We start from the raw sequence: 144,179 nt of genomic DNA on the forward strand, positions 1-144,179 counted from the left end.
TGCCCTCTTGGAGTGATACCAACAAGAAGTTCATTACAACTTAAATCTGTAGAGCTCTAGTATCACAAAACAGATATATTTAGTACATATGTAGCAGTTTTCACATTAATAACACAAAGCAACCAGTAATGTCAGGGTGTAAATTACAGCTTGGCTCATTTTGACATTTTCTACTTTTCAGCATGCCAGTTGAATGGTTGCCAGAGCAGCCGGTTTGCTTTTATAACTTGTGTTCCTGTTTTTCTTTGTTTCTTTTCTCTCTCTTTTTTGTTAATGTTATTGTTGTTTTTAATTTCTCCATTTGATATGCATAAATAGACTGTATTATGCGTTTAAATTCTGCAAATTGATTTGCATTGGAAAAAAGTCAGTTATGTTCTTATGGCAGCTTCAGACTTTCACAGCAACAGACAAAAGGAGTATATTTAATTGTAATCCAAGGAATGTTTTAAAATTATGCTCAAATGCTTGTAAGCTTTTAAAAGATTTAAGGCAGTGTAGAAGCTAAAATTTCTTGAACATGCCAAGTCACGTTATTTGGTGCAGAATTATGCAATGCATTATTTATTCTGTTTTTAATCTGTATTTGTGAGTGATAATGTCAGCTGGCCTAGTTTTGATTTGTCTCTAGGATTAACACCGGCTTTACACTTGCAAGCTTTATGACCTGCTGGCAAATGGCTGAGAGTTACAAAGAAACTATTGTTCACTTGACACTTTATGAACAATTTTACTGATCCAAGCTTGGCTCTCTGAAAATGACAGAAAATAACTATATATATATTTTTTTTTACTTCTTCCTCTATCTAATGTAGTTTTTTTTTTTTTTTGTCTATCTACCCATTTCTGTTAATACAGAATATAGAACAAAGAATATTCATGCCATAGCACAGAACATTCTGGCTAACTAGTTCAGCTGGTCAGTACAGGGAGGCAGACCTGTTGTCAAGAATTCACCCATTGACGTAAAACAAAACCACAAAAATGTCTTTGTCTGTTTCAAAGAGAATAAATTAGTTTAGTTAAACATGTAAATCACATATTCAAAATTCTCTTTACATTTGTATGAGAAAATCTATAGAAGTTTTTGAATATTTTAATATTTCTGCTTAAATATGACCTAAACTGGATATAATTATGTACTTACTGAGAAATTATTTCCATGACTGTCAATAGATCCTGCACATTGACTTGGAGCAATTTTCAGTCCACCAAAGAGCTCAGAGCATTATAGTCTACAGGATGCTGGTGGGGTTCTTCACATGTAATGCAGGCCACAGGTCTTTTCACAACATTTAGATACAATTCAGGTTTTTGACCTAGTCATTCTAAAACATTAACTTGACACATCTTTCATCTTTGAAAGAACTACTTTTGTTGTGAGGGTTGTTGTTGTGCTGTGAGAGAGGCCTTTAGTTGATTATGAATTATCCTGGGTTTCATTTTTACTTCCCAGAATACACACCTTGTTCTTGAAGTTGTTTTTTTTTTGTTGACACATTAGTTTGTCATGTCCTACAGCATTTTTTGACATTGTTAGAGAACACTTAAGACTTCGCCACATCCATGTTGAGAATGTGATGTTTACTTATGAACCATAAGAGATAAGAAAAGTTTTAGAGTCGTTGCCAGTCAAATTAGACCATTAAAAAAGAATAAAATAGAAGTATAAATTAGATGTAAATCATGATCAATATTTGTGCCCTTTCTGATTCTGTATGTTTTTTCCATGTTTGTCACACTTAACTTTTTCAGCTCATCAAACAAACTTTAATTTTGAGCATGAACGGTCTGTTTAAGGTCATGCCAAAGGATCATAGTCTGATTTGCATCTAGACTTTGACTAGGCCACTCCAAAACCTGGATTTTTTTTTTTTTTTGAGATATTCAGAGGTGGACTTCTTGGTGTGTTTCAGCTCATTGTCCTACATTGTCATGTGAGTTTGTGCTTCAGGTCATGAACTGACGGTCAGACATTCTCCTTCAGGATTATCTGCTTTCATGTTTCCATCAATTACAGCAAGTCGTTCTGAAGCAGCAAAGCAGCCCCAGACCATCACACTACCACCACCATGTTTGACTGTTCTTTGATGGTTTTTTTAATGAAATGCTGTGTTAGTTTTATGACAGATGTAACAGGACTCAAACAGACAGATTCTATTTAAGTGATTTCTTGATTCAACAGATCTGGCAGTAATTAGCCCTGAGTGTGAAACTGAACTCAGCTTTACAAAATATGTGGTTAATCACAGTTAATTCATGATTCAAAGAGATTATATAACAATAACGTAATAGATATTAAGTAAAATAAATTATATAAGACCAAAGAATGCAAAAAAAAAAAAGAAAAACGTCTGCATGTATCACAGAGCCATGGCTCATTGGCTGAGAGTTCCTGTCTGTGCCCCACACATCTGAATGCAAGCTCAAAGCATTCATAATTCTTAACTTGTCTGATGTTTACATGCTCACCACAAATAGCTTTTGAGAAGATGTTGGGGAACTTGAGCATTGGTAGCGCCTAAAATTAAAGTGACAGTTCTTTGTGTTCATGGAGCAAACCATCCTAACAACACTCCGTATCTTCTCAAGGGTTATTTGGGTATTGTTTTTCTTTTTTTTTTCTTCAAGCATCCTTTAGTGTGTTTTCTTCCTTATAACCCACAGTGGTGATTAACCAAATTCCATTGCCATTCCCAAACTCTATTACACAACTTTGTAAAACCATATTTTTAGGCAAATAGAAGGATTGGAATTGGAGGGCATTCTAAACCCTCTGTTTGAAAGATGTTTCTAATAAATCCTTTGACTCCATGTTTTAGTGGATGTCTTTTATTAGACAGTTTAGTCTGTTCACTACATGTTGGAATGATTTTGTGAGTTCTTTTTTTTTTTCAAATGGCTTGATTTTGGCAAAAAATTCTAACTTTCATTACTTTTGTCAATATGGATATCAAGAATATTTAACATGATTACTGACTTCTAGAATATCATATAGAGAAAAATTTGAATATGAACAAAAACCACTGTTAGGAAAAAGCTACAAAACAGTTGCATCCATGCAAAACATGATGCAGCACAATAACTGTGTATCTTGTCTTCTTTTCAGGGGGAGAATAAAAATTTGGTCAGTTGCAAAAGCCCTTCTGTTTTATGAAACGAGTGAGTAGTGTTGTTTGGTTTTATTTTCTCCATTCACTGCATGGCTCTGTGGTCAGACTAAGATAAGTTGTCTTGAAAATGCAGTCTTCCTTCTTGTGTATGCCAAATTACACAAGAATTGTGTAATTTGGCATACCTCAGGCTTGTCTCCCTGTTTCCCATTGTTAGAATGGCTTCTTGACAGCCACCCTTACACTGAGACTATTTCTGATGAGGCTTCCATGAACACTGGAGATGCAGTTCTCAAATCCTGTGTCAGGTCTTTGATGGATTTTTTTTTCCCCTTATTTCTTAAGGAAATGACTTTCAGATACTGCTGTTGTAGACAGATTTCAAGGCCTGACATTTCTTCTTACAACTTGTCTAGTTTCCTCATTTCTTTAAGGATACCCTGCACACCATGCCAGTGCAAGATTTTCCTAATTCTGAGGACAAACTGCTGATTTTCTATAATTTTTAGGGTCATTGGGGGTTTTAGTGTTTTCATTTTTTGGTCTTTTTATTTAAGCAGTATGAACTATTTCTGAGCTGTAAATTTCAACCAGTCTGTCTCAGGTTTTGTTCTAGTTTCAAAGGGAGTTCAAGAAGATTGATTTCTTTATCCCCCTTTTTACTCGTGGACACAGTGAAATAAACCAGTCATATGGAATGAATGACTCAATTAAATTAAATGAATAGATATAAAAAGTATTTTAGGTATTTACTTAGATCTGGATACAGCTGTATATGTTCTAGGAATAATCCCCTCAGACAAGATCGACAAAGACGATAAATACTTGATCAGAGTCTTGCTTCTGATTGCGAAGAAATGTATAACATATGCGTGGTTAAGGCCACAAACTCCTAGTATTACACAGTGGAGAGACAGAATTAAAAGTCTATATTATGGAAAAAACAACATCAAGACTACAACTTAAGATGGAGACCTTTGAAACAAAGTGGAGACCTATAACTAAATTGATATTGTAACCTTGACACCCCCATATATTTATTTATTTACTTACTTATTTATTTACTTGTGTACCTTTTGAAATTATTTTGTATTATTAGCATTGTGTATTTTTATTACTTTAATCTGTATTTTCATTATGTCTACTGTAGCTCCTGTCACTGAAACTATTGTGATTCATATATCCATGGATGTTGCAAATGAATATAGGTTTCTCTTAGTGGGGCTAAATATATTGAAGGAAATGTATCAAGTGGACTTGTTTCCTCCACATTAATCCCTGGATAACTTCTGACAGAGCTGGAATTAAATAGCCTGTTTGCTTGGTGTAGGTGAAATGACTAAAATGGTCTGAGTAAATAAGATGTTAGGATATGAAATGTGAGAGGTGACAAGGGTGGACATATGTATGTGTTGATATAAAATTGGTGTTGAAAATAAAAAGTTCAAAAAAAAAAAAAATTAAATTAAATGAAATGAGGTCTCCTTGTCACCTCTCAGACTCAGGACACCCTGGAGAGATTTTATCTCTTGACTGGCCTGGGAGGTGTTTCCATTTGAGAAGTTTTTCCCCAGTCCTTTGACCAGCTATGTAGAGCTGATGTTTAACCCTTTAATTTAATCCAGCAACTTAACTGGGGGATTGGGAAGATTGCAGTTCTCCTGCAACACTGCCAGTGGTCTCCAGACATAGTGACCAAAAATCAAGTAATTTGGACCACTGCTAGACTGAACTACTTCCCTGGCAGCCAACAACAATCACGGTAACTCTTCCTTCCAGTCTCAGCCCAGTTCTTTGCAATGAGACCTCAGTGACTTCTTATGAAACCTTTCTAGAGTACCCTGACTTTGTACATGGTGAGCAGTGGAGGTAATGTGTTTAGTGCAAAGCTTTTTCAAAAATTCCTCAAAAAATTTGTGTCCTGATCAGCCTGAATCACCTTAGGTATACCAAAATCAAAACAAACTCACTTAAAGCATTCACCACAGACTTGGCTGTTCTACCTCGTATTTTTCAAGGGGTATGCTATTGGGTACTGAGTTGACTGACACATTGCCGTCAGCAGATAGGTCCTCCCAGACTTGGACTTTGGTAGAGGGCCAACACAGTTGATCAGCACTCAAAAGAGGAAGAGCCTGCTGGATTAGGACACAGGGGAGTAACTTTGATTTTTGATGGGGTTTTCCAACTAACTGACATGTGTGACAAGTTTTACTACATGTACATATGTCCTTTCCAATCAGGGCCAATAAAAATGTTGCGGCACACAGTTGTAGATTTTCTGCACTCTGGGTGACCAGCCACACCATTATGAGGAGTCTTTAAAACCTAATCCCTCAGTTTAACTGGCAACACCTCTCGAAAAATTGCCTCTTCAGGAAAATATTTTCCGTGCGGAAATCATTTCCTGTCCAACAGCCCCTCTCATAGAAAATAAACATGGGCAGCACTGTTTATCTCACTGTTGGGATGTACCTGACTCAAAAGGTCTCTCAAGGAAAGCTCTTCCTGATGCTGCTTCACAAATTCCCAATGGGAGATGAATAGAGGGAAATTGGTCCAAAAAAATGTCCCTTGCAGTGGTGGTAGTTACCTTAGCCTGCTCAGTTACATTGCCCTGATGCCTGGTTACTGCACAGGCAGGAAATATAACTGGTAAATGCTGCTCTCCGACCACCTTTAGTACTGGCAATAGAGCCACATTTTTATCCCAGCCAGCTCATCCCCCAAGATAATGGACACACCAGGAACAGGCAAAGAGGGACACACTCCCTTACAAACCTCTCCCCATACCAAATCCAGAGGTCAAAATCAAATGTGCAAAGGTGCAGACAATTAACCATCCTCATACCTCTGAACAGAACTGCCGGTATCAGTATTTGAGGAAAACGGAAGCACAGACTGAATGATGTATGATTCCAAAGCACCTATATCTCTAGGGATTTTAACAGGAGCTTTCTGTTTGAGCCCATTCAGCCACATTTCTATTGTGTCTCTTGTGAAAAAAGAGATCTGTTGGAGTTCAAGGTTAAATACATGCTGCAGAACCCTCATAGTCTAGCTGGGCTTCACCTTGTCTATTGGTTGGTAAGCCTGATGGAACAGACCAACACCCACTGGAAATGAGCCCAACTTATTGCTGGCAATGCAATAGGATTGTGTGGATCTGGTTGGTGAGAGCAAAATTTGTGAGTAATTTTGACCTATTTAAGGGTTATTGGCAAGTATCTTTAATGCAATGCGCTAGACAGATTCCCACCCTCTGGATATTTTCCTACCCAGTTATACCATTTGGGTTGAGAAATGCTCCTGCCACATTCCAGCCCCTAATAAATTGCATGGTTTCTGGTTTGGAAGTGTGTGCTGTGTATTTACAGTGGCTTGCAAAAGCATTCATACCCCTTGAATTTGTCCATATTTTGTCAAATTACAACCTGAAATATAAATAATTTCACTGGAATTTAATGTGAAAGACCAACAGAAAGTGGTATACAATTGTGAAGTGGAAAGAAAATTTTACATGATTCAAAACATTTTTTTACAAATAAAAAACTGAAAAGTGAAATATATTTATGTTTGTGGTTGTAATGTGACAAAAAAATGTAAAAGTTCAAGGGTATGAATACTTTTGCAAGCTACTGTATATGGTGTAGTGGTGGTGATATCTGACGAGATCAGATCATCTTAAACAGATCCAGGGTTTGTTTGATTGTCTAGTCTGGGCCAGTCTTATGGGGAACCTTGCCCTGTGTGTGTTTGCTAAGGTCACAGTGATTTACTTGGGTAAGGTGGTTGGAGAGGAGGAAGTACCTCAAGTAAGAGCCAGAATGAAGGCTACTGATTATTTCCCTCCTCCCACTGATAAGAAAGAACTAATGCGATTTCTTGGAATGGTGAGTCATTATTGTGGGTTTTGTGAAAATTTCTCTGCTTTGTTTGCTCCTCCAACTGACCTGGTCAGTCCCAAGGTTAAGTTCCAATGGTCAGATCCCTGTCAAAAAGCCTTTGAGGATGCCGAGGCTCCAGTGTTTGCAGCTCCCGTCTGGGAGAGCCTTTCCAATTGAAAGTAGATGCTAGTGGGGGTTGGGGCAGTATTGTTGCAACAGGATGCAGCAGGTATTGAGTGGCCTGTAAGCTACTTGTCCTGTGAGTTTAATTCCTGCCAGCTAAACTATTCTATTCTGGAGAAGGAGGCACTTGTTTTAATTTGGGCTTTGAAACATTCTGAAGTCTATTTGAACAGGAGGTGAGAGTCTCCTTGTGGTATATACTGACCACAGCCCCCTTACATTTTTGCACTCTTCACACCCAAATCATCACTTCATGACATGGGTCTGGTTTTTACAGCCTTACCATCTGGACATCCAACATTTGAAAGGTTCAGAGAATGCGTTGGCTATCTAGAGCTGGCTCATGGACTCAACTAAGCATACACCTTGACATTGATTCACTGATCTTTTTCTGTTTCCACCTTTTGTAAATAAATTACTTAATGCATATCTTACTCATGTGAATTCCTGCTTCTGCTGCAAGCTAGAGCCACTTGTAACAATGCAAACATGAAACTTGATGAGGCCAGCTCTCCCTTGCTATAGCCTCAAACAAGTTTTACCAGTAGCTACAGATAAGAGCTGCATGCTTAGGAGGAATAAGTAACAAAGTGTCCTTGTAGAACTGCTTCAGCTCACTTGTATTGTTAGGAAAGTGTGATGATAAAGACTACCTTGAAGTCACGCTATGACAACATGTACTGTGCTTATGCTTAACTGATGAAAGAAGATGGCACCTGTCTTTATTTAATGCTCAAGTAACCAAGCTTTTCTGGTGACTAAAAGTACAGAGTGGGCTGATTTGTGACTCCATTATATCTGTGTTTATTTATATATAAAATGCAATTTTATTATGGTTTTCAATTATTTTTAGGCAAAAAGGAGTTAACAAGAATGATCTCCTTCAATTTTCAACATCAGTTTGGACGAGAAGCTTAGTTTTAATCAGCATAATTTTAAAGGCACTTTTTCCTAAATGTAGTCACTGTTGATCAAGAAGCACCTGCTGATAAGTAGACATAAAACCACATTAAAAGAGTCCTAATCCCCCTCTTCCTTCTTATTGGTTTGGTAGCTTCTATAAAAAATTTGAACATATACCCATTTATAGTAACTTTCATACGTCAGACTTATGAAAGTTACTGTGCCCAGTGAAAAACAAACCTTTTCTCTCTCTCTTTTTCACAAATTAAACATAAGCTATGGAGAATTGCATCTTCAGCCAGCTAGTTACTGGTGACTGTATGGTGAACTGTTCTTGGGCCATCAGGGTGAGTGTGCCATCAGGCAAAAACATTAAAAGGCATTGAGCTCTGTGTGAGTGAATGTTTTAAGTATCTGCCACAAGGCATTTGCAGGACCTAATTTTACTACTCTAGGCGTGTTAACTATGGTTCACTGTGACAGCCTATAATGTTTAAAATACCTGTTTTTGTGGAGTCACAACCAATAAGCCCATTCTTATTATTCTTTTGATTAATGAAAAAATCACAAGGGCACATCTACATATATGGTCACTTGAAGTTACTTTGTTACCCGAAGTGGTGATAAAAATACAATTTCATTCAATTCAGTTTTACTTATATAACACCAAGGTGTTTTATATTGTGAGTTAAAGAACCTACATTAATACACAGAAAACCCTGACAAAACTCAAGTATGCGTATACTTCAGAGTGACAGCCGTTCAACACTTACATTCAACCATAATGGTCAGTGTGTTAATGATTCTGCATGTCTGTACATTTCTTTACCATTGTTTGGCAATCACTGTTGCCAACTGGCATGCAAGGAAATTAGCTATTGGATGTCCTAAAAGTTGCTATATGACATCATCACCTAATTTGCATAATTGGTTATTTGCTTGTAGTTGCAATTGAGGATGTAGGAGAGGAGAACATCTTTGGAGAAACAAAAAGTGAAGAAAAAAAACACCCTAAATATGTTTAGAACTACTAGGGCTGGGGAATATGGACCAAAATATCTCGATATTTTTTACCTGAATGTTGATATATGAAATATATCTTGATATTTTTTCTTCCCAAAGGTATAAACAAAAAGGCACACACATTTTTCAAAATATGATAAACGCTGATATCCTCCATGGGATGAGTATGAATTGAGTGAAATAAGCTGAGTTTTGATTAACTGGTTAAGTTTGCCAGCCTTATGAGTGCTCATGCTGAGTACATGCATTGTAATGAGAGCTGTCTGTAGCTTTATTACAAGACTGCAAATTTACATAGTGCTGCTGGCGACACCCCTTCAAATGCACTCTGTGTGACAGCATGATAGCATACTGTAAACTAAATAAGTTAAATGTGCATGCTCAGTTATGCACAATGTTATGTTTTCAAAGCAGCTGAAGCTCTTTTGCAATTCTTGAATGTTCTGTGATATCTATGTTTTACTGATGATTCTGATTTTTGCGGACAGGCTTGTTAACACATGCTGAAAACGAACTGTGTACAAAATCTTAATAGCTTGGAAAGGTAGACACACTATCTTGCATCCTCCTTCACCAGTTTTCTGGCTCTAAATGCAAGCATGTACTGGTCAGACTTCCTGAAACGAGAAGGCACGGGATGACTATGAATTGAGTGAAATAATTCATAGTCATCCCATGCCTTAAAATTTTTAATAAAATTTTAACTTTTGCATGGGAAGTGGCCCTAAATCTCTCACACACATTTCATCAGCTTAAATTAAATACAAACATCTTCTGTCTCATATTAAATATATATTATATATAGCAAATCACAGTAGAAGGCAGTTTTTGAGGTGACTGATTAGATAATACATTTTCTAAACAGTATAGAATTAACAAAGCTCAACTGTGTTTAGCAACATTCAGTTGTTCTAAAAGAATAAGGATCCTTTTTTCCCAACAGAAATAAGGTTTAGAAGTGGAAAGAGTCACAACTTAAAATAGAATGTCTAGTCTGGGGGGGGGGGGGGGGGGGGGGGGGGGGAATGGAGCCTATTCAGGTGTCTTTGGAATGTGGGAGGAAACCGGAGTACCCGGAGGTTTTCTTTTTCTGCAATGTTTTTTTAATCCAAGCTTACACTATGTTAGATTTGTAAATACTTCCCATTCAGAAGCACATTTTTGATGTGTTTCATCACATTTTCATTCTTACTTTAAGCTGCAAGCCTCATGCATGTTAAAGGGGGAAAGAAAAAGAAAAAACAAAAAAAGCATCTCTGAGCCTCAATGTGACATTAGCATAGCTTCAGTACATTTTGGTACAGACTACACCTGCCAAACCCAACTAGAACAATGGAACAATCCTGTATCATTTTTTTGCAAATAAACTACTGTGCAAAAGTCTTGAGCCACCCCTCATTTCTTTATTCCTTTCTTAATTTCCTAGCAAAATCTAAAGACATAAGGGGTGGCTCAAGACTTTTGAAGATTACTGTACAATGGAAGGTGTTACACTCACTGGCTATTGGTCATTGCATGTTCAATATTCCTCGTACTTTGCTACTTTGCTACAGTGTAGGGTATTGCTTATCTTGTATGTTGGCAAGCAAATAAGGGTCCTTGAATAGAGAATATGGATATTGCGATATGGCTGTTGGCTGGAAGTCTAATGACAGGTTTATGTTGGTTGTTAAAATATCATTTGGTAAACATGTACATGAGCATAAGGGCATGGGGGTGGTTTATTCGAGTACCATGAAATTTAATTTGGCCAGCTCCACTGGCTGCAAGGCAGTCGTGTGTTTGCATGCAATTTGTAACTTTTTTATATCATACCATCAAAACCATTCAGTGATCCCTCATGCATGGTAGCACGTCATCGTGGAAAAGACCATTACTATCAGGAGGGAAATGTTTCATCATAAGACAAAAGCTGATCATTCAAAACCCATTCGAAGGCAGAACTGCAACCAGCAAAAAGATGCCCAAGGCAAAACCAAGTTACATAATGCCTTCACTGTAGGGGTTCAAAGGTTCTTCTTTAATCACATATGTCTTTACTTTGTACATACCAGGAATTTACATTAACAACAGTTGGATACCCTAAACCCCTGAAAGAAGGAAAACTGAGATAGATTAGGAATTTATGAGTATATCGTTAGAACCACACAAGCATACTCAGTGTTCGACATTCTTCTTTCTCTGGCCTTTGAGTACATGGCAGTTTGAGAACAAGGGGATCTCACCCCATCCACTTCATAACTGGCAAAAGCAGTGTGAGAACAAGTCACAGTAATTCACCAATGTGGCAACATCTATTAAATGTAATACATTAATTTGAAATCTCAATCAAAGCAAACAATGAAAATATATTACTATAAGAAACTACTTACAACTATTTATTGGCCCTGGGCAGTAGCAATATTGATTGTAAAAACTACAAAGCCAGTGTAATTTCTGCATAAACTACATTTTTGGTATGAAGATAAGACAATGAGGCCTTGGTGTACCCTTTATTCTTCAAGCTCAACAAGTTTCTTCAGATCAGATTTCAACTGTTCTTCATCTTCCTCCTCTTCGATCTCCACCTCTATCCCATCTATAGTTCTCTGCAGCTGTTCCTTGATGTTGTTCAGCTCCAGCAGGCCATCCTGCAGGTCCTTGCAAACTTCTCTGATCTTCACAGCAAAGGCTGTTTTTGCCCCATTTTTCAGTTCCATGGAATCCTTGCCAGGAAAAACATGTCAAGAGCCAAGAAGAGACCCGACATAACTCCGGTAGTGACGCTCATCACCTGGGCAGCTTTAGCAGCTCCACCAGCAACACTGAGGACTTGAACAGTATTAATCAGATTCTCTGTGTTGATCACCAGAGCTTTGCCAGCTCGCCCACCTTCTTTCATTACATGTTTGACGTCCTGGTTTAAGTGATTCTTCGTGATGCTCTCAGTATACTTCTCAAAGTCCCACTGCTTGAGTGTCTCCATCCCTTCCTGTCAGGTATACACATTAGGATTAAACCTCATTGCTTTGTAAAAACCCGTGTTCTGCAGATAATAAGCATTTTATATTTCTAAAGTAGATGAGATGTATTTTTTCGTTCTTGAAGCCCAGCATAAGTGTTGGCACAGAACTGTAAAACTGAGACTAATTAGAGTTAAAGATTATTTGTTGTATTGGAGACACTAAATGATTGTTGCAGTCACTTGGTTTTAAATAAAAAAAAAAAATTCTATGCATATCTATTGCCGTGTTTCCATTAGACCTACTCAGCGTGGCTCGACTCGGCGGTTTGTAGGCATTTCCATTAGTACTTGTTACCAGGTAGCAGCCGGGGTTCCAAATGAACCGAAAATGTGACGCCACTGATTGGCCAGGGAGTGTTGTCACTAGTTGAGTCACTCCTTCACCAGTATCAACCCCGCCATTTTAAAACTCGACGGCAAGAAAATGGAGGCACACAAAGCACAGGGAGGTTCAATTGAATGTCTAGACTAACAGTTTGCAGTGGTAGTTTTGCAACAAGAGAGCCATCTGAAACATGCACATGGCATACAGATTTTAAACCTATACTGCCAGGCAATCGCTGCTGCCCCTACTAGCCATGAACAGCTTGTTAACACCAAGCGCTGAGGCGGCTGATCAAAGCGACTTTGAATTACCGTAGTTACACGACCGTTGCCAGAAGAACGTGAACGGTGGCACTTTTGAAGTACACTGAATCGATTACAGCATGTTCTGTGGTATAGGGTTAATACAAACAATGATAAACTTCATCCATTAAAACATTGTACAGGGGACTATGCATGATGATGATAGTAAACTGGCATTAGCTATGTTAGCTTGCCTCTATATCATCCATTGTTGTGTTGTGTTTTGAGATGCATACAAATTGTGTCAAGAGACTACTGCCCGCGGTGCTAAATCGACTCCACCCACATTGCTTAGTCAAACTGTCTCTGGTAGTCAGATAAAATGGCAAAATAAAAACTAATGTTGCATGAAAGCAGCTCAGGTATGTGACTGAACAATTGTTTCCAAATGCTACAAAGATCTTGTGCAACAGCCAAGCCTTCATACACTGCTAGATTATTTAATGTGATGAATGAATGCGGTGTTTTTCCACCCTGGCATTGTTATGAGAACAAAGTCACAATCTGAAAGACTGCATTGCCATGTCTGACAAATATTTTAAGCAAAGAAATTATTTAATGTCACCATTCATTTATTAATGTAGTCATATGTAGCTAGCTCTCTATTGACACCACCACATCTTACAGCTTTTACATAAACTTATTTAAAGGACCAACAAACCCGCTCAGCGAATTTATCAGCAGTTGCCAATTGTTTGATTGATGGTAGCTGGTTCAACATATCTCCCAACCCTATTCAGGACAATGGTTGGTAAACTATCTTGTGTTCTCTCCCTTGTGTGTTCTAACCTGTAAAAATTCCAAGCACTCTTTGATGTCCTTGATGTCCTCCTGGTAATCTTGGATAACCTTCTCCACCTTCTTGCGATCCATCTTTGAATGAACGGTGTCTGTGATATTGGCTGAAGCAGATGTCACGCCACCAGCTGTAGCTATACCAATGCCTACAGCTGTGACAATTAGTGATGTTCCTGCTGTGAAGGGTGCCAAAATAAGGCCAGTGATGGTTGTGATAGACCCTGCAACACTGGCCACCCCACCGCCGACGCTGGCTGTGACTGTTTTCTTATGAAAATTGTCTGCTGCATCAGCTAGGGTGAGGAGTTCGAGGATGTGCTGCTGAAGTAATGCCCCACGCTGGTTAAAAAAACTAACAAAAAGGCGAGCAGCCATGAAGACACGATCAGCTGCTTGTTCCACCACTCTGAGAAAGAAAGAAATAGGGGAAGGGTTTTACAGGGAAAAAAATAGGTGAACTTCAACCGGGAAACACATTTTTTTATGTTAAATTGTAGCTTGACATTGCTAAGTTTCCATCCATCCATCCATCCATCCATCCATCCATTTTCTTCCGCTTATCCGGGGCCGGGTCGCGGGGGCAGAAGCCTAAGCAGAGAAGCCCAAGCTTCCCTCTCCCCAGCCACCTCCTCCAGCTCATCCGGAGGGACCCCAAGGCGTTCCCAGGCCAGCCGAGATACATAATCTCTCCAGCGTGTCCTGGGTCTACCACGGGGCCTCTTCCCGGTGGGACATGCCCGGAACACCTCACCCAGGAGGCGGCCAGGAGGCATCCTAATCAGATGGCCCCGAGCCACCTCAACTGGCTCCTTTCGATGTGGAGGAGCAGCGGCTCTACTCTGAGCCCCTCCCGGATGGCCGCACTCCTCACCTTATCTCTAAGGGAGAGGCCAGCCACCCTTCGAAGGAAACTCATTTCTGCCGCTTGTATTCGCGATCTTATTCTTTCGGTCACTACCCAAAGCTCGTGACCATAGGTGAGGGTAGGAACGTAGATCGACCGGTAAATCGAGAGCTTCGCTTTTACGCTAAGCTCCCTCTTCACCACGACGGACCGGTGCAGCGTCCGCATCACTGCAGAAGCAGCCCCGATCCGCCTGTCGATCTCCCGTTCCCTTCGCCCATCACTCGTGAACAAGACCCCGAGATACTTAAACTCCTCCACTTGAGGCAAGAACTCGTTCCTGAGCCGGAGATGGCACTCCACCCTTTTCCGGCTGAGGACCATGGCCTCAGACTTAGAGGTGCTGATTCTCATGCCAGCCGCTTCACACTCGGCTGCGAACCGTTCCACTGCGAGCTGGAGGCCCCCCCCTGATGAAGCCAACAGAACCGCATCATCTGCAAAAAGCAGAGATGAGACTCTGAGGCCACCAAGGAAGAAGCCTTCCGCCACCTGGCTACGCCTAGAAATTCTGTCCATAAAAATTATGAACAGAATCGGTGACAAAGGGCAGCCCTGACGGAGTCCAACACCCACAGGAAACAAATCCGACTTATTACCGGCTATACGGACCAAGCTCTCACTGTGGTTGTACAAGGACTGAATGGCCCGCAACAATGGGCCAGACACCCCATACTCCCGCAGAACCTCCCAAAGAACACCCCGAGGAACACGGTCGAATGCCTTCTCCAAGTCCACAAAGCACATGTAGACTGGTTGGGCAAACTCCCACGCACACTCGAATATCCTTGAGAGGATAAAGAGCTGGTCCAGCGTTCCACGACCAGGACGAAAACCGCATTGTTCCTCCTGAATCCGAGGTTCGACTAACGGACGCACCCTCCTTTCCAGCACCCTGGCATAGACCTTACCGGGGAGGCTGAGGAGTGTGATCCCCCGAAAGTTGGAGCACACCCTCCGGTCTCCCTTCTTAAAGATGGGGACCACCACCCCGGTCTGCCAATCCAATGGCACTGCCCCAGATCTCCACGCGATGTTGCAGAGGCGTGTCAACCAAGACAGCCCTACAACATCCAGAGCCTTCAGGAACTCAGGGCGAATCTCGTCCACCCCAGGGGCTCTGCCACCAAGGAGTTGTTTAACTACCTCAGTGACCTCACCCCCAGTGATGGTCAAGTCATCCCCCTCATCCCCAGACTCTGCTTCCACTACAGAAGGCGTGTCAGTGGGATTCAGAAGGTCCTCGAAGTATTCCTTCCACCGTCCGACTATAGCCTCAGTTGAAGTCAGCAGCACCCCCCCCCGCACTATAAACAGTGTGAGTGAAGCACTGCTTTCCCCTCCTGAGTCGCCTGACGGTTTGCCAGAATCGCTTCGATGCCGTCCGAAAGTCTTTTTCCATAGCCTCACCAAACTCCTCCCACACCCGAGTTTTTGCTTTGGCCACTACCCGAGCTGCATTCCGCTTGGCCTGTCGATACCTGTCAGCTGCCTCCGGAGTCCCCACAGGCTAACCAAGCCCGATAGGACTCTTTCTTCAGCTTGATGGCTCCCTTCACCTCCGGTGACCACCATCTGGTTCGGGGGTTACCACCACGACAGGCACCAACCACCTTGCAGCCACAGCTCTGAGCAGCAGCCTCAACAATGGAGGTGCGGAACATGGTCCATTCGGACTCAATGTCCTCAGCCTCCCTCGGAATGCTGTCGAAGTTCTGCCGGAGGTGGGAGTTGAAGATCTCCCGGACTGGGGCTTCTGCCAGGCGTTCCCAGCGCACCCTCACAATACGTTTAGGTGCGCCAGGTCTGTCCAGCATCTTCCCACGCCACCTGATCCAACTCACCACCAGGTGGTGATCAGTTGACAGCTCAGCTCCTCTCTTCACCCGAGTGTCCAGAACATACGGCCGCAGATCTGATGATACGATTACAAAATCGATCATCGACCTGCGACCTAGGGTGTCCTGGTGCCATGTGCACTTATGGACATCCTTGTGTTCGAACACGGTGTTTGTTATGGACAAACTGTGGTTTGCACAGAAGTCCAATAACAAAACACCATTCGGGTTCAGATCGGGCAGGCCGTTCCTCCCAATCACGCCCCTCCAGGTCTCACTGTCATTGCCCACGTGAGCGTTGAAGTCTCCCAGCAAGACTATGGAGTCACCAGATGGAGCACTCTCCAGCACCCCCCCCAGCAACTCCAAAAAGGGTGGGTACCCTGAACTGTCATTCGGCGCATAAGCGGCAAACAACAGTCAGGACCCGTTCCCCAGCCCGAAGGCGCAGGGAAACTACCCTCTCGTCCACCGGTGAAAACTCCGACGTACAGGCAGCAAGCCGGGGGGATACAAGAATACCCACCCCAGCTCGCCGCCTCTCACCGAGGGCAACTCCAGACTGGAACAGAGTCCAGCCCTTCTCCAGGAGACTGGTTCCAGAGCCCAGGCCATGCGTTGAGGTGAGCCCAACTATGTCTAGCTGGTATCTCTCAACCTCACGCACTAGCTCAGGCTCCTTCCCCACCAGAGAGGTGACATTCCATGTCCCAACAGCCAGTTTCGATAGCCGGGGATCGGTCCGCCAGGGCCTCCGCCCTCGGCCACCGCCCGACACACATTGCACCCGACCCCTACGACACCTCCTGCGGGTGGTGGGCCTGCAGGTGGGCGGGCTCATGTAAGCTCTTCGGGCTGCGCCCGGCCAAGCACCACGGGCTAATGCCTGGCCACCAGACTCTCTCCCTCGAGCTCCCTCCCCAGGCCTGGCTCCAGGGTGGGGCCCCGGTAACCCTATCCGGGCAGGGTAAACTGTTCCCTTGTTTTTTCACTCATAAGGGTCTTCTGAACCGCTCTTTGTCTGGACCCTCACCCAGGACCAGTTTGCCATGGGAGACCCTGCCAGGGGACAAGCCCCCAGACAACATAGCTCCTGGGATCACTGGGACACACAAACCCCTCCACCACGATAAGGTGGCGATTCACGGAGGAGACATTGCTAAGTTTCATTTTGCAAAAGCTTTTCTGCGAGGAATATAGGTAACAAGTCAACCTTGCAGCAAGGAACATGAAATATAGAAAAAAATCAAAATAGTGTATTGTCGAATGAACTGTAGCAGAGTTTAAAAAGTCTTCTCTTAAAGCAAACATCTCAGATGTGTCCACACAGAAATAATATCTTTGAGATCTCTCAAGTTGTGACCTGTAACCTGGAGGTGGTGTGTTTCCAGACCTAACAGCCGATAGTAGCTCTGGTGCACCTTTACTATGACTGGCTACTCATTATGGATAGCTGAATATTCATGGGACAAAGACATGGAGACTGCCTTTGCGAGAAAGACAAGGGAAAGTACACTGAGGTGTTAGTTATGTGTTCCCAAGCAGGGTGGTGTCAGTCCTGTATCCAGTGCAAGATCCACCCATCAGTGCCTGAGGCCTCCGGAATACAGGCTTCAAACTAAGGGTGGCTCACAAAGACCTGATAGACAGGCAAAACATGGGAGCTTGTGGTTCCAGCTACAAAGAAAGGGCAAGGTGTGTGGACAGCAAAGGTGCTGAGGGTGATAGGGAGGATTACATACTGTTGTTCAAGGATTAAACCAAAACATCAGTAAACACTCACTCCTGGGTCAGGGGCTTTACAAGTGGGACATTGGTGCCATTAGTGGTGCCTTAGGCTCACATCAGATTTGTCAGAGAATCTCCCATTCCACCATACTCCAGAGGTGCTCTATTGGATTGAGATCTGGTGACTCTGAAGGCCATTTGAGTACCATGAACTCAAGAAACCAGTTTCAGATTATCTGAGCTTTGTGACATTGTGTGTTATGCTGTGGGAAGTAGCCAATAGATGAGTCCACTGTGGTTATAAAAGGATGGACATGGTCAGCAATAATACGCAGACAGGCTGTGCCATTGAATGACACTTAATTGGTATTAAGGGGTCAAAGTGTGCCAAGAAAGTATCCCTCATACCCTTACGCCAGCCTGAACTGTTGCTACAAGGCACGATGGATCTATACTTTTCTGTAGTCTACACCAAATCATGACTTTCATACCAGGCAATGGTTTTACAATCTTAGACTGTCCAATCTAAGACTGTCCAATCACTTAAATCACTTTCCTTCCCCATTCCATACAAACTTTAGCCCATCTGCTTTAAGGTTCCTGTTGCCTTCCTATCAGCTCGGAGCAGTCTGGGCCATTATCTTCTGACTACTGCACTTCTACCCAGAGAACTGCTGCTCACTGGATATTTTCATTTTTGGACCATCCTCTATAAACCCTAGACATGGCTCTGTGGTAAAATCCCAGCAGTTTCTGAAATACTTAGACTAGCCTGTCTGACACTAACAATAAGGCCATGTTTAGAGTCACTTAAATCACTTTTCTTCCCTATTCTGATCCTCAATTTGAACTTTAATAGGTTGCCTTGCAGACTGTCCACATGCCTAAATCCACTGAGTTGCTGCCATCCGATTAGGCCGATTCACTATTTGCATTAATGAGCAGTTGAATGGGGTGTACCTAATAAGTGTATATTGGATGTGTATAAATAAACTAACTTAAGTAAATTCTACTTACTCTTCGGTTTCATCGTTCTGGTTTGCCTCATTCCACTCATCCCATCCTGACAAAGAAATTACAAGTATACAAGTACAACTTTCAACTGCAATAAAAAAGATCAGCAGTAAATCAAGAATACCTTCGACTGTACTCCACCATGACAAAAGGCCTTCTTCATTCTGAAAATGAACAATATTTTAATTTATTGCTATGTGACTGCATGTACAGGGAATTGAAAATATATAGACATGCACTGCAGAAGATAAGATAAACATACATCTAGAGGGTCCAGGGCTGTTCCTTCACCAGGTACTGGCACTGCGGCCAGTTGCAGTGTTTGAACTTCAACTACCTGGAAGAAGAGGTGACTTGTTGTATACAATGACTGGACAGAACTTTTGGAATTTATAAAGAACCTAAAATCTTGTCTAAGAACGCTGAAAGTTTTCACTTTTCTCTGTTGCCATTTCAACAATGCTCATGAATCCACTAAGATTTAATGTGGTCTACAATTGCCTACAATTAAGCCTTTACAAACACAAGAATTTAACTGTCTGATTTAAGCTGTTACATTTTTCTTTTTTTCTATAGCCCCTTAACTGGCCAGGGCCCGGTGACGGGCCGTTTGTAGTCCCTTTTATATGGCAGGCTAGACCCTCCCATTTTTATTGACACCTCATTCGGCCATCATGTAACTGGCTGCACCAATCACCTGACAAAGCTACGGGTCGCCCTCTGAGGATCACTGGCTCTCGCAAACCCATTTCTTAACATGATTGGCCGAATAGGTGTCAATAAAAATGGGAGGGTCTAGCCTGCCATATAAAATGCACTTCATTCGGCCGGTGGACCAGACGCGGCAGTTAATAGGTTATGAAATGGGTTTTTTCAGAGCCAATAATAACCAGAAGGCGTTATTTAGTTTTTTCAGGTGATTTTTTTTGCTGCCAGTTAAGGGGTTAAACAACTGTGCATTGCCACTTGCTTTTTAGTATAGCTTAATTCATGTGTTTCGATTTACTGTCCAAAACTTGTAATAATGCCAGACTGGCCAGACCTGATAGACTTAATAAACATTATTTATGTAAATTTCCACATAATATATCACGAGCAACAAAAATCTCTAAACTCTATATAAACATTGTAATCGCTTTACATTCATTCCTGTTGGTGAAATGACAACAAAAAAATGTTTTCAACTGTATTTGTGTTGGTATAATTATAATAATGTTGCCAGCAATAGATTAATCCTTAACTTTTTGTTATATGAAAGGTGGAAACTGAATTACGAAATGAACACGATGTACTCAATAGGACTCGAATCAAGATCATTTTAACCAAAAGGTCTTTTTCCTATATACTAATAATAGATTTTTAGCTCATTTATGTTCATCTTTTAATTTTTTCCCCTATGACTATAGTATATTATCTAGTCTTAGTGAATAGAAGCCGTCCCAAATTGAAGGATACCTACAGTACTTACAAGGTGTTTAAAGTTGAATACCTCAACCAGTCCTTTGTCATTGTCTGAATGCCTTTATGTAGTGGTTTGACTACATGATTGTGCAAAACACTGTGTGCCATTAGTTAGTAGGTCAAATATTTAGAAGGCCTTATATTCCTAACCATGCACTGAGTGTCTGCCCCACATCACACACTTTCAGTAGAGTTACCAACTTGCATTCCATACAATGGTATGAGTCACCTTTATATTAGCCTGTTTAAGACAAAATTATTATGAGAAGAATTTTAACAGTTTGATCAAAATATAGCCCACCTAAGTGCCAACTAAGAGATTGCATTGGTAAATAAATACCACATTCACAATGAACATCAGTACGTAAGGCTTTATGACATAATGTACTATGCAAACTTAACTGACTTATTGGGAGGAGCGCTTGCAAACTTATTTGCATGCTCACCTCCAAATTTCAATTAAATTTTAATAATCAATATCATCATTTGTTCATTTTAATTGCTTAACATAAAGGTGGCTTCTAAGTTAGAAAGGTCCTATATACATTAACTAGATTACGAACCTGTGGGGCTTCAGCAACAGAAGATGCATTTGCAGAGTCCTGTAGAGTCAAAAAAACAAACAAAAAAAAAAAAGTAAAAAAGAAACTGCAGGTGGAAATTCAGTACTATGGTGGAAATGTGGAAAAATAGCTATGAAACATATTTCTCAGTAGAAAATTAGTTGGAAAAAAAAGTAGAAAATGGTTGCACTTTTAAAGAACAATGCCATAGGGCACTGGAAAAATACATTTCCAAATATAATAACTGTAATAATGTACCTTTGTTCCTGAACCAACAAACTAGTAGGAAGAATCCTCTTCAGTCTGAAAGTCTTCTGGGAAGAAAAAAACATTTGAACTATTATTCTTGAATCTTTGCAGCCAACCACATGAAAACAGTATCAACACAAAAAGGACCAGTTATCATTCACTATTACCCATTCAGTTTATTCTGAATTCAAACTGACCCAGAACTCTGCATTACATAACCTAGGGACCTCTGTTGGCTCTGGGTTATGAGGCTTTACTAGTTGTCTCCTAAAGGTGTAGGAAAATTCCAGCAAGGGGCCTCTCAGTTTGGGAGCTCATCTTCACTGTTTATCTTTACCAAAAAAGGTATTTATTGGGGGTCTCTGAGTCTCTCCAAAAACTGGTAGAAACCAGTCTAGGTGTGACAACGTGTGTACCAGATGTTAAAGCCTATATAAGGCTGTAAGTTCTTTGTTCAAGGTGCAGAAGATCATTGGCCTTCCTTCTCACCCAGATGTCTTGAGCGTCTCTATTTTGACATTGTCTTTTTATAATAAATCTTATGTTATTCGATAAGACTGTGTTGACCAAGAATTCCTTCAAACACAACATCATGGCATCAAGATCAAGAAACCACAATATCTATCTAATAGACTCCAATTTGTTCACGTCAACGGTGAGTCTTCTTCACACAGTAAGGTTATGCACATATTAAACAAATATGTAGGACTACTTTCTTCATTTGTGCAATATTTCTTGCATTTCTCATTATTTCTAAAATTTTAAACATCCTGTCTCAGAGATGCTTAACAGCTAATTTATACACTGTTTAATTCATTACTATCAGGTTGTGTCACAGCTGCTGCGGCAGGCACTGCAGAGAGGACCTCAATGCAGAACACGAAGGCAAGAGCGATACTTGTACTTCACTTTATTGAATACACTTAAAAGACAAGGCTGCTCCGGGGCCAGCTATATAAAAACTTAAACTCAAAAACTGGAGACTTGAAACTTGAAACTCAAAATTCAAAACACAAAGCACACAGCAGGCGCATCAGAGACGCTACACTGACAAGGAACACAAGACTGTCAAAATAAAACAGAAGTGACCACTGTAACACCACGCAGACTTAACGTCCGGAGAAGACGAGAGGGTGAGCTGGCTTGGGACGCTGAACTATAAGTTGGGCGTTCTTGTGCAGCTATCGGTGAGAAAAGAGGAGTTTCGCAGCCGTGCTGCAACGTGCAACAATCAGGCCTGCAACGTTTGTGATCTAACAGGACACATGATGAGGAGGTGAGGATTGTGATGGTGGGGAAGACTGGAACTGGAAAATGCTACTGGAAACACCATTTTGGGTCGTCAGTGCTTTGAATCCAAGTTCAGTGCAGAGTCTATGACTGTAGACTGTGAAAAAGGCAAAGCTACAGTGGATGGACAGCACGTTGCTGTCATTGACACCCCGGGCCTGTTTGATACCAGATGATGGATTGAACAGTGCTCCGTGAGAGGTGACAGAGTTTGGAAACGGCTGAAGGAGGAATTAAGGGGGGCGAGGAGAAGTAGTCGTCGAGCCCAGCAGCGGCTACCACCAGGCCCCGCAGGAGCTGCCACCGGGCCCCGCATCGGCTACCACTAGGCCCCGCAGCAGCTACCACCAGGCCCCGCAGCAACTACCACCTGGCCCCACAGGAGCTACCACCTGGCCCCGCAGCGATAACACCAGGCCCCGCAGTGGCTACCACCAGGCCCCACAGGAGCTACCACCTGGCCCCGCAGCAGCGACCACCAGGCCCCGCAGCAGCGACCACCAGGCCCCCAGCAGCTAACCATCAGGCCCCGCAGCAGCTACCACCTGGCCCCGCAGCAGCTACCACCTGGCCCCACAGCGGCTACCACCGGGCCCCTCACGAGATACCACCAAGCCCCGCATCGGCTACTACCAGGCCCTGCAGCAGCTGCCCTGTAGCAGGCTTTGTTACCGGGCTCCAGCCATTTTTCACCGCGCTCTGCAAAGGAAGGCTTTGACCGGTTGCCACCTGGAGGCAGCCATCGGCCCTCAGGCTCTGCTACCAGGCTCAAACGGTAAGCCTATTGGCATAGCCATTAAGATGAGCTAGCAGGTTTCATTGTCAGCAATCAAGCTAAACAGGCAGCCATCAGACCTGCAGTCAGGCTTGGATTAGGGATTATCATTATACACAATGCCACCAAAGAGAAATGCTGTTAATGAGGACGAACTGGAAGATATAAAGAAGTCCCTTAACTTCTTGTCGGAAGAAGTTACAAACATCTCAAAGCAACAAAAAATTATTTTGGATTTAATGGGAGAGATAAAAGACCTCAAAAGACAAAATGAAGAAAAGGATAAAAGGATTACTGTTTTGGAAAGTCGAGTTTGTGATTTGGAACAATATCTCAGACTAAATGATGTGATAATTAGTGGATTGGAAACTACTCATCGATCATTTGCAAATGTTACTGCCGCAGATAATCGGGAACCTTTGGAAGCACTGTTCTTTTTCAGCGTTTTTTCTTTGTGTGATTGTATGTGTGTTTATGTGGTGCGAGTGTGTGTGTGTCTGCATAATTCTTAAAATTAGTGCAGGGGTTAGATATAGTGGATTGCAATTGGGTAGTATTTTAATGTGCAACAATTGGTGACGGGGAAGAATTAACTTTGAACTTCACTTAAGTTAATTTGTTTAGATTAGTTATTTCTTCATATTATTGTTGTTGTTTCATTGTCCACCCAAAGCACTTTTTATTCGCTTTCGGTATTGCATATATAGTCATGACTACTGCACCTGTTCTGTACGTGAACGAAATGAATGTACCCTTCACAATATACAATTCTTCATTTTATGGGGTATGATGACTTGATATTTGAATCTAATGAAGTACTTGAACATTGCTTTGAAAAAATAAACTGCAGGAGGGTTACACTTGATAACTTATCAGCATTTAAACACTATCCATTCTCATTGTTACACCTCAATATAAGAAGCCTAGTTAAACACCATGATGAGTTACTCTCCCTATTAGCTAGTCTTGATCATAACTTTAATATTATAGGATGTACTGAAACCTGGGCTAATGAAAGAACATATCTGGACACACTTAACCTAGATGGCTATGCTATGTACAATAGAAATAGAACTGGTAGACAAGGTGGGGGTTTTGCATATATGCCAATATACATGACTCTGTAATAGTTCGAGATGATTTATCCATAGATGATGGATTTTCTGATTCTTTGTTTATCGAGCTGGACATAAAAGACGGGAAAAACATTGTTGGAGTAATTTATCGACCTCCAGATTCAGATCTAAATTTATTTTTAAACAACCTGGCAAAACTTCTTAATAGACTTAATAATTGTAATAAAAATTGTTTTATTCAAGGAGACTTTAACATCAATCTTGCCATAGAAAATAATACAAAAGCAGAGTTTTTGAATTGTCTGTATGCTTCATCCTTCTTCCCTACAATCAATCTATACACCAGGGAAACAGAAACTAGCAAATCCTCTATTGATAATATCATTACAAATATACAAGACACTCGGTTTGACTCCGGTGTTATACTGTCAGATATCACAGATCACTTTCCTATTGTACTTTTTGCTGATTTTGCAAGACAATTAAATGAACCACCTCAAAAGACAAAAACCAAAATATTAGACGAAAAAAAATTAAGCTTGCTTAAAAAACATCTTAAAGCAAAAACATGGGATCATGTTTATCACTGTACTATTCCAGATGACGCCTATAATGCTTTTCTACAAGAGATATCTGACAGTATAAGCCACACCATACCTGAAAAAGTAACCAAAACAGCCTCTGGTAAACAGGAAAAATGGCTTACCAAGGGCATCCTGAAATCTATTAAATTGAAAAACAGGCTCTACAAACTCTTTATTAAGAATCCAACAAATGAAAATAAAGACAAATATCTCAAATATAAAAACAAATTGACTAATTTGATAAGAGTTACTAAGAGAAACCAAATTACACTAGATTTAAAGGCTGCCCATGGTGACCAAAAGCAATGCTGGAAAGTACTAAATACTCAGCCGGGGTAAAAAAACAACTGTCCTTCCTGACACTAAATGCAAACAAGGAGATGAAGACCTTGCCAACAGTTTTAACAACCACTTCAATTCTATAGGACAATCATTATCAAAGATCATAAAGCCACCAGGGGGGGCTGCATATCAACAATACTTGAAAGGGAATTATATTAAATCAATTTTCCTGAAGCCAACTGATGGAGCGGAAGTGCTTAAAACCATATCGGGTATGAAAAGCCTGCCTGTACAGAAGGGGTGGATGGTATTTGCAGTAAAATAAGAAAATGTATTGCGCTTGAAAATTAAGGAACCACTTGCCTATTGTATAAATCTTTCTATAATACATGGTGTTGTGCCTAAAAAAATGAAGACTGCAAAAATCATTCCAATATTTAAAACTGGGGATAAAAATAACATGCAAAATTACCCTCCAATATCTATACTGTCTACTCTCTCCAAAGTATTTGAGAAAATTGTTTATAATAGGCTGTATGGGTACTTGGATAAGCGGACAGCTACTGACTTACTCCATCACAGTATGGCTTCAGGAAAAAGAGTACAACGTGCATGGCAATTCTTGATCTCATTGAGAAAATAAATGATGCTGTCGAAAATGGTGAATGTGGAGTGGGTATTTTCCTTGATTTATCAAAGCATTTGATACTAGAATTTTGAAATTTGTTGGGAAAACTTGAGCATTAATGTGATAGAGGCATTGCACTTAACTGGTTCAGAAGCTACCTATTGAAAGGGAGCACGACGTACAAATACACAGCAGCAAATCACAATTAAAACATTAAATGTGGTGTACCACAAGGATCATATTAGGTCCTCTTCTTTTTATTATTTACTTTAATGACTTATAAATTCATCAGATATACTACACACAAATTAATTTTGCAGATGACACCAACTTATTTTTTCTCATAAAAAATATGCATTATCTCCAAATATAATTAATAAAGAATTAACTAAAGTAGATATCTGCTTAAATGTAATAAATTCATTAAACATTAATAAAACCCACTGTATTATATTCTGTTCCATAAAAAATCGTAAAAATATTGAAAATGTACATATCAAGATTAACGGAAGGATCATTGAAAGAGTTCAACACACAAAATTTCTAGGAATATATATTGATGAATTCTTAAATTTCAAAAAGCATATTGATGAATTGACAACTCGATTATCTAAACAGGTTGGCTTGTTTTATGGACTCCGACATTATCTCCCTCTTGAAGCTCTCATAACGTTGTATCATACCTTATTCGAACCACATTTGAATTACTGCAATATCATATGGTGTAACATGTATCCAAGCTATCTTGATAAACTACTTGCTTTGCAGAAGAAAGTGATACGCGCCATAACATGGTCTGAGTTCAATGCTCCTTCCGATCCCCTTTTTTATAAGCTTAAGCTTCTGAAGCTCACTGAGAGCAACACTTTTCATAATGCATGCATGATATTTAATGTAGTGCACAAACTAAATGAAAGACTTTGCCAGCTTATTCCAATAATCTATCCAACCCACGAACACAATACTAGAAGGAGAAATCAGCTGAAAGGGAAAAAACGCAAACTGAAATGTAACAAGTTTTAGCATCACATGCAAAGGTTTGGAGATCTGGAATGAAATTAACAGTACAACACAAACATCATCTACTCTAAAGATATTTAAGAAACTTTGAAAGATGAACTATTACAACATTATACTTAACAAACAGTAAAACCAGATATAAAAATCAGTATATATTATAAATTTATGTAAATCCATTATCATCTAATTATTATGTCCAATTTAATTTCCTAATAATAACTGGATAGAAAGTATAAGGATGAATTTGTCACCTCGAATACACTGATGTTTCTTTTTTGTGTGCTTTGTGAGTACGGCTGTAAGAAGTATGAAATGTGATAAGGTTTGATAAGTGTATATTATATTCAAACAATAATAATGTGTGATACCAGGTAATGGAATGTGTGTGGAGGATGTGAAATAACAAAAATGTTTTGACTTGATTTTAGTGTGGGGGTATGGATTACTGTATTGTTTTTGTACTGTAATGTAATGTTTTTTGTTTGTTTTTTTGTTCCTGGGGTCCTTGTATAAGCTAAAGCAGCTTCTTGGGAGTTTCCCCTTTTACAAATCTTACAGGCGTGGTGTTGTGCACATGTATCCATCTTAAAGGTTTGTGAATAAAAAACATGAAGTACTGTCCTTAGAACAACAGGTTACAGCCTTTTTTGAAAATAAGGGTATTCATTTAGAAAGTAATGGGATTGAGGCTTGTCACTCTCTCCCAAGAAAAAACAAAAATGAAAAACCTGCAATTATCATTCGCTTTATTAACAGAAAACAAAAGAAACAACTACTCAAACAGGGCCGAAAGTTGAAAGGAACCAACGTTTATGTAAATGAACACCTAATAAAGAAAAATGCTGACATTGCAAGACAGGCAAGGCTATTGAGAAGGCAGAAAAAAATACAGTCGACATGGACGTCCGATTGCAAGGTGTATATAAAACTCAATGGAACTCCAGAGCAGGCCAAAGTCTTGGTCATCAGAGAGATAAATAAATTGGACAAGTACCAATAATTTCTCTCTCTTTTTTGTTTTGACTGTCTTGTTTTGTTTTTTTTTACAGTGAGGATTATTTCACTTTGTTTTGTGTTATTTCTTTTTATTCTTTCTTTTCTTTTTTGACAGTTTGGTATTAGATCTAATAAAATAAGGATGTTAGATAATGATAATGATTTAGATCCTGATCATAATTTTCTAAATAATATGGAAACAAACTGTTGCTACTATAATGAGTTAGATGACACAATTAAAAAGGTTCATGGAATTTCACTTATTCATTTTAATAGCAAGAGTCTATATACAAATTTCCAGAACATAAGATTATTTAGTGCAGTTTAGAAAACCATTTAATATTATTGCAATCTCTGAAACATGTCTTACAGCTGATAAGGTAATGAATACTGAGTTAGATGGATATGAATTAATGTGTATGAATAGAAAGTCCAAAAAAGGGGGTGGTGTGGCTCTGTATGTTCAAAAGAGCCTTAGATATAGGATTGTGGATAGTATGACATTAGCCATTGATGACTTATTGGAGTGCCTTACTATTGAAATAGAGATGGAAAAAATGAAAAACATAGTTGTTAGTTGTGTGTACAGAACACCAGGATCTAATATTGAATTGTTTATTAATATAATGGAGGATCTGTTCTCATTAAAACTGCAAGATTAATTTAATTTGTGGGGATTTTAATATAGATCTGCTAAATCCCAACAAACACAAACGGACGGATGATTTTATTGAGTGCATGTACAGCATGAGTCTTTTTCCAACAATCACAAAGCCAAGCAGAATAACACCTTACAGTGCCACTCTGATTGATAATATCTTTATAAATAATATAGACAGTAATGTAATCAGTGGATTGTTGATGAATGACATTAGTGATCACCTACCTGTTTTTTTAGTATTAGAATGTAGCTATAGGAGAGAAATTGTGAAACAGGAGGTGCTATATAGAAGGGTGAGAACTGAGGAGGCCATATCCGCTTTCAAAATGGATTTACTAAACTATAACTGGAAGAGTGTATATGAAGAAGGTGATGTAAACAAAGCATATGAATTGTTCATACATACTTTTAAAACCTTGTACAATAAACACTGTCCAATACAACAATATTGTCACAAAAACAAGTTCTCAAAATGTCCTTGGATGTATAAAGGCTTACAGAATGCTTGTAAAAAAAAGAATACTCTTTATAGGCAATTTATAAACTGTAGAACGAAACAAAATGAACTAAGGTATAAAACATACAAGAATAGGTTAATCAGTATCATTAGGAAAGCTAAAATTGAGTATTATAATAAGATATTTAATGAAAATAAGGACAATATTAAACAAACATGGAATATATTAAATATTATTAGAAATAAATCAAGCAAAGCTAATTATCCTGATTATTTTAAGAAAATAATATGACAATTACAAATAGGAATGTGGTGGTTAATAGATTTAATGATTTTTTTGTTAAGGTGGGTCCAAGACTGGCCAAGGAAATACAAAATATACCATCAGAGCAGAAAAGTGTAAGTGAGTTTTGTGGACTTAATAATTCACATTCATTATTTTTGAAACCGGTAGAAGATAGGGAGATTACTGAAATGGTAAATAAATGTAAAAATAAACTTTCTACAGACTGTGATGATATTGATATGATGGTAGTAAAAAAGGTAATTGATGGAATTGTGTCCCCTTTAACATATCTGTGTAATTTATCATTCAGAACAGGTACATTCCCTGAGAGAATGAAAATTGCTAAAGTTATTCCTTTACATAAAGCCGGTGATGTTCATGACTTTACTAACTATAGGCCAGTCTCTTTACTTTCACAGTTCTCTAAAATAATGGAGAAATTGTTTGTGGCAAGGCTTGACAATTTTAATGAAAAAAGCAATGTATTAATGGAAAGTCAGTATGGTTTTAGGGCAGCCAGGTCAACAACATTGGCAATGATAGAGTTAGTGGAACATATAACGGAATATATACAAAACAGAAAATATGCAGTGGGGATATTTATTGACTTAAAAAAGGCCTTTGATACTATTGATCATAAATATTAATATATAAAATGGAAAGATATGGAGTGAGAGGGGTAGCAAATAACTGGCTGAAAAGTTATCTTGACAACAGACAGCAATATGTACAAATTGGTCAGTCCAAATCTTTATGTTTGAATATTACATGTGGGGTTCCACAAGGCTCAGTATTGGGTCCCAAATTGTTTATTATGTATATTAATGATATATGTAGAGTGACTAATGTTTTGAATTTTGTTATATTTGCTGATGATACAACTATTTTTTATACTGGGGATGATCTAAAACAGGTTTTGGATGATGTTGGTAAAGAAATTGATAAACTTAAATATTGGTTTGACAGAAATAAATTATCTTTAAATTTAACTAAGACAAAATTTATGTTGTTTGGAAATAAAGAAATTAATACTATGGTAAAGTTAGAAATTAATAATGTAAGGATTGAGCAAGTTTTTCAACATAAGTTTCTAGGAGTAATATTGGACCACAAATTATGTTGGAAACCCCATATCAAACATGTGTGTAATAAGATGGCAAAAATTATAGGGATATTAGGGAAAAATAGGCATATCTTGAATATTAAAACTTTGCACACTCTATACTGTACAATGTTACTACCATATTTAGAGTATTGTGTTGAAGTGTGGGGTAACACATATAAGAGTTCTCTACAAAAAATATGTATTATGCAAAAAAGAGCACTGAGAATGATATATAATGTTGGGTATCGGGAACACACAAATCCACTATTCTTTAAATCAAAACTTATGAAATTTATGGATTTAGTAAAATTTAAAACTGCTCAGATGATGTTTAAAGCAAAAAACAGTATGCTTCCAAAGAATATTCAAAATTTCTTTAAAAACAGAGAAGGAAGGTTTGATTTAAGAGGGAAATGTAACTTTGTTCAACCATGTGTTCGCTCAAATCTTAAAAGTATGTGTGTATCAGTTTGTGGAGTGCGTTTGTGGAATGGTTTAGATGATGAAATTAAGTTAAGTACAACTATTGCACAATTCAAGAAAAAATATAAGGAGCATATAAATAATGTGTATAAATACGAATGAGATGTTTTGTTATTTTGTTATTATTGGATTGTAGCTTCATGTACATTAAAATGATCTATAGAAGATTGGGTAGATTGTATCACAGGGCACTTTGGCATGGGTAGGTGTGTGTAGCCATGCATGCTGGTGTTAGCGTATGCATGTTTGGTTAATATTATAATCCAGTTTAATTATGAATTTGTAAAAGGCAATGGGGACAGGACTAGATAAGCTATTGCTTCTTCCTGCTCCCTTTTCGAACACCTTGAGACTGTTATAAAAATACATTGCTGGTCATTTTATTTATTTATTTATTGATGTTTGATTTGCATTTGTTATATAGGTGAATATATGTATATATGCATATATAGATATATGTATGTTTTATTTTCCTACACGTTTATTTATTTTCGTTGTTGTTTTCTTTTTATTTTATTTTGATTGTTCGAAATAAATTGAATAAAAAAATAAATAAAAAAAAACACATGGAAACCTGATACAGAGGGAATCTAAACATATGACTAAACAGACACCTACTTGAACACAGGCTGACACACGGGGAAGGCAGACACAAGACAAGGGAGGGACACTAAGGGAAAACCACAGGGAGAACTAAACTCTAGGGCTAAGGGGGAGGGAACTAAACATCACACAAGGAAACAACAGAAAGGGAACTAAACACACAAGGGCCAAGACACAGGGATAAACAGACAAAGGAGCAAAAAGACACTGGAAGAACAGAACATCAAATCAAAAACAACAAAATATAAATAACTAAAACCAAGGAAGAAACAAAAACAACAACAACCCGAGAAACTAAAGTGCAAGGAAACTAAAATACAGCCAGAAATATACAACAAAACAGAACATCACTAAAAGAACTCAGAACACTGGGCCACAGGCCCAGGACCATGACAGGTTGTCCTAAAAGCTCCCTGAAAAGTCTTCAGCTGATCTAAAATGCTGCAGCTAGAGTACTGTAAGTACTGTAAGTAGTAAGCCTAATTTGGGAGACAGACACCCTCTCTATTTTTAATTTTTAAGATTAGGATTAAAACTTTCCTTTATGATAAAGCTTATAGTTAGAGCTGGATCAGGTGACCTTGAACCCTCCCTTAATTACACTGTAACAGGCCTAGGCTGCTGTGGAGTTCCCATGACGCACTATTTATTTTGCACTCACCTCTTTTCAGTATTTGTTCATACACCACTCTGCATTTAATCATTAGCTATTGTTAAACTGAAAACTGGAGTGTTTACTGAACCTTCTGACAAATTAAAAGAATAAATAATATTCAATTTTCATCTATGAGTTTTCATTTGAATCATTTTGCTACATGACTTTTGCTGCATTTTTTTCAGGAAAAAAACAAAACATTAATGATGTAGACATCTCAAAAACTCACAAAAAACTAAAAAACTCGGCACCTCCTGGGTTAGACACTGATTGACACATTGATGAAAAAGTATCCACTGCGTGTGGGAGAAACGCTTCAAAGGAAGAATTCTAATCACTTCTGCAAGACGCCCACTGCCTCAGGCAGGTCAGCTGCTCTGCATTTTTCTGGCTTGACAACATGCTAACAGTAATCAGTGATGTTTCGTGAAGAACAAGTTTTGGAAATGACCAAATACTTTATGAATGCAGTAGTTCAGACAAAACTATCATTACGAGAAATCTAATTTGATCAACAAAGCTACTTCTTTGTAAAAATGACGTAATACAAAAAGTAACAATGTAAAAACATTAAATATTGTAAATATTTAAAAATTATATTGGATGTAACTCAACTACTAAGCAAAATGCAATTAAGCTACAACTTAAATTTTATTTAATCACAACTTTCGAACATTGTATTTAAGTATTAAAAAAATCCTTTTGTACAGCAGTGAAATGAGAAATAATCAGTGGCTTGGAGGGTTGCGTTCATTTTAAAGACAAGTTGATGTGTTTACTGCCTTACATTTCTCTCTATTGTGCTGTCATCCAAGCTTTCAGAGCTGCTTGACTTTCCTGTTTCAAGTTAAATTACTCAACCGGTGGCAGAAAAGGTGGAATGACGTCTTCAAAACAAAAAGCTAACAACCCTGAAAAAGCCCTTAACATTATCTTTTAACCACCAAGTATTCAAGTACCATTTAAATTGCCATGTCTGCCTCAATGTATTTAGTATTTAAACACAGCAGTCTCTAAACTGTCCCGTTCTGAATGTCTTCATGTAGTGGTTAGACTACATGATTGTGCAATTAGGCTGGAGAGTACTGTATTGTGATACTGAGAAATGTTTATATAGAAAAGTCTGTATTCTGTTGATTTACTACCCCCTTGTGGCCGGATTTGAGTTTGGTTTCGTTTTTGTCAGAAAGTCAGTCGAGCATGGACTCTCACAGCACGGCAGAGAGACAGTGTTTTCAGCGTTTTTAAGCCTTAGAGTATCTTTGTCCGTAAGTTAACTAAATGTTATTGTATCTGAACATTGTTTTGATGAGAAATAACCGAGCTGTTATATTGCCATTCATAATGTTTCTGTGTTAGCCATAAATGAGCTAAATGTGTTTCTAGCTGTCTTAACAGCTATACATGCAAGCTAATGCTAATAAGAGATACTTTGGCTAACAGACAATCGGCTAACAGACTTCTGTAGCCGATTGTGTGATCAGAAATGGGTCGACAAGGTTCACACATTCTTTCTTTAATTCGTGTGTTTATTTAAAAGGGAAAATATGCATGTAAAGTGTGCAAAATGTTGATGCATATCTTTTTTATATTTATTTTTTCAGTTTTACATAAAAGATGAAAACGTCATCAACGCCTGAAGTCTTTTTTGTCAGCTATCTGTCTAGCATGGTCCAGAACGCTTGTGCGAGGACAGAATAAGTACTCTCACTGTTTCAAATACAGACCCATTCCAAAAAATTAGAATATCATAGAAAAGTTGATTCATTTCCATAATTCCATTCAAAAAGTTAAACTTTCATAGATTATAGATTCAGGGCCCACAATTTAAACAATTTCAAGTATTTATTTGTTTATTTTTACATAATTTGGGCTTTCAGCTCATAAAACCCTAAAAACAGGATGCTCATGGCATGTTCTGTGTTCAGGACTTTGCGGCGCAGCATTTCCTGCTGTGTGACAGTGATGCACTGTCAGCTCACCTGTGCAGGTTTCCCTCTGCATGTTTTCCCACATCTGTCCACCCAATCTGCTCTTTTCCCTGCACAATGTGGGCGGGAAAAAGCGACAGATAGTTTACCTCCAATGTCAGCGATCCTTTGCCTCCCACCTGTTTGGAAAATCCCTGTTTTACACTTTTCATTTGGGCTATTTTTGTTGGTCAGACTAGCTTAAATGTCACTGTAAAAAGTGCTGACCGCTGTTTTTATCCTCTGATCACTGATCACTGTGTCATTGCCAACACGGAAAAAGGGTTAGCGCACAGGTCATGGCCTTTGGGTAGCTGTTGCAGTGCATTGTGGGATTTGTAGTGTAAGTGGTGGAGTGCTATTTACCCATGATCTATTAATAACAACTATATAAAAACATATAAAATTATACAGCTTTTTCATTTATGTAATTTAATTTATATAGTTTAAATGTCAATATAACACATTTGAAAGGAAAACTGAATGCATTGTCCAGCGATAACTGTCGATTAAAACTTGTTGGAAAACCACTACAAATCTTGCACTTCAGCAAATTCTGAGAGATAAAGTCCCAGTTGCCAAAGTGAGAATGATTTTTTTGTCAACTAAAACTGACTAAAACTAAGAAGCTTTCCCGTCCAAAAGGCTAAGACTAATACTAAAATTCAAATGGTTGCCAAAAACAACAATGGCTGAAGCAGTATTTACTAAAATGATTAGCATTTTTACCATAAGTAGTGGATAATTTTTCGATCTTCCTGTAAGCATTCTTCTCGTTAGCTGTGGATACTTTTTCGATCTTCCTGTAAGCATTCTTCTCGTTAGCTGTGGATACTTTTTCGATCTTCCTGTAAGAATTCTTCTCGTTAGCTGTGGATACTTTTTCGATCTTCCTGTAAGCATTCTTCCTGTAAACAGTGGATCATTATATATCATGACGTCAACAGCGTCAGACCCTGTAATACCAAATGTGTCATATTTCAGTTTTTATGAGTTTATGTTTTTGCATCTATGGTGTGAATTTGAACATCATAAGTGAGCTCATTCTCAAGTTATTGCATTTGTAAGATTTTCAGAAAACATGATCTCTGACCTTTAGCTTGAGGTCAAGGTCACCAAGATTCAAACTCATCTGAGATGAAGGCTATGACAAGGCTATAACAATAGCTCGCCTTTTTCTTCCAAACAGCGGAGCTATAAATCCTTTTGTACAGCAGTGAAATGAGAAATAAACAGTGGTTTGGAGAGCTGGGATCATTTAAAGACAAGCTGATGTGTTTAATGCCTTACATGTCTCTCTATTGTGCTGTCATCCAAGCTTTCAGAGCTGGCAGGGTTGTCAGTATCGCCCTGGTTTTCCTGTTAATTGTTGGCAGAGAAACAGAAGTTAGAACAACCAACAAGGAGGCCACACAACCAAGTACATTTTCATTGCACTAGTAACTGTCAAAGGTGTGGAAAACCCTTGAACAAAAGAAATGCTCAAGTAAATATCTGGCCTTTACTACCATCTACCTGACACGCCTGTCTGACGATCATAATCTTGAATCTGTATCACAACAAAAGAGTGGCAAAAATATTCATATTCAGGGCATACTTCAGAATGAAATGTGTCCAGTGGAGACTACAGCTGGGTCAGAGGAAAAAAGTCTAAAATAGACATCAGCATGATGCCTGTCTCTATGACTTGAAGGGATTTGCTTTCTGAAACATCCCTTTGGACCTTACAGGGCTCTCAAAGAAAAGGAAAAAAAAAAGAAAGAAAAGGGTAACAGAGGATTTCAGTGATGCAAGCATGAATTATACAGTTGTAAACAATCAGTGTAGGAAACATTCGGGAAGTAGATCAAAAATAGAAAAAAGTTGGTCTGGAAAAAGGAGGAGACTGAATTCCTTTTGCTTTGGCAACATCTTGTGGTAGTGGAAAGAATAACACTAACAATGTCCTATATAGATAGTCTTTCAGAATAGTTTCTCTCCTCCACATTACATAGCTGATTACGTAAAATACTAAGTAAAGTTTATAAGTAAGTGTTTATATTCAACAATCGTATTATCTAATATCATTATTAAAAATGACACTTTTCGCTTTGAGGATCTGAATGGTTTGACTTTCTGAATCACTCCTGTGATCATTCCAGGATTCTAATGAAAAAAAGAAAAAAAAAGGTACCAAAAAAATAAAACAAAGCCCAGTAACAGTACATGCCATAAATGAGCACAGATTGATGCAGCAATTATATAAGTATATGCATTATACTTGTTTATCCTGAAGCTCCGTTCCAATCTCTTGTGGATGTGCACAATCATCTGGATGATCATTCTTTGGCATCTAAGTTCAAAGGATATTGGTGGAAGAGTCAAGTTCAAAATCTTCATAAGTATACAGACAACAATGTAGGCAGACATGAAGCACAAGCAGAAAAAAGGTGTGCAGCAAATGTTTCCAAGTGAGTAACTAAAATGCGGGCGTTGCTGGAGTAAGTGCCCTAACGGTTAAGATGGATTCTTAGTTTAGATTATTAGTTTAGTTAAGTTTTACATAGGGGCACGCATGCTACATGAAACAGACAGCACAAACTTCCATAAATTCTGGGCAGTCCCAATAGCCAATGGGAGATATCTTTACAAAGTACAATCAAAGCTCAAACTGATAACGGCAGCATATTTCCACTACTTTTCGCTGACCTTTAATTTTTTTTTCTATTCCTTTTTGTTTCCACATAAAAGTGAAATTGATTTGTAGCTTCAACTGACCACGAAGGGTGACATTAGGCTAGTCCTCATTTCCTGATTGTCTGTGGAGTCTGGAGAGACTCTGTATGTAAACTTTGTATGTAAACTTTGCAACTGGTCTAAAGACCCCAATCTAAACTACTTCCAAACTTAACATTAAAATAGCATTAAAAAACAAACAAACAGTGCGGCCTTGTAAAGAACAATTCAGCAGACCAAACTGCTAAACTTCATTGGCATCTGACAAAGACACGCTTTTCAGTGGTTTTCAAAAAGATTCTGATCTTCAAAAGTATTTCATATAAAGATTAGTTCTCTTGAAAGACTGCATGCTGAAAATGGATATTAAATTTACATTTACACACCTGTGCAGAGGACTTGAAGGGGTTGACTTTCTGCATCATTCCTTTCAACATGCCAGGGTTCTGAAACAATGTCAATCCAACTTTTTTTTTATCTTCTTTCTTAAACTTATTCAGCAGTTATTGTGTGTAGAGACAATAACATGACTCTGAAAATACTGTGACATTTGAACCCATTCTGACTTCATTCCCCTGTGAAAACATGAATGGCTTTACAGCAGAATGAGCTCCCATTTTAGGAAATACAGTTACAGAAATGTGTATGGGTGTATAGCCTCACTTGTAATGCAAAAGTTTGTGCTTCTGATTTGAAAGTGCCTTTGCCTGAGTGGAACTGTAATAAGAGATTTTTTTTTTTTAACATCTGATTTCTGACACTTTTTCCCACCTGAGTATGGTCTTCTTTTCCCTGCTCCAGAGACTGGCATCCAGAGGATGGCTCTTTGGGTACCTGAGTGAGAAATCCAGCTGACTGTCACAATTACTGCAGTAACATGCAGGCAAAGCTGTGGTTACCTGTGAGGCAGACTTGAATGGGTTGACCTTCTGCATGACCCATTTCAGCATACCAGGGTTCTGAAATATGAGTTTCGAAATAGAAAAAAAACAAAAAAATCATTCCCGTTCACTGACCTTGACTGAAGGAATGCACGTCTAATATGCTAACCAAAGGCAGCTAATCACCTTGATTCCACCTTGATTATTGAAAAAAAGAAAAAGCTCCACTGAGGCTGAGCTTTCAAAACACAAATTGCTTCAACTATGCTGTTGGCTCAGAATCTGACAGGTTTAAACTGAATTGATGAGAAAATTCATTCAAAATGAAATAAAAAAAAAAAAATCTGGTTTGAACTGAAATATTTTTATAAGAGTGGGAGAAGCTTGCATCAATTGATGTCAGGAACTACACAAGTGACTTTGCATAAATGTACAATTTGTTTAATTCTTGCCCGTTGTGTACTTACTTTTTCAACAGAAGACTATTACATGTTTTTGTGTAATTATTATCACACATGCTAATAGTCCCTGTGTTTGTGTTCAAGCAATACCATCCTTTTCTCTCTCAAGAGATGATTAATTATTTGCTTGAACAACTATGTCAGAAAAGGCAACAGTGTCTCCATCGGATATTCTTACTCTTTCAGCTGGTTTCCCAGTCATGGATTAAGTATGGTCCTAGACTAAAAGGAAAAAGTCAATGAAGACCACGATAGGAAAAAGTATTTAGTCCAGGATTAGACATAATCCCTGTATGGAAAACTGGGCCTTTATGATCAAGTGTTTTTGATCTGACCTGTGCAGAGTCTGCTGCATGTTCCACTGATTCTGCGGAGGCAGCTTTACTGACCGTGGACGAGGCCTGCACGGAAAATTAGTTATGTCATTTAACATGAAGTTAAAAAGAAGCTCTCGTGTGACAGGCTGTCTGTGCATTTTTACCTGAGAGGTGGACTTGAAGGGATTAACCTTCTGCATAACTCCCATCACCCCCATCATCTGTCGTTTATGCAAAACAACACATTTATTATGACAAATGCATTATTCTAATCAATTTGCTGATGAGCCATGGTTGGAATTAGCATGTGTGTAAAGTAAAAACACAAATGTTACTGTATATACACAGACATGTGACTTATTCTCTTCTTTGTCTTTGGGTTAAGTTCATTTGTGTCCTCAGTGTGAACAATGTGAACACTGACTTGTATGAATGACTGTTTTTATGTGTAAGTTTTAAAACTCACCTTTGAGCCATCTCCAGGCTCCTGTCTGTTCTGGTTGTGCCTGCTGGGATTGTCTAGCTCCTGATAATAAAGAAAAGAAACTGGGTGAATGGCAGGGACACATGTAGCCTAAAAAAAAGGCAAAATTACCCCACTATATCACACTTTCCATACCTCCTTAGTGGTTTTAGGTGGGACCACTGGAGCAGGGGCTGCTGAGCCCTTGTCTCGCTGGAATATGCTCATTCTGAAAGACAATGTGTTTAGGAGGTGGTTTTTTACTGTGTTAAAGCAGTTGATACATGATAGACCTAAACAACTTTTTTTTTTACCTGCACATTGGGCAATTTATGGCGCTATTCCTACGTTATAAATCAACACCTGAACTAGAAAAGTTCATAATAGAAAAAAAAAAAAAAAAACTTGGCTGACACCTGAAAATGCGTGTGGGGTACTTAGCGGAAACAACTTCTAAAGTCGTTTTCTACAATAAAGCTAATAATAAAGTGAAAGCCAGTATACATTATTTTAAGTGTTAGGGTTTTAAACGCAGCTCTGCGTGTGACGCGCTCACAAAACAAGTGTCGGCATTTTGTCCGCTGGACATTTTGTTCTAAGGAATGTTTTTGACAACACAAACAACTAACTGAACACGTTTTCCTACCTCGGTGTGGAGCCAGGAAAACTAGCACGCGCGTGCTAGCGCAACAAAGAGAGAGAGAAACAGAAACACACTTCGTCGTCACACGGTAGAGGCGTCAAACTGGCTTAGCAAACAGTGACGCGGAGTTGGAGTTGGGTTGCTGACTGTCACGCGGCGTTTCAGGACGGAGAACAATCGCTACGGGACGTCAGCGACTCGCTGGTCCACACCCTGAAAGATGCCAGGAGTCAGAAGTGACAGTAAACATACCTGTGGCACCACCAGTTACCTATAAGGGGTGTAGCTTTGTTTTCTTTACATTTTTTTTCCTTCCCCGGGGCTTATTTTGAATGTGCGCCAAGAAATGACTGGAAATCAAACGTCAATGGGCGCAGCCAAGGGCGTAGGAAGGAGTTTACTATTGGGGGGAGGGGCACATATCGGAAACCTGACAGATCTGTAAATACTTGGAGCAAAGCATAAAAAAATGCTATTTAATCTTTTATTTAATCCTTTTTCAAATGTTTCTTGGAAAAATAGTGTTGTGTATGTAGCAAGTTAATTTAGATGAACGTTCTCAAAACTCCACAGTGAAAGTCAGTTCATGTTTATATATATATATATATATATATATATATGTTTTTTCTTTTTTAAGTAAATATATTTCTTTGTATCAAGCCGTTAATGTTATCTTGGCTTTTTACTATGGTTCCTTATTGTGGTTTCTTATCGCCACCTGTTGTTTGGGGACATTAAATGGCGTGACACACCCCAGCTACATGTGTCACAGCTGCCCTGTCTCTCGCTCAGAGGAGACAAGCAGCTTGTGATGGTAAGATGTGTTCCTCCACTCACTGCTGGTAAACTAAGCTAGCAGCTGAAAAGACTGTGTTAATAGACTTTGAAAATATGTAATTACTGCAATAAGCATTATAAAGATGATGTTAATAGGGTTGTATCTGTTTCCAGCCTGTGAAATAATAGATTTTAAATCATCTGTGTTTCTTTCATCCACGTCTTACAGAGAGTGTAGCCTGGTTGTGTACACCAAACTAATGCCCCTCGTTCCCCATTTTAAAGGTGCGTTTTGATTATCTGTTTTATTCATTTTATTTTTGTAACATATTTGGTCACTCAGTAATTTTGTGTTGTCAATTCTCTTTGAATGTATATATTTTTATTTGACTACCCATGTTTTGTTTTTCTATGTACACTGTTGGCTGCTGCGTTTCTCGCTCAGAGGAGACAAGCAGCTTGTGATGAGAGTGTAGCCTGGCTGTGTACACCAAACTAATGCCCCTCGTTCCCCATTTTAAAGGGGGGATTCAAATAAAAGCTGTGACCAGAGCAAGTGTCCTCGTCTCATTAGCGACCGATTCAGAGCTGCTACATAAAACTGGTGCCGTGATCAGAGCAAGTGTCCTCGTCTCATTAGCGACCGATTCAGAGCTGCTACATGTACACCTATATTAGTGCATGTATAATTTACATATATATATATGTTCTATAACCATAAGACCTGGACAAACCACCAAACAAAATGGCTTGAGTCTTTTATGAAGCATAATGACCATGTCATTCCAGGCTTACTTTATCAGCTGGCCGCACTGGTACGAGTACAAAGGAGTATTAGGGCCACACAGAAAAAAAAAAATTGTGCATTTTGAGAATAAATTCAAAATTTTGAGAAAAAAGTCGAAATGTGCAGATTAAAGTCGCTTCAAGTCAAACAACTGCCACAACACGTCTGTTATACCCTCCAGAATGTCTTGTATTATGAGTTAGTGAAACTATACTTTAGATTTGGTTTTAGTAACAAGGATATGATTTCTCTTTTTGTACATAAACACGATGTAGTGATAAGTATGAGGATGTTAAAGAGAGAGTGCAGAAAGCTGCATCTGCTCAGAAGGAAAAACCACACAAACTGGCAAAGGTTAGTTGCAAGGATGGCTGCACCTTCATACAGTACAGAGGGGACATGTAGAACCACAAGACACAATAACACAGCTGATCAAGTTGTTTCTACCCAAGCATTTTGTAGACAGTATAGCAGCTGTGGCCATTATTTGACTTGAAATGACGACTTCGACGATTTTGACTTTATTCTCAAAATGTACAAAATGCTCAAAATGATTCATTTTTTTCCTCAATGTGGCCCTCACACTCCTTCATATACTAGCAAGCTAAATATTTCAGTAGCACAAAAATAACTTAGTAATGCACAGAAGTGCAAAGTTTGATATGTTTTATTGGTTGAAAACATTTAATATTGGTCAAAAATGCATTTATGTAGCAGGGTTATAATGGTTTTGGATTTTACATTATCGTTTAGTTTTAGTTAGATTTTACTTTTTCTTTAATTCAGTTAGTTTTAATTAGTTTTCAGAGCGGTTTTGCTCATTTTTATTAGTTTTTATTTTTGGTTTATTGCTTAGTTTTAGTTTAGTTTCGTTAGTTTCAGTATTAGTTTTAGTTTTTCGTACCTTGTCAGGTGCAATATTCAAGGTACAAGAGTGACTATTGTATAATAAAAACTCAACAAAAGATACTGTTTAAAGAAATATATTCAACAACCAACTGTTCACAAGACATGAACTCCCAAACTCAATAAATTCTACAATAAACTCCCAATAAAGTTCAGCGTCAGTGCAGCAGATTAACAACAGCTTCTGTTTTGGAGCTAGCTTGGTTAGATGCTCGATATGTGGCTGACCTCATGTCGCACTTCTGCTTGTGTAGCTGGATTGTGTGCTCATTACTTTACGGTCGTATGCTGGTGTTTTATGTGCAGTGCCGGCGAGGAGTTCTTTTGGTCCTCGCTCTTTGTGCTCAGTTTTTTTGGCTGCAAACATATTTGTCCCTGGTTTTTCACTTTCTTCATTCCCTCGAGTCCATTCAGACAGTTTTAGCAGCTCCCTCCAGCAATTTGCTGACATTTGGGAGTCCTTGTATTGATTGTTCCCGATTGTTATTCTCTCACTGATAAAGTGGCCGGAAACGCACAAGGACGGAACAGGTTCATCACAACGTTGCGGCTGCGTGGCAGCGAGGAGCAGTCACATTTCTCCGGAGGTGAATGCCAGATTCCGTCAGTTCAGAGCGGTTTCCTTGTGTGCGCTTCTCAGGTGGACTTTGATGTTGGTGTTTTTTCCTCACTGAGATGTGTTCCATGCATTTTTCATCATTCACAACAAGACACTCTTCTATCTGTATTATTGGACTCAAAGAAACTCCATATGGGACTCTGCCGCTTTCTCGGCAGACGCTGCCAGTACTTTGCAGACCAGCGCAGTGAGCTCAGCACGCACGCACACAGCTGCCCGATGGCGCTCCCAGCTTAAACTCGGAGAGCGGAAAAATGATCAATCCATAAGGCTTTTAAATAAAATGACAAACAAGAAAAGGAAGGTCATTTTATCTGTAATTTTAGTTAGTTTTAGTTAGTTTTTTAAACTTACAATACAGTTTTAGTTAGTTATCATTTTTTCCTTTTAATTTTAGTTTTTATTTTATTCATGGTAACATTCCCAACAGACTGTTTTACCTCATTCAAAGAGTTCCTGACTCCTGCCGCTGTCTCCGCCTCCCAAACACTAGCCGTTCAGAGGGGGACGGGGGGAGCCCAGTGACTTGCGCCTTCAAAATTAAAGCATGTGAGTTAAAGATTGCAAAATCAAGTATCTTTTTTCCTCCACTGTGTAATTTTTGGGCGTGACAAATGTGCCTGTCTCCAATATTGGGGGGGGGGGGGGGGGGGGGGGGGGGGGGGGGGGGCATGAGCCCCCCCCCCCCCACCCCCAGTTCCTACGCTTATGATTTTACCCACAAACGCGACTACAAACTAATGTGCTGCAAATCTTTAAAGACCTGTTCATATGTTAAGATTGAATGAAATTTCATAGTCATTCAGCTGTTCACTTGGTACATAACATTTTGAGTCCTCTTTCCAGTGTGGGAACATACCTTGGGGCCAGTATTTGAAAATGGGACACATTTGCAAAGGATCTGGTTCAGTGTTAAAACAAACTGGTTTATTTCACGGTCTTTACAAATACGTCTTATTCAGGTTAAAAACAACCCAGGAAGATCCACACAACAGGAGCTTTATCTGGCAGCAAATTAACTAAAGCCTTTCTGTATTCATAAACGTGACCAGATGGGTTCAACAAGGCAGTTAAAATAGAGACACAGATTCCAAAAAAAAAAAAAAAAAAGGCTTGTATATATGTACAGACTGAAAGTCTGAGCAGAAAATGAAAATGTGAAATCTGAAAATAAAGTGTTGTCTATATGAACCTATAATGGATACATGTGCACAAACGGCATCTCAAAACCACGTAAAAGGCGGCCAATTTAACGCGGGTGGGGTGGTGGTGTAATCACCAATAAAAAGCTGCATTAAAAACATTGCTGACATTTTGTTGGCAATAACACCTCACAGGTAGAAAAGAGCTCTCAACCAGGTCGCTTTTCTTTATACACTTCAGGCTTGTTTGCAGCAGAACAATACAATAAATTAAGCTATTCTAATAAATTAAACTATTTCAGTTACCCTCACATTTCTTTGATTGTGAATATGAGGCACTGCCACATTTTCTCTGTAAAGCACAAACATCTAAAATAACTTCAATTTTCTTACAGAGTTCCAGCAAAAATTACCATTACAAGCTTCATACATGTTGTTTCTCTTAGTACAATTTAGTGGTCCAACCAAAGTCTAGAATCTGCAGTTTTCAGCAAACGTATGTGGAATAAAACCAGTCTGAAACTGCATATTAAATTGCAGACGTGCACTGGATGAACAATTCACTCATGTAGCCAGGAGAGGGTGGTAGTAATCTTTTACAAATACACGTCACCATGCAGGAGTCACTCAAATGCTTCCAGTGGCCTCCTGAAGCTCCTCTCGGATGGTGTTGAGCTCCATTATGGCTTCATTGAGCACAGCTGCAAGTTCTCTAAGCTGAGACACCATCTCCTTCTTGCAGCCTTTCTTAAGCTCCCTGGTGTCCTTGGTGAAGTATTGGTCCATGCCTTCAAAGAGCGCTTGCACCGAGGCCACAGCTCCGTCAGCTATGTCCGTTGCTCGCATCACGGGGGAGTCGACTAAGCTTATTATCTGCACAGCCCTACGGATCTCCCAGTCCTCGGAGTAATGCTGGGTGCCAGACCTGAGAAACGGATGGCCACGCAGTTTGTACAAGCCCTGATTGACAAAGTGGAGGATTTTCCTAATATCCAGCAAGTGAGTCTCGTACTCTTGCAGCACTATCTCGACCTAAAGAGAGTCAGAAAACACTGAAAAAGTAAACGGAAAGCTCAAGCATGAAAAAGGGCATGCAATCAACTGTTTGTAGCTATGTGTCACACTAAACCCTCATGAAAAGTCAAATCTGAGGGTAAATATATTTGGGTGAGTTGCTGGTCTGAGATGTTCCCAGTCAACCATCAGCACTATGCATTACAAAACTCCAGCTTACCTTCTTCCGGTCATGCATGTTGTTAACATTATCCGAGATGGCAGCAGAGGCCGAAGCTATTCCTCCAGCCGTCGCCACACCCACACCCACAGCTGTGATTACCAGAGAAGCACCAAAGGTGAAGGGCGCCAGAGCTAAGCCAGCAATAGCCGTCACACTGCCCACAGCTGTGGTGGTGCCGCCGGTGATGCCAGCAATCTTGGCTTTCTGGTGGAACTCGTTAATGTCATCAGCGATGGTGTAGAGCACCATGATGGACTCCCAGAGGACCTCAGCTCGCTCTGTGAAGATCTTGTTGAAGACACGCAGGCCTCGATGAACCTTGTCTGCCAAAATGGTGAATGACCTGGGAAATAATTAGGAGCCAAAGCAGCGTGTTAGAAACGGCAACTTAAAATCTGATTCTTGAGGAAATTATTTAAGGGATCCAACAGCTAGTCAAGTTTAGCCAGGGGGTATACCAGCCAATAGTTGTCTTCTTCTAGTACTAAGACAATTTTGGCAAAGTGTTTCAGTACAATTGAAAAATGTTACTTGAAAGAAAAAAAAAAAATGGTAAAATCAGTACTTTTTTCAAGTCCCAATATTATATTCTTTCAACACTAATAAAAATCCCATATGAAATAAATCTGGTTTAGTTCATTTTACCTATTCTGCCACCTCTGAATGATGTACAGCATGAGTAACCTTATACAGTACTGTGCAAAAGTCATAAGCCACCCCATTTCTTTACATATTGCTTCCGACTATCTTGTAGATTTTTTTTTTTAAAGAAGTCTTGAGCAACAGTTCTCTGGGTTTTCTGGAGGTTCTTCTTTGGACAGTGGCTGCTTTTTCATTCATTTTCAGTCCAGTTCTTGTTCCTGACCATATTCAGAGGAACTGTTTTGGTTTATTAATCCACTTAATACTGACTTATGAATTGTTCAAGCATAAAAATAAGGCACCGAACTCAAGAAATGAAGCAGCCTTGTGTGTAAACATACAGACAACTAAGAACTAACTTTAAATCACATCTTTGGGGACTTTGTTAACAGCAGACTATCAAAAAACAAACAAAAACAAAAAAACAGATTTGCTCAAATTTGAATTGAATCTATGAAAAAGGCCAAAGACAACAGCCTCATAGGCATAAAATGGTATTTTTGCACCAACAAGGTGATCCCCAAACTTGGCATATCATGGTGTGTAACATGTCCTTTAAGAAAAAAGAAACAAAAAGAGAAACTATACAAGTGGAGGACAAAAGAGTGGCAGGCATAAAAAACTATTTACAGCACCACTTATTTCCCGTTTATTTTCCAAGCAAAATTTAAAGAATTTCTTTTTTTTTGCACAATATTGCATTTTATCACCTATAATTATTTATCAGTTAATTGATCACCACTTATTTCAGCTCAACATTAAGATAATTTTACAGTTTTCTACCAGATGTTAACACACATACCTCGAATCATCCACTGTCATGACCATGTCCTCATCGTCTGACGGCACCTCGTCCCATCCTGTGACACAAATCAAGCAACAGGTTTTATTTTAATCTAGAAGATACATCAAAGTGTTTATATCTAAAGTTCAGCTTCTTTTCTCTGAAGTCTGATTGTGACTCACGCTCCACTGTGTTCCACCACTCCATCAAACTGTCCGTGTCCTGTGAAAATGACCAAAAACATGATAATTTACTTGAAATCCAATTCAAATAATAAAAATAATAACAATAATGTAAAAGACAGTGGTTAAATAGAGAATCTGTGCACATTCAGTGTTCAAATAAACTGACCCCATCCTCGTCCTCCTCCTCATTGCCTGTCAAAGTCTGCTCATCTAGCTGAGCGGCCCGCCACTCCGCCTAAATTGGGAAGCAGGGGTGGATGTGGTTGAAAACAAACCAGTAAATGTCTCAGTGAGTCAGTGCAACACACATTACTCGTGTTGGGGTTTTTTTTTTTTTTTAACTCAATGAATAAAACGATCCTTTCTTGATCCCACAATGGGGAAATTATAGTTAACTGAACACCTATCCAGGAAAAGACAAACATAAGGAGATAAGTGTCTGTGGCTTTGCTGTCATCACTGAGAGGCTCTGCCGTTACAAAATAAGCAGTGGCTGAAGCAAATAATAGACAATTAAATAAATACATTAGACAGAGAGCAGACAGACAGATAGTGCCAAACTAACTTCACAGCTCTGGGAGATATGTGTATCTTATTTATAGCTTTCCCAGTCTCAGAGAAAAATATGTTTATCTTATCCTTGAGGGTTTTGCCACAGTATGTACAATTAAGACATACAGGAGAGTGAGTAAATGTCCACATGTCCTGTTACTAAACTCTGAACCAAGATTGCCCATGTACTACATGTACATGGGCAATCTTGGTTTTGATTGTTTAATATACCAAATGTTTAATTTTAAACTAAAGTGATTTAAATGTGTTCCTTCATACATAAAACACGACGTATCACTCATTAAAACCCAACATTAGTTAAGGCCTTTTCACTTGCACAAATCATGTTGCAGTAGATGTGCTAAAGCATTATACAGTTAAACCTGTCTGGTCACATGACTAAGGAATGCAGTCCAGGGAGAAACAGAGAGAACAAAGACAACATTTCATTGCTGAAATCACCTGGCAAGTGAATAACTAAAAAGTTCATCTTATATACAGTAGGCACAATAAGTATTGAACACATCACCAATTTTCTGAGTAAATATATTTCTAAAGGTGGTATTGACATGACATTCTCACCAGATGTCAGTAACAACCAATCTAATCCACACACATACAAAAATCTAACCACAGATGTCCATAAATTGTGTGTAATAATGAGAAAGGACACGGTGAAAAAAGGGAGGTGCAAAAAGGCATGGGAAGTCAGGACACCAGTTGAAATCTATAAGTAACTGGAAAGCAATCCTTCCACTTGGTGCACATTAATATCAGTTGGTTCAGTCCCAACTGATGGCCTATATATTTAAAAAAAAAAAAAAAAAAAAAAGTGCCACATAAACATCTCATGATGGGTAAAACCAGTGACTTCTCACAAGACCTGTGCAACCTTATCATTGTAAAACATACTGATGGCACTGATTACAGAGGAATGTCTAAACTGCTTAAGGTTCCAGTGAGCACTGTATGCACACTCACCATGCGAGACTCCATTGCTGAAGAAAAAGCAATCTGCTGAACAACATTTAGACAAGCCTGTGAAATACTGGGAGGATATCATCTGGTCAGATGAGACCAAAACCGAACTTTGGATTTCATAATACACACCACGTTTGGTGGGAAAAAGGCACCTCATATCACCCCAAACAGACCATACCAACAGTGAAGTTTGGAGGTGGGAACATCATGGTGTGGGGCTATTTCATTTTATTTTTTTTAGCATACAGCACTGGCACGCTTTACATAATTGAAGGATGGATGGGGGAAAAAAAAAAAAAAAAAAAAAAAAAAAAATCTGCTACCATCTACCAGGATGATGAAGCTCAAACAAGGGTGGACATTTCAGCAAGATAATGATCCCAAACACACAGCCGAGGAAACGCTGCTAGACCAGCCCAGCCAATCACCTGACCTGAATCCAACTGAAAATATATATGGAACGAACTAAAACTCAGAGTTCATAGGAGGAGACTGCAAATCCTTTAGATTTGAAGAGTGTTTGTGTGGAAGAATGCACCAAATCCCCACCTCAGCATTTTATGAATATTATGGTTTGTTTCCTTTGCATGTGTGGATTGGATGGGTTGTTATGGACATCCGGTGTGAATTTGATGTCAACAGCACCTTTAGAAATATATTTACGTAGAAATTTGATGTGACAGTTTGTTTGATCTGGTTTTGGTCTTTGGTTCTGTCAAAGTAACACATTCTTGATTTATTAAATAAAGTGTACTGTGGGGCTGTTAGGGTAAAAATAGCAAAAAAAAAAAAGGTAACGTAGCTGTACCCAAATCTAACATTTATTTCAAAGTTTACCACAAAAGCATTATTTCACATTATTTAAAGGTGAGATAAGGACATACCATTCAGTGGTAGCCTGGTGTCATGCCAACTGTTTGTTTAGCAAGTCAAAGAATTTTAACATATTTAGTGTTGACCAAGTTTAAAACTCACCCTGGCAGCCTCTGACAGGTAGTCACTAGATGTGGCTCCTGGTGGATCTTCCTCTGCATACGTGGCTTTGCTCTGAAAAGAGATAAAAGTAAAGATGTGGCAGCAAAATCTCTCCTTGCAATCAGAGATGATTGAACATAGACTCACCTTACGCCTGCCTTTTTTGGGAAGTTTAAGCTTTGATGGCTTTTTCTATTGGGGAAAAAAAAAAAACAAAAAAAACAATTCTAAGAGTCACCTTAAACTATGCCACAGTAAAGCAGTAAAAGTGAATCAAAGTGAAATGAGTACCTCTTTGCAGAACTCCAGTTCATCTTGTTCATCTACATCGTGCATCTCTCCAGGACTCATGAAATCTTCGTCCATTTCATCCTCAGCAAACTCATCCTGCAGAAGTATGAAAATCAGAACACAAACCTCAGAAAGTGAATAACACAATAGCGTGTTATGCAAATGTCTGTGCAATAAACATACTTTCGATGCCTGCTGAGGTGTGAGGTAGCTGAATCCAATCTGTTCGGCCTGGCCATTGGCCGTCTTAGGCTTGCGTGGTGTGGGAATGGGATGTTTAGGTTTAAATTTTTTCTAACAGAGAAAAATAAAATTCAGGAGTCACAGTGATGACACAACTGTGCATTTAAGATTAAGATTAAGATTAAGATAGTGTTTATTTGTCACATGCACAGTTATACACAGTACAATGCACAGTGAAATGTATTTTGTACCTGCAACCATATATACACACACATATAAATAAGAAGAATAAAAATAAATTTTAACCTTAAAGTTACTTTATGCCCAAAATCAATCACTTTTTCATAGTAGTTACCGGTATCGTTATAAAATAATACTTTGAGGGATATTAACAAATACAAAGAAATATGAAATACCTGTTTACACCCATCTACCCCGTTTAGTGCATCACTGCCTAGTGCCTCTGCACAGCAGCTGCTCTTCTCTTGCTCTGGATCGTGCTCATCCAGCATGTCCGCCTGATTAAGAATATGAAAAAATTTATGAAAATCCTAAATTAAGGAACTGCCCTTGAACTAGATATTGCTATATAGAGCAAATATAAATTTTAAGTGGAAATAAAAGCCTTTTCTGACAGAAGACCAGGACCTGGAGCAAGAGATGTTTTAAGACAAAGCTTCCTGGTACAGAGAGTACAGTGATGATATTGTTACATTTTCTAAGAATTCACCTTTTAAGGTTGTGACTAAATCCTGGTAAAGACAAGTTTCACAAATCATACAAAGATCTACTAAAGGTGTAAAATTTGGAAATGGAGAGAAGGACTTATTAGCTGAGGAGATATCTGATGCAGTTAAACTGATGTACTCCTACCTTTGAGTCTTTGCGAGGTGTATTACCAAAAACTCCCTTTGATTCATCATTTGCCTGAAGAGAAAGTATTTCAAAAATATTTTTGAAATGTAAAAAGCTGCAAAGCAGTGAAATGTGAAATATAAGAAGTACTTTGTCAGTGTAATACCTTAACTGAAGTGATGACAAATCCTCTGCGTGGCACAAACTTGAGTTTCAATGTCTTTTTTTTCTTATGGAGAAAAAAAAAGATCACATTCTTCAATTGAAATGCATGGCAGGCTACAGACTTAACATTAGCATAAAAAAAGGCAAAAAAAAAAAAAAAGTCTCAGAGTATGAACCTCTCTTTGAATAGTTTCCCCTTCTTCTTCATCTTCAACACTGCTTTGATCTGGAGTTCTCTATAAAACACATATTGTCCATTATAAGGCAAATATCAGCAAGCAATCACATGGCAGTAGCTCGAAACATTTAGGCATCTAGACATGGTCAAAATGACCTGCTGAAGTTAAAACCAAGCATCAGAATGGGGAAGAAAGGTGATTTAAATGAGTTTGAACATGACGCGGTTGCTGGTGACTGACAGGCTAGACTATGTTTTTTTCAGAAACTGCTTATCTACTGGTATTTACCCCACACAACCATCTCTTGGATTTACAGAAAATGATCTGAAAAATAAAATATCCATTAAGTGGTGGTTCCCTTGGTGAAAATTCCTTGCTAATGACAGGAGAATGGTCAAACTACTTAGAGCTGATTAGAGGGTAATATCTACTTGTTGCAACCAAGGCATGCAGAAGAGCACCTCTGAATGGACAACTGGTCCAGCCTTGAAGCAGATGGGCTACAGCAGCAGAAGAACACACCAGGTGTCACACCTGTCATCAGCTAAGAACAGAAAACTGAGGCTCGATAAACTGGGCAATAGAAGATTGCAGTTGAAATTGAAATGTCCAATGTTTAGATGGCAGGGTTAGAATTCAAACTGGTTTCTTGAACGTGACGATGAGTTCACTGTACTCAGATGGCCTCCACAGTCACTAGATCTCAAACCAATAGAGCATCTTTGGGATGTGGTGGAACAGGAGATTTGCATCATAGACAAGCCGATGACCATGTCATGCTATCATGTCAATATGGAGCTGAATGTATGCCATGAAGAATTAAGGGAGTTCTACCACAGAGTCCAATCCAGTACTAGTAAGGTGTACCTAATGAAGTGACTGTTGAGTGTTCCTTACAACCCTTACCAATGGTCACAAGGTGAGGGTCATGACCAAGAATATGATGGCAGATTTAAACACCATCTTCCTCTGTATGGGGTCTGGGTGTATTCTTTGAACTAGGGTGAGATGTCAGTCACCGAGAACTCTACTGCTCCTTTAACAATAAAAGGAGCCAATCAAAGAGGTGTGAGCATCTGAACAGGATTCCCTTGTGGACGTCTTTTGTGTCACGTTTTGAGACATTTCCAGGCTAATGGGTGGATCTCATACGTTCTCTTCATTAGACAACTCACAATCCATGCTTTTGATCAGCTGAACTCATCATATTCTTCAGACTGATTGGTATGCTTTTCAGACACATTGGTCCCATGAGATAAGGTTTGGGGGAAATGTATGTATGCATCTATCTTGAGCCCTCCTGCATTCACGGACACAGCCTACCTTTAACTCCAGAGGTGAATGTCCATTCAGGTTCTTTCCCTCTAGCACTGACTGGTTAGTGGATGCTCTTCTAAGCAGCTTATTAACCTTAGTCTTTGAAGGATTCTTCTGATAACAAAAAATAAATAAATAAATAAATAATAAAAGATATGAATTCTGCCCACAGATGCTAAAAGTAGTGGGGTGAAAATAAAAAAATAAAACAAAAAACAAGATACTTTGTAGTCCATCCAAGTCTGCTCCTCATCATCAATCTCTCCTGCAGACATGTGCACATCTGAAAAATGGTCCTGAAAAACAAAAACACACTTCTAAATTGAGCACTGGTGTGTTCACATGTAATCTAATAATGAATTTTTTTTCCCTTTCACGTCAGAGAACTTTCCCAATATTAATCGTCGACTTAATGTGACATCGGTGTTACCTGTGACGATTTTCTTGGGAGGGGCAACGTGCTACTCTTCCTCTCCTTCATGTCGTATAACTTGCCCTAAAAAGTAAGAAACATTGCCATTAAGATAAACACACAAAGAGAAGCAGGGAGACGGGTTCAGGCAACTTACCTTTGACCCTCTCGTGGACAATAGGAACATTCTGTGTTTCTTGTCCTTTTTCTGAAAGAAATATTGGAGGTGAAGCTACATGCAAGACAACATAGTGATGCAAAACACCCTAGAATGTGTAACAGTGAATAAAATGAGACAGATAATACCTTGCTGTGACTCCTGTCTTGGTCTTCACTACTTCCTCCATCAGACTCAGCCTGTACCTAAAGAAAACATTTTGATTTGTTAGCTTCTTTTCTTTTCAGTTTTTTTTTAAAGACCAAAGCTAGTTAAATAATGAACTGGCTCTGACCCTCATTGACTCCCTCCGAAGTCTAAATTTTCCAGACTAGAGAGAAAAAAAACAAAAAAAAAAAACATTAGTAGATCATCATAAACATCTAAGCTAAATGTTAAAGAATGTATTCTTACTGGTTTGTATTCAGGGTCCAGCTGAGGACTGTCATCAGGCCAGTCTTCCACACACCTTTCCTGTTTAAGATATTGATGAAAGACCTCTTTATGCCACCAGTTGTACACCCTTTCATAATAATCCATGTTACAATATGAATATTTGTGCAAAAACAGAAACAGGGCCTGTGGGGTACAATGGTGGCACCATTTCATTTTAGCAAGAATCCATCCTAAACACAAACAGTGGCCATTTAAATTACCAAGTACATTCATGCCCCCAAGGTGGGTTTGTTTCCCTTTCAGATGATCTCTCTTCAGCATCAGGTCAATATACAGCATCAGTTCAGTGTACAAAATGTCATTATATAACAGACAATGCAATGGGCACCTTAATACTCATAATCGGAAGAATTTAGCTTTAGTTTTTGGGGGGAAATTGCAATGCAGGTTTTAAGCTAGCTGGCAGTTACCTAATGATACAACTGTCCTATTGTTGTTCATTCCCGCTGACATTTACACGGGATCTAATAAACAATGAAGCCTGAATGAAGTGTCTTTCTGTAATTTCAGATTTGATTACTGAAACACACCTGCCCAATCAGCAGGATGTCCTCAAAGACAACATAGTTCTCAGATTCCACTGGTTTTATTTCCTGTGCAAAAAAAAGTAAAGATTTATAAAAAAAAATATTTATTCACAGTAACATTAAAGCTTTTATTAGCTTCACAGTGATATGAACATGCTACATGTGCAAGCTAATTAGTGCAGCTAGTTTTAAAAATAAGCCATATAACCTACCGGGCGGTTTTGTTTATGGCGAGTAACTGCTTTTAGGTGTTTGAAGGATGGCTTGGGAAAGAGCTCTGGTACACTTGGTTCAGGTTCACTCTAAATATAGCAGCAAGGCGACAAAGAAGGGTGTTAAAAACACAGTAAATGCATCGTATTTGTGAGTTCAACAAGCAGAAAACTGGGTTTTTAGCTTACAGGGGACTCCAACTGTGGTGGTTTTTCTGGCCGAGGCGGCTTTTCTGACAGAGGTGACTTTTCTGACCGCCGATGTCGAATTCGAGGAAGCGGCTTCAGGGGACGTTTAAATACCTGCACCTACAAATTTGATTATAAAAGAAGGTATCGGGAGCATGTCATATAAGTCGCTGATGTATCCTACAACAATGAAAGGGCACTGCACACTCAAATACGCAGATATTGAATGGATGTTCATTACATACATTGTTCATTTCAGCTGGAGACTGGCTGGGTGAGGCAGATAGATCCCTGGCCTGAATGATGGGGGTTGGCTGAAGAATATCGTGTTTGGTTCCCTGAGGAGTCGTCAAGGTAATCTCTTGTGGCTTTTGGAAAGGCTTTCGTGGAACTGGTGGAGGAGTTTTTGATTTTTTTAAAAGGTGTGGAGATGTTGGCACATCAAATTTCATCTCTGAAGGACTCTTAAGTGAAAAATATGAGGAGTTTGAGTCAATGTTGCTGGACATCATCTCAACTTTATTCTTGCTCTTTGAGGGAAGTGGCTGAAAGATGTCTGGAGTCCCACTTGAAACATCCTGGAAAGCATCAGATTTCTCAGAGGGAGTGGAACCAAAAGGGTCATCCAAACTGAAAACATCTCGAAATAAATCCTTTTCAATTGGGCTTGGAAAAGGATCGACTGCACTCATGGATGAAGAGGAAAATATGTCCAAACTTTCTTTAAAAGGCAAATGAAAAGGGTCCTTCTCTTTAGCTGGGGTATCTTGTTTGTTTTGCTTTGTTGGAGCTGCATGAAACAAATCTGTTTCTTGGACTGGGGCAGCAGAAAATGGATTTGCCACCACAGGTTTTGGAAACTGGAACAGATCATTCTCCTTGTTTGACAGAGATGTGAATGGGTCGACAAAAGTACTGGCAGATTTATCAAAAGGGTCCACCTCCTTAACCCATGCAGCCTGGAGTAAACCATCCCCTTTAGCAGCCTGGAAAAGATCATCCTCTTTGCCTTTAAAGAGGTCAGAGCTTTTTGACTGCAAACTCTCCGAGAGGCTCTGTGTCTGAGCTGGACTTACTTTAAATAAGTCTGGAGAGTTCAGGGTTACATCATTAGCAGCTGTGTGATTGCTTAATGTTAATCTCTGAACGTGGTCTTGCTCATTGCTGTGGTTCTGGCTTTGGAACAGGTTGTTCATGGGCTCAGAAAACATGCCTCCATTTTCCACAGTCTTAACGTCAGAGGGAAGATCCAGAGGGGAGCTCTGAAATTCAGGTCGAGAGACAAAGATGGAATCAACGTCGGCTTTCTCTGAAGTTCTCCTCCCTTCGTCCTCTGTTACGCCACCTTTGCCTTCCTGATGGCAGAGCACAGGGTTATTCTTTAAAAACACTTTTTAAAGTGATGCTGTGGTAAAGCCAGAAATCAGTGGAAAATGCACACTAGGTAATGAGTATAAAGAGGATTCACTCTGGCTAAACTCTTATTGACTCCATTCTCCTAAGAGAAGAAAAAAAAAAAAGACAAAAGAGGAAGTGGTTTTAGCTGTGTCACGCAAACATCCAACAATATGCCTGAAGGCTTAACTGATAACGTTCCTGCACTCCACAGCAGGACACGCATTTAAGACAACATGAGAAAATCTGAATCTAAAACCCCGCCCTCCAGACAGAAATATGGCAGCATTTATGTCAGTTCAGTGTAGCCCATCATTAATTTTTTTTTTTTTTAAGCATTATTTCAATGGCCTTTACAAATGGCATGCCACACATACCAAAATAAGGCATCTGATCAGCTGGATGGCATCTGTAAGATATCAGCTTTTAACAATTACATGATAAACACTCAGCGCATGGCTTAAATCGCTACAACATGCTGACAGCGCATTTTAATAATAGAAAAGTCCTGTCAGACAAGATCCCATGATAACAGTGTGATTATGGAAAGGGCGTGGACTTGTGACCCAGAAAGGAGGACGGTGACTAGCCTTTGCCTTTAAAGTTTTCTGAGTGTAAGAAGATGTATTTATGAAAACACGACGTTTGAACACAATCTCAATAACGCACACACAAAAACTGCTGGTCCTTCTCACCTGTGGTGCACGGTTGCCCGTCACATCTGTAGCAGCAGGTGTCCGCTCACCACCCTGTGGGCATAAAAATCACTGACACTGAAAACAGATTACTGGAGTGAAGCATGATAAGATCATGCCTACATGTCACATATTGCTTATCAGAAATGCAAATCAATGAATTCCTTTTGAACCAAACAACAACAACAACAAGCTCTCCCACACCTGATTTTCTACCAAACAAAGTTTTAGTTTTGCTCTGCATTTAAACCACAACTCAGCATCTTTAAAAAAGAAACACTTGTTTGTATTCAGGGGAAGCATTGCTTTTCAAATATATAGCATCACCTGCTGTTCTGTGTTTTTACAGGTAGGAAGCAAGCGTGTACATTTGAGTGTCCATGTGTCCGCTCACCTTGTGCAGATTATGAAAAGGACTCTGGGAAACCTTTTTCAGCATGCTTTGCAATGCCACAATACTCTGTAACACACAATTATCAGCACAATTATCAGCTTTTCTTTGTTGTGAGACAACTAGTACAATTCCAATGAGTGCTGTAGGAATGGAATATTTTTAGACTGCATGATGACTAATTTTACAAACTACAGTTACATTAAGTAGTTAAATAACATTGACTTAACAATGGAATCCTATAAGGCCAGACCCTTGTAGGATTTAGTGTTTTCTGTGTTATTTACACAGGGGTCAAACAGCAGGGATTATAACAAATTAGTTATGTTGTTTACAGTGACAGAGCAAAATGCATGTCTTAATATTCTGGGTCTGTCTAGCCAGTCTGTTTGCCTTTACAAAACAATACAGTGTGCCAGCTCTATAGGGAAACAGAAGAAAAGAATAGGCTATCTACCAGTTTGTTGACATATTAATATTTTCAGACAGTGTTTGTGAGAATTTTCCGAAACTATCTTAAAACAACCACTGAAAAAACCAAAAGTTGTTTTACTACCACAGAGAGTTTCTGAGTACTCACAGGCCGTCTCTCTCCAAAGCCAACTTCTGATGTCGTTGCCTCTTCGCGTTCGTCCCCCTCCACAGAATTCTCCTAAATATTAAAAGAGGTCAAAAATAACTAGTTGCTGAAAACAAAAGAGCTCTTTCTCACAGTCCAAATCTTTAAAACTCCTCCAAGTTTTGATTGAAACATTAAATCGAACGTGCTTCAGTCTCAGTGTTTATTGGTGATTTTAGTGAAATAGTATTAATTATTAATAGTGTTGATAGTTTGATACTTACAGCCGTTTCTCCCCTCATGTTGAGCAACACTGGTTTATTATTTGATGGTGAAACCGGTATATTTTCCCCCACCGGTGAGCGTTAGCCGTCAGATCACGTTCACATTCAAACGCCGCAGATCATCTGAATTTACAGCTGATTGTAGAAAAGGCCTCGCGCTCCGACGCACCTGTGTCAGGTTTTCAAAATAAAAGGACTTACGTCCGCTTCTTGTTCGTCCACCTGAAATCCTAAAAATGATGCTAAAATTCACCGCTCTACGTTTATCTTAAGAGTGGCTTCTGTCTGTACGCTATTGTTGGTCTTTACCCTACAATATAAAGAACCTTGAGGCAACAACTGGCATAGCTACAATTGAATGCATATTATATTTAAAAGCTCTGATTTCGCTGCGGTCATTTAAAGCATCAAGAATATACTACTACTACTAATAACAATAGTAGTAATAATAATAGGTTGATAGCACATAAACTGAAGTACATAAATGGTCAAAGTTTGAGCTAAAATGAAACAGCTGAATTTAAATTATTCTGACATGCATCACTGTCGGTGCATGTGATTCTCTGGCCTTAAATGGGTAGCAGTTGTTCTTTGTCTGCTGTTTCGTGTCAGTTTTGAAGAACTATAGGTAAATCATGCTTCTGAATTTGCTCAAAACGGACACAATTATTTTGAAAGTAAATTGCTCTAATTTCCGGTGTCTTTCTCGCTCGCAGGCTTGGCACACGGTTCGCTGCAGTGTATATTTCAATGCGGTCCGTCCGGTCCCAGCTAAATCTGGCGGCGTGCCCCCAGGTGTGTGCTGACGTCAAGCTCGCTACTGACAGATGAGAAAAGTCTGCATATTGTTATCCACGACACCCACTTTGAATACACAAAAGCCTCCCAATGTGTATGCATGACAGCAGACGTAGACATTTTATTGTTTAATCCTTGTTAAGATTTTCTTTTCTCATGTTTCTCCTAACAGGTCTTACCTCATATCTTTATATTCAGTTGACCTGTTATATAAGTAGAGGTAAGATTATCATGTGCTTCTTCACTCAGTGATGTTGAGTCTTTGGTTTCTTATTTTAACAACATGGCAACTGTCCTTTGTCCAGCAGATGGCAGAGGTTCCACAAGAGATACTTGGGTTGTGAGACACTTTTTTTTCTAAGAAAATACTGTAAAATATAGTATAATAACGTGTAAATGCAGCTGATGCCTGCAGACCGCTGCAAAGACTTTAAGCAGGGAGTTGAATTGAAATCACTCCCTTTTCTTTGCCTCTTCTCCCACGCCCACTCAGATTACAGTCTGGACGCTGAAAATTTTTGTCGTTTTTTTTTTTTTTTCTCATGAATAATCTTTATAGGATCTTTTAAGTTTTGCATGATCAATGCAATGCTGTGTGCAATGCTGTGTGCTGCTAAACAAGCAGGCTAGAGGTTAGAAACTCAGTGCTGTCATTCCGGTTTCATGCATGAGTCAAAGATAAAGCCTAATCCAGCTGCCACGGGGTGAGAGGTGAAGTGCCCCCTGGACAGGTCACCAGTCTGTCGCAGGACCACACAAAGAGAAAGAAAGACAAATGTTCACACTCGCACTTATCAGCAATTTAGAATCACTGATTAGCCTAACCTAAATATCTAAATCTAAATAAATCTAAATTTTTTAATGATTTGAATTACATTCACTTGCCTTCACAGTCTTCAGCCAGTTGACCACTTGTAGATGACTCTGGACAAACCTGTGCCTCTCCAGCACTGTTATTAAAGAAGCATCAAATGAGCAGTGAAGCTTTTCTAGGAGCTGAGGCAGTTTTTTGTTGCTTTCCCCTTTATTTTCCTTTGACTTTGTCTGTCTGCTCATTTATTCAGTGCTTTATAAACAAATATTAAGATGCCAGAAACGTGCTACATCAGCTGCAGCAATTTCATCTGTGTATCTTCTGTGTGTAGCTTCTGTGTATCTATGATAACTATGATAACTAAAGTCAAACATGACTTGTCAAGAGAAACTATAACAGGCCATGTAAACATGGTTTAAAACAGTCATAATCATTTATATGTAAATATTATGTCTTTAATGAAATGCAGAAAACCATTTTTGTGTAAGGTGATCAGAGGTTAAGCTGACTTGCTCAAAGAAATGAAAGAAAAACAGAAAACCACTGATGCATATCATACCATTCATTCCACAAACAAAGAAGATGTGGCATGACTTTAGCCAAACAGGAAGCACCGGTTTATAATTACCACCAGTGGCAGCTCCACAAATATTTTTATGTAGGTGCTAAGGGGGGTGCTAAGCATTTTACTGAGGGTGCTATGAAGGATCATTTGTTCTTTCAGTTCTCAACACACACAGACACAGGCTATTTTCTTGTGGGTGCTACGGGGGTGCTATGACTTTTCCACGGAGAGCTATAGCGCCCCCCCCGACGCCGCCACTGATTACCACGTCATCCTCTGCAGAGCAGTAAATCCAGTAAGTATTAAGTGGAAAGTCTGAGGCTGGATTGATAAAGTGACTAAAATAGCATATAACTTCTATCCTTTTTAGATAGTTTTATTACAGAAACACACACACACGCGCACACACGCGCACACAGACACTTTATTCTGCCTTCTCTACCCACGTACAGCAACCTAATTAAATACAGGTCTGCTCTACAGTGTTTTATACATTGTTTTGCAATGTCAAATGTATTGTGTTATTACTGTAGGGTCTTCTGACTTCTAATATAAAGTGTCTCAAGGCAACATTGTTATTTGGGGCTATACAAATAAAATGTAATTTAATTATTATCCTTTATCATTCCCATACAGTATGATGATATGCTATTTAAAAAAGTATGTAACAACTATGTAATAATGTTATGACCTTCTGCTCAAAGAGCTGCGTCCCTGTAGCTGCACTGCACGATACAGTGCATGTATGGAGTACCCCAAGAGAACAGTTCAGGCCTGAATGTTTGACCCCTATGGTAAGGGTATCCATGGAGGGTATCCATGGCAAAAAAAATTAACCAAGTGATCTAGGGGGGGCCACTGGCCATCTTTTGTGCAAATTTTGTATGAATTGCACTGGTAGTTTTGCTGTACAAAAAAACAGACAGACAAACATACCAAAAACCCATATCCATATTAAACCCTACAGACAATCTCAATGTACATCCACAGTGCCACTTCAGCACATTGCATACAGTTGTAAATAGACTGTTTATTTGCTATTCACACTGCCTCTGCTCACTGTAACTATTAGGTCAATGTTTATTTTATCTATAATTCTTATTTCTTTTGTGTTATTTATTATTTCTGCTCCTGGATCCTGAATCAGAGATACATTATTCTAGATTTGATACTTAGCTATCAAGAAACTGTGTGATTGTCAAAGAACTAATACTTAAAGAAAAACAACATGGTAAAACCACTGATGTATGTCCTGAAAAGTCATTCTGCAGACAAACAAGTTTGGCGAGATGTGGCACAACTCTAGCCAAACAAACACACCCACAGTGTCTGTTTAAGGTTATTACGTCCTGGCCTGAAAGCACTAAGTGAAAGGGTGAACTTGAAAGTTTCACACTGGTACTGCAACTGACCAAAATGATTATAAAAATTCTAATTCAAATTTTCTTTTCTTTTTTCTTCATTTAACCACAAAACAGACCTTTCTGGTACTTACATTTACAGTATATTGTAAATGTTTACATTTGCATTACTCTTAAAAATGTGATTTGGAAGTACAGTAACTGACAACTGTTGCTATACAGATAAATACAACATGATAAGGTATCTTTACTTTTTCTTTGGCCTGCCAGAGGGCATCATGCATTGATCACACATAGGAAAGGGTTTTGAATATAGACCAGAAATTACTTTGTTGTTGTTGTTGTTGTTGTTGTTGTTGCAGACGTGTAATTTAAGTACCAATTGGAAGTATTTTTGTATGTGTATCTGAAGGGCATCTTCAAACTTTAAAAGTAAGTAAATAAATTTACAGAAGACATAGTAAACAGTACGGTAAAATTATAGTAAATATAGGAAGGGCAGGAAATTCCCTTGTGGGACTGCCCAGCAAAGGTTGAGAAAGAGAAAGTAAAACAAAAGAAATAACTAAGAATCAAAAGCAAAGGCTGCAGACCATCACAACTTGACAACCGCTCGTCGAATTGTTTTGTTATCAGGTGAGTATCAGAATAAAACTGCGTTACATAAAATATAAAAAAGCTTACAACATCGCAGAGAATAAATGCAGCTTTCTTTTTTACAATTATAAAGAATATATGTTAATCCTCCTGCTATCACCAGCACCAAATTAAAACTATTGTTTATTGTGCAGAAATTGTACTATTTTAAAGAAATAATCTCTCTCTCTCTCTTTTTTTAAATTCTGTTTGAACCAGTTCTTTCTTTATTTTTAAAAATGGATAATGGTGATGAGCTTCTCCTCAAGAAGCTGGACGGACTGGTTACAAATATCAAATGGAGCCCAAAGGAAGTCGCTAACTTGTTTAATGCTCTTCTGGAGCGATTTGAAAAATCAGCGAATGACAAACTGCATCTAGTTACATGGATGATGAAAATGTTGCACTGCATAGAGATTCATCACATTACTCCAGGATGGAAATGTGAAGATGGAAAGACACTTGTGGAACTGGTCCGAGACAAAAGTGTAACAGATGAAAAGTTAAAGGAATATTTAGCTGAGGACAGAGAGAAGACCCTGGATGAAATAATAGAGGAAATCAGACAAGAAAAGATAAACCAGATTGATGACAAGCTTTTAGATGATGTCAGAGACATTGTATTAACAGTTCATAAACATCTTGGTATTCACAATGATGACTCAGTGAAGAGTGAATTGAAAAAGGACTTGCAGAAGGTCTGCTCGGCCGTGGACAGAATTTTTAAATTTAGGCCGCGACTGACGCAGATGGTGAGCTGCTGTCTTATGGCTCTTTCAAAAACTGGGCGGCTAATTCAGGTTGGTACCGGGGAGGGTAAGTCCTGTATAGTGGCAATGTTTGCAGCATTCAGAGCTCTGAGAGGTGAAAAAGTAGACATCATGTCAAGTTCATCGGTTCTTGCAGAGAGAGATTTTAAGGAATGGCAACGATTTTATAAACTTCTGAAGATCAGCGCAGACTGTAATACCAACAAACTAGCCAGCGAACTAAAAAAGTGCTATGAGTGTCAAGTTGTTTATGGCACTGCCGAACAGTTTGCTGGGGATTGGCTCAGGCACCACTTTCACAGGAAGGACATATTTGGACAGAGGCAATTCCAGTGTGCAATAGTGGATGAAGTTGATTCTTTGATGCTAGACAAGGGTCATCATGTGGTCTATTTAAGCAGTGACATGCCTGCTTTGCAACATCTCAACCCACTGCTGGCTTTCATATGGACCACTACTAATCAGTACAAGAAGATTAGTACTGATACATTTGTAGGGGCAAAATACCTGTTTTACCAAGTTATGCTAGAAAGCATGAAGGGCAAAGATGATGACTTTATTATTCTTCAGATAGCTGAGGATACAGGAATACTGGAAAAAGGCTCAGTTGAGCAATTAAGAAGGAACCAGTGCGTCTTAATTAAAATGCACGACAGTGTTACCGCTGAGAAGCTGGCTGAGTTCTTTAACACGGTGGAACAGAAATTCCCATCCTGCCATTTTGCTCTGCATTACATAAATAGCAATGACACAATAGAACAACTTAACCTAGAGCCACAAAGTGAAAAAGAGGAAGTGCAAAGAGTGCCACTGCTTTTAATGAATGGCGGCCTCTGTTGTTACATGTACCCTGATTACAACAGTGTGGTGAGAGCTGCTGAAGAAGAAGTAAAGCGCGCGCTGCATTTTACTCCATGTGAACTGAGCCAAGCTGAAAGTAGCTGCTATGTCCCAGGCTTCTTTTCAGAGCTGGTCAATTGCAAACTAAAAGTCTGGATTGAAAATGCATTCTATGCACAAGCCATGACAAAGGACCATGAATACGTCATGGAGAGGCATGGAATAGTGCCTGTAGACTACAGCTGCACAGGAGTGGTTGAAAACTACATGAAATGGAGTGACGGACTACAACAGTTCCTTGAAATGAAACACGCGTCAAAACTGAGTGACATGACAGCCATCACAAACTACATGTCCAATGTTGGCTTGCTTCAAAAGTATGGCAATCAAATCTATGGGATGTCTGGGACTCTTGGCCAAGAAGTAGAAGCTGAGACATTGCAGAAAATCTATGATGGTATCAGAACCTGTCAGATACCTTCATTCAAACGCAGAAAGCTGTTTGAGGTTGAAGGAGTGGTCGCGATGGATGAAGAAGAATGGATTGAAAAAATCTGTGATGTTGTCCTTGTACAAACCAGGCCTACGTCATACAGGGATGCACGAGCTGTGCTGGTCATCTGTGAGACCATCAATCGAGCAAATGTTCTGCACCATAAACTAGGAGATAAAGTCAAGAACAAAAGTCTTTACATAAACAACAACATGGACAATCGTGCAATCTTTTCCAAACAGCTTGATGCAGGAGAAGTCATCATAGCAACAAACCTCGCAGGCCGTGGAACAGACCTTCAGGTTTCTGAAAAAATAAAAAGAGCTGGAGGTTTGTTTGTTGTGCAGACCTTCTTGCCCAAGAATGCTCGTGTGGAGGTGCAGGCATTTGGTCGCACCGCTCGACAAGGATCTCCAGGATCTGCTCAGCTCGTTGTCTGTTCTAGTCATCTGTCAGATCCACTGCAAATGACGGTTTTAACAAAGGAGCCTCTGTCTTCAACAGAAAATACAAAAGTACAAAAATGTCATCAGTTTTCTCTTGTGAAACTGCTTAATCTGTATCGAAACAGCCACAGTAATGAAAGATTTGAAAATATGTCTTCAACAGTGGAACAAATTCTGACTGGAAAGTCCAAATCGGGATTAAACACAGCTAAAGAGGTCAGAGACTTCTTAGTGGCTAAAAGACTATCAGATTACTTGGAGTCTCACATCCCATACATAAAGAAGAAGGAAGAGCTCTTCGGTCAGTATCTGGATGAACTTGATGATTTGTACAGAAGCAGCAACAACAATCCAGCAGCTTCAGATTTGTCTGCTTTGAATGAGTTTTGGGGGATGTGGCTACTCACAAAGTTCAATGCAGACGACTCTACTGCCGAGTTGAAAAACAGACTAAAAAGAGACCTGGACACAGCCAGGCAGAAACTCACATGTAAAGAATCACCATCATCTAATCTGTACCACTACATTGCCTTTGGTAATGAACTGTGTGTAAAGGGGAACTTTGCAGAGAGTATCAACATGTACACTAAAGCCACAGAAGAGGACCACTGCTGGGCGGCTATTGCATATTACAACTGTGCTTTTACGTCTCTGAAGCAGCAAAACAGGCGTCAGAGTCCAGACTGCATCAATCGCGCTTTAGGTGATTTGCAAAATGCACTCAAGTCTGCTCAGCTTTACTGTGACCAAATTGAGGTCACTTATAGATTCTCCAGACACAATGAGGAACACAACAGTGAGTCACCCACCAGATTTGACAAACACTTCACGGCCAGATATAGTGTGTTAATGTTTTTCAAGGAAAACATTACAGAGGCTATAAAGAAGGCGGAGCGAGCCAGAGATATGGGCAGGAATTTGAAGGTGAAGGAAACTGCAGTTGACTCTCTCGTTCCAACAGTGGATTTCCTATCCTTGATGACCCTTTCAGTGCAATCATTGCATGTACTCGTCTCTAGAGACCCTCTGAGGAGCCACCAACTCATCAGTGACCCCTCGTTTGATACTCTGAATGAACTGAGGTGTATTAAATCTCTAGGCCTGACTCATCTATATGCCTTAGACATATCATTCTCCTTGGGAGACTTCTTCTTAAAAATAACTAGGGCCACAAGTTTCGATTAGATGAAAATGCATATGAGGAAGCATTAGCTGTGAGGAAACTTTGTCAGGCACACTTATCAAGATCCAGCTTGCAGGAGCTTTTTAATTTATTTTATTCCATGACTGCATTTCCTTCAAATTCTCGAAGGATCAATCAGAATTAGAATAAATGTCAGAAAGGTGAGCTGTATTTCTGCATAACAGTAAGTGGAGCAGGTTTTCTTTGCACTGTTCCAGGATATATGGCTCACGTTTAATTCAACACGCTCATTTTAAAATGAGCTGCTTTCTGATTTTACTTGTGCATTTATTTATATTTATTAAAAAGATAGTAAAAAAAAGTTGTCATATATTCAATTTTGCAAAGTCTTTATCACCATAAATATTATTGAAGATATGTAATATGTGCACTGAGTAAACCCTTTTGTTTGATTTGCTTCATTTGCATTAGTTTAGTTCCTCACATGTTGTTTAAAATATATGAATGTTACTGTATAAAGTTACTGATGAACTGGCATCTAATGAGGTACAACATGGGGTATTAATATGTTTAATATATATGTACATTTATTCAACTGAGACTTACCCCTATTGACCACAAACCTTTATTGATTTATTTACCTGATGTAATATTGTTGGTAGCTTTGTATGATTTTTTTTCTGCTTTTTGGACCATTTGAATTTTGAGGTGTTGCATACTTTATGCTTTGAACAAGTTCAAAAGGATCATAGTCAAACTAACCTCAGTAGTAAGTGACAGTATAGTGACAGCAGCAGCTCCTATTTAAGTGTTAAGATCCAGCCACATGTTTGATGAGGTTCACTGAAGGGAGCTGGAAAATGTGTGAATTTCAGTTTTTATTTTCATGTATTTTTTTTTTCCTGACCAGTGTAACTGAAAAATTCTTAAAAATGTATTCAATTTTTACACTAACAGGATCACAGAAGTCATTTTTGGACATATTTTTTGAGGAAATGTAAAGTAGTGCCAGGTGACATTGTTCTTGAGTTATCACGTCCACAAGATTTTCAGAAAACGACATTTGACCTTTACCTTGAGGTGAAGGTAACCGAGATTTGAACTTGTCTGAGATTTTTAGCAGATATATCTATGGTGTGAATTTGAACATTGCACCTCACATCATTCTCACATCCCATTCACAAAATTTTCAGAAAAAATTGACCTCTGACCTTGACCTAATTATGGCAAAAAATGAATCAGGTTCAGTGGTAGCACTAAAGATTTTTTATTCTACAATTTAATTTTTCTCAGTGAACTCATGTCTCTTCTGAAGCCTATTTTCATGAGTCCAAACCAAATACATGAGTCCAAATGAGTCACCATCTAGAATGGTGAAAAAAAAAAATGCATCTACCACTCGTGTCCAGTGACAACTTCCATGCATTCAGAGATACATGGAAGCATCTTAACGCTACCTCTGCAGATGATCTACGGGTCACTGGTCAACTTTCATGCAAATTTGGTATGAATTGGACTTCTAGTTTTGCTGTAACATTGTTAAACAAACAGACAGACATACATATACAAAAAAATAAAATATCATAGTCCCACCTCTGGGGACGGGGTAATAAATAATGTGTCTAAAGCATTTTGCAGAGCTTTGCACATCAAATACTCATAACAAGTTTCAAAAGAGCCTAAAAAAAGGGGAGGAGTAGAGATTAAAGGTAAACATCAGTACACAGTATTTTTGGAAATTTTCCAAAATTCATAAAAAAAAAAAAAAAATCGTTTTGTATAATCTGCTGTTTCATAGAGCCTTATACCCAAGGAGTATCTGTGCCAAGTTTCAGAAGATTTCAAATAAAAAAAACCCAAAACAAGTAACTAATTTAGCAAAAAGTTGATGGACAACTTTAACAGATGCTGCATGGAAAAGTAGATTAATTTATTAAAAAGTCAACATTTTCATGGAAATTCTAAACACACATCACAGAAACAAACCACAGGAAACATAAGAGTACTCTTAAGCTTTTATTAACTTTATTTTCTATACATTTTTTAAGGATTTTCATTGTGTTACACAGAGCAATTAGCCACACAAATAAGTTTGATTCCCTTTACTTTTAATCTTTTTATTGTTAATTATATTATTCTCCCTTGTAAGCGCTAATGCTAAAAAAGTTACACCAGAACTATCACACGGTTAACTAACTTGTGAGCACATCGGGACAGTAAACTAACACATCACATAGATAAAAACAAACAAAAAATAAATTCAAATTTAAAAAAAAAATGAAGGGGGAAAAAAAATGTGATTGAATTGTAAAATCTAAGAGACAAACAGAAAAACAAAATGGACAAGCATTTACAATCACACAACCCTGCTCAACTCTCCACAAAGAAACACCACTGTGGCTTCCTTATTTGGCCTTTTTAAAAAATTTCTAGCCTTCACCTGGTGCAGATTATTTAGTAGAAACTCCCGTAACTGATTCTTTGAGCGGTCATGCTGAAATGAGCCCAGCGATTACATTCTACACTCACACAAAATGGACTTTACCTTAATGCCACAACTTAAATTCACATCCCAAAAGCACGCTGCACAATATCATCAGGATCTGTTTTCCACATCAACTGCAACGGATGGTGGCGGTGGCACAAAAGGCTGTTTATGCACTGCATGAACCGCCTATTATGGGTCAGTGAGTGGAGTGACTCAAAACATCATCATCGTTCCTACCATCAGTTTTGATTCCAAGCTCAAATAAGGCCTTCCGTCTCGTCAAAATCACATCCATTTTATCAGACAGGTTTGGAAAAGGAGCATTAGACAGCATTCAAAAGAAACGGGCATCTTCCAGCTCAATGGTCATGCTTTCATGCATCAGAATATAAATGCATGCAATGGACTGAGCTCAAACATGGTCCTTTAAAAGCACAGTCAGTGTAATGGCTACTCGTCACAGGGCAGTGGTAAGCTTTGAGTTTATTTATGATTACATTTTGGCAATTCAGTGGGATTCCTGATGGATTTATTTGCTATAACTGATGTTTAAAGGTGCACATTTAGCTCACAGCATTTCTGATGGCAAAATTTGGTCAGTGACTACCCCAGATTCTTCAGGGGCTCTTAGTTTTGGCGGTATGCTTAAGCTTATTAGCTCTAACTGGTTGGCTCAAGGTTTGGATAGTGGTTTAGGAAACTCTTCTTTTTTTCCCCCATACTTATACTTTATCTGAGCAGAGTGGCAGTGAAGGGGCTGGTTCATTGTCACTGATAAGTCACAGGGGCTTTTGTTGGTCTCAAAACTTTTCCGAATGATTCGGGCTTTTTACTCACAATGCGCTGCGTTAACTGTGCTTACAAGATACAAGCACTGACATTTGCTTCCCTCCCCACACACATACACACTCACACATATCAGAATAAACATATGCAAACACAATTTTCTTGACCCCTTGGTGAATAAAGTTGGTGGAGAGGAGTACGCGTTCGTTTTTACCCCCCCCGCAGCGCACATCAAGTCAAGTATGCTAGCTGGGTTTGTTTGGAGGTATCGGTGCATGGGCAAGGCTAAGAGATTACAACCCAGACGATGAACACAGTGATCCCTTCTGGCCACACCGAGCACTGAAATGCAATATCCATACGAGCATGCTACCCATGATGTAAACTCCCTGGTGAGTAGTAGTGGACATTAAGACACGCAGTGCAAGACTGCCAGCAGTATTGGAAGCACTTCTGAATGTGCAATGACTGTTAATAGCGTGATAGTTGAAGGTGCAGAACACCCTCAGTCCCATCCATGTTTACCTTCAGGCCATCACTCGAAACTGCACATACACACGCACACAGATTCACGCAACTCATTAGCAGAATATAAAAAAAACCAACAAACAAAAAAAAAACATTATCCACTCAATAATCACGTGAGCTGATAGTAGGCATGCAACTTCCAAACAGTCCAGAAGAAAAAGAAAAACTAACAAAAAAAAAAAAAAAAAAAAAAAAAAAAGCTTCCTGTTCATCGCTTCAAAATCCAATCGGGGGGGTAAAGATTACGGTCACTTATAGACGAGGGCCAAATGGAAGACATAAACAATCTGGTAACATCAAGGAAGAAGTAGTCACTACAATGGCTCTCATTGGCTGTCTCCACATGACGGGGTCAGCCAATCAGCAGCTTCAACCCCTTGCTGAGACAGGTTACAAATAAGAAAATAAAATTAAAGAAATAATGAAAAACAGAACACAATAAAAACTAGCTTTAATAGTAGTAGACACACATTGTTATAAGTATCTCTGCTATAGTATTGTTTGTTTGTTTGTTTGTTTTTTTTTTGTCTATGTCATTTTAAAGTCATTGTGTAATAAAGAGAAAAGTTACTGTTTTTTTTCTATCATCATCAACAACATTATAATCATCAGCATCAACATCAACGATACAGTTTTCAGGATTATTACTATTGGTTTTGAAGGCTGCACTGTATCTAAATTAAAGGGCTCTATTGGCTGACAATAGAGGGGGAGAGAGGATAGTTGCCGTTCTTCAGCTCCTCCCTTTGTTTCAATAATCTCTTTGTGCCTTTTAAAGACTCTTATTGTTACGGCAGTATAGCCTGTTTTACTTTGTTTTTCAGCTGAGGTTGTAAAGAGAGGGGCTGGACTTGTAAAATGTGGAGATCAGCTTTTTTTTTTATTTTCCACTCTAATGACTCTACTCCTCTTCCTCCCGAGCCTTCTCTCCATCTCTATTCCTATTCTGCTCTTGTGGGGAATGAAGGGAGTTGTTAAGTGACAAATAAGTAACCCATTCATCTTGTCCCTGCATTATTGTCATACTTCCACTTTCCCTTCCTTTTGCTTCCACCTTCCTCTCTTCCCACTCTCACTCTCTCATTTTATTGTTTTGTTTTTCTTCAGCAAGACACCTCCATTGTTTGGGAGGGGCTGGGCGGCATCTGGCCGCCCTGCGAGCCTTGGGACAGGGTGCGGGAGCGAGAGCGGGAGCCATCCATGGAGTAGGAGGAGGAGAGGGAGGTGGTGCGAGAGCGGGAAAGGCGGGTCATGCAAGATGAAGCCACTGTGGAGAAACACAAGGAAATGATCAGTAAGAGTACAAGCAATGGAAACAGTTTTCAGAAGATAACATTTCTTTTACTGGCAACATTAAAATACCAAAAGAAGTGGAAATATTTCTGACAGTGTGCACACATCACAGGCATGAATGTCACGGTAACTTTGGGCTTTTAATGTTTTCCTTGAATTGTTCTTTTTCCAGTGTGGAATGATTGTGCAGCATACATTTTTAATTACTTTGAAAAACAAGAATTCGGTGCACAAGTTTGCTTTGTTTACTTTGGATTTTCTCCAATCCACAAAGGTTCAAAAGTACACATACAGGCTCAAATATATACACACACTCAAATATTTTATTGAGTGTTGCTTAAATTCTACAATGTCTTTTAACCTGACGAGGCCAAGTTTTATTAAGTTATGGTTAGTGATCATGAGTGACAACAGATGGTAGTTTCTTTTTGCAGCATAAAAAGCATTTGTTGGACAGCACTCATCGGACCGACCAATGACAACGGGAAAGTCCAAGCAACTCAGTGAAGATCTAAGAAGGAGAAGTCTAGATTTACACAAGTTGGGAAGATCTCTTGGAGCCATTTCTAAACAGCAGCAGATTCCAGGATCATCAATTCTAACAATTTTAAGCGCGTATAAGTTATTTGGCTGTGTCACCACTTTGCCAAGGTCTGGAAGAAGATCCAAGCTGTCACCCTAAGATGAGAGGAAATTGGTTAGGATGTTCAGAAAGAAACCAGGAACCACCAAGGCTCAAACCAGCCACGAACTGGAAACTGCTGAAACACCAGCATCAATGTCCACAGTGAAGTAATGTTTTCCTTAGCTGTGGACTGAGAGGGTGCTGACCAAAAAAGAATCCCCTGCTCCAAAATCAACACGTTGACGCTCGACTGAAATTTGCAGCTGCCCGCATGGACAAGCTGAATTCCTTCTGGAGACAAGTTTTATGGTCAGAGAAGACAAAGACTGAGCTACTGACCACAATGACAAGAGGTATGTTTGGAGGAATAAAGGTGAGGCTTTCAAACCTAAGTACACTGTACCGACTGTCAAGCGTGGTAGTAGCATCATGCTCTGGGTCTATTTTGCTGCCGGTGGTACTGGTACACTGCACCAAGTGGATGGAATAATAAAGAAAGAGGGCTACCTCCAAATTCTTCAACTTCACCTCAAATCAACAGCTAGACGGCTGAAACTTGGACAACATTAAGCTTAATTTTTTAAGCTGGGTTGATGTCAGGGCTTTGGACAGAAGTTTATTCAGTTTATTTCTTAAATCCCTAGTGACACACACAAAAAAGGGTCAACAAAGTAAACTTACTGTAGCCCATTCCCTGGATGAAATACTTGAAAGCCTCTGTGAGTTTAGCAGGCTGCAAACAAAACACAGAATAATGTTACTGTGCATATTAGGTCAAAATCATGTTTGAGTTTTTTTTTTTTGCTACACTGAATAATGGTGGACACCGGTGACCCCACACGATTGCCCAGGATATCAATTTTATTTTTGAGACACAGAAATAACTGGCTACCTCTATGAGTAAAAGACAATGAAGCTACGATGTACACCCAAATAGGTGACCAAACTTTTGACTGGTACTGTACGTATGGAAAAACTGCAGTTTTTCTAGTGGCCACTTGCAGCTGACTTCAAAAGTGAGTCAGTCCCCATAGACTTCCATGTTAAAATGCCCACCCAAAGATTCATCATGTTTATTGTTTTGTTTTAAATTGATCTTGGGCTCTAAAAATCTTCTCTATATATAGGGTCTTAACTCTGATATAATGCAAAATTCAAATGGTATTAAATTATGTAATTAGAGACCTGGCTGCTCTGAGTGACAGGTGGGTGCAGACGCAGGCTCCTTGGGTGATTTTGCCTCAATGAGCGCAGTCTGTGAATAATATGGCTTACTATAGATTTATTGTATACTTCTTGTATACTTGTGTACAATGATAATAAAGCTGAATCTAATCTAATCTAATCTAGTCTAATCTAATCTAAACTAATTTAATTGTGTGTGCATGTGTAACAGATCTTCCAAGACACATATGCTCCAACCTTAGAGTGAGATTCTAATATACATAATTTTTTTATATGTTAGCACCAATTAACTGGTGTATGTGTCTTTGCAATGCAGCTATTCAGTCTATGATAGCTAGCTTTAGCTGATCACATAGCGCTGCGCTCTCTTGTGCAAATATGCTTTATGTGTTTTTTTAATGCAAAACATCACTTTAACAGCAGGTTAAGAAAACATCTTTGCTCAGTGGATTTTTTGCTGCTGTTTGAAGTACAGTTTTATTCACGTCCTGTGTAATTTAAATATGAACTTTCATTTTGGCAAAAATCACTGAAATGAACAAGCATCCAAGTATCAGGATGTTCAGCCTCCCTGTGTTTTTTCACATTAAACTCTTGTCTAGTCCAACTTTAACATCCACATCTGTAATGTATGATCTTACAGAGGCCTTAAGGTATTGTTACCTGAGTCAGCTGAGGGAGACCACCAGCATCAGCCATCTGCAAAAGGACAAAAAGTGTAAGCAGCAGTGAAAAAAAAGAAGAAGCAAAAAACAAAGAAAGAGCGATGATGGAGACACTAAAGATACAGATATGAAAATCACCTTTAAGAATGAGGTTGTTGTTGGGTCCAGTTTGCTGTTGCACTCCACCTGGTGGTCACGGAAAGAAACACAGATATTTCTTTACACAGAAACGTGCAATCAAACAGTAAATGCAAACATGAAACATGTTGAAACATGACGTCTCCCAGTTCCTCTTTAGAAAGAAACGATCTGAAGCTGAAACTCACAGCAGCATCCTCATACGGAGCGTGATCGCCCACCACCAGCATCACTGGACATCTGAGGGTCAAACAGGTGCAGATTAGAAGTCAGACATTTGAAGATGTCAGAGATCAATAGCAAAAATAAAAGGTAAGAGAGTGGGTATTTACTTGAAAGAGCTGTTGCGGTCAATGCTCAAGTCTCTACGGCTGGAATGAAAAAGAAAAAAAGGCATGTGTTGTGGTTTGATGTGGAGTAGATTATTTGTGTTTATGTTATGATGTCTGCCAGCATGTTGTGTTTACCTATTGTAAGTCTTCCAGAGGAGCTCTATGTTGAAGAGGTTAGGAGCTTTAGAGATGCGCTCTCTGTGAGACTGCACTAGCTCTGTGCTTGACGACAGCTCCTCCTAGAAAAACGTTTTAACATTTGATCTTTTTTTAAAAGTTTTTTGCAAATTTAATTTATAAAGAAATATGTTATATACACAACTTTGCATAGAAATTACCTGACTAAAAAGGTGGCACAGAATCTGCTCTGTGAGGGAGGATGTCACCGAGATGAGCTAGAGAGGGAGAGGAAGGTGGAAATCACTCACATAGTTTATTTATTTTAATTATGATATCATTTATAATAAACAATTGCATGATCCATATTATAGGACACAGACCATGCGTGAAGTCACATAATCTCATATCAAGATCTATATTTAAACTGATGGGTAACTCCCATTAGGACTAATGTGATTAAATTCTGTTTACAAGGCCACTGCAGTCCACCTGTCACTCAGAGCAGCCAGGTCTCTAATTACATAGTTTAATACCATTTAAATTTTGAGTTATATAAAAATTCAGGGAGGAAGGAAGGAAGGAAAAAAGGAAAGAAAGAAACCTTTTGAGCAGCCCAGTCTATCCATCCTCGAGCGTTAGTGTCAATGTTGATCAGAACCAGACCTTCCACTGCATCTGGGTTTGCAAGCTGAAGGGAGAAAGCAGGGAGCACACACGCAGACGGTGAGCGGAACATTTCAGATTAAAGAAGCAGTGTTTAGTGACAGTATGATATAATCTCACATACAGATATACACTGCTCAGAAAAATGAAGGGAAAACAAATCATGGATCAGTGGAATGAAACATTCAAGCTGAAAATCTCAGGTGACATACATTATTTAATTTACTGAGAACAAAATGAAGTGACAGCGGTGAGCGGAAAACAAAATCATCAACGCTTTGAGGGCTGGATTCAAAAAAATCACATCACAAATCAAAGTTAAAAAGGTCAAATCAGAGGATGCTCCAACTTGCTTCATAATGGGGCTCAGTAGTATGTGTGCTGCCCAGGTGCCTGTGTGTCCTCTTAAAAATGTCTGCGCTCCTGATGAGAAGCCTGATGGTGTCTCCTCCCCGGTCAGGGCATCAGCGATCGCCTGGACCGTCTGTGGTTCCGTTTGACAGCATCGAATACGTCCCAGAGTTGGGTTGGATGCAAACCTGAGGCCAGCCAATGGCATTTTTTAAAATTTAACTATTGCAACAGCTCCCTCTGTATAACCTGAGAATCTCTGAGCTTCCATACTGATATGTCATTAAACTGGTGGTAAAAACCAACATGATCATTCACTCGTGTCTTCAGCCCAGTGACGTGGGCCGCAGCACCTGTGCAAGGTCACAAAAACTGAAAGGCGCACCGTCAGCTGAAACGACACCAAGGTGTGACGTCATTTTTGGTGAAGAAAAGCAGGTATAATAAGCCCACTGTGCTGGATGATGTTTCAAGCAGCTTAGTGTTGTCTCCAGACCCTTTTACATCTGTCACATATGCTCAGTATGGACCTCTTCTCATCTGTAAGGAGAACAGAGCACCAATGGCAGACCCGCAAGTTCTGCAGCTGCCAAACAAGCTGCACAATGCCAGGTTGATGCCCTCCTACGTCCCCACCTAGCTGGTATGGATGTACCATCCCAGAGGAGCCTGGACTACCTGTGCAACCTGAATGGGTTGCAGATACCATCTCATGGTGCCAGTGGCAACAAAGACACTAAGAAAAAGCAAAATTAGAGAAAGATCCATCAGGAGGAGATGGAGGATAAGGAGAGAGCAGTGGTCTGTAGCCACCACCTGTAAAAGCACTGTTAATTTGGAGGTTGTTTTCTCACTGCTTCTCCAGTGCATCTGCTGTCACTTTGATTTACAATGATTTATGATCCATTACTGGACAGGTTTATATCCCCAAAGTTTACCTGACTTTGTGTCACACTGTGATGATCGAGCATTCCCCTCATTTTTTTGAGCAGCGTCTCTAAGAAAGTCAGCTGTTCTTTGTACTTAATACTCATTAATAAAGGCCCTTTGGTGTAGAAGTTTTAACATTCATTTAGGAACATTAAAGTTATTTGGGAACTCTTTATTCAACATCAGGAATACTTACCTGGAAGTGACCTAAAAGAAAATTGTCATTTGGTCCTAATTATTGTTGGAGACAGAGGTGGATGCTGTTATTCGAGTCTGCAGACGTAGGTGTGCTGAGTTTATTCTGAAGATGCTGATTTTCGGGTAAAGTTTTCACATTTAAAGCAAAGGAAATGTTCTTTCAGCATTTTGTTATTATTATTTTTTCATTATTACTACTAGAGGTTTGTACACAAAGGTCCCCAAATGTCACATTTTTACATATTTATCTGACAAAGTGTTCCTGTTGGAGTCTGTCAGCATTTCCAGTCAGCACAACACACAACTGTAAATGAAAAAAAAGAAAAAAAAGGCCTCTGCAAAGTGTGAAAGCGGGGACTAAAATGACTCATCATGGAAATGATGCTTACCGCGAACCTGGCGAGGATGTATGCTCCTGCTCCCACGCCCACTCCGATCACGGTACGGAAGCTGACAGAAGGATAAAGGTTAATAACACCTACATCATATGCATATGCATGTAAACACACAGTGTTATTAAAGGGATATTAAAAAGTAAATGTTCCTTTTTGATTCATCTCAGTGTTGCTGAACACCCTGGCTAAAAGTTACTCGCATAGCTACAGTACTGTGGAAAAGTCTTGAGTCACGGCTCTCATTTCTTTATATTTTGCTAGGAAAATGGGGAATAGATGCAATCATTTATTAAAATACACACAAACATACACGAAAATGCAGTATATAAAGCAAAAGCAAATTTTGTATTATTCTAATTATATGCTGCGGAAATGCTGCCATTCCTTTACTTTAGATGGTTTTTTCCAGTTTCCTCAAATTCTTAACAACACCTTACACTAACCCTTACACGCCGTGCGGAGATTATGGCAAGTTTTCAGTTAAAATGGCTCTTTGAGAATCACCTTGTTGGTGCAAAAATACTATTTTATGCCAGTCAAACTGTGTTATCGTTGGTATAATTCATAAAGAAATGAGAACAAATAATGAGTTTAGGCTGCTAGTAACAAAGTGCCTAAAGATACAACTGAAAACTGGGTGTTTGGTAAGTTGTCTGTTACATGTGGACACAACACTGGTTCATCCCTTGGGTTGGGTACTTTTTTATGCTTGAATGATTAACAGGTCAGTGTTAAGGGGTTTAACAAACACAAATACATTCCTCTGAAAGTGACCTGGACTGAAAGTGAGTGAAAATGCAGCAAATGTCCAAAGAAAAAAAACTCTGAAAGTACTGCCGAAGAAGAAGAAGACTTCCTGCTTTCCCCGATTCAGAAGTGCTCACCACAGCATGTGGCTCTGTGTGTTTGGCAGATTTTTTTGTTTTTTTTCTTTTAATGCCAGATGGTCTTCCTGATGCAACCCCAAAGGGATTTGTGTCTCAAGGACACTTAAAAAAAAAAAAAATGACAATAAACTCTTACTTCCTGGAACAAAGATATAAATAAATGAGGGGTGGCTCAAGACTTTTGGAAGCTGGGTGTGTTTGCTTTCCACCACAAATGCAGCACACATTTTTACAGACATCTTTCCCATGCAAAAACATTCAATTCTCCGCAGGTACACAAAGCCAAAAATCTGTTTGTGTTTACATCAAAATAAATACAGTGAGCTCACTTGAAAAACTGCAGGACAGCTGGGATCATCTCTGATATGGTCTCCATGGAGGGATACTGGTAACTGCAACAGCACACACAAATGAGCTTAATGCAATTGAGCGCCTTAATATGAAAACAAATATGTGAAGAACGTTATCCCACGCCAGGAAATGCTAATTGTGATCTCCACAATCTATTTGTGGCAGCCGGGCAATGCTTTTAAATGTGATGAATTTCATAAACAAATAGGATGGCTAACACCTCGATCCACAAGGATTTAAATCCACAGTGAGAATGAGCTTCAATTTCTAGAATCAGCAGTGGCAGTTAAGGGTCAGAGCTGAGAATCTGCGACATACATGCAACAAAATCCCCCTGAGCCACTAAAATAATCTCACAAGGAAGGGAGTGATAGAGAAGTAGTGTGGGGGGGGGGGGGGGGGGGGGGGGGGGGGGGGGGGGGGGGGGGGGGGGGGGTAAGTAAGTGCGGAAAGAGAAAAGAAGGGATTTTTGTTAAACCTCTGACAAGAGCAGCATTGGAGAACAGAGATGGTGGGGAGGGGGGGAGATATGAGAGAGGAGAAATGTTAAGGATTTTTAGAAGAGATTAGGTTCAGGCCTGCACGGAAGATCGTTTTCATTTCTCAGAAGTTTACTTTAAAAAAGTGCAGGGTTACTGCAGGACACCTAATTAGGCACAGTGAATGTTTTACCCTGCTGGGTAGGCGGCAGCCCCTTCCTCCTGTCCCGGGGCGTCAATATGAATCAGGGTGAAATTCTTCACAATCTCCTGCATCTCATCGAACTTAAACAGAGGAGAGAAGCAGCTCTTACCTGTGCAAGAAAGAAAGAAAGAAAGAAAGAAGAGCAAACAATCAGAAGGAGGCAAAAAGAAGTCAGTAACAAGGAAGAGATTATTAGACTTGAGGGAGGCTGAGAGAGAGACAGAGAGCTACTCACTGTCCAGACCCACATCATGGAAAGTGAGGATAGCGGGCCTACGGGTGGTTCGCGTGCCATGGAGGGTCACGTGCAGGACGCCATGTGGGGTCTCAACACTGTGCTCCTAGAGAGAGCGACACAAAGTTTAAAAATGTAAGCCTGATATAATATTCGCTCAACATTGTTGTTCTGCCAGCTCTGCTGGAATCAGGGTGCCACGCCTGTGGCTCATCAGCTCCTCCTGTTGCAGTGACTATTTTCCACGGCTCACCAGTCACTCTGCTCTCCTGTGTTTGGAGCTCCTTTCTCCTCTGCTGGTTGCCCAGCCAAGCATTCACTCTACAGCTTGTCTTCAGCAGCATTCACATGTCTGCCTGCTCTCAATCTTTCTACAGCCTCGCTCTGGCTTACCAGCAGACTCTTTAGCCTGCGTGCTTCATCTCTATAGACCCATCTCAGCTACTGGAGTATTCTCCTAAAATCACTGACAATCTGAGTGTTTAGCCTGTCTACTTTTGTCCAGAAAGCCTGTCCGAACCTGACACACTAAGGCCAGAATTATTGTTTTCTTTCATCATGCCTCTAAGTTTTTAAAGACGATTGTAACGTCTGGAGCTTGCCTGCAGTCTTTGGTCTTTAAGTAGATACAACCAACAATGTACTAGTGTTTAATCTAGAAGTAGTTCCACACATTTCCACAATAAAAAGAAAAGAAAGAAAGAAAAGAAAAGAAAAGAAAAGAAAAGAAAGAAAAGAAAGAAAAGAAAAGAAAAGAAAAGAAAAGAAAGAAAAGAAAAAGTTAATGAGCCCAAAGACTGGAACCACTGGCATGAGCATCTATGGGAGGGGTTACAGTGATGTTTCACAAGATGCAGCTCAGAGTCCACCCAATTCTATTTCTACTACAGTTATGTGAAAAAGGTTTTCTCAGAGCTCCATGCAGGTCCTGTGAAAAATTAAATATAACCCCCGGATTCAGCAGCTTGTAGAACCACCTTCAGCAGCAATAATTCAGTGGTTTTTCTGTGTGATTTTATTACTCTCACATCATGGTGGAGGAATTTTGGCCCACTCTTCTTTACAGAATTGTTTCAGTTCATTGAGGTTTGCAGGCATTTGTTTATGCACAGCTCTCTGAAGGTCTCACCACAACATTTCAAGCTTTGACTGGGATGTTCTGTTGTAGATTTGCTGGCATGTTTGGGATCCTTGTTTAGATCAAGTTTTAGCTGTTGGACTGATATCCTCACATTTGACTCCAGAATACTTTGGTATACAGAGGAGTTCATGGACGTCTCAGTGACTGCAAGGTGCTGAGATCCTGTGGCTGCAAAACAAGCCCAAATCATCACCCCTCCACCACCATGATTGACCCTTCTAAAACAAGCCATGTATGTTCAGTCTTTTTATTTTAATTTACTGTCATAAACTTTAACATTTAACATGCTAACTGAAGCCTGTAGATTTTAAATGTAGTTCTTGTTTTTTTTGTTTTTTTGCTGTTTCTTTGAGCATCGCACAGTCTGACCTTGGGGTGAATTTGCTGGGATGTTCATTACTAGGAAGATTGCGGCAATGCGCCCGGATGCTCCAGACATGCAAACGGCCAAAATGTCACACTTGCTGATGATCAATTAATCAAGCACATTTGATTAGCAGCTCCTGGCTGCTACTTAGGCTTTTAAATCATATGGAGGCAGTGAGGGTGTACTTAGTTTTCCACAGGACTGCAGAAACTCTCTTTTTCAGTTCATGTCAAACTGGTCAAAATGTGGGCTGATTATCAAAAGGCAACTTGGCGCCATGTTGGTCAAAAAGAGGTGCAATCAAGTTTTTAAAAAAATGTATAACTCAGCAAAACAAGGGTAAATTCATTGTTGCTGTTTTACAATAGTAAACTCCATTATAACAACTCTTCTGTGTAGACAATTTTTATGCCAATTCTATGTTATGTTTTGACCTTGTCTGTCCTAATGAATACTAAAAGGGAAAAAACCCACCGCAGTCACCAAAGATGCTTTAATAAAGATGAATCAAAACTAGTCATACATTTCATTATAATCTTGAATAATAATAATATTGTAAAGCTTAATCAAATGCTTTAGTACACACTTCACACACAGTCTTACCTGTCCTTGATCCAGGAGTATCCTAGCAGCCAGTTCTGCATCCTGTGAAAAAAGAGAAATAGTCTTATTAGCAAAAGATGCACAATGTTTTCTTTTTACATTTGAAACTAAGTGATGTCCAAGAAAGGAACTACTCAGTGGAAAGGAATGGTGTGCATGTGCACTACAGGGACTATATTTATAAAAAAAAACCCAAGATATAAGCTGAGGAGGGCTCAAGCTACCCACTAGCTGAACAAATTTAAATAATTACCACTTGTCTAATTTGAAAGCTTCTTAAATATCTAATCAGGACTTTTCTAATGTATCTTTTAGTGTGCATTATTGAAAACAAAGTCCACAAGAAAGAAAGCTCAGCTTGCTGTTCTTTCATTTCTTTGTTCTTTCATGTCACGAGAGGCTTTGCTTCCTAATTGACACCCACAAAGGCAGGATGGGTGGCATCACGCTGCTGATAGAACAGCAGAGAGCCCCTTCAGAGGAGCAGGTGGTTGTGACATGCTTGGCATTAAATAGAGGAAGTATTGACAGCGGTTTCAAACGGGTGGGCTCATTTGCAGCCTTGGATCCGTTTACCCCCCACTAATGAATTACTAGCATCACAAGCTCTTAGAAAATTAGCAGTGTGGGAAGTTGAAGTGGAAGTGGGTGTGTGCAGATGGAAGTCATCACAGAGGAGAAAAAAGGAAGTCCTGGGGCTTTGGCAACTGGAGGGAGGATCCCGGCTGGATTGTGAGTGTTGGTCATAGAGCCTGTGATGTGGGTGCAGCCAGGAGATACCAGTGAGCAATGCAAGTTTAGATATCGCAAATCATTCCAAAGAAGCTCTCACACAGTTCTTGTCATCTCTCTATTTAAGTACAGAGGTTTTCGAGCATGTAATGCACGGGTCAACAAATTGGACCATTATGCAACCTCTTTACACAAAAACTCACACCTTCACTCTGTGGGGTGAAAAAAAAATTGCCAAATCATATTAGCTTCATGAAAACTGACACTTATTAATGTTGGGTTGCTGAATTAAAAAATAATATCCCTTTTCCTCTATCATGTCCCACATTTTGATCAAAAGTGGCAACTGTTCCCATGATTCAGATGTTTTTTGCTCTATCTGTGGATGGACTCAGGGAGACAGGAGAGAGAGCTTGGTTTTGGTATTCCAGAGGTGTGGAGGGAGCCACAGAAATCACTTTGATGACTGCTGCTATTGTTTAGTCAATATTTCTGAATACAGTTCCAAAACTAAATCATCTATTAGTTAGACTTGATGAGAGAAACGAGTTCGACCGATGTTTGTGTCTGGCAGATGCACAACAACTAGTGATGAGGACTCTGAAGATCCATCTTCTCGTAGATCATCTGTCCCCCCAGTTATTCACCAGTTAAATGACTTAATATGAGAATTTGGATCTGCCAAAGGAAGCAGCTGAGTTGCCTTGGGTCTAGGCTCAGTGAAGAAAAACCTTCTGGCTCCAGGAACCAAATTTTCTTTTTATAGACATGGTGACAAAGATCTTACTCCATTTTCTGAAATGGTTGATGAGCTTTTTTTTTATTGCGTTGATGCTGAGATCTTTTGGGGTGGCAATGGGTTGTGAGTAAATGCATATGAGTGGAGGCTGTTTCATCGGCAGCTCAAAAGCCAGCTTAAAATGTGTCGTCTGGCATAACGGCGGTTACTGTGTAGATCCGTACCAACTGATCATCTGTCCAGTGTAAGAACCTTTGAAAAAATGCGAACTGAGGAAGAAGCTGAAGAACAACGAGGACACAAACGGACCAACATGTGGTTTTAAAAAAAAAAAAAAAAGGATTCTCATTTGATGGCAAAACTGTCTGTGATTTAAATATTTTTATTGCTGTTTTTTTTTTTTAAATTCAATCAGTGAATCAGGGTAAGGTAAACTATTTTCTGGAAAACAGCAGTTTGTTATTTTTGAAGCGGGGTGGTGTAGGTCTATCAAATGTCATGACTTTGTGCTTCTCCGTCTCCCCCTCTTTGCTTGCGTGTCACACCCTCTGGTTTTGTCATTTGCCGCTTACAGAGGTTCCTAACTGAGTGTGCAGCTATAATAAAAGCTGGTTGAATCCCTAAAAAAGACAGAAATTAAAAAGGGCTGCACCATCAGGCCGTTCACAAAACAAATGATCCCCATGAATGACAGGGACTCAGATCATCAAGCTAAATACCTCTGCAATTAACCCACAGGCAAACTCTGAATGTTTACACTGCTGCAGTCAAATTTACATGTTCTACAGTTGTTGCTTCGTGCAAGTCAAATGCTCTCTGCACAAAAAGACTGCTATATTAAGATGATCAAAGTGAATGGTAGCATAACTCACTTTGCATTAGTTACAGTAAATACTCATTTTGTGTGTCTGGCAGTACAGCCTTACTAGGCTGTACTGCCAGACTCTATGATTATCATTAATTAATTTGGCTTCAGTCATGAATGCTGTGGGTCCTGCCTTGATAAATGCCGGAGTTAAATCATCTCAGTGGGAAGGGAAAACATGAGTTGACATGAGGGTGAGCACTTCATTTAAGTCTAACTGGTAGGACACTGTCAGCATATAAAGAGCGCGCAGGGCCAAGTGTGTCAGATAATCCACTGACCGCAGCAGATCCACATCAGCAACATCCACACTCTGGGGTATGTCTTTCTTGTAAAGTTTCATAATTTCTTTATTCCTCATAATTTTTTTGACATCATGAAGTTTTCCACTGAGGTCAAGGAAAACAGTTTAGGAAAAATGGTGGTACTATCCTACTGTAACCTCCTGGTTGTTTCTACTTCTTCCCCAATTAGCTCCTCACGTGTATATAAAGAGCAGCACAGTGGTGCAGTGATTAGCACTGTCACCTCACAGCAAGAAGGTCCTGGGTCTGAATCCAGCGCACAGCTGGGGGCTTCTGTGCAGAGTACGCGTGTTCTCTGTGTGCTGTGTGGGGTTTTTCTCTCAGGTACTCCAGCTATAAGTGGCTCCACATTCCTCCCACACTTTATATAGAGAGCGTGATTTGTCGTCTGTTGGCCCTGTGACAGACTGGCAACCTCTGCAGGGTGTACCCCGCCTCTCACCCTATGGCAGCTAGGATAGGCTCCAGCCCCTCTGTGACCATGAATTGGATGAGTGGTTAGGAAGATGGATGGATGGTGTATATAAAGTCCCATGTCTCTCTTGTCCATTATTGTTTTGTCTGTTTGCCCTTCACATCCTGTGAATCTCATGTCTCAGCATTATTTCCTTGTGTTTTTGATCACATTTTGAGTAAATTCTGTTTTACCATATTAACTGAAACATATCAAGAAATAGGTATTAATTAATTATTAAAAACAATTTAAAAAAAACAGCAAATTTGTTACTAAAAAAAAAAAAGGATAATTGCTAGTCACAGCTCTGAAAATAGTTAAAAAATCACAGCATAATGTTAGAAACTGTACCTCACATCAGTGGCATATTTAGAATCACCAGTTATCCTAACATGCATGTTTTCAGTCCCAAGGAGAACATGCAAACCCCAATGAGCCAATGTGGGGTTTGAGCCAGGAACCTTCTTGCTGTGAGGCGGCTGCAAAAGATTACTTGTGTTGTTTTTGTTTCAGTGCTGTATTTCCCTCTTTGCCCAACAGGTGGCTCTGCAGTGCAGTGCAGTGCAGTGCTGCGTCTGCACGGCAACATCAGCCCAGCAGAGCAGAGGATCTGCTCCCGTTCCCTCGGGGCTTTGACGTCAACCTGGCAAATATGAGCCAGCGCTGCAGCTGTGCGCTAACGCGCACACACATATATATAAGCACACACTGACGCACAAAGTCATGCACAGTTGTGCTCGGAACACATGTTGTCACATGTAAGCTTTGCTCAGTCTCAAAACCACTTTCATTCATGCACATATGCACAGCAAGGACACATAGTGACACACTCACACATACACCAGCCAACCTTTTCCTTTCTCTTGGTTGTACTGTGGTTTCATTTCACGCTCGTGGCAGCTATGTAGTGTGTGTGTGTGTGTGTGTGTCTGCTGGTGTTCTTTATGCTCAGATTACATTAAATCAGGAGCTTTTGCATGCAGCCTATATGGAAATCAGTGTTGTATAACGTCTGTACGTTTATCTGTTTTAGTATATGTCTCCATCTCTGACCTTGGCAGTGTCAGCCTGGCCTGTGAGTAAAGGCTTATCCTCCGTGATGGCGATCTCTTGCATTTCTGTTGTCATGCTGCCCCTTCCTGCATGGACAAAAGACACAATCAATACTTCTTATTTTTATTCTCAATCTTACACAAATAGTGGACATTGTTATAGGGGCACAGATGTATCAAAAGGACACATAAAGGGGCCGACCCGCGCGTTTATGCACGTACACAACAAGTGATTAAATAGCTGTAGCTGCTACCCTCTGGGACTCTGTTTGTGCTGTGGGACTGAAAGTTAATTAGTAATTAGTCCCAGTAGAGAAGAGCAGAAATGGATTGTGGGACAGAAGGAGAAGAAGCTGAAAGAGAAAAGGAGAGGTGAACCAATAGAGGTACACATCTTCATTTAACAAAAATAACAAAACCAAAACAAAACACTGAACAGATGTGTTCATGATATTTTTAAATCCTCAAAATACTTTATTAGATTATTTAACAGTACAAAAAAAAAAAAAATGTCACAAAAGAAAATGTTTCCGGAAATCCCTCCATCCATTCTCTTCTGCTTATCCTGTTCAGGGTCGGGGGGGGCAGTGCGAGAGGCAGCGTACACCCTGTACAGGTCGCCAGCCTGTCGCAGGGCCAAACACAGAGGGACAGACAACCACTCACTCTCACATTCACACCTATGGGCAGTTTAGAGTGACCAATTACCTAACCCCAGTAACTGCATGTAGACATGGGGCGAACATCCAAACTCCACACAGCGAGAGGTGGAATCGAACCCAGACCGTGCTGCCTGTTTCTAGAAATGGGAATCGATAATAGAGCTTAACTGATACTAATGCTGAAATTTGGTGATTTAAAAATCCAACAAATCAGCCAATTTTTTTTCTTTCAAAAATTATAACAGACTTCCTTCACATTTGTTATGTGTAGTTATTCATGAGTCCTTACTAAGATAATATGACAATGCTGTTTAAAAATAAACTTTCAGGATTACTCATTTACGCTCTGCCTGACTGCTCCGATTAGCTGGTTGTCGTGTTTGCAGCATTTCAAACACGTGTTGCTAACACTGCAGAAATCTGGTGCACAAACTATCCAACATTAACCCCTCTAACATTCTTTACTTTTTTAATCTTCATTTATCGGCCATTATAAATGCTCATACAGATATATCGTCCCTGCCGCTATAGTGGTTGGGCTCTAAGTATGAAGTAAGAAAACAACAGAAGAATGAAGACATGGGTGCAGGGCTGGAAGAAGTCTGCAGATCCCTTCCTCATGTGAAAGCTCTGCTAAATGATTGTAAAGTGAAAACACTGCAGGACAAATACTACTTAAGTGTCAGGATTAAAATGTTTTAATCCTGGTTAAAAAAAAAACAAAACACAGCTTTGGTCTCTGCAGCTATGTTTTTTTTTTTACTTGAAGAAAAAATTTTAAGTTTACATAGCTCACTTATTTAAATTTTATGCATGATTTAAATTTATACATTGGACACCACCAGGCCCAACTATATTCAGGTGTAGTATTGATAATGTATTGCATAACCAAGCTGATGTGATATACTGCTGTGGTCCCAGCCCAGTGTAAAGTGTAATGTCCACATTTCTATCCAAGCACAGTACTTGAGTAAAAGTCCCTACTCATTACCATTGTGTGGGTGTGAGAAATGACAGCTAACAAACAAGTGACTGATAAGAATGTTGTTAAAGGAGAAAAAGAAACTTAGTCAAGCATGCAATTAATTTCAGGCACCTTCACACCTTTGCAGCGGCAGTGTTTGTTACTGTCAGTCCAACACAGCAACTAGGAGCTAAAAGCTGCACCCGAGGGCATGGCGAAGGTGAAAGGAACAGCTAAGCTCATTTCGTTTTCCCAAATTGATCTTTGCACAGTTCTGGAAATTCAATCTGGAAGCCCTCACAGTCACGACTCCAGACATGGCACTCCCCAGGATTTCCAAAGTGCTACTTTTGTGGTCATGAAATGGCAAAATAATGGATCGTCTGCATTATTTATTTTGTAGTAAATATTCACTCCTGATTTTCAGACACATTTATGTAACTATTAAAAAGTTGCACACATAAAATGATGTGCAATAGCCAGACAGCCACTGGTGAACTGTATATCACTTGAGACAGATTTAGCACATCTCCATCTGGAGCAACTAAAGGGTCTCTAGATCCCCCCCCCCCCCCCCCCCCCCCATACTCATCAGTTATCTGCAAGACAGACTTGTAGTTTGCAGCATGTATTGTTACATGAAGAACCTTTGTCATGCAAATAATATAAAACTACACTCAGATCAGTGCAGTGGGAGAAATTCAGGCACTTTAACTGAGTGCTTGCAGCCATGTCCTATTTTACTTCCTTACTATATTGTGATCATCTGACTTTTTAATCACAGCTCGACCTGAATTATGACACAAAAGCAGCAGAAGCTGGGATGCATATTGAAGGTCTGCAGCCTGAGGCCTAGAGGACAGACCACAGCCGAACGAATCCTTTGGCTGGTTTTTTGTTGCTCACTGGGGCAAAGCTAACTGACAAAGGGTTGTTTAGAAACCAAGTTAAAACATCTGATGTTGTATCACATGAAGATGACAGTTACAACATAAACTTGAGACATTTTAACCCCACAACACTGAAATGAGTTCTGTAACACCATCGCTCGCACTTTCACGAGGGTCACAATCACTCAAAGTTAGTGTTCTAGGGTTAAGAGTGGACGAGAGGTCTATCAGCAAGAACTGCTTTTTATTACTAGCGTTCCTGCTTTTCATACATCCCTCTGCTACATCATGCTGTCATCGTACACTATTTTCTATTATTTTGGAAAATTACCCACACTGAGAATGCCAACTGCCACAGAGTGGCATTTTTATAGTTTTGCTTGCAGCATTTACTAAGGCTGAAAGGAAGTGAGCGAGCTCAGGTTGTTATTGTGTCCATCTGAAAGCATTATGTTCAATCTGACATTTAAACCTGAAATATGGGACCTTCTGACATCACTTTTTGCATGTGTGTGTTTGTGTGTGTGTCCGTGCACAATTCACGCTCCCATAAACAGATGACTGTATTCTCTCTGCTTATTATTAAAAGAAGTGGGCGGGGGAAATGCAAGTTTGTGTGTGTGTCCTTTGTGCATGTTTGCTTGCATGTGTGCACTCATCAGAAAAATGAACTGCTGCCCCCGAGGGAGCTGTGTCGCTCTGCGTCGCACACGGAAATGATTAGTCACCAAAGAACCCCAGCACACAAACCCCGAATGCCGCCACTGTTGACCATCCATTTCTCCTCAATTCTCTTTATAACATCTGTTTATTAGTTTATTGAATTTATCAGCATCTTGTTTTTTTTATTACCCCTGCCACTGCACCTGTGTCTCTCTCCCCCTTTATTTCCCTCTGTATCAGTTTCATACTAACAGCCACTCAGTAGAGGCATCCACTGATTTATTTTATGACTTTATGGCATCACTTCAACCTCTGGAAGTGCTCACATTTGTCCTCCTCAGCATTTATGTTTCAGAGAAAACAACATCTGTATGCCAATCTGTTGTTCCTCAGTGCTGGACTGGGATTTTAATAGTTTTGGCTGGAGGGGAAAAAATATAGGAACAAAAAAATGTAATCATCAACTGCAGAGAAAATCCTGCAGACGGATTACAGTCAACTGATCTTTGAGCCAACAAATATCAGTCTACAAAATTGTATCCAAATCCATTTTAGTGCTGTAACTACCTATCACTCTCATTATCAATTATTCATTAAAAGGAGCCTGGCTGCAGTTTAGGCAGGCGCACAGCTGTTTCTTGGCCTCATTCTCCATATACCATCCTGCCATGTGCGTCTATATGTAAGACTATACAGGGAGCTCTTATTTGGCACTCAGTCAGTCTGTATATAAAAGAGCCAAACTCTGCCTCATTACTGCGATATCACTGCCAGCTCTAGAAATGTAATTTTGTAAAATCATCTCTGGAGCTTGAAAAAGGGCGACTGGACTTGTTTTTGCTTCTTGAAGACGTATCCCCTATTAATATTTAGTCATGTTGCCATAAAATGAGCCCACAATTACCTAAATGAATGTGGATTTGTTTTCTGTCACATAACTAATCCATTAAACACCACTGACTGACAGAAAAGCCTAAAGCAGATGCCCAAAATTTAATGACTCCAGCTCCCCAATTATCTGTTGGTTTACTTAGTATTAATATACTAATGTTTTTGTTTGATCAGCTGAGAATTTGATTTGATCAGACAGTTTGTCAGTTAATCAAGAAAATGAATGACTAATAATAAACTGCTCTTTGTTCAAACTAAACATTCAGGGCATCATCACACAAGAATGGATCAAAATACAATTAAGACAACAGTGAAACTATCAAACAATTCAGAATTCAGACTGGCAGGTTATTAAGCAATAGCATATAAAATAGTCAAGAATAACACAAGGGCACCAACAGACTGCAGCGAGAGGATTACTCAACCATGTATGTGGAGTTAATTATACTTTGGGAGAAAGAAAGTAGGTTAGCTTTAATTAGAGCTTAACTGATACTGGAAGAATGTTTAGGTGAGTACTAGAGCCTGACTGGTCCCAGACTGATACCAGTACCGATATTTGGTGATTTGAAAAACTGATATTTATTGATTCATCAGCTATTGTTTTTTTTTTTATTTTAGAAACACAAAACATAAACATAGTTCCCTAATATTTGCTATGCGTAGTTATTTATTTACTTGATTATGCTATATGCCTAATTCTGGTGTTGTCAGCTGTTCTGGTCAGCTGCATGTGTGTTGCCAGCAGGAAGTTGTATAGTGCCCTCTAGTGAACAACAACACAAACAACACTCAAAATATGGTTGAAAGGCATTTTTTTTCCATCTCTACTTTTTAATTTGCATTTATCAGCAAATAAAAATGCCATACTGACAGAGTGGCAAATAGCTAATATTAGCCGATAATATTAGAAAGTGGTAAATCAGTTGGGCCAGTTATTCTCACTATCAATATCCATCCAACCATCACTCCATCCATCCATTTTCTTCCTCTTATGTGTTTTTAGAAATAAAAATAATGGGGTCATTGCTTATTAGGTTTGCAGCAACTTATAAAAGAATAGCAATTTACCATGAAGTTATTGCTATCTCTGCTTTATCATATGTTTAATAGGGTGCTGCAGACAGTTCTCAAAGTTTTGAAAAACATGTGATGGCACAATTTCAAACTCACCCTAAGTGTCTTTTTTGTACAGACAACAGGGGAGAAAAATTTTCTTATCACAATCACAATACATAATGCAATATTTATATATCACAGACAACCAAACATTGGTCCTTAACATAGGCTGACCAATACATCAGTCGGGCTCCAGTTTTAAGTGTAATTTTAAAGGCTTCAGCAGGTTTTTTAATTTGAGTGTCAAAACTGTTCCAGAACCTGTCATCCAGATGTGTTTTAGTGTGTGAATCCTGAAAACAGTTAGGTAGGAGAAGGCAAGTGACATGCAGCTGTATTTGGCAGATGCTGGTCCATGTAGTGCTTTTTAGGTCAGTGTGAATACACTACACACTTGCATTTCCTGGAATTTTATAAACATCTGATGAAAGATAATGTTGCTGCCATCTTAAAAATGGCAAGAAATTACAGAAATACTAAAGACTAAGCTCCTCAACCCACCCCCATCTCTTACATGTCCAATGGGTATATCAAGCCTGTTTCTGGACTGTGGCTTTGCCAGAGACTTTGACTGTTCCACTGTGGATATTATGCCTTTAGCATCTGGCACAATAACACATGCACTGATGCAAATACAGGATGTGAGCACTTGGACTAGATGCTACTTTATCTAGGTTATTTTCATTTCACTGCTATTAAATCCACATTGACTTAAATGACAGAGCAAACAGTGTTTGTGAGTCTAAAGCATACTACAGCATTTATAAAAGCAGGCACCATGAGGCTATTTGGGGGGGCTTATAAACAGAGCTGGAATATTCTATGTAGAAACAACCTTATGTAATGTCCCAAATGCTTTAGTAATACCACAGGATAGGACTCAAGTTAGTGAAGTGTGTTACCTGAAAGAGGTTGATTTAGGAACTTGAAATGGCAAGTTAAACACATAAACACACAAGCCTAAAGTCTCTCTTTGTAATTTAAGATTATGTCTACATGGAGCCTCAATCCTATCCTGCTTGATATGTAGATCACTGTGCCACAGCTCCTCCCCTGTTATTACCATTGATCTGGCATGCCCTCGTATGCCTGCAGGGTAAATCTGTTTTTGTGTGTCTTTTGTTATATTAATAGGTCTCCAGTATTATTCCGAGATTTGATGTTTGAAAGGGAAAGTGCTGCCGCAATGGGATTTCTGCAACGTTTCTGCATATAACAGATGATATGCCTAGAAGTTATGCAGTGAAATTCTTTTAACATGGCACAAAGAAAAACACAAGATGCTTTAAATGACACAAAGATGATTTCTGTATGTTGAGATTACTGGAAAAAGGTAACCAGTAATCCATAAAATAAAATAAATAAAAAATTATAACTTTAAACACTAACATACTATGACCTTATTAATTTAATGTATTAAGTTAACATTGTAAAACCACCTACAATATCACCAGATTAACCAACATGTTCACATGATTTATGCTGGCCCGAAAAGCTTAGGTTGATACCAATAGTTGGTAATTTAAAATTCAATATTCTGATATAATCTGCGATTTATTTTTAAGAGTACAAAAAATAAATTTCCCTAACATTTGTTATGTGCAGTTATTTATTTTCTTGCGTACCCTCCGCCCAACTCTGCTCGGATCGGCTGGTTGTTTGTGGTGTTCTAAACAACAGGTTGCAAAGTGCCCTCTGGTGGACAAACTATGCAATGTCATCACTCGTAACATGGCTGAAGGGTGTTTCTCCCATCTCTTCTTTACTTTTTAAATTTGCATATGTTACAAATGTCGATACCGATAGATTGGCAAATCGCCAATGTCAGCTGATACGTGATAAATTGAATGAGCGCTAACATTGAGTGTCTTGTACCAAAGCACTTGATTAATGTAATGGCGCACTCACACAGAAAATGACTCCAGACAGATGGGATGAGAGAGGAAGATTATGGAATGTCAGCAAAAATTTGTTACTTATAGCAATGACATACAAAATAACTGTTAGAGATTCAAAATAAACTGATGTCAGCTTTGAAGTGAGTGTCTGATGTGAAATGGTGAAGAATACAGCTGACTGACCCCATTGTGGGAAATATACGAGAGGGTTCATACATACAACCAAATCTGAAATGTCCATTAGCGACCAACTGTTCTTCTTTATATGTGGAAGCCTTTCTGTCATTCCTTTTAGCACTTTTTTTCTTTTACCCTCCACTGCTAACTGCAGTTGGGTGATAATTAATTCTCTGTTGGTCATTGCTGGCAATGTCTTTCATATTTCATACCTTTTTTTTTTCTATTGTTGATACAAAAATGTAGATTAGTGCAGCTTTAAAAAGTTATCAAACTCAATGTCAAATAATAATCCGTTGAAAAATTAATAAAATAAGTGCAGATCACATTTAGAATATCAACGTGTGACAGGTCTTCCATACTTTGGTCATCTTATGACAACAGAGAAAACTCTGACCACAAGCCAAACGCTAATAAGCAATGCTTTTCTTTGTTTTTCTTTTTTTTTTTTTTTGGCCAACCTACTTTCCAAAGTCAAGAAACAACTTTCCTGAATAATGAAGATACTGTCTGGGTATTTATTTATATTCTGTTTGCTATTCACACAAAAGCTTTAGAATTTCAAAGTGCTCAGACCAAAACATTCAAAATCATTGCCAAAGCACGTCATCAGCTCAGGAAAGCCAGACCAGTGTGGCCTCTTTGGTTCTTCTCTTTGTGGAAGGCCTTTGTAATCAAGGAATGTGCGTGTGTGTGTGTGTGTGTGTTTCCCCCCCACTGGAGTAAAATCTTAGCTGAACACTAGACTCCAAGCTGCCATTTTAAAATGCAGTGTGGGAGGTCAATCACTAGTCTCTTTATGAATGTGCAGAGTCCTAACAGTTCGCGCATGGCTGCAGCAACAACAGACACTTTGATTACAACACACATAGGGACAGCTTCATCCTCCATTAAGCACACATTGCGCCGCTCTACATCAGCTAATAGTTGTCTGCTACTATATTGTCCAAAATGATCAAAAATCTGGTATGTGGAACCTTTAACTGTGGGAGCAATAAATTGCACTGTGGAGCAATTAAAGATAATATATTTAGCACTGTAGAGATAAAGACAACTGTGGCTGAATACTGCTCAAACATCGCATTGTGCTCAGTAGTAAAAGAAACTAATTTATCTGCTGCCAAATCACAGTCACATGACAACCTTGTGCATCAAGAAAAATTGATACGGGTCTCATGTAACTTAATTATTATATGTAATCTGATCTCTCACACACTCACATACACACACTTTTTACAAACAGTTTCCTGACGCTGTAATATTTTAATCTGCCCGATACCCTCCATCATCCATCTTTATCTCTGCCTCTCTGACTCAGTGTGTTCAGTGTGTTTTAGAGCGTGTAATAACTGCTAAACTGCACAGGAGGCACCGTCTGTCACCATGGAACGAGAAAGAGAAAGATGGAGAGAAAGAGACAGATTTGCATGAAGAGCAAGAAGTGAGGGAGACTGAAACCAAGGAAGAGAACATGTTGCTTTGTTGTTTTGTTTATTTAAGGAAAAAAAGGCAAGCGTGGCTTGCTTCTCATTCACCTGTACTCTGCTTCCACATAGTAGCTTCCAGAGAACAGCTGTTTGCTCCATTTGCTGCAAAGAACATGTTGGTTGTCTCATCAGGTTGTGTCACATAATTGCTTCAACTAAATCAATCCAGCCTTGTTTTCTATGCATTCCTGATCATGCAGCTCAATGGCAGCTCACTTGCTTTCTCTTAGCAGGCCGACTCAGTCCAGCGTGTCACATTCACTTTCTGTCAATCCTTGCTGTCATCCCTGCTCCCTTCCCCCCTCTTCGTTTCCTCATCCTGCTCTGTCACACTGACTCCATCTCATCGTCCTTCAGCACAATGCAATGTCACCATACGGTGACTTCAGATTCAGGCTGCCAGCAGAAGCTGATTGGAGCTACATAACACTAGCGAGGCTTCACTGAAAAGCCTTTGTGATCACTTTGGTATTTTGCAAGGTTAACTCAATAACAGAAAAAATGAGACTCATACAAAAGAGTTTATGATTGTTGCAAGCAGAAAAAATATGCACATGCAGTTAAACAGAGAAGCCACTTGGGATTGTCCGATTAAAAATTATCATTTTTTTAATCTGTGTTTTCATTTGTGATCAGAAATGGATCAGCATTGCTTTGTGAATCTTTTGGAATTAGTAGGATTTTTTATTGATTGATAATAAAATTTGGTCTTTATCTAAGTCACACAACCTGACTAAACTAATAACAGATTTGCATGTTTCATGTCTGTTTTTGATCTCTAAATTAAGTAACTTGAAGGACACCCCCTCCAGCAGCAACAATCTCCATCAGGCATTTCCCATAACTGTCTGTCAGTGTTTCACAATGACGACAAGGAATTTTGGACCATCCTCCCTGTAAGACTGCTTCAGTCTATCAATACTTCATGGATGTCCTGATTGAACATCACTCTTTGTGTCATATAACAACATCTTAATTATTGTGTCTGTTCCAAAAAAACACTCCTGTTGTGTTTCTTGTGGGATTTGAGTCATTGTCTCGTTCCATCACCAGCCTGAAGAGCTGCCTTGACATTCGCCTATACATTGTAAAGTTTAAAAAAAATCTGTTATTTAAGTATTTTCTATAAATTTCACAGAATCTTCCTGTTATTTTCAAATACATAAAATGTCAGTAAAATTACAGAAAAAAAGACAGTGAATTAACATGTCTAATAAACATAATGTGAAAAAATAACACGAATAAACATGAGCTTTACATTTTTTTTTTTTAAGAAGTCCACGACTGGACTTGTTGCACAGGTGGTATCCTATCATGCTGTCATGGTACCACGCTGGAATTCACTGAGCAAATGTTTGTAGAAGCAGTCTACATGACTAGGTGCTTGGTTTTATACACATTTAGCCATATATAGGGAGAAGGTCAGGAGAGAGGTACAACAGTGAGTGTCTACATCCATCAGTAAAACCTGGTGCGAACTCCATCATGTTTGGGGCTACATTTCATCCAGTTGCATTGGGATCTCATCAAAATTGATGGAATTCTGAATGCAGAAAAGCACCGTCTTATTTTCATGCAATACCATCTGGAAAGCCTCTGACTGGCAACAGTCACACACTGCCAAAGCACTAAAAGCATACCTGGATAGAAAACCACACAATGGAACCCTATCAGTCATGGATTGGCCTCCCCAGAACTCAGACCTCAGCATTACTGAAGCAGTGTGGGATCATTTTGACAGAGAACAGAACAAAAGGCAGAAACATCCAAAGAAAAGCTTTGAATCTCCTTCAAGAAGCCTGGAGAACTATTCCTGAAGATGACTTAAAGAAAAAATTACAGAAAGCTGCTTCTGAGAGTTCAGGCTGTGTTGAAGAATAAAGGTGGTCACACCAAATATCGACTTTAAAGCTTGTTAGAATTATACAAACTCTGTTTCTGCCTTATATTCTGTACATTTGTACATATTTCAATAAATCACTGTGCATATTTCCCATTTTACTAGGAAAATATAAAGGAATAAATGGTGACTCAAGACTTTTGCACAGTACTATATTCATAGAATAAAAATTAGGTGTCATCTTTAGCGGAAAGTTAATATTAAGAGTGAAATTTGGTATTGGCAGATATCCACTTTAAAGGAACTGGAATCTGGGCTAAAAGAATAACAATAACTGACTTCCACAGTGATGATTGTGATAAATATCATGGCATGGCAAAAGTTTGTTTTCTAGAACAAACATAATTAGACCAAATGTTTGGCATGTACCAGCTCTAATATCTACAGCCTCATCTTTTGCCAAATACTCAACTTTTGCAAATTAATTGCCAGCACAAAAACAATATAATCATGCAAAGCATTTCAAACCAGAGTACCTCAAGCCTCCTCTTAGCTCTATGCACCTGATGCTTAGATTGTTAAGCACTATGACACTGTATCCTACTCCTACTCTGGTGAAGCTGCAGGTGCTACTAGCATGTGTGCACACTTATAGACACTAAACAGACATGCCAAAAAAAACTTTAGATACAAGTTTTGTAATATACATCACCTCAGTGATACATAAAACCTTCCAAGCCTTGTGTTTGTGAGCCAAAAAACTTCCTGACATTAATTTACAAGTTTACAGTAAAATATTTTAAGACTTTATTACTCCACTGATCTGTTCTCTGTCAGCATAATTTTCCTTCCCTGCTGGTTTTCATATTTAACTGAGCGGACTATAATGTGTCAGCAGAGACAGTCTGCAGAGAACTGCATTGCAGCTGTTGTCTATTGTCCAAGATCAGGTTGAGACTTTTCTTGTTGCTTTTCAGTTTTGCTTTCGGATTATACAATATAACATCTCAACTCAGGTCTCTCAATGTCTCGACTTAAAGAAACTCTTAAAATATCATAAGGAGGGCGCCTGGGTGGTTTAGTGGTGAAGCCGGCGACCACATACACACGCCGCGTTGCGGTGCGGGCGGCGCGGGTTCGCGTCCCGGCCCAGTGCCGATTTGCCCGCGTGTCTTCCCCTGTATCTTTCCCCCACTTCCTGTCTCTCTCCACTGTCACAAAAAGCCGCTGTGGCCAAAAATGAAAAAAAAAAAAAAAAAAAAAAAAAATCATAGGGACAAGGTCAGCCAGCAGCATTTCTATAAACAGGTGGTGCGGACCCATCACAGATGGGGATAGAATAAATAAATAAAATAAAATAAATTTAGAAATCTGGATAATATTACAGCCCCATTCCATAACAGGAAACCCTTCAGCAAACATCTTATTACCTTCTGCAAAATGCTTTTTGCCCTTGGGTTACTAAAAATATAACGCATGTTCCACCAAAAATATGTTTTCAATATAACGATATTCATTAATTCAAAACAATTTAAAGCAGATTGTCAGAGACTGATATTCTGTTAATATTTTTAACATTTCTACAAATGCTTTTTCAGTAACCACATCACACAACAGACAAAAAATGTCCATGGTAAACAAACTAGATAAAATATGTACTGCACTCTTGCAAACAGTGTATACTATATAATATTTTTCTATTCATATAATCTATAACAATAAGGCAGACATAATGCATACTTAAAATGTATTCACATTATTTTATACTCGTGTGTTCAGGTATATTACTACACAATACACCTATACTACATAGTCTGCTGACATATCAATGTATTACTGTTTTACATTAATGTATCACTATAACCATAGGGCAACCATGCAACAAAACATAAATGAAATCATGCTGTTTATGTTTGAGTAATATTGCTGAGCAGTAGGTATGGCTTTAATATTGCTTAATGATGAGTCACAGTCCTGTAAGTTGGCATCACAGGTTAATCAAAAAGGCTGCAGCCTAGAGCTGATGTATAAATATAAATGATGTATAAATAGAGCGGCTCGTTACCTAGAAATCTGCTATTCCACTATCTAGCTACTGACAGCTGTTCAGTGACCTAGGTCAGCTGCTAGATATGGGAAAGCCCCACTTCTGCCATTTCAGTCATTAATGGTCAAGTAGGGATAGCCAGTACAGCACAATGTGATCACATGATTAGGCTAAGCGAATCAGGCATGAGAGAGAGGCTGCAGGTCATTAGCATATCTTATGATAGCATTAGCAGCCTGAAATCCTCCATGTTGTTTACTCTGGCTGTATTCATCTGGTATACATTGGAAAGTGTATTAAGGGTACAAAACCTCCAGGAATATGAATATAATGTGGCACATTTTGAAGAGTAATTTCTTGGCTCAACTCCTTGAGGTCTCGGAGTCTATAGACCGGAAAAGGAAAATGTCACAGACACCTGGACGGACGGTACGATGACAAAATCCTCCTGCTTTATATCAGGCGGGAGGATAAAAAAGCCGCTTTAATTTGTGGTTTTTGCCAACAGACTCAGTTGCCAGCAAAGTTAGAAACACAGATGCTTTTACTTCCACCATCGGAGTAAAGAGATTGGTGGATTTTTCTTATACAATAAACAAAAAAGAGAATCTTATAGAGTTAAAAACAGCCATAAAAAAGCGAGATAAAAGGGCTTCAACATCGAATTACAGATTTTTAATTTTTTTCTTTCATCAACCAGCTGACAGAACAAGTTGCTGACAAACAGGAAAACTTTCTCTCGCTCCATCCGCCCTCTTTCCTGTTTTTAATTTAAACTCTCTTTCTCACAGCTCTGTACTCGTCCCCATCACTCTCCATCCATCTTTGGTCACACTGCTGACTTTTCATTTGCCTCTCTCTTGATTTCTGCCAGTCATCGCTCCTCATTCTGTGTCAGTGCAGGTCTTTGTCTCATTTCTGCCATCCTCTTTCTGTCTCCCCCTTGTTCTCTTTCACCATCCAACAGCAAGAAAGGAAAAAAAAACAAAAAAAAAAACAGGCAAACGTTTCCACTGGCAGGCTCCTTTCATTCATTTGGTCTCACTCTGATGCCACCAGTGTTTGTAGTTTTGAACAAAAAGGGGCACCCACACACACACACACACACACACACACACATGCACACACCCAGACACATAAACACTGAAAGTAGGGCACTGAGCATTAAGGTGACCTATATTGGGAATGTAGGCTGAAGGCTGAAATGCTGAAAGGTTAAACCTGCGGTATCCGGGGGGACATGTACGGCTGTTTCAACATGTGAAGATGCTGCCATAGAGGAGATGAAAACATGAGAGGGTGATGAGTGGCAGGACGTTTGAGGTCCAGGTTGAGGGATTAATACTTGTCTCTTCATAGCTCATAATATTTTAAAAGACAGCTGTTTGGGGTAGTATGGCCCAGGAAAAGGTTTTTCATGTAGCCATGCAGGGTTTTGATATAATTTTTAAGTGGCTTAAATCATCTACCAGTCAAATAAATAACTCAAAGAAAATTATAATTCAGTTATGGAGAGTTTGTTTTACTGTTGTTTTCCTAACCTTAGCATGTGACAGGAAGAGCAAACAGTGGACATAAATGACTGATACAGTTACATGGTGGAAAAGCAGGAGTTTATAAATATCAGATCCCAGGTAAAAAGAAAAAAACAAATCTGTTTTATAATGTGACAATAACGTGCAGCCCATGATGAGTCACAAGGGAGAGTTACTTTAGTTATTTTAAACCTTTGTACTATACTGTGTCACTGCTATCGCACTATAATGCTATTGCTGGCACCTCATTTTCAAACTTAAAATTAGGAAGTGTGTCATCAGTGGCAGTAGCTCATTGCAAAACAAGGATGGAAAATGCCCTTCATTTACTTGCATTTATAAATGTTGCTGCCTGCAAGATGCAAGGCTATTTAAGGCAATATCACCCACCCCTGTTGCTGACTATATACATCCCTTTAAGACCACAGTGTACCTGTCTTATGATGGCTGCTTCCAGCAGGATAATATGCCAGGTCACTAAGGTCTCACACTGGATTCTTGAACGGCAGTGAGTTCGGTGTACTCAAATGGCCTCCACACTAAACTGAATAAACTCAGCCGGTTCCCTGAAGTTATGGGAGTGTGGTTTGTTCCATAAACAGCCAGACTCTTTTTTTTTGCAGCTAAAGGTGTCCTAGAGAGAAGGACACCTCCCCTTGATTTCACTGTTCAGGCCCAGAGGCTATATCCATCTTTTATATATAATACTGTGATTTAACATTTAGTCATGTGATCCACTTGTTGATATAAAACATTTACAACAGCAGCTTTAAAGTGAGACTGAGCCCAGGCTATTACTGCATTACCCGTTTTTTATATAGACCTTGTGCAGCTGGGTGTGGTAAAACAGACCACATCCACCCGTCCAATTCCGTGACTCTTCCTTAAACTGACAAAAAATAAATAAATACTGTTGGCTGCCAGTGCTACCCCTCAGCCTCCCGGCAGTAGAATCATTGGGTGGCATAAATCCCCGGGAGGGCAAGATCTCTGTAGATTTTAATGGGCCTTAGTGACTTTATTCACCATATCAATTCAAAAGCAAATGGCCAAATAAGAACCAGGAATAAGAAATGCTAAAAATCATAATAAATTGAAACCACTGAGAATGCTGTCACTTGCTGTTATTATTATGGTGAGAACTAACTTGTCCGAGATTTTTAGTCGCTCCATCTATGGTAGAAATTTGTGCATCCTAGGTGACATCATTCCTGAGTTATCGCATTTACACAGTTGCACCCCCCCCCCCCCCCCCCCCCCCAACTGTCTTTTGTTTTGTATTTTCAAACTAAAGCCATTGGAGAATTACAGTTTTCACTTGACAAGAGTGAAAGTCACAAAAAATGCAATCCCACACATTTCTGACCCTGCTAACACATCTACAGCGGAGAGACGCAGGTGCCGAGGACATAAACACTCTCAGGACCGAATCTGTTTTCTTTCCTGAAACAAATCATGTTAGTCTGCAGTACTTCACTGCTGTCGCACCTGGGTACCACTTTGCCAGTTTCATGTATGCTAAGTGACACACAGCTCAGCCTCAGGTCTGCTGTGGTCACGGTTCCCCTTTCCTCTCTTTTATAATAATTCTGCAGAGTCATATATAAAAGGGAAACACACAGAGGGACCAGTTTTAAACAGAATTCATGCCCTAGAAAAAAAAAAAATTTGACATTTTAAGAGCCACAATGAAATCTTTCTTTTCTTGCTTTGAGCATGAATACCCATGTTAATGCCCAAAATCTGACAGCTCTACAATATTACAGCAAAGACGCTAAGGCTGACATAACTGGGAAGGTTTGCTTTCACACCTGAGCGTCTTGAGGCGACTGCTGTTGTGATTTCAGTCTATTTAAGGTTTTTGAAATGAGGCAGAGATGCAAACAGAAATGCGCTCAGTTCCTGATTTAGAATGACATGAGAAGATTGAGACTTCTGCCTCGGCAGGTAGCCAGGTCACCTACAACACCTCATGTGTGGAAGTGATGGGAGGTGATGTCTGTTTTAAGGACTTTATTTTTTTGGCCGGATAGCGTGACCTTCCTGAGGTTTGTAGTCACTGTGAAACATGCATTTAATTGCAAAAAAGCAAAGATATCTGCAAGAAGGGGCACCATTTCTTATTCCATTACTTTTAAAGCTGCATTAACCTAGTTTCTACATGGAAAAAAATGGATGAGGCTCCATCAGATCATCTTCTTATTATGCATGGCAGAAGTGACTGTAAGGTTTCATGGTAATGCTCTCTGTGACTGCTAGAGGCTTCAAAGAAAGTTAATGCTTGTTTCTACAAGTTGTAATGTGTGTAACTGTTAGTGGGAAAATTCAATCAACCCTCCACTTCATCAGTGAGGGAGAACTAGCTTGTAAACCGCACTTCTGTGACTTCTATTCATTTTAAAGCAGGCCCACTCTCCTGCAGGAAAAAAAAAGGAGCTACGAATGTTTGCAGAGAAAGGAAGCACAACAGCAGCCACCATGGAGACTCAGAGAGGAGCCAAAGCTCCCCTCATCTCCTCGCTGAACCAAACCTTTCCTCGCTCTCATCCCATGAGAAAAGCCTGTTTTCTCTCTCTGTCTCTCAGCAGATCACTTTGGCCCCCTGTCTCCTCAAATTCTGTCTCGTCCATCACTCAGCAGCTCAGCTCAGTTCTTCTTTTCATTGTTGGGGGCACCTATTATTCGCTCCATCATGATCTCACCTCCACTCAGACATCGAGTCTCTCTGTGTCTGTGATTAAACACTGTGACAAAAGGTTATTCACCACAAGAGCAGATGATCCATCGCATCCTCAGAGAGATCATTGTTAAAGTTGTATGTTTTATTATGATATTCTGACATTATAATTATTGAGTGGATTAAAAGAAAAGCAAAAAATAATCACTTTGTTGTATTTTTTTTTTATCAAATTCATTCTGAATAAAATGTTTTGGAACCAAATTACTGCAATGCAGTCACTGCAGCAATGATCTGAGCCTCCTAATGCGCATGATACTATTCCCCATTACAATGGTCAAAACTGAATTTTCACTGCACTGGGGTGTTTATTTTGAATATTGACATAAGTTAGGTTTAATTTGACTGGTCACCATATATGAAAAACGGAATATACAGATCTGATTAAAGGTTTACTGACTCTGCCCCCAAAAAAGGTTTTACAAAGTCAATTTGTGATTCTTTGAATGCTCTCTCTCTCGCTCTCTCTGAAGATGCAAAAGAAGTCAAGTAAAACATACATCATGTATTTATCTATGAGCTCTGACAGTTTTAACATGGGTAATTCATGCACTGACTGTTGCTCTTTGCGTTACTTCACTTTCAGCAGCCACACAGGAAACTAATAAATCATGTGCTTACTTTTCACTCAAGTTTCTCTGTGACCGTAAAAGGGCTTCTTCCCCTCAAAGGACCGACCATTGCCATGGTAATTGATGTCAAAATCAGTAATCCGATGATTTGTTTTTTGCTGTGTTTGTGTCTGGATTGTCTGGATTAAGTTCAGTATTTGCAATGATGGCACCAGCTCCAAGTTTAAGACAGGCCAAAGGAAACTGTGATAATGAAAAATGACCAAAAGCAGGTTTTGTAGAGCACCTGAAAACTGTTCATCTTGCAGCTGCAACCTGACTGTTAAGAACTTAGGTTACCAACTGAGATGTGTAGATTTCAATTTTCTTGGCTGACTCCAATTTCCAGTTTTTCTCTGTGTGGCCTGACAATACAGATTTTTGCAGGTTTCGCTTTTTTTTTTCTAAGAACTATAACTGACAGCATATACAAACTAAAATAAAAATGTATTCAATGAAAAGTATCCATCCATCCATTTTTTCTTCTACTTATCCATTTCAGACTCATGGGGGGGGGGGGGGAGGGGGGGGGGGGGGGGGGGGGGGTGGGGCCCATCCCAGCTGTCATAGGGTGAGAGGCAGGGTTCACCCTGGACAGGTGGCCAGTCTGCCACAGGGCCAAAACAGAGAGACAGACAACCATTCACACTCACATTCACACCTACAGCCTCCACTAACTGCATGTCTTTGGACTTTGGGAGGAAGCCGGACTACCCAGAGAGAACCCCCACACACACACACACACACACACACACACACACACGGGGAGAACATGCAAACGCCACACAGAATGGCCACGGCGCAGATGGTGGATTTGAACCCAGACATTCTTGCTGTGAGGCAACACCATGCCACAGTGCTGCCCTAAAATCTAATTTTCATAAAGTGCTCTTCTACTGGAAAGAGGTACAAACAATTAAATGAAAATGAGTAGTTATACACCCACCTTTACCTAAAATATTTTACTTTACCAAACAAAGCAGGTGCAACATATTTACATAAGAAAACAAATGTCAGGTGATTGTATCTTTTTCCAATAAGTTGATAACTTTTTAACTCTTTTTCACTCGTCTCATAACTGCATTAATCCTTTGCTCATACCGAGGCTCACACTGGCTTGTATTAGGCTTTAGCTTTAGCCACTTTTCCTTTGTTAGCTTCTTTAAAATGTCCATATTTAAGAGTCTCATTAGGTTTGTTTAAAAAGTTTTTTGCAGTTTCCTCCTGTGGTTTACTCTAGTGGACTTTGTGTCTTCACTCACTTCCAAGGTTAACAACATAGTCTGTGGCTGTGAGTGTATCTGCAACTATTTACCTGCGCCATTGTGCGTGTGTTGTGCATGCATGAAATGGACTGGCTTTTAATCAGTCACATGGTAGGCAGTCCGGGCTGGAAATCATCTGTTTCCAGTCCCTGGCCGGTCAATCAGTGCATCTCTAGTTTCCAACCATGGAAAACTCTTGATTCCCTCAAAATTTGTCATTCGTTAAGGCATGCTACCCTTAAATGGCAGATCACCAGCACTGCTATTTCAGCTCTTTTCTTTCTCTTCTGTGAAGCTCTCTTTTTGTTCACCTCTCAGCGTGCATTGGAAATCCACTGAAAGGCTTTCAGTTTGCTCGTTCAATAGTTGTGAGAAGGTATGAAAGTGAAAAATGAAGCAAACCAGTAATTAACTTGACTAATGATGTAACTGTACAATAGACAACATTTCATCTTGTTCAGGTCAGGTCTGTGAGAGCATAATTCAGCAGCATTAAAAAAAAAACAAAAAAAAAACTGGGCAGAATCAATTGTTTTGATCCAGGAAGCAGACAAGCCCATGATACACAGAGACCCATGCAATCAGGCACACACACACACTATAATTGACCTTCAAGCTAGGGTAAATTGATATGTTGGAGCAATTGGCTAAGAGCTGATAGAGATAAATAGCCTCATAGTGCTTAGCAGATTTCTGGAGCAGATATACTCAGAGGAGCTTTTCTTCAACTCAGCCCCCCAAAAGTATTACTTCTGGCCACTGAGGTCTATTCAAGCAGTGATCCAGTGCCTTGCTCAAAGGCTCACTGAAAGATACTTACGCCACACGTTTTTAAAACCCTTGATTCATTCTTTATTCTATTTTTTAAGTGTGAAAAACAAAAGAACATATCACAATCCTTTTTTCTTTTTGGTAGAATAACGATCCAATAGCAGTTCTCCCCACAAAATTTAGAACATAGTTGCCTCAATACAAAGTCCATATTGCAAGATAAATGTGCGACACATATCTCTGCATCACGGTTTGTTCTGATATCAATCTTAAATGATGTCTTCTGTTTACAAATCACGCTGCAACCAGTCACACATTTTCTTAGTTTAAGTTTAGAAGAAAAGTTTAATATGAGGTGTTGTATTTATTTTTCTTCATTTAAAATCTGCTAACAAGCAAACTCTGAGCCAGCCTGTCTTATGTCCTTGGAATCACTCAGCTACTTCTCCAGTGAGTCTCTTATCACCTGGGTTAATCCTCTCTAAGAGATCTCTGGCAAGCTGGTGGGCCACTCCAGCTACAACCTGTACCAAGTGGAGGACTGTTTTATGTGCTGCTACACCCACAACGCCTGCAGGGCAGAACAAGGACTACCGTCACCAACTGCAGTCTAAGACAATGGAATCTATCCACAGAAATCTGAATGACATAAAGGACCACCACAACAGTGGCAGGGCTAGCCTGCAGGTATGAAAACATGAAATGGAAGCTGGTGAACAGTAACTAAGCTTTCAAAGTAAAAGACTTGTTTTAATGACGCTATCTGTGTTACTCATTTGAAAAGAAGATAATCTCCCTACAATATAAGAATGCCAGATCACCTGCCTCTGCCATATAATTAAAAAAAAAAAAAGGAAAGTACACATAAAAAGTGGCTTATTTCATCCAGCTTTGCCCAAAACAATTCAACATCATTTCATTGAAAGGCTCTCCACAAGCTTTTGGAACCTGACTGCAGATATTAAATGGACTCAAAGCTCAATAATGACTAAAAAACTATTTAACAGACTAAATTATCTATAATTAAAATCAAGAGGACAAAAACAGAAGTATGCTATGTGGACAAAAGTACTGAGCCACCTACACATTACACCGAGAGCCACGAAACCCCCGGTGACTATTTTTTGTGCTGATGTTAATATCAGAGGAGGTTTGAAACTCTGCAGTTACTGAGTCAGCAGAGCACTGGTGACCTTTACCCACTATGCACCTCAGCACTTGGCAACCCCACTGTGTAACTGTATGAGGTCTGACACTTAGTGACTGAGTTGCTGTTGTTCCTAAAAGCTTCAACTTTGCAATAATACCACTTATACTTGATTGTGGAATATCTAAGAGGCAAGAAGTTTCACAAACTGACTTGTTGTAAAGGTGGCATCGTATCACAGCACCACACTCGAATTAGAACCATCCGTTCTGTCACAAATGGTTGTAAAGGCAGACTGCATGGCTAGGTGCTTCATTTTATATGCCATGACTGAAAACACCTGAATTCAAAGATTAAGAGATGTGGCCCAATAATTTTGTGAGTATGTCTACATGCTTTTGATAATATGGCTTTGCACCTTCTGTTTTTTTGGGGGGGTTTTTTTCAATGGCATTTAACAAAATAATACCCAAAAATGTGTCTTCTACAAAAGTCACACTGATTAAATGAATCAGACAAAGATTATTAATTAATGGCACATCCTACTTCCTCTTTGTTTACTTTTCCTTTGTCTATGATGCTGTGGATTTAAAAAAATAAAATAAAAATAATTATTAAAAAAAAACCTTTCACCAGCAACTCCAACAGCAATAGCTGCAGAAAGATTATGAAATGATGTCAGTCAGTGTTATGATCTCAGATATGAACATTTAATGAGGGCATTACCGTGTTTGTGGCCGATATGAAGCTAAATTAAATATGACTAAATGAATAATAGATTGGATGTACAGAGTGAAAACCTAAATGCACGACAAACGGCTTGTCATCCCTGTCACTGTGTCTGCTTGCACGGAGCGTATAGAGGAGAAAACAAATGACATGATGAGGATTGCCTGATTTGAACCTATTATTACAGCAGGTGTCAATTGTAATTGATTACCATATTCTGTAAACAGTTGCTAATGGCTGTTTGAGCTCTTACACTGGAAGTGCTGATTCCTAAAAGTAGGAATCAGGACTCCTACTCCTCTGCTGCCGTGCTACATGATTAAAAGGCAGCATTTTTACTAATAATGCCTAAATAAAATACTCGTTTCTGGTGCTCCTAGCCTCATATGGAAATTATACATACCAGCGGGGTACAGCGTTAGCCCTGCTAGCATGTTTTTGCCGTTCATTTTCTGCCCAGCTAGGCTCTTCCTCTGCTCGAGGAGCTATTGACAAACATCCCACATTATGTAACACACCTCTGACAGCACCAGACTGGATGCACTTTTTGACACATTTAGGTCGAGGCTTAAAATTTGCTCCACAGAGTTCAGCTCAGGGAAAAAGAAACAAAAAAAAGATACATCTGAGCATGCATCCAACTGAAGAAATATGAATGAGCTTGAGCAGAGCGTTGGTCTATAAATAGGGTGTTGTGAAGGCCTGTTTGGACTTGTGGGAACAGACAGGGCATTGTGCTGCCTGGCCTATCTGTATCAGGACTCTAACCAACAGGCAAAAGGACCGAGCTGTCCCGCTACAAATAAACACGCGCACACACGCACAGATGCACGTACGTATGGACACACTGGCCTAGATGCTTCTATATGAAGGCTGCTGTAATCTCATCCACCTACACATATAAAATCCATACACGCTGACCCAAATGCCGAGACTGTTACGCTCGTGTACACCTACACAGGATATAAAAAATACAAATCCATATTTTTTACACATTCTCACATGCCCTAGGCACCAACATCGGCCAATAACAATTCAGATAAGAAACACGTAAAATTGTCAACCAAATAGCCGGGATTTATTCCCACTTGCCTGATCTTAAACTCCTACGAGTTACACGTTGCTCCATGTTGCTTCAGCCATAAGTGTGCTCTTCTTCATCTTACACGCAGTAAAAATACAACTGAGCTCATATTACTAATACCCATACTAGCGTACACTACTGCGCAACAGATATAGCAGGTGTCATATCGCAGTAACCGCCTATCTGCAGTTGCACAGGCAATGCTAAAAACAGAACTACTTTAATAGTCCCATGTGATTTTAAAATTTAAATAGCCAAGGAATCTCAGTTTGTAGGAGTGAATCAGAAATAGAGTGGTAGATAATAATTTCAGCTTTCTCTGAGCTGTAAAAACATATTAGAAACAGATTAAATCACAGATCTCTGCTTTTAGTTGCCATTGTGCCATCCAAGAAACTATGAAATGTCCTGCTTTTGCTTTCTTGCTTCACTGAGAGCTATAAACAAATTAAAAAACAAACAAACAAAAAAACACTGTGCAGCCACAAATGCAGGTCTGAGTAAGAAAATCATTTCAGCTGTGCCCGGTGTGCTTTGGTTACCATTCAAAAAAATATATTTTTTTAGCAGCCTGTGAGCCAAAATTTCAATATTTGTTTTGCATTTTTGACAGTCTTTCATGTAATGCTGGCCAGGTTTGAACACACTGAGATGAATGTCAACAGAGAAGAATCAGTGTTTCTGCTGGTGCCAACAGGCAGAAGTTCAACATTAGACAATGTTACTTACAGAAGCCGCGCTCAGCTGGGCCATACAGGATACAACTGGAATGTGTAAATAAAGGGCTGGAAGGGTTTTTCTTATTGTAACACATCAATTCCTTTTAAATGTATCTCAGGTTTGTTATTACAAATTGCAATTTATATAAAATGTGTAGCATCATCTCACAGTTGGTGTTGTTATTAAATAATAAGATCCATTTGGTAATTATATGTAGATTTATATGTGGAATTATATGTAGCTGAAATCGCGATGTCTTGCCTATTAAGCACAATAATTCAGTTCAGTTTAATTTGATTCAATTTTATGTATATAGCGCTAAATCACAACAGTCACCTCAAGATTATATTGTAAGGTAAAGATTCACAATAATACAGAGAAAACCCCAACAATCAACATGACCCCCTGTGAGCAAGAACATGGCGACAGCAGGAACAAAAACTCCCCTTTAATAGGAATAAATCTCCGGCAGAGTGAAGCAATCCGATGAAGGACACATTGCAGCATCCACATGGGCAAACAGCTGGGGATAACATACTGCTTGTATGAGGTTCAGTTACCTGACGCGACTGGTTGGAGCGAGGTGAGGGAGACAGGACAATTTTAATGATAACTAATAATAACAAGTGATTAAATGCAGAATGGTGTATAAACATAGAGTGAAAGAGGTAAGTAAAGAAGAAACACTCATGCACCATGGGAAGCCCCCTAGCAGCCTAATACTAGCTCAATGTTCAGTAGTTCCACTAAGGTGCCGTTTATACGAAGCCGTTTTCACTGGAAATGGTGTTGTTTTGATGCGTTTCAGCCTTTCGTTTACACGATGGCGTTTCAGAAACGATCCGCATTTACACGATGACATGTGAAACGATGGAAACAATGAAAACAATGTAGTTCCCATGCCAGGCCACAAGTTGGCGTTGGTTTTCTCTTTGCAAAGTTTGTTTATGCAAGACGCGCATGCGTGGAGTGACACAGTAGGTAGTGCGTCAAATTGTTCATTACGTACAAAACGGCCAATGTGAGAGGTTTTGTGTGGACTGACGATGAGGTTGGATCGCTGCTGCACACAACGCTGAATTACAAAACGGTAAAAACACAAGAAAAGCACAAGAAGCACTCGTGAATCCGCGAGTACTGTTTATCAATTTGCGCGTGCGCGAAAAACTGTGGCCGTCGCAACCATAGTGCGCATGTGCGAGTCGAGCGTTTTCAAATTACCCCGGTTTCAAGTGTTTACCGGCAAGCCGGTGCGTTTCTGAAACGCTCCACTCTGGACCCCGTTTCTGAAACACATCGTTTTCACTCTGTTGTCGTGTAAACAGAAGGGCGAAACGCATCAAAACGACACCGTTGTCGTGTAAACGCAAGGCCGAAACGCATCAAAAAGACGCTGTTTTCGGCGTGTAAACGGCACCTAAGAGCTGTATTCATGATATTTCTGTCCACTTCGGTGTAGCACAACAAGCAAGAAAGACTGTTCAAGTTGTTATCAAAGGTTATCAAATGGCTGAAACTAAAAGCAAAGGTTTACACTATCAAGGGTTGGGGATTATACCATTTGGTAATTGTCCAATTAAATTACCCAACAAGCTAACTCAGTTCCCATGCTAGGTAAACTAACCTACCTGCTACCCGTTCACAGACTCCCAGCACACAGAAAATGAACCTTTATAATTTAATAGCACTAAGTATGTTATCCTAGCTAAACTTGCCAATTTTGTCTTTTAAATCAACTCAGAACATGTAAGATGCGCAGACACTGCTCAATATATTGTCATTTGTCAACTATCAGCCAGTCCATGTGCCAGTCCCATATTCAGTCTGCTTTTAAATGCGCTGCTGGCTTCTACTCATGGATGAACTATCTGGCGTTTTAGCTGCTAGATTCAACACTATATTTACCAGCTAGCCATTAGTCTTGTTTGTATTTTCTTTAAGCTGTGCAGGTACCATTACTTCTAATGCTTTTGATGAAATTAAACAAAATGCATTGTAGAACTTCAGAGATTTGTAAAGTCCTGTGAGAACTGCCTTTGTTGCATTTCTGTTATGGATACTGATCTGTACAGATTTATAATTTCCTTCTCACTTATTTAAAAATGATCTACAATATGTTTATGTTTCTCTTCCAGTGGCAAAGAGATTAAACTGGCAATCAGCCAAACAGTTTTTGGCACCTCTGCTGAAGACTGACCCACAAACCCAGCAGTAAACAAAACTTATAGTCTGAAGAGGCAATTACACCCACAGATGTGAACATCAGCTCCATATCAGCACTGAAACATCATCAAACACAAGAACACAGTCCACTACTACAATGGCACTTAACATTAAGCCTTGATATCACAGCTACACTCTAAGGCATATTACAGCAAGAGTATATTCACCCAACAGCTGGCATGTACTTTAGTGGAGCTCATTTTAGTGTTGTCAACTACTCAACATAAGGATAAAGACTATTTCTGAGCAGTCGAGATGACAACAGCATTTACTTTCCTGATATTCTGGGACATGAATGCACCTCTAAAGCAATACTCTGAGTCCAATTATAGCTGTTTACTGCCCTACTTTGCTGCACATCCACACATTCATCTCCCTTTCAGCATTATCAGTGCTAGTTATTTTGCAACATGAATGGGTCCTTAGGGCCATACAATTTAAGATGATGGAACATGTAGAGTATTTGGTGAGGATTTCAGAGATGCTCAATTCAAGTCAGAACATGAACTACATTATTCAATACTTTTTAAAAAATCAAATCACATACTTTAGTTTTATGTGAAGGTGTCAAGTTTGAAAATAAATTCTGAAATTTCCAGATGTGATTCCACTTTCTCCAGTATTCAAGGTAAGAAATAAACCATGGTTTGAACCTCTGTCCCTCTGTCTACAACAATTCTGACAGTTCAAGCATATCTTCATTCCCAGCAGTTAACACTGATAGATTCACAAACACTGTAGGAGTAAATGTTAATATTGGCAGAGTAAACAGGCAAGGCGACAGTCTAAATATGCTTGACCGAGTTTTCACCGAAAGCTGAGGAAGTCTACTTGTTATAAAGCAAATTTATGTAATATATAATGTTGTGTTTTACAACACTTTATGAATATATTTTATTTCTTATCATCTATATCTTCACTTAGCAAGTGTAGGAAGCATGTCTAACACTGAGATACAGTGTTCATTAATAATAAAAACTTACACAGCAGTAGTATTGGGTAGTAAAATGTTTGATAAAATGTTTTAATTGGTTAACATCAGTCTAGCACCTGGTGGTACCTTAGTGAATCATCAAGGATGGAAATCACTAAAATATGGTGGCATTCGCTAGGGCAGTGGTTCTCAAACTTTTCCATCATGCCTCACTTCACAGATAACATGTCCCATGCAGGGGGTGGGGGTGGTAGTTCCTCACGGTTTTGAAGCGAGGTCCAGGGAGTTATCAAGTAGCACAACGAAGCGGCACAACAGCTCTGTGTACACAAAAAGATGGTGATGGTGGAGAATTTTGCTAGTCGCTATAACAATGTACCTGCTAATGTATGCTAATGTTATTTCCTTGTTCTGCTGTGAGAATTAATTTGATGTTCAACATTTGTTACATAGGACTTTTCCCCAGGATAATTGCACCCCTGTCATGACCACCAGTGGGCGTGTGCCCCACAGTTTGAGAAACACTGCCCTAGGGGCATGCAAGGCAATCAGTGCTTGCCCTGCAAAATCACAAAACAGATATCCATTAAAACCTACCAAAGCAAAAGCAGTTGCTCTCCATACATCTCAGAAAGGATTCTGTCCCATAAAGCATCTCCTGTTTGCATTCATCCAATAAATTACTGCCAGCAGTTGGCCAATGGAAGCTATATTTTCCTTCATTTTCTACATCCAAGTATATCTATATCTAACAAATGTGTGAGCTTTTCAAGCTGAAAAGCAGCCTTTTCTGGTTGTTTGCACATGCTCACTGTGTTTTCACTGTAGTGTGAATACATTTTCAAGAGCCACTTTAGCACATTATCAAAGAAAACCTTGATGAACATTTCCCATGTCCGATTTAATAAAACAGGCAAGTTGAACCGGTAAGTTGAACAGGGGCAGGGTGCACCAGCATTTAAAGATTAGCTTGTAGAAGAAATCATTTGGCTGACCAAATGTACTAAGTTTAACAATGTGTTTTGTTAATACACCCCCTTAATTTCTATTTTTTATCTTATTAATTGATTTATTTTTACTTTGCCCCTAGATATTGACAGTTAACCATGTCAAACACTGTTTGCCTTTTAGTTTGATTCTGACTTTTTTGTTATTTTGCTAATATATTTAATATTCTTTAAAAATCAAGATAGAGGGCGCCTGGGTGGCTTAGTGGTGAAGCCGGCGACCACATATACACGCCGCGTTGCGGTGCAGGCGGCACGGGTTCGCGTCCCGGCCCGTTGCCAATTTGCCCACGTGTCTTCCCCCGTATCTTTCCCTCATTTCCTGTCACTCTCCACTGTAGACAAAAGCCGCTGTGGCCAAAAATGCCACAGAAAAAAAATCAAGATAGAGACCTGTTTTTCCAAGTTCATTAAGTTCAAGTTCTTTCTTTTTTTTTTGAATGGGGTGGACATCATCTCTGCCTGCCTTTCTGTAAAAGGCACTGCACAACATTCCTAAAATATCAAAGTACATGATAAAAATCAGAAATAAAAGTCACTCGAAAAACTAACTGTCCACAGATGCATTTGCCCAAATGCTGGTCTCTCTAACACCTTTCATCCATTATAAACATCTAAAAAACAGTGAGCATAAGTCGACTCTTCCAGAAGTGCAAAAAGTCAAACTGTTATCGACAATCCATGTAAACACCACAGAATAACTAGTATAACTAATCTATAATGACGTCAGGCTGGTCAATAGGCAACAACAAGTTCAGTGGTGCAGAAACAATGGTTACTATGTGTAGTTCTGACAGTAGCAAACTTCCTTCTATTGAAAGAAAAGCAATACTGAAAAAACCAACTATTTAGTCATCATGCGCATGTTTCATTTGACAGCTTCATTCAGTTCTCACTGTGGGATTTGCAGTATAAGTATGTGCTATGCAGACTGTCGCTGTCCACCACAGTTTAATGATGTCAACAAGTTTATCTCTTTGGATTACTTGTCTGTCCAGAACACAAACACTGCTGTAGCATCAGACCAAAGGACAACCATTCGAACTGAAGGGTTTATTTTTGGCCTTGACAGATGCGTATGACACAGCTCCAAAAAAAAAAGTAACAAATCTCTGCTGTGACAAGTCAACAGCCCTGCTCATTCATAGTAACTCTGTCCTGTCTTTTAACTGGGTCAGATAAAAAAAAAAAATAATTAGTAAACTGAGCTGATCATGAAGCTGATATTTTCATGTAAATATGATACAATATAATAATACACAACTTCTTCACCCTTCTGGCATATTACTTTAATTACATGTCAACAAATAATAATGTATTTATTGAGTCTGACTAAGAGAAGCTGAGTGGATAAAAAAAAAGCCAAAAAAGAGCAAATTTGCAGTATTTCAACTGAAATACTGATTATCTTTTTAGATAAATAATTGATTAATCAGACCATTTGAGAACAATTATGGCATAAGATATTTATCTATTTTAGATGCTAATCCATAATCAGAATAGGTGTTACTGGTGTGTCACAGTTACACAAGCCTGTTCCCACAGCTCAAAAGCTGTGGCCCCTATAAATATAAAAAGGTGTACAGCAGAACAATTTGTTCTCATGTCCTCTATAAATAACCAGTGTTTTAGAATTTTCCGACACAGAACAGATTAGAGCACCAGAAACCCTTTGAAGTCAATAAACAAGTCTTCCAACACAGCAACCTGCTCTCACGCACACCAGTATGGATCTATATGTCTCAACTTCACACATGAAGGGAAACATTTAAAGCATTTAAAGTAACCAAGCTACAGACTGAAAACCACACTTTATTAGCAATGTTCAATTGTTGATTTATTACCAGGTAGTCAGGCTATTAATGCTGCAGTCAGTTCATCTCTCTCTCTCACTCTCTCTTTCTCTCTCTCTCTCTCTCTCTCTCTCTCTCATATATATATATATGTGTGTGTGTGTGTGTGTGTCTGTGTGGTCTGGACGAGCGCCTGTTTTATGAGCCTGCAGTATATGATTTGCAATGTAAATTTGAAACCTAAATATGCAAGGCAAGTGCAAGGCTGATATATATACTGGTGTAAAAATGCAGGAAATATTTTATGCCTCATACACTTGAAATATTGATTGTAATACAAGCTTTGTGTTATTTTCTTGCATGTTACAAATGTTTAGCAATCATTGTCATTCAGCATTTCAAAGATATCCTCCGCTGCTATTTTTCTGCAGCTCTCACAAATTTGCCAGGTCTGGCTATAGGTCACTGGGTAATATGGGACATGCAAACAGTATGAAATTCTATCAAAGTATGGAGCTCCCAGGGCAGAGTGTTATCTGGGCATGCACAATGTTCAGCTTTCAACATATCTGCTAGTGCCTTTTTTTCACCACACCAGCACATTTTATATATATATATATATATATATATATATATATATATATATATATATATATATATATATATATATATATATATAACAAAGAAAGGAAGCAAGTTTTCTTATGTTGTTTCACCACTGAAAGGTTTTTTATTGTTTTTTTTTTTTGTTATATTAATTTTTCTCTTCATTTTTCTTTAATATACTGACACAAATGGCCTGCTGGCAACACCACATCCACCATTAAAAGCCAAACAATACACTCCTGCGTGTGGCTGTGTTTCTTGGCTATATATCTCAACACACTTCATACGTGTTGAGCCAGTGTGCGCCTGCGTCCTCTTGCATGTCCACATCTCAGCGCGTGAACAATTCTGGAACAAACGTCTACTTTTTTTTTTTTTTTTTTTCAGATGAGTCTGCCTGTGCGCGCGCGCGCGTTCGTCTGAGTGTGCGCGTGCGCGTTATCAGCAGGGGGGCTGCACTTCACTCAAAGAGCAGCGAGGCCGCGAGTCTCCAAATGCGGTATGACTCACAGAATCTGCGCGCGAGCATGCTTCAGCGCGTGCGTGCAGCTCGCAGCACAATAAGGGGGAAAGAAAAAAAAAATTGTCTCTGGAGCAGTGTGTAGACAGAAGAGGACGTATGTGTGTGAGAGTGTGTGTGTCCTTGGTTTGGACACGACACACTAAAGCAAAACATTTCCACTCGCGCTCCGGGTTGTAAGATATTCCATGAGTGCATGCTCTTTGCGAAACGCCCGTTTTCAGTGAATTTCATAATTTTCTTTCTTTTTTTTCTTTTCTTTTCTTTTTTTTTTTTTACTTATGTTTTACTTCAGGGCCGGTGAAGGCACACACACGCACACACACACACACACACGGGACACACCTTCATTTGACATTGACACATATTGTACACCCCCCTCCGGCGCGCAAAGACCCAGAACACCCTCCTCGGTCCCGCTTATCAGTGGGTTACTACTTCACCAAAGTATGAACCATGAAACTCCCACTGCTGCTGCTGCCCTGTAGGGACACCTAACTGGGAAAACACTACAAAGGAGGAGCACTGATGTGTCTCTTGGATGAAAGGCGCAAAAAAAAAAAAAAAAAGGATGGTTAGACGATGGGGTCATATATGATTCAAGTTCATGCGGCAGGAAAATTTCAATAATGACTTTAATTCTGTCTACGGCAGATTTAAGCCATTGAGCAGTCATGCCTCGGTCAGTCATTACCGAGAGAGAAGGGTGGTGGTGGTGGTGGTGGTGGAGGTGGGGAGGCAACAAAGACCCGCTGGGTATGCCACATGTGCGTGTCAATAACGCGCACTCTCCCTGTCACTGGCTCACTCTTAAGCAGCTCTTACCAAATTGGCATGTACTTGCAAAACATCGTATTGGTGTTTATTACTACTGTTATTCTTAAACGAGCAGATATTTGGCTTAGGCGTGTATTGTTGATGAGTTTTTGCTGTATTATTGCTGGATGGTGCGGATTACATCCTTGCATCCCCGTGCATTTTTAGCACCGAGCTCCAACAATGAAACAACACATTACTCCCTTTTTCCCCGTTTTGTTTTGTTGTTGCACGACTGTTGAATGAACAATGACAAATCACACAGGCTACTCCCCGACTTTCTCCAGGAGGACACAAAGAGATAAAAATAAATTACAGTCCAACTCATTTATTCATATACAATTAAATAAATAAATAAACTCACCGTCTATTCAGCAGATGGGAAATACAAAAAAAAAAAAAAAAATCTTCGCGCAAAATGTGGGACTTGTAAAAATATATATATGTGTATGTGGCAAGTCTCGCTCTCCGCTCGCGTAATTTCTTCTTGCTCTCTTCCCAACCTGTCCCTCCAATCTTCCCGCTAATCTCCTGTTACTTCACTTTCCCCCCACCTCCTTTATTTTTCCGCTGTGCCTTCCTTCTCGCAGTGTTCACCAGTGTTTTTTTTTTCTCCTTTCTCCAGCAGGAGGAAAATTCAGCACACAGGAAAAAAAAAATACTCGACAGTCACTCAAAAGGCAGGATGGAGCCATTGAGGTTTTAGGGGTGCTTGTAAAGTTATTTTGCAAGCAAATCAACAGGGAATCTCAGTAAAGTGGTTTCTTTTGATTCAAATAGACAAAGGGTAATAATTGGGAAGGTTATGAGATCTGAGGTGTGGGTGCAGTAAAAGCTGCCGAGACATCAAGAGAGAAAAACAATAACACCTTCTTTTTTCCAGGCTCCCCCCTCCGCTTAGCCGCCACAGTGGTACGGCCCGCCCTTGCTGGGCTTGTGGAATGGAGCCGAACGAGCGAGAATTCCCGCCTGGGCCCGAGCCAGCAGGTAAAATAAACACACCTGGCACCGGCAGGAAGCGAAGAGAACCTTCAAGAAGCCAATAATGAGACCCCCCCCCCAACCATAAGAGGTCTGGTGGCATCAAGGTGGAGGGAGGTCTGGGAAGGGCTTTCTGGTCCCTCTGTGTGTTTGTCCCCTGAAGTGTACCACCCTCAGAGACTTGGACATTTAAAACATTTATGAAGCAGGGCTTTCACTTTTAAAGAGCAGCCTTTTGGCAGGAAAAAAGGTAACCACTAAGAAAAAAAAAAGATATCAATTCTAAAATACTTTTTAAGGACAGTACTAGAAAATAAAATAAAAATAAAGAGCAGACTTTACATCTAAGTGTCAGTGCATGGATCAGAAAACCAGCAAAATGCAAGATCTTTAAATTACTCACTTTGCCCAAAGTATTATCAGTAAATGCTGTGGATTTCATGCAGATTGGTAACAGTCCCAATAATTTAAAAAACAAACACACACACACACATAAACAAACACTGGATACCTTGCTCCTTTACGTTCCAACATTACAGTAATGGCACTAAGACAGAGGCATGACAACTCTGTGATAGGCCACAAGGCAGCCATGTTGTACTGGAACAAACACAAAATCTCACATTCTCTCTTTCGCACATACACAGTTAGTGCAGAAATAGTAGCATATAGGAAGAATCAATAATATCAATATCATCAATCCAGCTTTTGATGAGCATCACTGACAACAACCACAGTCAGAGGTTGGAGAATGTACAGATTTATCTAAGTTTATGCTATAAACTCACATCTTGTTCTTCAACCATGAACCAAAACAGGTTCAGCCTCTCTGTGTGACATAGATGCAGCTGTGAAGCCTGTGAGCATGGGACAAATGAGAGAAGCACATTATTAACAGGTCCTCGTAGACTGACTGGAAATGGTAACACTATAGAAGCACACATTTCTAGAGCTCCTCATTCAACAGTCATTTCCAGTGGACCAGATTCTCTATATTTTACACACAGCTATAGCAGTATGAGTGCATATATTCAACAAATAAGTGGTAACAATGCTTCGGTCTTTTATGAAAACACAAACTACTCGCCCATCCGAACCTCAGCTATTTTAATCAGTCAATAAAATGACTGAGAACATGTTTGCAGAGGTAAAATTCAATTCATAAGAAAAATGTATAAATAAAGTTAGGATTTGTTTCACATGACTTAACCATATGGCCCTTTTCACAGTGATGTGGACTGGGCCTCTCCCACCGTCTGCCCCGTCAGACGCCTTTGGTATAAGACATCTAGCCTATGTGGGTCCAACAAATTGTAGCTGAGGTGTGGATGGGACTTCCAGTTAGCAGTCCCACTTTGGCAAAAGCTTAAAGACATTTTGGGTAACTTTACTGACACTTCACTTTGTGCTTACTTGAAGGTGGATTAACTGATTTGGAAGGAGGTCTGTGTGATGCACCGTTCAGTCCCTAAACTAATGCTCTATAATGATGCCTTGATGAGACATAAATGTTTCAGCATGTACATGTATACACATCTTTTAATGGCATTTAACTACAAAGTAGTCCAGTTGCATATAGTTCTCTTTTCTGTGATATAACTCACAATGAGCTGTTTCACTCACAGAAGGAAAAATAAACATGACCCAGCTAAAAGTGGACTGTAAGGTACACCCAATGCAAAGCAGAGCTGCTGAGAAGCAGAACATCACTCATCAGCTCTGTGGTTGCATAAGTCACGTCAGAGCCCCCCCTCCCCGAGTGGCACACATATAAAGATTTGTATTGCCATCGAATTGCATTATTTCCCATCTGTGTTTTCCCCAGCTACACTCAGAGTGAAATATTCCTTTGGGAATTCACACTGAATGTGTGATTCCTCACTGTGGCCTTATTTTGACTCTTCTTATTTTTCCTCTTCTGAAATGTAAAAGAGTTCTCATAGATATTGTAGCTGTATGATGTTTATCCTTCCTGAGAATATTATGCAATCGCAGCAGTGTTGTATGAAGGCTCCTTTAGACAAAGTGCCTAAATGCTACACATTGTAGTGGTTTTCCAGTTTGGCACAGAACTTCCTCAATATGTTCTGTGCATGGATAGTTGGCGGCTTAAAAATCTCTCCGCAGCCCTAAATGAACCACCTTACATAATGATCCTCCAGCCTGTGTTTCTGCCATGCTATTGCGAGCCAGATATTTGTTCCACCAGAACACACTGACGCCCATTTAAACACGTTACAGTGTCACTGCGAATTGAGTCCAAATCAGCAAATGCAGTACGAATGCCCTCACACTTCACCGGATAAAAAAAACCTGACTCATTCTGCCATATGTTCAAACTTTGCGTCTCCATTTCAGAAGAAAGACAGGCTCACTCCAGTGAGCTGCTGCAGCATTTGCTCCATTTAAAGCTGAGATGGAAAGAACTCAAGACACGCTCTGTAGCAACTGCTACAATTGCCTGACTTATATATCAGTGGACGCTGCTTATCTTGGCCCACCAGCTTTGCAGCCAGGCTGGATTAAGGGGCTTTCAGGTGATGTAACACACCCTGTGGTAGACACACCCAAACTCCAGTGACAACTGATAATCCTCATTAATGGCAAGAATAGTGTTCTCTGCATTTTGATCAGTAAATGAAGATATTGTTCAGCTTGATTTTTTTTTTTTTAAATTGTCTGCTTAATGCCCAGCCCATTCCATGCTCCGTGCGCTGCCTGGTTCTTTTGGAGGCCTCTTTGTCTTAAATGAGTCTGATAAGTTATGATAATCATGCAAAAAAAAAAAAACTGTAGATGGACTGTATGCTGGTACTTGATATATCACTTTTTCTACTCTGAGTGCTTTCTATGAAAAGCCTCATTCACCCAATCACACACATTCATTTCTTCTATAACTGACTGCCTCGTCTAACATTTGCGCACACACTCACATGTCGATGGATGCATTGGGGGTAACTCAGGGTTCAGTATCTTGCCCAAGGATACTTCGATATGCAGACTGGAGCAGCTGGCGAATCAATGCACTGACCTTCCAACCCGCTCTACCCCCTGAGCTACAAATGAAACTGAATTTAGACCATAAATAGCTCACAAGTGTTGCTTATTTATTTATTTTTAATAAATAAATAAATAAAAACAGGCTTTGGTAATACTAATCCGTGTACCTGGCAAAGATGTGTGCACTGTCTGCACTAACCATATTAGCTATCACTGTTTTTGTTTTTCTGCTTTTTAAAAAAATGAAAGACAGATGCATAAATTCACTCTTTGCTATAGTCTTATTTTTTTTTATATTTTATATTTCATAAGAGATGGTCTGATCCCACCACTATTGTAGAAAAAAGTCAACATCCATCCATCTACGGTTCAGTTTTTGCAGTTGTACTACGGCCAGTTTGACCAGGGAGATGATGTCAGAGTTTCAGCCGGGTCTGCTGGGATATTTTATCTGTTGTTTTATTGGACTGTTGAAATGGATGACACAAGATGTGTTAGAGGCAAAACTAAAACTTACAGGGTGTTGAATAACAGTCTCGTTAACTGAAATAAAATAAAAAACTAGACTTTTTAAGATAATGAAAATGAACTAAAACCATATTGTATGTTTTTTTAAAAAATTACCAGAATATCTGTAATTTTAGTCTTTTAGGATATATTAATAAAAAATTAAAAGTGAAACGAATAAAACTAGCTAAACTACTAATTAGGAACTTAAACCGAGCTGAGAAAACGGAAATAAAAATTAATAAAAAAATGCAATAAAAACAAAAATACCTCAGGTCAGTGCACAATGACATTAGTATTGCAGGTGAAATGGCCTTAAACTCCCAGTGAAACACTGTTTTTGAACTAAAGTTTTACCTGATGTAGTCTTGACTATCTCTCAGTATTCTGTCCTCCTTGAAATCTCGGAGCAAAACAAATAAGCATATGATCCAATATACATACAGTACCAGTCAAAAGTTTGGACACACTTACCCATTCATATGAGGGTAAGTGTGTCCAAACTTTTGACTTGTATTGTATGTATATGTAGTTGTTTGTGCGTTGAATTGGACAGCCAGCATTAAATTGGGGAATGTTTTCTGTCCTCCGAGTAAATCTTATAGCAGTCATTTTCGGACATATTTCCCAAAGCCACCACGGGTCAGCCTATTTACACCACAGGCTGCAACAGCATCTCTCCATCTCATCCCAAACTCTGAGTGACCCGAAACAACCTCGAACTTTAAATGAGGCCAAACCCACTCTGTCTGCAGCCACTAAAACACAGCAGGAGTCTGTGACTGAGCAGCCTCACCACACCAAACAATAGTGAGTCTGTGAGGTCATGGCAGGTTGACTGGACCATGAAAATTTTTCTCCTTCTCCACATCTATTATATCTACCGGTCTTGAGAATAAAATGTGTGTGAATGGGTGTGGTCTGCAGGGTTTTCTTGCACCCCTCAAGCCAGTCGACTGTGACAAACAGATACCTTTAACTGTAAACGTGTCATTGCAGGGGACTTTGTTATTGTACTGTTGCCAATAAAAAGGCTAGTGAGCAGAGTGAATTATTGCAGTGTACAGTAACACTAAAAAAGAAAAAAAGAATGTTTGACACGCGGTGAGTTACAAGAGAGAACAATCAGCCTGGAAATGGTTTTGTTTGTTTTCTGATAAAATACTGGCTGCTGAGCTACAAGGACACGCCAGCAGCTACACGTTGAGCACAGTGTGACAGTGTATGCAGTATTGCATTTAAAACATTTAAAATCAAGGGCCATTTAATTAATTCTGAATCGTGAGTGGGTTTCATGCAATCTGAAAAATAGATTATATCGCAATTGGACTGTTGGTGGTGCAGCACGCTGCAATTGCCCAGCCTTCCATTATAATCAAGTTCACCCACAGTTTCAATTAAATATTGGCCTGTGTGGTCTTATTCAGCACAGTGCTTTTAAAATAATGAGATCTGAGCGTTATCATAATTGAACTGCAAAGAAGCCAGAGTCACAGGAGGTCCAGGTGGTCGGTCACAGGATAAGCTACAGGGCAGGGAAAAGTATCCCTCACGTGTTTCAGTTTCAACACAAATCAAGCTGTGGTTGGGTCCAAGTTTTTTTACACTTCCAGCAACTCATGTGCCGTCCTGTCAGTCTCATGTTCCCAAATTCTGTTTTTAGAAGTACTCAGGTTTATATCAAAGGCATCACATCAGCTAGAGTACAACTGGAGGTTGCAGCTGGGTGTAAATGCAATCTGTCCAGTGTGGCCACACACTGAAGAGAAAACAAAAGTCCTGAAAGTCAAAAAAAGGTCACCTCATTGTCACTCCTCATGTTAACTCAAGCACAAGGCCAACAAAAGCAGTAACATTAGCTCAGCAGTGGAAAAACTAGAACCCGTGTAGCTGCACTGTTGCAGCTCGTCGTGTTTTCGGTAAGAAACACAGAGAGGCCAAATTGCTTTCTAAATTATAATCTAATCAAATTTTAGATACTGAGAATGCATTTTAATTCCTGGTGTACATGCAAAAACCTATGGGCTGCATATAAGTCTGATACTGTATAGTAAATGGGGCACCAGAGCAACTTTAGTTCAGTGAGGACCATTATAGTCAAAAAAAGATTGATGCTTCCATCTGCAGTCATATATATTTGGCAGTGTGACTCTGTTCTGGGTACTGCAAGCCACATGCATGTGTACATGTACATGCATAGAATACAAAAGGTGTAGAAAGCACACATCACTGTCCTTATCTGCACTACTACACAGAACAGACATCGATGACAACAGACATGGCAATGTTAGAAACAGCATGAAATGAGGTTTAGTGTGGAGACGGGTTGCAAAGTGGCTTGCAGATACACATCAACTGTAGGAAGGCTAAAGGGGACATATCATGCTTTTAAATCCTTCCTTTTCATATGTAAATCATTCACTTGCAGTCTTTATAAAGTAGAACTGCAATGCTTTGGTCTGATTCCTCATTATTGTAGCTCCACAGACCCCGCCTTTACACCTGTTCTGAGGCACGTCTTAGAGCAGCTCGTTTTGGTGCGCTATCTTTAAATGTGAATGAGACATTTTAAGCCTGACCCCCCTCCAGGTCACAGAGCATTCCACTCCACCCCGATCGGCCATTTTTGTAGTTTGATAGCAGTGAAATGATTTTCTACCGGCAGAAAAACAGGCACTTCGAAGAGGCTCTGATGCCTGGAGCGATGTAAGGAATTGTGGGTTAATACACCCAACAACCAAACTTGCAAGTTCGGCATAACTGAACTTGGACTACAAAATCGCTGCAAGAAAAAAATGGCAGATTCATGAAATTGGTTAGCCGGAAGTCCATGTCCTTGTTTAGCAGTTCCACAGCAAATACTGTGACGTAATAGAAAAGAAAACATAATAAGGAATAGAGAAAACTGAACAGACTGAAAAATATGACCCACAAAGAATATAAAGATATCTATGCAGCACCGGGAGAGAATAAATTAAAATTTTCTGCAATCCTAGACACTCAAAGTACACAAAAAATTGTATTTAAGGGCTAAAAAAGTGGATTTAGCATACATCCCCTTTAAAGAGTGAGCCTTACTAAGGTTTCACAGACATGTGACCACTAATCATGTGGCATTAACTTGTCTACATTTTGGATGTTTGACAATCACGGAAACAATGTAGGATTGAGAAAACAAGGCCCTGGTTGCAGAGGTCTAGAGACCGGTCAGTGACCCTGTGGCAACCACCTGTCTCTGGGAAAAGATGTGCATTCCCCAGCTGGTTGGGAAAGACTTCCCTGTCGTTGCTTTGTTTGCTAACATATTGCTGCAGTCAGTTTATATGGAAGTGACAGACTTGTCTACAAACACTGTCCAGCTACTTTGTCCTCAAAGTTGTGCCTTTTGAAACAGGTGGGATGCAGTGCTGAGGCAAAGTTTCTATTTTGATGGAAAACTTTCTCCATTTCTGCATTGCGTCGCAGTTTCTCGAGTTTTACTACCAGCTAGCAGTTAACGAGTGCTTGCAGACAAACTTGAAAACCTCCAGGCAACTCTACTGGTAACCAAAGCAAGGAAACACTGCCAACCAGTTGGGGAATACACATTTTTCCATAGCAACTAGTGGTTGTATTATGTCCAATATGGTGGACAACTCTCAAGCAATGTTACGTGAGAAACGTGAATATGAGACAGCCACTGATGAAGGGAAAGGTACCAGCTAAGACATCAGGTGATGTAGCCTTGCTTTACATACAGCTGTGCTGCCAGGATTGTGGTTAAGCTTGACTTTGTGGCTGACCACCTGATCGGTGTCCAACATCCACTGTCCTTTTAGTTATATTTTAGTCTCCTTTAGAAATACCTAATACATCAGCTGCTAAATGTTTAGTTAAAGATTTACTTGGAAATATATCAGATTCTCTTTTCTCCCCACCAATATCTGATTTAGTGATTTTGGCCAAACTGTGGCATCCCTGCTTTCAAAGCCCTTTTTCAGAGTGACTCTTAAAGATATGTGGATATACTGTGTTCACTGAAACACAACTGTCTTATAGATGGATGTGCTATAGGTTACGTAATTATCTAGGAGGAAATATACCAGGACCTGAAGCAGGCATTTGCAGATATGGAGCTGTACTACTTGACCTTAACCTTATTTAATGTACTGGCTCATGTTTACTGTCACATTCACATCACGGCATGTCTCATAACCCATTAAATGTAACTCTTCTTACCATGATCACTGCCAGTTTAAAATGAATGAACTCTGTGCTCATGATCTGCACCGCAATCAGCATCTTCCTCAGCCCGACAATCACATTCATCAACATCATTAAATTCACTGCACCTTCTTGTCCACTGTTGTAATTGCTCCGTGTCTTTTCAGGTAAACAATTACAAAGACTCAAAGATGAAGGACTGACAGATTGGTCTCATTACTTTTACATTTTTTAAATTGCTTTTAGTGTATCAGCAACATCGAGGCCTTTGATCCCTTTGAACTGACTTTTTAAAAAAGCCTGATCAAACATCTGCACCGTTCCTTGTTAGTCCCACATTTTAGCTGGCTATGGGCCTTTTGGCTCCTCAGTCCTGGCTGCTGTGGGGGTGTTAACCTAGAATTGGAAAATTGAACTTTCATCTCCTCCATTTCAGCTCTTCTAAAGCAGCTTTGTTTTACTTTTGTTCTCGTTCTACCCTTGCCTTGTTTTTTTTTTTTTTGTTTTTTTCTCTCTGGGGTGGGACAAACTCTTTGTGAATAAAGTTACTTTGATCAATTGTCTCTTCTTCTCTCTGATTTCAAATCAGACTGGAAAATGTGCTGCAGTTCCAGCTGGTGGTCCTCACTGGCTAAACTGTGCTCCTTTTAATCAGTGCAGTTGACTTTGTGACCCTGTCTTCTCCTTGTGTACTCTCACACATATTCTCTCATACAGTCGAGTCAATACATCCTCCCCTACCCTCCAAGGTCAGCCTCCTGCTAACTGGATAACTGGATACCTGGTTAATGCTGATGGAAGGGAAAGAAAATAAGGGTAGACAAATCCCCCTCATTGTTAGTGACCCTGAAGTCCGGCTCTGCTAGACAAAGAGTTACTTCTTTTTCAGTGTTCATATTTTTGCACTTGTTTTTGTTATTTGGTGCCCAATTCTACACTGTGCGTACAAGATAAACACAGCGAATGCAACATTACCCGTTAGCTTCTGAAGATCTGTTGTGACCACAAAGTAGACCATGCCCTGAACCATAACCTTCTTTACTTTCTATTAGGCTTGAAATGGGGCCACATTTTAGAAAATGAAGACCATGCTGTAATAAATCAGACCAACCTAGCAACTGAGACCACAATCTTCTAGGGAAAGCCCTCACTAAGGTCAGAAGTGGGGCAGTTTTCTTATAGATTTTCGTTTAGTCTGACTTCATTTGAAACCATAGAAGTTGCCCCCATGCTGACCATTAGAAATAATGCAGGTATATGGCACTTTCACAATAGCTTTACTTTTCACACCCCAGAACTACTTCCATCTATGATGTACAGTCTGCTGACCTAATAGAATCAAAAAATAGACACAAAAGATGCACAAATGCCTAAAATCTCACTCAAACTTTAATTTGGTTTATTAAACTATAGTATGAAATGCCATCTAATTCAACACCAGTGATAGCGCCCACCACCACCACCACCTTCCTGCCCACCCATCCCTACACCCATCCCCACCTCCAGAACCTTTTCTCCAAAATAACATTTGTTTTTCTTGCATGGAGCTCATCCAGAGTGATTAATATTGTCCACTTTTACAAATCCATGTTCATCTGAGGCCACACCCAGTGCTACACCATACTCTCATTATGCTGGTCAGATTATGCTCTTAGCCAGAGTGAAAGCAATTGCAATAACGTACTGTCACTGTTTGTGAAAACCTCACAATTCCCATGTTTGGTGTTATTCCTTGGTAATGTGTCAGTTTGTGGTACAATGTATTCATTGTGGTACAATGTAAATAAAGTAGAAATAGTTGCAAACAGCCATTGAGAATGCAGATAATCAGTTTGCCCCTCAAGGACAGCTGGCACATACTACTCCTCTGATGGAAACCTTGTCCTGTTCTCTGACCGAGTCATGTGATCTGTCTGTAATAAGACAGGGACACTGAGTACACAGACTTCTCTCTATCTGTTATAACCCTACAATGTTAAACACACCATCTGGTCTCCAGAAATCCTCAGAACTCCGGTGGAGGATTTCCTTCTCCAAATAGTCTGAGATCAAAAGCATATAGAACAATGCAAAATAAATAAATACATTTTTTGAAGAAAATTCAAGTCATCAGCTTAAAACAAAGTGGAATGTTGTACTACGATTGCAAACAACAACAAAAAAACAGATTCCCAGCATTAGTGTGAATGGCAAAAATGCCACAGATGCAGAAACTGCATCCTTATATAACTGGGTGAATTACTCATGTGGCCTTGATAATATGAACTGAGCTGTGTTCATATTATTTGTGAAATGTTCACCTTGTTTTCACTTAGATAAATATGCAGCCACACAGTGCTGCGTGTCTGCACATTTTATAGCATATGTCTAGTCCAGTGGTTCAGGTCATGTTGATCTTTCTTGTATTCGCTGTCCAATAAGGACCTCTGTCCATTTGAATATTATTATAGTACTGAAATTGAGAGTTACATATGTGACCCTTTCAAAGTGTATAATCAAACACTGAGAATATTTGATTATGTGCCCCTTGTTGTCAGTCTGTAATTAAAAGATTAACACAGTGATGTCACTCATTAGGAATTTGACTGTTTTGACATTTTGCCATCTTGTTTTTTTGGAAACAAAAGTGATCATATTTGGACAAGAATATAGAGTGCTATGTTGCCACAGAGAGTACAAAAGATCGATTCTGTGCCTGAAAAGTGAACCACTTTAAACCTGCATAATTTTTAATGGCCACTAGGGGTAAAATGACCCTGCACCCTGACCTCAGTAAACACTTTTCTGATGTGAGCTCAGTCACTTGTTTCGGCTGATATTTAATAAAATATTAAGTCCATTTTGTAAATGTTGGTCATTGCAAGAGTCAAAAACAAGCATTATCCAGGGGACAGTCATTACCTAAAAAACCTGTGACTGACAAATTTTTAGCCAAAGAGTGTGGTTACACAATCAGATCTGTCTATGTATGTTGTTAGCTAATGCTAGCTATCTAGGTTAGCAAGGTGCTTTTCTGCTAACATACACTATATTGCCAGAAGTATTCACTCACACATCCAAATCATTGAATTCAGGTGTTCTAATCATTTCCTGTATCAAACCAGGAACCTAGGCATGCAGACCGCTTCTATAAAAGTTTGTGAAAGAATGGGTCTCAGGAGCTCAGTGAATTCCAGCGTGGTATCGTGATAGGATGCCACCTGTGCAACAAGTCCAGTTGGGAAATTTCTTCCCTACTAAATATTCCACAGTCAACTTTTAGTGGCATTTTAACAAAGTGGAAGTGATTGGGAACAACAGCATCTCAGCCACAAAGTTGTTGGCCATTTGAAATTACAGAGCTGAATCAGTGGATGCTGAGGTGCAGAGTGAACAGCGGTTGCTAAATTTCTGCAATTGCTACAGACCTCCAAACTTCATGTGGCCTCAGCATAGTGAGTTTCTTGGGTTTTCATGGCTGAGCAGCAGCATCCAAGCCTTACATCACCAAGTACAATACAAAGCATTGGATGCAGTGGTGTAAAGTGTGCCACCACTGGACTCTAGAGCAGTGGCGATGTGTTCTCTGAAGTGACTAATCATGCTTCCCCATCTGGCAATCTGATGGATGTGTCTGGGTGTGGCGGTTGCCAGGAGAATGGTACTTGTCTGACTGCATTGTGCCAAATGTAAAGTTTGGTGGAGGGAGATTATGTTTATGATGTGGGGGTGTTTTTTAGAAGTTTGGTTCGGCCCCTTAGTTCCCATGAAAGGAACTCTTAATGCTTCAGCATACCAAGACATTTTGGACAGTTTCATGCTTCCAACTTTGTGGGAACACTTTGGGGATGGCCCCTTCTTGTTCCAACATGACTGCACACCAGTGCACAAAGCGGGTCCATAAAGATATGGATGAATCAGTTTAGTGTGAAAGAACTTGACTGTCCTGCACAGAGTCCTGACCTCTTCCTGATAAAACACCTTTGGGATGCATTAGAGTCGAGACTGTGAGCCAGGCCTTCTCATCCAACATCAGTGTCTGACCTCATAAATGTGCTTCTGGAAGAATGGTCAAAAATTCCCATAAACACACGCCTAAACTTTGTGGAAAGCCTTCCCAGAAGAGTTGAAGTTGTTATAGCTGCAAAGAGTGATTAAGAAAGGAGTGTCACTCAAGTTTATATGCATGGGAAGGCAGATGAGTGAATACTTTTTCAATATAGTGTATATAACACTCACCAAAATATAAATAACTAGAAATTTTAAAAATGGGGCCAGACTTCTTGTAAAGTCTGTGAGTTTAGGTAACTACACGGCGCGGCCGGTTATCAGATAATTGCATTAAAATGCTTAAAAATGGGCTGATACCACAAACACTGTTGAGAGGCCAAGTTCAGAGATTGAAATTATATTATTTTTTATTTATATTAAAACATAGCAAAACACTAGCATTTCTGCCTGTGTCTATCACTCAAAGTGGGATTAAATCAAATCTTAATCGAGACAGCGTGGGTTGCGGTGCAATCCATTTGAAGTCAGAAGTTAGAATTTCTGATGCCCTTTTCAAGTCAGACTCCCAACTCGGAAAGTCGGAGGAATCCATCCAACCCTGACTCAACAGTCCAAGATGGTGTCAGTGAACGTAGATATTAGTGAAACTATAAAACTTTTAATCTGTACTGCCACTGTAGTGTATTTGTCACCCACTGAATAAGCCATATGCAGAGCATTGACCATGCTTTATCCATGCATGAGCTGTAGCAGTGTTTTCAAGAGCAACCCCCCCCCAAACAACCAAAAACAAAACAAGTATTGTGCTGTGTTGCTAGCCATGCATGAATGTTTTTACCTGCTAAGGAGCAAAACAAATCCTGTTACTTCTCACTTTTCTGGCTTTGCTACTGGAATGTGCTCAACTCGGGAGTGACGTTACTCTCAGCTCCAAGATCCAAGGCAAATGAAATGGATTTCTATGGAAGCTGGTTCCTGCCACTGAAAAGCAAAACAGTTGTTGTCAGGCCGAGCTAAGTCAAAACTGTGGGTTTTGAACTTGAGTTAAGGATCTCAATATTTCAACTTACTGACTCAAGCTTCTGAGTAAGATGGAATTTATATAATAATCTGAAATTTTGACTTCTGGATGGCAAAAAAATGTTTTTTGTTTGTTTGTTTGTTTGTAGTGGAAACAAACCTCCGGAGGTTACTGTCTTGTCATGGTCCTGGGCCGTTGGCCCAGTGTTTTTGTGTTTTTCTGGTGTGGTACTCCAGTGTCTGTCTTGTCCCTTTGTCATGTCCCGGGTCTCATGTGTTGTTGTTGTTTTTCATTTTTCCCAGTGCTGTATGTCAAGTCCGCATTCCTGTCTCCGTCTAGTTGTTTCCTGTTTTATTTTTACAGTCTTCTGTTCCCCGTGTGTTGTGCTCTGTTTTACTTCCTTTGTGTCATTAGTGTTATTTTGTTCACCTGTGTTCCCCACCTGTGCCCACTTCCCTCATCTGTCCTCTTGTATTTAAGTCCTGTGTTTCCCCTGCTTGTTGCTGTGTCCTCATCATAGTGTCCCCCTGCTGTGTATCTTTCTGTCTGTGACTGAGTTTTTCTCCTCCTGGCCCTGCCCAGTTAAGTTTCCCTGTGTTTTCCAGCAATAAAAGCTGAGATTTTCAGTTTAAATCTGTCTTTGGCATTTGCATATTGGGGTCCTAATCTGCCACTCACACACAGCAGTAAATGACACGGTCTGATCTTTGCTAATGTTTAGAAACATCAGCATCTTATGCTCTCATGTCTTACAGTATGTTATTCCTCTTTAAACTCTTTAAATACAACATTGAGTTTCAGCCAAGGGTAACTTCCTTGAGAAAGGAGGGGAGGGGGGGGCTACATTTTTTGAGGCTGGGAGGTTTGTAGACAACATTTTAATTTTAGAGAAACACAATCAAAGAAATCCATCAAGCATTCTTTTTTTGCAATTCATTTACTTGCTGTGCATACAAAGTGAAAATGAGAACATTTATACAAAGTAAACAAATCAGCTCAGCTGTGCATTTTTAGTGATAATTAGGATCATGTTCGTGTCACTGTCTCATTATTTTCTTGGAGAATGCTGCAGACTGCTTTCCTGCCTGTTTGACCTCAGCTGATGGAGTGTGCACCAGAATCCTTCCCACATTATTTTTTTCTCTTTTTCTCTTTTTGGTTCTTTTGTGTGAAATGTAAAAAAATTCTTGGGCAACATAAAGCTATTGTCAAATTAAGCCTTTACACTGACAAGTTTTTTATCTTCTGTGCCTAAGGCCTCCGGGTCTGGATAAATCTGCTGCTCAGACTCTCTCTCTCTAACAAACATGCACACTTATACAAGCGAATGTGAGAATGTGCCGCTATCAAGTCGTGATGAAGGGAAGTGGATTTGTTTGATGCCAAAAGTCAAAAGAACATCAGAAGCAGCTCCATTGTAATATGCGGCACAGATGTCTCCTTCAGTCATTTCTGACTGAGAGAAAAGGCTCTGCTGAGAGCTGAATTTTGGAAAGAGGGCAAGGAAAAAAAAAAGGAGGCAAGTAAAAGTTGCTGCATCTTCTTGTGGATTACAGTAGTGTACTGTTACAGTCAGCAGCAGTGTTTATAGCAGCAGGAATGCATACGTGTGTGTTACTGGGTGTGTGCATGTGTGTGATTTGAGACAGCTGCAGAAAAGACGGGGCGAGGAGGGGGTGCATTTTATTATCCTGGTGGTGCTGGCAGTGGAAAAAGGGGGTGTGTCCCTGCATGCGATTGGCCCATGAGTTGATTCCAGTGCAAGTGACATCACAACTTCGTGCCTGACCTACTTAAAGTGGCCATGACGTCACAGCTGTCTCTTTCACTCTCTCTTTTTTCCCCTCCATCCCCTATACCCCATCTTATACAACTCCTTTCTCTTGGTCTCTTCCATCTTGGTGTTTTCGCTCAGTTCTTTCTAGTTCATGTTTCTTTCATTCTTTTATTTATATATATATAATAAAATATGTTTTTTACAGCCTGTCTGTAATTATGCAGAGGAAAACACACAGGAGAAGAGTTAATCAGTAAAGTGAGACACAGAGGAAAGAGGAGAGTACTCATCTGTTGCCAATAACCCAATTTCTAGAGATTAAAGCTATACTAATGAATATTAATGTGTTGGAAAGCAGCGTTGGCCCCGATGACGTGACAAAACGAGGCGGCAAGATTCCACCATATGGACAGAAAGGCACTGTGGGACCCCAAAGTGTATATGATTAGTGCTGAATTTAGCACTATTTTGGAATGGTGGTTTTATACAGAAAAAGTGGGAAAATAAATTCAGGGCTTGTGTAAAGATTTCAGTAAGTTAGTGTGCTGCTGATACATATTTGGTTTTATACTTCTAAGTCTCTAGACCTACAAACTCTGAGTAGACATCTGTAGATTCTAATCCAGCACAATAAAAACATTCAAATGACACAGTTAATGTGTTATATTCCAGGAACTGCACACCCAGAAAGCAATGAATGCTTGTCCCAAATGATTGCCCACGTCTGCAATTCTTCTATGAGCCACACTTGGCCTTCACTGACCTCAACTCAGGTCTGCATCGTATATGGCCAGATGTCAGATGTATCTTAGCGTTTTTGCCACCTCCGGATTGCAACATTTGCCAGTGCCTTAAGTGAAGGCAAAATGTCCCTACTATTTGTACAGTTAATCATAGTTATAGAATGTAAGAGACTATCAATCTAACCTTCAAGTGGCCAAGCTCAAATGATAGGATCGAATAATTCATGACCCCATTGTACAAAATACAATGGGGTCATAAAGTTTCACAGGACACTCTGTAGCTCTGTGCAAAACCAAGAACATCCTTGCTGCTTACACATGAATTAAAAGGGAAAGTAGCAGCAAGGGCCTACAAATCAAATTCCATTGATTAATTGATTATTAATTGATCATCAGCAAGTGTGTCCACTTTTGTCAAAGCAGACGTTTTGGCAGTTTGCTAGTTTGGAGCATTTGGGTGTGTGTTAACGAAAGCCACAACCATCCCAGGAGTGGACATCTCAGCAAATTCACCCCAACATCACACTGTGCAATGCTCAGAAATTCCAGAAAAACCCAAACAGAAACAAAAAACAAAACCAAGAACTACATCTCAGACTCTGCAGGCCTCCGTTAGCATGGTAGATGCTAAAGTTCATGAGAGTACAAGAAAAAGACTGAACAAGTATGGCTTGTTTGGAAGGGTTGCCAGGAGAAAGCTTCTTCTCTCTGAAAACAACATGGCAGCACAGTTTAGGTGTGCAATGTCACATCTGAACAACCCACAAAACCACTCATGTTTGGCCATAATGCACAGCGCCACATTTGGAGAAAACCAAACACAGCATGTTAGCATAAATACCTCACACTAACTCTCAAGAACAGTGGTGGAGGGGTGATGATTCAGGCTTGTTTTGCAGCTACAGGACCTGGGCACTTTGCGGTCATTGAGTCGACCATGAACTCCTCTGTATACAAAAGTATTCTAGAGTCAAATGTGAGGCCAGCTGTCTGACAGATAAAGCTTGGCTCAAACTGGGTCATGCAACAGGACAGTGATCCCAAGCACAGCAGCAAATCTCCCTGTCTCTCTCTTTTTATAAATCAATAAAGATATATTTATATATATACTTGCTCTGTCAAAGATTATTTATATATATATATATATCTTTGACAGAGCAAGTAATAAAAACCAAAGTCATAAAACTATCTGTAGAGAAAATACACTACAGAAAAGCACTGGGTCATCTACACATTACACCTGCAGGAGCTGCTCAGCCATGCAAACCCATGCCATGAAGCTCCTGGTGCACCCTTTTTGTGCTGATGTTAACGGCAGAGGAGATTTTGGAAGTCTGAGTCAACAGAGTGTGGGAGACTTTCATACACTGTTCACCTCAGCACTCTGGGACCCCGAAACCAGAGAAGGACAGGTATCCTCTCTCTGTCCGAATGTAAAATTAGAAAGTTGCACAATAATCTGTTTGATGTTTTACTCCAAGAAATTTCTTGCCCTTGTTGAGAAATAGCCCATAGCTGCAGTTCCAGACATCAGAGTGTTGTTGGTTCTATCATTTATCTCTGCAGGAAACCAAAGAAGCGTATTTTGCAAGATCCTGAATTACTCTCTTCAGTAAATGCAGAATGTGTACTACAGTATTTCAGTTTTTCAGTGTTGCTAGTTTTACTTTAGTAAAGTGGAGAGATGTATTTTCTACCCTGCTCTCTGCCGCGAGCAGTAGTATCAGGGTGGCGTACATGTATAAATGTATTACAGTGGAAAACAGATTTATCGGCAGATTTTTTTGTGTTCCTGAACACAAGCAGATTATCTGTGAGGAGCAGGAAAGCTGAGGGCTGATTACAGCCGCAGGGTCGTATCTAATCTGAGGCTACAGTCAGATCAGTCAACAATTGCTCTGCAGTGAGAGTGAGAGAGGGAAGGAATGATAGAAGGAAAAGAGACTGAGAGTCTTTAATGTTTTACAGATTGGATAGAAGGAAGCAAAGATGGAAGGAACGCGATGAAGTGTGGTGGAAATAAAAAAGGGTGATGATTTGTTAGAGATGTAGGGCAAGAGCATAAAGGCAGAGGGATAGCAGTAATTACAGAGGCTTGCACACATTGGGAAAACAGAAAGAGAAAAGAAATGGGGGGAGGAAAACAGTCCAACTTTTCCACCCTTTCCTGAAGATTGCCAAGATGGAGGCCAAACAGCTCAAAGCACCAGCTCCTCCTCTTCTTCTTCTCTCCCCTGCGTTGTCTTCAGTGGAAAGCCCTTTTCTCTCTCATTTATATTCACACCAGCTAGGGTGCTAGTCACAGGGGCAACCACTGCACAATACTACTGTTCCAAACACACACGGATACACACAAATAGACTGTTACAGTTGGGCTCTTCTTCTAAACTTAGGGCAAGCTAGTGCAGCCACAACAGGCTGAAACACAAAGTTTTTTTTCTTATTATTATCACAGAGGAATGTGTGTCCAATGTTTTGACAGCGTGTGGTATTTTTATATTATGTATTTGGCTTCCACATACTGTTAAAAATAGAGAATAATGAGTGATTATTTAAGTGGGAAAAATGTCAATTATAGCACCTTTATTTTAGTCGTCTGCTAAATCTCTTTGGCTTCGGGAGATGTCACTTCAAGTTCTTGCAACTTCATAACGCCTCATTTGAAAAAAAAACAAAACAAAAACTGTCGACTCCATAATCACGACAAACACTGTTTCAAAGCTAGCTCAGGTGGTGCCCCGTCTCTGGTTTGATTAAATCAAGGCAACACCCAGAACGATGAGGCTGGAGCAGGCTCACACTTGGTCTTGAGTATAGTTCGCTGCCAACAATGGGTTTCAATCAGCTGCCAGCTCGTAGCTTTGTTTCTTAAAGTAAACGATCCAAGAAGGTATTAGTGAGAAACTGTGCCATTTTCTCAAGGGAAACCAAAAAAGGACAGAATTTGTTGCCTTTGCCAAAAAATGACACATAGTACTGTGTAAAAGACTCGAGCCACCACTCATTTTATTTTGCTTCCAAGGAGCGTTTTTTTTTTGTTGTTGTTGTTGTTGTTTTTTTAAAGTGGTCTTGTTTCTTAAGAAATAGGAAAAATGCATCTGGTCCTTCAGTTGCTCCATCTACTTCACTGAAGGTTCATTAGAAGTGGTCTTGCTGGAAGGGTGGCTGTCAAGAAACCAGAGAAAAGGGAAAGACTGAAGTAATTATACAAGAACTGAACATCAGTGGCAATAATGGATCCAAAATTCAATTTATTGGTTCAACTCTTCACTACAGAGGAGCTCAGGAGAGAGGTACAACAGTAAGTGCAACAATCTGTAAAACACAATGGAGGCCCTGTCACACACTGGGGCTGCATTTCACTGGTGCTGGCGTGAAACTGTTGGAATTATCAAAGCAGAAATGTACCATCAGGTTTTGAGCCACCATGCAATACCATCTTGAAAGCATCTATTGGCAACAGCTTCATTTTTCAACATGACAGTGATCTCAGACACAGTGTTAGTGCAGTTAAAGCATACCTGGATAGAAAAACACAGAGTGGAACACTATGAGTCATGGATTGGCCTCCCCAGAGCCCAAAGCTCAATATTATTGAAGCAGTGTGGGATCATTTTTACAGAGAACTGAACAAAGAAGAGCTTTGAATGTCCTTCAAGAAGCTGAAGACTACTTAAAGTTTGCCTAAGAGAGTTCAGGCTGCGCTGAAAAATAAAGGTGGTCACAACAAATATGAACTTTCAATCTTGTATGTACAGTGTATCACAAAAGTGAGTACACCCCTCGCATGTCTGCATATATTTAAGTAGATCTTTTCATGGGACAACACTGACAAAATGACACTGTGACACAAGGAAAAGTAGTCTGTGTGCAGCTTATATAACAGTCTTCATGTAGAGCAACAATTCGTCTTTTAAGATCCTCAGAGAATTCTTTGCCATGTTGGAACTTTCAGTGACCAGTATGAGAGAGTGTGAGAGCTGTACTACAAAACTGAACACACCTGCTCCCGGTGCACACCTGAGACCTAGTAACACTAACGAGTCACATGACATTTTGGAGGGGAAATGACAAGCAGTTCTCAATTTGGACATTTACGTGTGCAGTCTCTTAGGGGTGTACTCACTTTTGTTGCTGCTGGTTTAGACATTAATGGCTGTATATTGAGTTATTTGAGGGAAGAATAAATTTACACTGTTATATAAGCTGCACACAGACTACTTTTCATTGTGTCAAAGTGTCATTTTGTCAGTGTTGTCCCATAAAAAGATATACTTAAATATCTGCAGAAATGTGAGGGGTGTACTCACTTTTGTGATACACTGTGTGTATGTTTTCCAAAAAAGAAAAAGAAAAAAGATGACTTTGCACAGGGCTGTACATTTACTTTTAGCCCATCTTGCTAAGGTTGGAATTACAACTGTTTCAACAGGCAGAAGCAAAAAAGGGGGTTCAGTTTAATTTATTGCATCCATCTATCTTTTTTTTTTTTTAAATCACTTAATCAAATAGAGCCGTGGAGGGGCAGTAGGTTTGCCCAGCTAATGTTTGCTGAGAGGTGGAGTGCACCCTGGACAGGTCACCAATCCATCACAGGGCTAACACAGTGCAACAACCATTCACTCAATAACCCCGCATGGATGTGGGCCAAGGCCAGATCACCCAGTGAAGTAAGAGTGGGTTGATAAGCAGGAATCCAGATGTCCAAAATATGAATATAGTAGATTGGTGTTTCTTTCTTGAATCCTATTGAAAGTCAGTGCTGAGTGTCTTTATACTCTGGCTGCAACTGTGCCTTAAACTTAGTTAACTGCTCTTTCCAAAGACCCAGGATGTTTTAGTTTATGAGGACTTTTTGTCCTGGTTATTCTTGATCATGAGGTTTTTGCAACCTATTACTATCGTAATATTACTATCCATAAATTTCATGTGGCATGGCAGTGTATCTGCCCTTATATGGCCACATCTTTAATGCCAAATGTGCTTCAAGGTCACTGAGTATGCTCACAAGACAAAGCCTTGAGGTGGAGAAATATGCCCTTTAAAAGGAGTGTTTTTAAAATAAGGACACCTCTCTCTACTTGACGTGAATTTAAATTCACACACCAAAAAAAAAAAAAAAAAAAGGATTTTTTATTTGCTTCAGAAAATCTCAGAAGGACAGAAGGGAGTCAGAGAATCAGTGCGTGCCTGACCAAAGTTGAAGTGAAGCCAAGTTCAGTTTAATATGGCAGTCATTGTATGATCAATGGAGAAGTTAAACATAAGAAGATTTGATCTGTATTGATTAAGCAGGTTATAATATTGGTGTATTTTTAGTATGAAATAGCAAAGATAAAAACACCTCCAAAGTAGAATGAGAATATGTTTAGGGCAGAAAGTTTTACAGTGCAGCTCCTCCATGACTGTCAGTGCATCAGTTATTACTTCAGCTAATGGATGGGGAATTAAGTGTAAATTAGACAATTAAAACAGTTTCCATTGTACTCCTGGTGCCCGTTTTACACACACACACACACACACAGTTAGCTGTTTTGCTTGAAATTAATCTGAAATACACCCACAGACAGTGAACTTTCCTCTCCCAATGTTTAACTTATATTTCATTACGTGTTTTCCTGACACATTATCTCTCTCTCTCTCTCTCTCTCTCTCTCTCTCTCTCTCTCACACACACACACAGGCACACACAGGCACACACAGGCACACACACGCTCACAGATTCATTGAAAAAACAGCCTTATATGCATACATATGATGAAAACCCTGGTCTGATTTTTCTGAGCCTTGAACTCACACAGGCTCAGTTACTTCTGTGCACTTCTTTTATCGTGTTTTGGTTTCATGCTCCATCTTTCTCCTCTGTCTTCCTCCCTCCCCCTTTCTCTCTCTCTCTTACACACACACTTACAGTTACACACATTCACACAAATCGCTCCCAGTGACACTGATAAATCTCCCTGGAGACTTACAGCTCCATCCCTCTACCTCCCCTCCTCCTGCCTTTCCTTGCCTCACGACCTCTGTGCAGTCCTGAAATACTGCTGCTTTCATCTCTCTCCTCTGTCTTTTTTCCACAACCTTCTCACCCCCCCACCCCCACCACCTCTGTTTGGCTCAAATTATTTCTTTGGATATATCTTCCTTCCCTCGTTCACCTTAGTCTGATAGGCTGTGCCTCTTTTATTTCTACACATTGCGTTTGAATTGTTGCAGATTTCTTTTACCACTTGTGAATGTCTCTGATGCCTTTAATCTCTAAATCATCAGATCAGTGCTACTGGCTCAGTCTATGGTTATGGCAAAAGCTGCACATTTACAACTGCAAAAAACAGGGTGGGGTGGGGGCACGTATTCCAAGTTCATGTTCAGGTTGTTCTAAGGGGGCTACTCAGCTGGCACACCTAAAAGGACTACGGCTCCGTTTACACGACACCGTTTCAAAATGAAAACAGCCTCGTTTTGATGCATTTCGGCCTTTCGTTTACACGACAACGGAGTGAAAACGATGTGTTTCGGAAATGGGGTCCAGAGTGGAGCATTTCAGAAACACACCGGCTTGCGTTTTCGTGTAAACGCTTGAAACCTGGGTGATTTGAAAATGAGTGACTCGCACATGCACACTATGGTTGCGATGGCCACAGTTTTCCACGCATGTGCAAACTGATAAGCAGTACTCCGTATTCACGAGTGTTTCTTGTGCTTTTCTTGTGTTTTTTCCATTTTGTAATTCAGCGTTGTGTGCAGCAGCGATCCAACCTCATCGTCAGTCCACACAAAACTTCTCACATTGGCCGTTTTGTAAGTAATGCACAACTACTGTGTCCCTCCACGCATGCACGTCTTGCGTAAACAATAGTGATGGGTCGGTCGCAAACGATCTAAGAGCCGGCTCTTTGACGTGAACGACTGGAGCCGGCTCCTGATAGTGAGCCGTTTCTTTTTTTTTTTGTTGGTTTCCTTTTTTTTTTTTTTTTTTTTTGTGGAAGCCGCACGTGATTGGTTAAGATGAATGGTAGCATATGATTGTCTACACTGAGCGGGAGGGGGAGGGTCCACGGACACACTGGCAGTGAGTAAACAGCCACAGAGAGGGAGAGGCTCCTGCAAAATGTGCTTGGAGACAGGAAAGAGCCAGAGGAAGTTGCGTGTTACATAGAGGCTACACGCGGAAACGGTGAGGAAAATGAGTGACGGAAAGCATAGCAAAGACTGGAAACATTTTAACCTTATACCTCCAAACATGTCCAATGAGAAACAAGCGTACTTCAAAAGTGCCGGCATTTGCAGACTCACGAATACCGTAATACCACTACATGACTGTGAAGTGTAATTTCTGAGCTTTCAGGACCCGTTTGAATTTTTTCAATAGCACAAATGGTCGCGGAGTTACGGTAAAAAGCCAGCTGATCAAGTTCCTTTGACCAGCTGACTCTGCGGTGAGACGCTACTTCGTAATCAGCTGTTCGCGGCTTGTAAACCCGCGATTCAGCAGCGATCGCCTGGCGTTAAAGGATTATTCTGATAGACAGACAGAGTGTAGACTGCAAATTTAAAATTTAATATCGAGCAGGCTGCACAAACAACCTACATAGATAGGTATACTGTATATGAATTGTTCATCCCTCAGTGTAATTAGAAGAACAAAACAGGGCAGGTCATCAGGCAGGAGAAACAGGATCAACTCCTCAAAGGCCCTTGTGTTGGGTTTGCTGCAGCTTCTTCCATGTCGTAAATGATCACACACTTCTTAGTCTCTTGACTCCTTTATTCTCAACTTCATCACAGCTCTGGAAATGTGCTCAGTAGCCATGGTTGTAAAACGTTTACACTTGTCGTAAAACAAAGTAAAAAAAACACAATAGTTTCTGCAGGAAGTTCCATTCGCCACACAGGATATATCAAAATAAAAGTTCTTACCAAAATAAAACAGTGTCTAACAGAAGAATTTGAGAACAGAACTTAACACCCCCCCTTGTTCTCATCATTGTAACCCAGATACTTAATTTCCAAAGAACCACATTTTGAATTTAACAAGTTTTGCTTTGGTTGCGGGTTTTGTCAGTATGTCAGCAGCCATGTTTTCTGTTGGGCAATAGATGACATCTATTTTTCCCTGGCTGAATGCTTCACGAATGAAGTGGTACTTTACATCAATGTGTTTAGATCTTTGTCTGCTCACTGGGTTCTTACTCAGTGCAATGGCTCCCTGATTGTCTCCGTGAATCACTGTGCATTTGTACCCTCTTTTATCCATACCATTTAACAGCTGAGTTAGATACATGCTTTCCTGAGTGGTGCTTGCTAAACCAATGTATTCAGCTTCACAAGTTGACAAAGCCACTGTTGGTTGTTTCTTTGATTTCCACGAAATGGCTGGACCTTGTTTAGTAAGGCTGAAACAATACCCTGTAGTGCTGCGTCTGTCTTCCATTGAAGATGCCCAATCAGAATCACTGAATGCGATTAAGTTCAAGTCCTCCTCACTTTTCTTGAAACTCAGTTCATAGTCACTTGTCCCTTTCAGATATCTCAGTGCATGTTTTGCAGCCACCAAGTTTTCTGCTTTTGGCTTTGCCAGTGTCTGTGAGAGCCTGCTCACAATCCAACTGATATCTGGTCTGGTGCAGGTCATGGCATAGATAAGGCTGCCTATTATCTCACGGTACTCTTTTGAGTTGACAACCTCCTCTGTATCCTCCTGCTCATTTTTAAGGTCATCCTGTTTTTGCTCACTTGGTGTAGACCTGGCTTTACACTCAGACATCTTAAATCTTTCAAGCATTTTTAGGATGTATTCTTTCTGACTCATTTTGATTTCTCCTTCTTTTTGTTCAAATCGTATGCCCAGAAAACATGATATTTTTCCCATATCTTTCATGTTAAACTTGGTCTTCATGGCTCCCTTAAAACTGTCAAGTAGGTCATTATTGCTGGCTGCTATGACTAAATCATCCACCCAAATGAGTACAATAATGATATCATCTTTGACCTGCTTGCGATACACACAGTGGTCAGACAGGTTTCGCACGAAGTTGTCCTGTTCAAGGTGATCATTTAGAAGCTTGTACCAGTTTCTCCCAGACTGTTTTAAACCATAGAGGGATTTCTTTAACTTGTACACTAACTTCTCCCCTGTTTCTGACGTTTCTTCAAATCCTTCTGGTTGCTCCAAGAAAATTTCTTCATCTATTGGAGCATGTAGGTATGCTGTCTTAACATCCATTTGATGAATGGTAAGATTGTTTTGTACTGCTACCTGCATCAGCACCCTTACAGATGTAATGTTTGCTGTTGGGGCAAAAGTCTCGTGATAGTCTATACCTTCTGTTTGGCTGTAGCCCTTTGCTACGTATCTGGCCTTAAAGATCTGCCCCTTTTCTGTGTTTTCTTTGAGTGCATACACCCACTTTCCTCCTACTGTGTTTTTACCTTCTGGTAGAAGGTTCAGTTCAAAAGTGTCATTTTCTTTAAGCGAGCTGATCTCTTCTCTCATGGCCTGTTCCCATCTGTGTGCATCGGGTGACATCTTGGCTTCACTATAAGTTTGGGGGATTCCACACACTGCCTTGTAGCAACAGTCTACAGTGGTTTGAGTTACATCATTATTTTCAAAATCTGGTAGGTAGTCCTTCAAGTGTTTTGGAGGCTTCCTTTCTCTTCGTGGGTAATGATTCTGATTTTGTTCACTTTTTGCATCTGTACTTTGTCCATCTTGTGCTATAATTTCTATATTTTCCTCATCTTGTAGCTGTTCTGTAACACCTGTGTTCACACTTTCATCATTCTCGCACTGAGATTGGTTTCCTGCATCAGTCTGACTCTGCTGTACATCTATGCCATTTTTGTCACTGGGGTTTCTTCTGTTATATCCCTGGATTTCTGGGTCACACTCATCTGTCTGTGTCTGTTGTTCAATACTGTTCCTTTTAATGAACCTCACCAGTCTGTGTTTTAACACTTTTTCTGTCTGTGGATTATAGACCAGATATGCTGGGCTGTTCCTACTGTACCCTACAAATATTCCTTTCTCACATCTGGGGTCCAGTTTCTTTTGATCATGTTTGTATGCATAACACTCTGATCCAAACACCCACATTTTTGAGAGATCTGGCTTTCTTCCTATTAGCATGAAGTATGGTGTGTTTTTAGTTCTGTCGTTGTAACATCTGTTACGAATGTGAGCAGCATTTTGAACAGCATAAGGCCATAGTACTTTTGGTAGCCTCTTTTCTAGTAATAGACACCTTCCCATCTCAAAAAGGGTTCTCCATTGCCGTTCAGCAGTGCCATTTTGGTGAGGAGAATAAGGGGATGATGTCTCGTGTCTTATCCCTTTGTTCCTTAGCAGTGACTGAAAAGCACCGCTCATGTATTCTGTGCCATTATCTGACCTGATACATTTTACCTCACCGTATGGTGCGCTGTCTGCTAGGAACTTCTCCGTCGCTAAAGTTGCCTCACCTTTATTTTTAAGGAAGTAAACTGACACGGCACCTGAGAAATCATCTGTGAATGAAATGGCATATTTATGTCCCTCTAACCCAGTAGGCTCAATAGGGCCTGCTAAATCAGTGTGAACCAACTCTAGGGGCATCTTAGCCTTTGCATCTGGTTTCTTGTTTCTACTGTTGGTAAACTTTCCCTCTGTGCAGACATTACACTCTATCATTGAGTTACCTGTGATTTTCATGCCCTCAACCACATCTGGCAGTTTTAGTACATCATCTACATTGCAGTGTCCCAATATTTCATGCCATGTCTTGACATCGTAGGCTGCATTCACTTTGTCACCTGACATGTCATTTACCTGACCTTCAATGTACTGCTTGTAGTTGTTTGCCGTTTTCAGGTAGTAGAGTCTCTCATGTTCCCTGATGTGGAAGTGTGTCCCATCTTTTGTTATGAGTTTATTCTGTCTCTCTCTGAAAGTTACTGTGGCTCCATCAGCCGTGGCTGCCTTCACTGAGAATATACTCTGTGGGTAAGTTGGGATGAGCAGGGCTCCTCTCAGTGTGACCACGACGTCTCTCCCCTCTGAATCCTTTAAAAGCACCTCTGCATCTCCTCGCTTTAGTGCCACGTTGTTCATCCTGCTTCCATCTGCTAGCTCCATGTAGTGCTCATCTGGGTCAAAAGTATCATCAAATCTCACAAACTTGTTTTCCTCTCTGATGATGTGAGATGTGGCTCCACAATCTACCATTATTCTATTTTCTTTAAAGTTGTTTGGTAGAAAACACTGACTGACTTTGAATACAAATGTCTGTTGTTCCTCTTTGTTTTCTCGTCTCTCTGCAGTTTGCTTTGCATCATCTTTGTGCTTGATTTTGCTCCTGCATGTCTCATCGCTGTGTGTCGCGCTCCTGTGGTAGCTGCACCACTTTGGTACTCCCTTCTGCCGGCAGTCCCTCGCAATGTGGCCGCGGTTACCACAGCTGTAACACGTCACCGATGTCATGTCCACTTTCATCACGTTGTCTGATCTTGGTTTAATGTCAAACTTTTCTGTTTCTTCATAGCTTCGGAGTTTGCTTTTGAACACTGTAAATGTTAACTCCTCGCTGCTCTGCGTCGTGTGAATGGCGAAAGGTTTGTACGACTCCGGGAGGCCCTTCAGAATCATAGCGATTGTCAGTCCGTCACTTACCACTTCTTTGGCGTTTCTCAGGGCGGTTACTGCTTTTTCAGCGCGTATGATATAGTCTGTCACTGTCTCGTCTGGCTTCTTTCTGAGGGACGTTAGCTCTGTATACAGGGCGATGATTCTTGGCTTACCCTGACTGGCGTAATGGCTGCGTAGAATTTGTAGCGCCTTTTTGCCATCATCCGCAGCGTCTCTCATCACCAACGACAGACTTTTGTCATCAAGAAATTGAATTAGTTCCGCGTAGCATTCTGCATTCTTTCTTGGATCTGGATTACCAGTAGATAGGATTGTGTCCTTTAAGCCTATTATTCTCATGTGGCCGAGGAACTTTACCTCCCAAAGTTCGTAGTTGTTTTCATCGCCATCAAAAGTTAATCTCTGCCATCTTCCTTCTGTGTTGCGCCTGGGCCCATAACCTGTTGGGTTTGCTGCAGCTTCTTCCATGTCGTAAATGATCACACACTTCTTAGTCTCTTGACTCCTTTATTCTCAACTTCATCACAGCTCTGGAAATGTGCTCAGTAGCCATGGTTGTAAAACGTTTACACTTGTCGTAAAACAAAGTAAAAAAAACACAATAGTTTCTGCAGGAAGTTCCATTCGCCACACAGGATATATCAAAATAAAAGTTCTTACCAAAATAAAACAGTGTCTAACAGAAGAATTTGAGAACAGAACTTAACACCTTGTTT

At 39.7% G+C, this 144,179-nt stretch overlaps 3 protein-coding genes across 6 annotated transcripts; all 3 read right to left on the bottom strand.

Moving 5' to 3' along the window:
- Positions 1–19,045: 19,045 nt before the first annotated feature.
- On the bottom strand, positions 19,046–40,060 carry LOC115797560 (uncharacterized). Of its 3 annotated transcripts, none has more exons than XM_030754159.1 (16): positions 39,948–40,060; positions 39,650–39,859; positions 39,160–39,232; positions 39,007–39,066; positions 38,705–38,761; positions 38,559–38,624; positions 37,781–37,840; positions 37,653–37,715; positions 37,268–37,327; positions 36,427–36,498; positions 35,457–35,525; positions 21,305–21,357; positions 21,049–21,085; positions 19,285–19,364; positions 19,147–19,186; positions 19,046–19,071 (listed from the first exon to the last, which is right to left on the bottom strand). In XM_030754159.1, the coding sequence occupies exons 3-14, from the start codon at positions 39,229–39,231 to the stop codon at positions 19,356–19,358; spliced, it is 678 nt and encodes a 225-aa protein (XP_030610019.1). In that variant the 5' UTR covers position 39,232; positions 39,650–39,859; positions 39,948–40,060; the 3' UTR covers positions 19,046–19,071; positions 19,147–19,186; positions 19,285–19,355. The 3 variants fall into 3 exon arrangements, with proteins under 3 accessions (XP_030610019.1, XP_030610018.1, XP_030610020.1); XM_030754158.1 differs by having other exon boundaries at positions 21,305–21,360; XM_030754160.1 differs by lacking the exons at positions 19,046–19,071; positions 19,147–19,186; positions 19,285–19,364; positions 21,049–21,085; positions 21,305–21,357 and adding an exon at positions 34,666–35,074.
- A 3,416-nt stretch (positions 40,061–43,476) lies between these two features.
- LOC115797292 (uncharacterized) lies at positions 43,477–57,633 on the bottom strand. 2 transcript variants are annotated; one of them, XM_030753827.1, is made up of 29 exons: positions 57,501–57,633; positions 57,238–57,309; positions 56,661–56,726; positions 56,267–56,320; positions 55,645–55,674; positions 54,422–55,531; positions 54,177–54,296; positions 53,988–54,077; positions 53,779–53,841; positions 53,207–53,266; positions 53,088–53,123; positions 52,942–52,998; positions 52,793–52,843; positions 52,654–52,719; positions 52,448–52,519; positions 52,230–52,337; positions 50,904–50,963; positions 50,729–50,791; positions 50,581–50,634; positions 50,124–50,225; positions 49,708–49,818; positions 49,525–49,620; positions 49,381–49,425; positions 49,234–49,305; positions 46,892–46,960; positions 46,723–46,762; positions 46,559–46,616; positions 45,112–45,457; positions 43,477–44,909 (listed from the first exon to the last, which is right to left on the bottom strand). In XM_030753827.1, the coding sequence occupies exons 1-29, from the start codon at positions 57,516–57,518 to the stop codon at positions 44,505–44,507; spliced, it is 3,594 nt and encodes a 1,197-aa protein (XP_030609687.1). In that variant the 5' UTR covers positions 57,519–57,633; the 3' UTR covers positions 43,477–44,504. The 2 variants fall into 2 exon arrangements, with proteins under 2 accessions (XP_030609687.1, XP_030609688.1); XM_030753828.1 differs by lacking the exons at positions 56,661–56,726; positions 57,238–57,309; positions 57,501–57,633 and adding an exon at positions 56,471–56,513.
- A 9,737-nt stretch (positions 57,634–67,370) lies between these two features.
- On the bottom strand, positions 67,371–116,255 carry ndrg2 (NDRG family member 2). The gene is made up of 16 exons (XM_030753100.1): positions 115,980–116,255; positions 84,481–84,566; positions 80,333–80,374; positions 78,222–78,327; positions 77,975–78,095; positions 77,281–77,343; positions 76,059–76,119; positions 74,129–74,215; positions 73,746–73,802; positions 73,543–73,646; positions 73,408–73,446; positions 73,264–73,315; positions 73,076–73,123; positions 72,936–72,971; positions 71,769–71,820; positions 67,371–70,436 (listed from the first exon to the last, which is right to left on the bottom strand). Exons 2-16 carry the CDS (start codon positions 84,553–84,555, stop codon positions 70,273–70,275), a joined length of 1,107 nt encoding a protein of 368 aa, XP_030608960.1. The 5' UTR covers positions 84,556–84,566; positions 115,980–116,255; the 3' UTR covers positions 67,371–70,272.
- Positions 116,256–144,179: the final 27,924 nt, after the last annotated feature.

This window comes from Archocentrus centrarchus, chromosome 18, assembly GCF_007364275.1.
Source record: "Archocentrus centrarchus isolate MPI-CPG fArcCen1 chromosome 18, fArcCen1, whole genome shotgun sequence".
Lineage (NCBI taxonomy): Eukaryota > Metazoa > Chordata > Actinopteri > Cichliformes > Cichlidae > Archocentrus > Archocentrus centrarchus.

Coding starts and splice junctions, on each gene's coding strand:
- LOC115797560 (XM_030754158.1), bottom strand. CDS start 39,231: ATGAGCATATTCCAGCGAGACAAGGGCTCAGCAGCCCCTGCTCCAGTG. Junction 37,328..37,652: donor GAAAAGAAGACCATACTCAG/GTGGGAAAAAGT, acceptor ACATTGTTTCAG/AACCCTGGCATGTTGAAAGG. Junction 21,086..21,304: donor TTGTTGGTTCAGGAACAAAG/GTACATTATTAC, acceptor TTGACTCTACAG/GACTCTGCAAATGCATCTTC.
- LOC115797292 (XM_030753827.1), bottom strand. Junction 50,226..50,580: donor CACCTCGCAAAGACTCAAAG/GTAGGAGTACAT, acceptor ATTCTTAATCAG/GCGGACATGCTGGATGAGCA. Junction 44,910..45,111: donor ACATGCATGACCGGAAGAAG/GTAAGCTGGAGT, acceptor GACTCTCTTTAG/GTCGAGATAGTGCTGCAAGA.
- ndrg2 (XM_030753100.1), bottom strand. CDS start 84,555: ATGACAACAGAAATGCAAGAGATCGCCATCACGGAGGATAAGCCTTTA. Junction 80,375..84,480: donor GCCAGGCTGACACTGCCAAG/GTCAGAGATGGA, acceptor CTTTTTTCACAG/GATGCAGAACTGGCTGCTAG. Junction 73,447..73,542: donor CTCTGGAAGACTTACAATAG/GTAAACACAACA, acceptor TTTTCATTCCAG/CCGTAGAGACTTGAGCATTG.